Source organism: Mesoplodon mirus (genome assembly GCF_964341445.2).
Source record: "Mesoplodon mirus genome assembly, chromosome: 14".
In the NCBI taxonomy this organism is placed as follows: domain Eukaryota; kingdom Metazoa; phylum Chordata; class Mammalia; order Artiodactyla; family Ziphiidae; genus Mesoplodon; species Mesoplodon mirus.
The window spans coordinates 63,863,704-64,007,882 of record NC_138990.1 but is presented as its reverse complement, the minus strand read 5'-3'; the positions used below and the strand labels follow the sequence as shown (position 1 = coordinate 64,007,882).

Here is a 144,179-nt window from a genome sequence, read left to right as displayed (position 1 = left end):
AGATTGGAGGTGAAATGTGAGACAAACAAAGAAATCAGAAAAGCACCAAAGTTTTTGGCCTGACCAACTCCAGAGGTGGAGTTGCCATCAACTGAAATGGGGCATACTAGAAGGAGTTGGTTTAGGGGAATAGATCTAGAATTCAACTTTGAACATGTTTGGTTTGAGCATTTATGCTATCGAACTAGAGATATCAAACAGTTGTATATTTGGGTCTGGAGTTCAGGACAGAGGTTGGGTATGGAGACATAAATTTGGGTACTGTCAACATATAGATCGAATTTAACACCATGAGTTTGGATAAAATCACCCAGAGAGAATGAGGATATAAAAGGGACAAAAGAGGAATAAAGAAATAAAAGAAAACATTCCAGACGGAGGGGAAAACATACATGAGGACAAGAAGGTAAGGATAGAAAGTAGTTTGGTTACGTTAGACAGGAGTTGAAAAACTTTTCTGTAAAGAGCCAGATAAATATTTTAAACATTTAGGCATATATTTAGATAAATATTTTGTGGGTCATATGGTCTCTGTCACAACTACTCAACTCTGCCATCATAGCACAAAAGCAGCCATAGACAACACCTAAATGAATGAGAGTGGCTGGGTTCAAATGAAAACTTATTTATGGACACTAGAAGTTGAATTTGACATAATTTTCATGCTCACAAAGTATTACTCATCTTTTGATTCTTTTCACCCATTTAAATACTTAAATAACATTCTTAGCTCATAGGCCATACAAAAACAGGTAGCAGGCCAGATTTAGTCCTCGGACTATAGTTTATCGACTTCTGAGTTACAATATAGGGTGCAATCAGGGAACAGTTGACAATGAAATTGCAGAAGTAGTCAGAATTTACGTCATGGATGAGAAATATTAGGTATAAAGTGACTGGTACATGGTATGAACTCAATAAATGGTAGATATCGTTATTGATCTGATGTGTCATGTAAAGGGAACTAGCAGCCAACATTAAGGAAGTGAGAGTTACAGTCAAAACTAAGACCTACAATCACAGGATTTAGCAATAACTAAACCAAGAGAAGGAAGAGGCTAAATGAGGCCATAACTGAAATGCGATTGGAGATGAGTGGAGGGGTCCCAAATGTACCATTAAGACATCCTTGGTGATAGGTACTGTGTAAACACACACATGGATGATAAGATGTAATGATACTTTAATTTTACAAAATGCGTGTGGAAACTCATTGTGGTTGCAGCCATGATTCATTTGTAGTCCATGAATTAAGACCTTAAATCATTAATGCAAAAGATGCTTCAGAGTCAATGAACTGTATTTCTGTGATATAGGAGTTTCTTTAATTACAAGCAAGCTTATCAAACCATAGATAGATATGGTGTACCAGTATATCAGAATCACCAGGCAGAATGTAGGCTGTGTAGAACTACCAATCCTCTCCACTAAGCCACCTCCCTACTAGGAGGGCAGGTCAGGTTTACTTGTTCTGTTCCTGGCCAGGTGGGTGAACTTAAGCCCAAGCCCTTAACTCTATTGGGCCTCACTCTTCTCTTCTAATATTATATTTTTCCCTTTGAAAGCCAGGGAACACATTATTTAACTTTTGATTCCTTTCAGTTAATTTTAATCAAAAAGACAACTGCCCAGTGACCTGGCCTGCAAGATTACCATTATTTTAAAATAAATTTTATTTTACTCCACTATAGATATAAGACATGTTCATAGTAGACAATATGGAAAATACTGAAAAGGAGTAGTATGGTCACATGGGAGTGGAGAATCACCCCTATATTCCTTGGAAATCACTATTAAAGTTTTGAATTTTGGGGGGGTGTCTTTCTATAATTATTATTATATTTTAAATTTCCAAACTTTTTTGCCACCACAAAATTTCAGCTCTCAGCCTGCCATAAAAACAACCTGAAAACACTAGAATATATTAATATTATGAGACATTTTTCTTCTCCAGTACACAAAACAAAACTTCATAGTCCACCAACAATATATGATTAAGGTTCTTTTTTTCTTTAAATAATTTTTAAGTGTACAGTTCAGTGGCATTAAGAACATTCACATTGTTTGGTTTTGTTTTAATTTATTTATTTTTATTTATTTATTTTTTGGCTGCAGTTGGGTCTTCATTGCTGTGCGCAGGCTTTCTCTAGTTGCAGCGAGTGGGGGCTACTATTCATTGCGGTGCACTGGCTTCTCATTGCGGTGGCTTCTCTTCTTGTGGAGCACGGGCTCTAGGTGCCTGGGGTTCAGTAGTTGTGGCACACGGGCTCAGCAGTTGTGGCTCGCAGGCTCTGAAGTGCAGGCTCAGTAGTTGTGGCGCATGGGCTTAGTTGCTCCGTGGCATATGGGTCTACCCAGACCAGGGCTTGAACCCTTGTCCCCTGCATTGGCAGGTGGATTCTTAACCACTGCACCACCAGGGAAGTCCCTATGATTAAGATTCTTGAGGATGTGCTTCAGGACTGTTTGTTGAATACTTAAAAATAAAAGTCAGCATTCCATTTTTAAAGAACAGCTGGCTGTGACTCCTCTGCAGTTTTTGCTTTGCGGTCCCTTCTGATTCTTAGCCGTAATTAATTTACTGGAAAGATTGAATGGGACTGAATTAACAATGCAAACACACAGTTGTATAATAAAAGTCTGTTATTCTTCACGTCTGTATTTTTTTAAATCATTACTATTTTTCAAAGAGGCTATCAGATACAGGTCAAATTATATTACGTGGCAACTATAAAACTCCTTTTAACCACACTAAAAACATTCTCAAGAATTATCTTACAGCCTACAAATGAACTTTAAAGAATATTTGACAAAATAAAAATCCCAGTCGAATAGGCATTGCCCCTTAAGAATTGTTTAGGGCTTCCCTGGTGGTGCAGTGGTTGAGAGTCCGCCTGCCGATGCAGGGGACACTGGTTCGTGCCCTGGTCCGGGAAGATCCCACATTCTGCGGAGCAGCTGGGCCCGTGAGCCATGGCCGCTGAGCCTGTGCGTCCGAAGCCTGTGCTCCGCAACAGGAGAGGCCCCAACAGTGAGAGGCCTGCGTACCGCAAAAAAAAAAGAAAAAAAAAAAAGAATTGTTTAGAAAGGAACCAGACCTGTGATAATAAATTAACAATTGAGCATTTCCTGACTGTTGCTTCCGTTCTCATATTTCTGTCTTTCCCTTCACAATATTATTGTTGTGATGGGGGAAAGGTACATGTTGTTAATGATTTCTGTGCCTGTTGTTTTGCCCACATTCTCCAGAAAGCCCTTTCAAGACTGTTCTTTGGAATCAGGCTTTATATGTGCATTCCAAGTGAAAGTTGGGCCTTTGCCAGTGAATTCAATGTCAGTGTCAATTATCAGGGTTCAAGAACACTTCTGTGAAAGGCAGTTTGGTATAGAAGAAAGAGCAAGGGCCTGGGGTTCCGGGTCCTAATTCTGACTCTGACACCTATTAGTTTTGTGTCTCTTAGCTATTTACTTAAACCAAATAAGGTTTATTTCCTTATCTGTAAAATGAGAATAATAACTGCCCTGCCTATCTCTCAAGGTTGTTGTGAGGTTACTGCAAGTGAAAGTGCTTTTGAAAAAAATGCTAAGTAAATGTCAAGTTTTTGTGTGTGTTGTTATATATATAAATATATATTATGTATAAAAATATATAATAATTTACCATTTCAACCAATTTAGGTATACAGTTCAGTGGCATTAAGTACATTCACAATGTTGTGCAACCATCAACATAATCCTCCAGAATTTTTTCATCTTCCCCAAATTTAAACTCTACCCATTAAACAATAACTCCCCATAACTCCCTCGTCTCCACCCCTGGCAACCACCAGTCTATTTTCTGTCCCTATGAATTTGTCGACTCTAAATAGTGATACAAGTGAATCACACAATATTTGTCCTTTTGTGTCTAGCTTATTTTACTTAACATGACATTTTCAAGGTTCATCCACGTTGTAGCATGTACTGGAATCTCCTTCCTTTTTAAGACTGAATAATATTTCATTGTATATATAAACCATATTTTGTTTATCCATTCATCTGTTAGTGGACATTTGGGTTGTTTCCCCCTTTTGGCTATTGTAAATAATGCTGCTATGAACATTGGTGTACAAATATCTGTTCAAGTCCCCCCCTTTCAATTCTTCTGGTTATACACCAAGTAGTGGAAATGCTGGATCATATGGTAATTCCATGTTTAATTTTTTGAGGGATTTCCATACTTTTTCCACAGAGGCTGCACCATTTTACATTCCTACCAACAGTGCAAAAACGTTCTAATTTCTCTTACATCCTCACCAACACTTGTTATTTTCTTATATACTATACGTATATAAGAACCATTCTAATGGTTGTGAAGTGGTATCTCATTGTGGTTTTGATTTGTATTTTCCTGCTATTAGTGATATTGAACGTTTTTTATGTGCCTATTGGCCATCTGTTTTATCCTCTTTAGAAAAATGTCTATTCAAGTCCTTTGCCCATTTTTAAATTGGGTTGTCTGGGTTTTTGATAGTATTGAGCTGTATGTGTTCTTTATATATTCTGGAAGTAAATCCCTTGTCAAAGATATGATTTACATGTTTTCTCCCATTGCATGAGTTGCCAAATATTTTTATTTTTATTCATGTACCAAATTTTATATATAAAAAAAAAAGCTCAGTCCTTCATTACTGAGCTTTAGGAACTGAGAACACTCTCCCAAATAGACTTCCTCTATATAAACATGATACCATAATTTAGAGACCAGATGAGAAATTTTCATTGGTAAATTTTTTTCTTCTGATTTAAGTAATAAGAAAAATATTTTAAACTTCCCCTACTCACAACCTGTCTCAGTAAGATATTTAATTTAGTAGCAAGTTGGAAAGTAATTTTCTTTACCTGCTTACACAAGAATTAGGTAGATTAACAAATTTGATAACAGAAAGCTAAAGCTGTATATGCCTGAGGAGAGAATACAGAGGCACTTTTAAAAAATAACACTTCCTGCTTGTGCCTTGCATTCACCAGCCACAAAGGAAAAAAGAACAAGCCATATCCTAGCAGAGAATCATTACCATCTCCAGAGGTAAACTGTTAAATTGTGTAGGTGGAAATAACATTCAAAAAAATATTGAGTACATACAGGTCTTTCATTCAATCAGTTGTTTTACTAACTTGATAGTCTCGGCTCTGTGTTAGGTGCTGGAGACACAAAAATGAATGGACACTGTTCTTGCCTTCAAGGAGCTCTCACCCGGGTGGAAAAAATGACCAAGAAACAGACAATTACAATACAATATGGTGAGTACCAGGGAGCTCTAAGGAGTGTTTCCATCGTGGATAATTCACAGTTGACTTCTGTGAGGAATATCTCAGAAGTATCAAGCCTACTGCTCACATGTAAGGGCTTACAAAATCCATTATGAATATAAAACCTTAGAAATGTAATTACTGTTATTACATCCTTGGTATTCTTCAAGTATTAGAGATAGGGTGTATAAGCCACATAGGATTTGGGGTCTAAAATTTTTTTAAATTTGTTTTCATTATAAAAATTATGCATTCTTATTGTAGAGAGTGCAAGCAATACAGAACTCACCAGAGGTAACCATCATTAACAGCTCGCTATGTTCTATTTCATCAAAGATGCTATTGACCGTAAGATGCATCCTAAATTCAAAAGTGCTAAGAATTGGAGAGAAAAAAAGGATTTCAAGGACTTCCCTGGTGGCACAGTGGTTAAGAATTCGCCTGCCAATGCAGGGAACACAGGTTTGAGCCCTGGTCCAGGAAGATCCCACATGCTACGGAACAACTAAGCCAGTGCGCCACAACTACTGAGCCTGTGCTCTAGTGTCTGCGAGCCACAACTACTGAGCCCACATGCTGCAACTACTGAAGCCCACGTGCCTAGAGCCTGTGCTCCACAACAAGAGAAGCCGCCACAATGAGAAGCCCATGCACCGCCACAAAGAATAGCCTCCGCCTGCCACAACTAGAGAAAGCCCACACACAGCAATGAAGACCCAAAGCAGCCAAAATTAAATAAATAAATAAATAAATTTTTTTAAAAAAAGTATTTCATCAAGCACTTGAAGTCTTGGGTCTATATGAGCAGAGGGCAGAGGCACCAAGGCAGTCCTAAGCAAACTGTAGAGGAAAATCAGCAGGAAATCTGGCTTGCATGATTAAAAGAGGATTACATTCATTTTTCTACTAATGTTTTGTACCTCTAGGTGCTGTATATTGCATTAAGAAGTAGCATTCCAAAAATCCCTGGCTCTTAGAAGATGTTCCCAAAGTTTATGTTCTCAGAGCTGTCCTTAGTACCTTATGTGTAGGTTAAGGAATATGATCCTCACCCTTCCAAAGATTTAGTCTGTATTACTCAAGTGAACCTTTGCCTGGAAGGAGATAAATCTCTAGTTTCTGAAACATTGGTCAATAAATATATATTGATCCCACATGGACTTATCAGATATGAAAGAGCACATGGCTTTTTTTCATTTATCGTCCTATATTTGTTTTCTCTTCCAAAATCCAAAGGGTTTTAAGGAATGAAAAGTGTTGCAATGTAACTTGTCCAACTGCCATGTCTCTTTGTTTTAGAAACATTAAGGAGGCAACATGGTATAACATAGTGCAACAGAAAGACCTGTGCATGGAGACCTAGGTGCTACTCTTAGCTCTACCACTAATTAGCTGTGTAATTTTAGATAAATCACTTAACCTCTCTAGACTTCTGTTTCTCATCTCTAATTGATTTATCTAGTCCATAGGTTATTGTGCAGATCAAAAGACATCATAAATGTGAAAGCACTTCAAAAAATCTAGCATATGCATATTATAACGTATTAATACATACATTTATTATTAGTCTGCAGTGCCAATATTAGACTCAAGCAAGAGGAGCCCTTGCTTCAGAGGGCCCTGCATATCATAAACACAAATGCATACAACTTTATTAAATATCTATCAACATGTTCCTAGAAGATATGGCCTCATCTCTGACAATAGCAACAACATTCTTTGGAGTGATTCAGAGATTATATACAATATTTTCTGGATCTGAGCCAAAATGGATCATCCTGATTAAGCACATCAAATTTGACCTCACAGCCACTCTGAGTTAAAAATGGAGATGCCATTTAAATACTGTTAGAGCAGTTAGATTTAATTTAGACAAGAGAGTGAGCTGTACTAGGATAGCTAAGTGAAACAACAGAAGATCCTCAGATAAATAAGGAATTATGGTCTATGGCAGAAAATATTTTTTATTTTGTGCTAACCACAGTTATTTGGTATGGACTGTTGTTTGCTATTAATGATGTTAGCAAACACTTACAAAAGATACAAACAGATCTAAGTTTGCCTACTTCGCTTTTTAAATAATTTAAAATGCTTAAAAAATTTTTAGGGAAAATGATTTTCCTAAATAGAAAGATACTAAATGTGACACATACAACAAAAGTGATAATCCAGTAAAATAAAAGAAAATTGGAACATGGAAATAAAAATGTTTACATGATTATGAAGACATTCAAATTCAAATATATATCTGTATAAAAATCACATGTATAAATATATATAAATTTATATGTGTGTGTATATACACGCATATATATACTACTTCCTAAACATTCTATGTGAGGTATAGTCTCCTATGAAGAGAGATTTGAACAAATTGAACTACATATTTTTCTTTTTGTTTTTTTAATTATATCCCAACATTTAAAAATTTGAAAGAGGAACTTAGCACTTTATGGATATAGATATTGCTTAAAGGCTGGTGAAAAAAATCATGTGATAGGATTTATATGGTAAAATAAAAAATTTCTATTATCTTCTGTAATAATGATTATCATTGCAACCGCATTGAAATGTTTGAACATAATATGTAAAATTCATGGTTCATTTCGAAATATAAATACTGATTTAGAAATTTTATTGACAATTTCAGTTGCTACTGCCTCAGCAGAATAAAATTTCTCCAATTCTACTGAACCAAATTTTAAAAACATCTACTATTAAGGAACTATTTTTCACATGAAAATAGTTTTAAAGTTAATTTTTAAGATGTCCTCTTTTCTAAAGATACACATTGATACATTCATGAATAAAGTGATATGTCTAGGATTTGCTTCAATATAATTGGATAGAGTTGGGGAGTATAGATAAACCAACAGTGACCAAGAGTTAATACTTGCTGAAGCTGGATGATAGGTACATGGGATTCTTTATATTTGCATTTGTAAACATTTGGGTTTTTCCATGATAAAAATTTAAACAAGAAACTAAATACATTCATTCAAGAGAAGTTGTCTATTTTGCTATTACTGTCAACAGAATACAAATTAAATATATTATAACATTATAATTAATGATTTTCCTGAAAAAAAATAAAATGTATAGAATAAGTGTATGATAATTTATAATTATGTACATCTTTTTTTTTTTTTTTTTTTTTTTTTTTTTTGCAGTACGCGGGCCTCTCACTGTTATGGCCTCTCCCGTTGTGGAGCACAGGCTCCGGGTGCGCAGGACCAGCGGCCATGGCTCACGGACCCAGCCGCTCCGCGGCATGTGGGATCTTCCCGGACCGGGGTACGAACCCGTGTCCCCTGCATCGGCAGGAGGACTCTCAACCACTGCGCCACCAGGGAAGCCCTATGTACATCTTTATCTTATATCTCATCCAAACGTCACCAGTCCATCAATAGAAAATGCAAATACACAATATTAAGTCCAGTCATTTTTGCTATTTAACTTTCAGTCATATAAAAAACATTGCTTTATACATTAAAAATTTTTTTTTGTCAAAAAAAAAATTTTTTTTTGTCAAGGAAAGTGGATAGAACACATTTATTAAATTATTTAATTTATTTATTTTTAGCTTGATTTATAATTTTTAATGATTTAGACCTATTGTATGTAGTCCTCTACCTGTACTCCTGGGTACTAGAGGGACAAGCATGTTCTCAAAATTTCCATTTTATTCTTAATTTTAACAACTAAGTGTTTAGATGGGGATAACTGGAATACTGCTTTGATTCAACTTGTAACTGTCTTTCCCCATATATTTTAGAAAAACATTGTATAATTATGCTGGACATCACAAATGGAGCTCAAATATCTCAGAACATTTTACCCAAAGCAGGAACCACGTGCATTCATGATTGTATTGACAATCTTCCCCTCTCCACAGACCAGTGACCAAAACAGCCATCATCTCTTTAGCAAGGATAGACAAGATCAAGTTACAATCTTTTCAGGGGAAACCTTAGGGGTGGTTGGAGATAACTGGTCATCCATATCAAGTTTATTCTGTATAGAGTTCTGTTTATAACCCTAGTTTTTTGTTCAATACAAATATTAGGCTTTAGGAAAACTTGTGTAGAAAGAAAGTTTAAGATCCTCTATCTTTTATATGATGGAGACATTTAGCTTCCTATTTCCTTTACATCCAATCCCCAAACTAGAAAATGTAAAAAGGTGAGGGGATAACTATCTGGTCGAGAGTTAGTCCATATAACCAACTAACAATTAGTTTGTTTTGTCTAAACTATTCATATATTCCTACCCCAAAGCCCTTTGTCTGTTTGAATTAACAGTGTGATAGCTCAAATCTCCATATGTAGCAATATTTTCAGACTCTTGAAAAACTTCTTTCCAGTAAGGTACATTCATACTACATCTCTCCAATTCTAAGACACTTTTGATTTAGGATTGACCAAAAATGTAGTAAGCACTTTTTTAGGAGAAAAAGAAAAAAAGACTGTAAAATTAATTCAAATTTCAGAAACATTGAAATGGGTGTGGGGGGGGGCCTGGTGAGGAGTATGTCTTGGAATTGAGAAAACACTTAACTAGGATTTTCTGAAAGAGCACTTTAGAATTAAGAAAGTTATTACAATTCTCATAGGAGGCTGTGGGGGGTGACAGGAGCCAGAGAAAGGTGTACATGTGGGTCATTATGTAGAAACAGCATGGTAGCCCCAGCTCCGGTCATAAAGGCATAGCATGAGAGGATGAGGACCTAACAGGAAGGACACCAAGAGTGGGGAGAAAGGGGCTTGAGAGCAGTCATCAAGGGTCAGGCAGGGGTTGGCCTTAAAGACACATTACATCAGGAAATTTGCCTGCGGCTGGCTCTGCTTCCAAATAATCATAAAAAAACAGAAAACTACAGAAAGTGATTAAGGTGAGCCCTCACTTCTGTAACTTCCTTCCCTTAGCTTATTATCAAAACCTAACCACCAGTCACTGCAGGGCCTTTCAGTTAGCCTTCTTGAGAAACAGGGCTGAGTATTCTATCTCCTGGAACATTTAAAATTATATTTAATCTCATTTTAGTGGAATATTAAAATATTGTTAATTCTATGTGCTAAGAAATGCAAAATGTTTTGAGACTAAATACCAGCGGGTATAGTCATTAGGTGTTATTGTGTTTACCCAGTAATTGGCTCCTTTCTTATAATAGATGAATCTCTGTTTCAGAATGAAAAAATAAATTAAACAGAAAACAAATTCCCTACATAAAGGTCATATGAGCTCTTTGTAACGAGGAATGAGGTATTACAGTACATTTACTGAGCACCTGGTATTTAGTCCAGGTGGATTGCTTCACTCTGTAAATGCCAATAACTAGTGTTTGTAAGTCTGAACTATTATAATGGTCACTTTCATGTAATAATCGCATCCTGATTCTCTAACTGGAAAAACCAACATAAAAATCATGAATGCTCTGTGACTAAATAGGGAAAATAAATATTCTTTAACAGTTTGGGAATAGGAACAGTGTTTGAAAATGGAGACTAGAAAAAGAAAAGAGGCATTCTGGACCTTCTTGGCAGTTTTGAATCTGTCTTCAGCACTTCCAAAATCTAAGAGGGACAAACTGCTACAAAACATCTTTAACATCTGTCTTCCTCATTCCCACCTCCTTTCTAGGTAGAGAACATTTTGGTTTTTATGTGTTGTTCTATTTCTTAAGCCCCGGGTAAGAGGATGTCAGATGGTAAACAAAGGAATTGCCTTCTTCGTTCATTGAGCTCCTACTATGTGTCAGGCACTGTTCTGGGTGTCATGGAACCAAAGGTAACTAAGGTAAAGTTCCTGCTCTTCAGAAGCTTTCATGTGATAGGGGGACAGCAATCAGGGATTGAGACCAGACAAGGAAACAAATCAGTAGGCTACTTGGTATTGATTATGGGTATTGTTAGATACCAAACAGGATTATTTAAATCAGCCTGTGGTGTGTGTCTTGGGGGTGGGAGGTAGGACAGCAGTGGTGTACTAGAATGTAAAGTCTCGACCAAAGAGCAGGAATTAGCCAGATGAAGTGCAGCAAAGGAATACGGAAGAACCTTCTTGGCAGAAGGCACAGAAATAAAATTGGCAGAAATTGGCAAGTCATTAGATGGGGACTGGATCAAAAAGAGAAAGAAGAATCTCATAGATGGGCAGGTAGAAGCCGCAAAGGTGTAGGCAGAGCAGTCAAAATCAAGTTTCCATCAGATTTTTCTTCTGTCAACTCTGCTTTGGGTAATGCCCCCTCCCCTTGTTAATTGGTCCCCTTTGTCCTGACCCAGGCCATGGCTTCTAACCTGGCTTCAATAATTAACCTCACCCTTCTGGGTTTGACACTTTGGCAAGTCACCATCTTTTTAGCTCCCTCCTGCTTTCTATCCCTGACGTTCATTCCTGTTAAACCCTTTCATTCAGTGCATTTTGCTGCTTGTTTGCTAGTGTTCCAGATGCCTAACACCCAGTTAAATTAAACTTAGTTTTATGTGTATTGATTTTCCTTTGCTAGAAAGAATACACTTACTCAAAATAAGAGCTCTCTTAGTTTTTGTTTTTGTAATGATTTTTAAAGAAATAGCCAAGGGCTATGGGCCAAGAAAGCCAATAATAATAATAATAGCTACGAAAGTGGACTTTTGTTGGTTGCCTGCTCAGTGTCTTACCCCTGCCTTTTTTCCTCCACAGTACCTTGATCTTCATATGAGGAATCCACCCCTCCCCATGCAGCCCATGTGCTTCCAGAGAAGCTGGCCTACTCCCTGGTTAGTTCAAGCCAACCATCACATTCCATCTTCCCATGCACATCTTTCAGATTTAAACAAGTGAATATCAGGATACTTGCTGGACTGATGGAAATCATTCTTTCTAGATGTAGATGAGGGAACATGTACTTTGGGGGTCTGTTTGCAGCCATCTTGTGATCATGAGAGTTGCTGGCTTTTGGATAAAGTTGTCACTGAGGAAGACAGAGAAAGATGGAAAGATGGAAAGAATCTGAGCCCTTAGTGATACAGCTGAGCCTGTAGTGACTGAAGACCTAGAGAAACGGTTCTGAACGACAAACTAAGCCAAAGCCTACCTTACCTCTGGACTTTCAATTTCATGAATCAGTACATCCCTTTATTGTTTAAAACAGTTTGAGTTGTGCTTTTTTGTTACGTGCAACGTAAAATATTCTATGCTGTACAGCTGTTACTGGTTGAGAGCCCACTATGTGCCAGGCATTGTAATGGAGGTTCCACGGAGACTAATACTCACAACCATGTTTTTTTCTTTTTTAAAAATTGTGGTAAAATATACATAACATGAAATATCACATTTTAACCATTTTTAACTGCACAATTCAGTGACATAATGTTGTGCAACTATCTACTTCCAATCACAACCATAGTTTAAGGTGGGCATTAATATCCTCATTTTACCGAAAAGGAAACTGATCCTCAGAGAGGTGCATTACCCAAAGCAGACTACCAGTTAGTGGTATAGTCAGGATTTAAACCCATGTCTGCTGGACTGCAAAGTTCATGTTTTTTTCTACTTCATTACAGTGCCAAAATAAATTATCAAGCAAGGAAACAGGAAATCTTGGTCAAATTTCCGGCCCAGGGTCCACAACATAGAGATTAGGAAGGACCTTGGGAGAAGCAGATCCAGCAAACAGGAAACAAGGTAAGGAACAAAAAGAGATCAGAATCCAAGTTATCAAAGGTAGGACACTAGAGGTTGGAGTCAAAGGGAATAGGGGAAAACATTTAGGTTCAAGAAGTAGCGTTTGAAAAGGGGCTTATCAGTGGAGACTTCAAGAATATCTGGTTGTATTTGTTCGCCCTAACCTGGTTTGTAGGTGAGCAATCATTGCCCTGCCTACTTCCCAAAAGGATTCTAACCTTTAGTGAATATAATGAACTATATTTTAAAACAAAAATACCCTCAATTTTATATTAAGCATTCGTTAAAATAAGTCACATAATAAAGATGATCTGTGTCACAAAGAATACATATCCTGTGGTGAAGCCTGGCCCTTTAAATGAGTTCTGAAATGACTGGAGAGCTCTATTACCTTCTTGTTAGGACAAGATGGATTGCAAGTAGTGTTCCCCAGCCCCCCACACCCCCAAATTACAAGCTTCTGTGCTAAAAGCTATCCACCTTTGATGAGTATCTCTTAATTGTTTACTTTTTAACTAAGCGTTTTTAACTAGGGCTATTAGAACTCTAGAGGATGTTTAATCTGTTGATCTGTTTGTTTTCAAAAGTCTGACTCCTTTCATTTGTGATCCTAGGTAAGTAGTAGCTTGGAGGGTTTTACTTATACAAAAAGATCAGTTCACTAATTTTCAATTTCCGTAAGTGTAAATTTCTAGTGTCAGAGGCTGTCTTGAAATGGGGGAGGGGAAGTTATGAGAATGGATTGGGTAAGACTCCCCAATGTTTTCATATCCCCAAACCTTGACCTCCACACCAAGGCCCCTTCTCCAGCTGTGTAGTAAACAAAAACACTAACATTTTCTCAACAGTTATTTTATAAATAAATCTAAGTGCTGACCTTAATGATTCACTAAATAGAAATGACAGTGGCAGGAGCCCCATAGAGCCAATGTCATTTGACATTGTTGACACATGTATGAGGCTTATCACCCTTTTCTCTCTAGAGCAGCATTTGGAGAGTGAATGTCCATCATATGTGTGGATAATCTGTTTAGCAATATAGCTTTTTTGGAAAATATAACAGAAAACTGAATTTTTTTCTCTCCTTTAGAAAAAAAGTTTGCTTTTTGCATTTTTTTCTAATACTTTACTTCTTTAGAGCAGTTTTGGATTCACAGCAAATTTGAACAAAAAGTATAGATATTTCCCATTACCCCCTGTCTCCACATGTGCATAGCCTCCCCCATTATTAACATTCCCCATCAGAGTGATACATTTGTTACAAGTGATGAACCTACATTGACACGTCATTATCACCCAAAGTCCATAGTTTACATTAGGGTTCACTCTTGGTATTGCACATTCTATGTGTTTGGACAAATATATAATGACATGAATCCACCATCATAGTATCATACAGAGTAGTTTCACTGTCTTAAAAATCATATGTGCTCTGCCCATTCATCCCTCCCTCCACCCTAACTCCTGGCAACCATTAATCTTCTTACCATCTCCATAGTTTTAACTTTTTCAGAATGTCATAAAGTTGGAATCACACAGTGTGTAGTCTTTTCATATTGGCTTCTTTTTTTTTTTTTCCTTTTTTTTTTTCTTTTTGGCTGCACCGCGCAGCATGTGGGATCTTAGTTCTCTGACGAGGGATCAAACCCATGCCCCCTGCATTGGAAGCACGGAGTCTTAGCCACTGGACCGCCAGGGAAGTCCCCATATTGGCTTCTCTCACTTACTAATGTACATTTAAAGTTCCTCTATGTCTTTTCACAGCTTGATAGATCATTTCTTTTTAGTGCTGAATAATATTCCATTACCTGGATATACCACGTATTTATGTATTCACCTACTGAAGGATATCTTGATTGCTTCCAAGTTTTGTCAATTATGGGTAAAGCTGCTATAAACATCTGTGTGCAGGTTTTTGTGTGGACATAAGTTTTCAATTCCCTTGGGTAAATACCAAGGAGTGTCATTGCTGGATCATATATATGGTAAGAGTATAGTTAGTTTTGTAAAAAACTGCGAAACTGTCTTTCAAAGAAGCTGTACCATTTTGCATTCCCACCAGCAATGAATAAGAATTCCTTTTGCTCCACATCCTCACCAGCATTTGGTGCTGACAGTGTTCTGCAATTTGGCCATTCTCATAGGTATGTAGTGGGTCTACTTATCTCTGCAGTTTTTACCCTTGTCCACCTCTCCACCCTCATCATTCCTTACAATAGCTTATCTTTTTCAGAAAGAGCCATGGAATTTGAGAGCTGGGCAGTAGGTGGCACAAACTAAGCAACACTAGACACATGATAGAGGGAAAGACTGAGAAAGGACTGGCTCAAGTCATGTGGGAGACCTGGGAAAAGGAGCAAGCTGGCACCCCCTCAAGCTAATATTCTTTAAATAGCTGAGGGCAGAAAAAAATTCATTTTCTGTTAATATAAAATGTATAGCTCGTTATGGTTAAAATAAAGAATTTATTACATGCATTGAATATAACAATATTTCCACTTATTTGGAATTGTCTTTCATTTTACATTTTTTACATCACCTGGAACTTGAATAGCAATATTACTCATCAAGCATAGAGGTAAATTACAGCCACAAAGTCTTACTCAAAATATACTGAATATTACAAGTTCTTTTTTTTTTCTAGTTTATATATCACAAAAACAGTTCTAACTTTTCTGAAGTTCTTATTCTTTCTTCATTTTTCTTTTGGGAATTTCTGAGCTAGACAACCTCTTGTAAAACATGTCCATGGCTTTAAAATGTAGAAAATAACCATCTGTCCCCAAAAATTGTGTTAGAAATTTGGAGTAGAATACCAAACTCAAATCCTACCCCCACCTCTTCTTCTGGCTGGCTTACCTGAGGGAGTATGCACACCTGTACTATGTCCCAATGAGAACCCCAGAACCATTTTATTAGTAAGCAGGAAGTATACAACTTAAAGTGAAGCTTGAGTCAAGGCTGGGTGGAGGCCAAGAGATCTAAGTGAGGCCTCTTGCTTTTCCAATCCCAAATCTAAGTCCTGTGACCTCCTCAAGTGCGCCAGAAGAGAGAAGAGTAAGAGTAAGGATAAGAATAAGACTCAGGTTCTTAGGTATTAATAGCTGAGCTTAAGTCCACCTACCTGACCAGGTGCCAGGATGAGATTGGACTGCCAGACCCACGAACTTAGGAATCAAGAGGAAAAAGGAGGAAGATTAAGCTTCCTTAGCAGAGTAGTCCACCCTCACTCCTTTACCCTCACCCTGCCTCTTTATTTGCTTACTACATGGAGAAAGTATATGCAAACAGCCCGCTGCTCCTGGGGTAGGAAATGAAATAGCAGACATTAGAATCTATACGAAAGGAAAGTGTCTTTCAGTGTCACGATCCCTCCCTCTAGGGAAGTATCCCCAGAGTCTCTGACCAGACTAGTCACTTCTTCCATATGGTACATCTAATAAGAGGGTAGATAGAGGCAGAAGCTTAGATGGAAGTTTCCTCCTTCATGAGCTCTGGCAGAAATTCAAGGAGAGATGCTACACAACACCCCGCATACCCCATTATTTATTCTCTCCTTAACAAAGGGCCTTAATAATCGAACCGCAGTTCAGCCAGGATTGTCCAACTAGGAGAGATTAGCAGCTTCTTCATTTACTACCACTGCTCCTCACTGTAACTTCCTGGGACCAATGAGATGCACAGCTAAGTTAGTTCTCCAAAGAGTTTCTGTAATGGGTCATAACAGGTCATTAATCAATTTAGCTTCAGGGCTGTCCTGTACCCTAGGCTAAATATTCACTCCCGGCTTTTCTCACCTTCTGAGATGGCCCACACTCTCTGTGGAGTGTGTTTCTCTCTAAATAAATCCACTTCTTACCTATCAAAAAAAAAATTCACTCCCTAGTTTATTTCCCATCTGAAATTATGCCTAATAATATTGTCCAAAACTGGTCAACAGAGAAGATACTTTTAAAAGTCCAAATAAAACACCAAAGAATGGTTGAATGTGGAATAATGTGAAACCCTCCCCATTATTAAATTACCACAGAAAGTCAAGCCCAAAATGAATTCTTCTTCCTAGTGTAAATTAAACTCCAAAAACCGTAAAGTGCAATTACTCTTCTCCCTAGTTTCCTGATCTTTTCAGTCTCTGTCAGAAGATTCTCCCTCAAATGCCTTGGGGTTTGGATTCCCTCAGCCGCCACTGCACTCTGAGCCTTCTTCCATTACCATGGGTGTAGCACCTTCAGTACCATCAAAATTGAAGTAATCCACCCGAATATCTTGTGTCCCATAAATGTAAACACAAATGTGACTCCTGCAGTAACAGCATTTTGCAAACAAAATGATATTCCTAGAACCCAGTGTATGGACCCTCGTTGCTGTTGCCTGTTAGAGATTGCAGCAGACTTAGTGTTATCTGGGAGAAGGGGAATAACGCACAGGGAACAAAAAATGGAGAACATCATTTTGGTTTTCGCCATGCCAGGGTGCCTATTAGAACACATCAGTTTTCCAGCTACTATATGTGAATTTAAATTCAGATGGGATAAATTTCCCATCAAGAGGTTAACCGTGACATAGGACATAGCTGCTTTTAATAAGGACAGGGTTGACTTTCTACATAACATCTTCCTCCTTCTCCCAAAAAGGGACCCACAACTCCTCTGTCCAGCTGACCACATCTGAAGCTTCAGGGGCAATTCTGATTGGCCTAAGAGTAATCCCCTCATGCTTGCCAGAGATTAACTCAAGAATGGGCATAGGGCCCAACTGGGTACAGAGACATGGGGAGGTTTACAGTGGTAGCATCTTCAGTGTCTACTAGATCACACCCAAATCTTCTTTCTTTCTCTTGATATCCTTCCCATGTTTTGAACACTTCTGTTTCCATTTCCCTTTTGAATCTGGTGTTTCTGGCCTGGAAGCCCAGTGTTAAATTGAGCCTGGTCTCTGTTGAGTGACATAGCTTCCTTTTCCATAGTGAATGCAGCATGGCACATTTGATAATAGGCATCCCTGCAGTCCATGCTTATAGCCTTATATCTGATCTTCTCAGCGTATTTGTCCATCTCCAGTAGGACCCCAAGTCTTTTTAAACTTTATGACACAGTTGCTGCCACTGTATCCTGTTCTAGAACCCCTTAGGTGTATTAACCTTGCTTCCAAGATCCTCTTTCCTAAAATGTATCTTAGCTGGATTATCACTCAACAAATTCCTGAATCCGAAGCTTCTACTGATGCTTGCATAGGCCATAATCTCAGGATCATAGAGGGTCTAATATATCCTCTGACATGTGCTCCTCTAAAGCCCTCTTCCTTTACCTTTCAAATTCTCTAGTCCTTGAGTGACTTGTGCCACTTCACGTATTACTTTCTGCCATTTCTTTTTCCACTTCTGTTCCATTTCTTTCTATAATTCCTACTTCTTTCATGGAGGCCTGAGTTGCTGTTTTTTTTTTTTTTTAATATTTACTTGTTTATTTGGCTGTGTTGTGTCGTAGTTGCGGCATGCGGGATCTTCATTGCAGCACGCGGGATCTTTCGTTGCCGCGCGCAGGCTTCTCTCTAGTTGTGGCGTGTGGGCTTCAGGGATTGAACCCGTGTCCCCTGCATTGGAAGGTGGATTCTTAACCACTGCACCACCAGGGAAGTCCTGAGGCCTGAGTTTTTAAATTTTAACATACTACTTAAATGGGCCCAGTTCTTTCAATAACACAGATAAACCTCCAGCTGCATTCTTTTATCTCCGCTTCCTTCCCTCCTCCCTCCCTCCCTCCCTCCCTTCCTTTCTTTCTCTTTCTAGGCCCATGCATTTGTTTCCTGACATACTCCATAGACTCTCTCTCAAGAGGCTCCGTAGTGAAAAAAATGTCAGAATATTCTGCATCTGCCACAAGATCCTCAGTTCAAATATTGCTTGAGTGGAGACAATCCTGCATAGGTCTTCTCCCATCAGTTTCCACCCATGCCTGATCTCTACCTATTGTTGCTCTGCCTGACTCTTTCTTTTTGGTGTTGTCTTCCCTGTACCTTTAAAATATTTTTCTAATACCATTAATTTTCTAGACATACTTTCTTATAACAAGAGCCATACCTACTTCGCTACATATAATGTCTGTGTAATCTTGAAAATCAAGTAGGGCCTGAAATAACATCAATACCAACAGCAATGACAATAACAGCTAATAGTTTACTGAGCTCCTACTACACACCAAGCACTGTTCTAAGCATCTTAAAATCCTCACAACAATTCCATGAAATGAGGACTATTATCACACCCATTTTACAGATGTAGAAACTGAAGCACAGAGAGGTTAAGTAATTTGCTCAAGATCAGACAGCCAGTAAGTGGCAGAGCCCCGTCACGGTCTTCACTCGTATCTGCCCACCCTTCAGTCACGTACCAGTCCTTTCATAATACAACACCCTTTTATTGTTTGGCCTAGTCATCTCTCAATGCTTCGAAATTGGGTTCTCCTTTTAAAAAGCAAAAATAAAGATTTACAACAGTCTATCACAACCCATCCTAAATCTTGAACATAATTAATTTCTTTTAATAGGGTTACGTCTCTATTATTCCACAGGGAAAGGTATTAAAGTTAGATTCTATAATTTTTTTAAAGATAACCTCTATTATGAGGATCATTTGATTGCATGCTTACCAGGTTTTCCCACATATACATTACATTTAAATTATTAGTTCCAAGTTAATTTTCACTTCCTGATAAAATATTATCTGAGCATGTACTAAAGAATGAATTTTTGCAGCTTAGTGAGATAAGTCATTCATACTCTAACAAGGATATTTTAAACAGCTGGTTATTCCTCCAGGAAAACCGTATTCAGATCAGACTAATTTCCTAAATGACATAAAAGGAGTGAGCAGTTTTCAGGTGTCTTATGCAACTGACTGAGTGCTGATGGCTTAGGACTAGATGATGGAATGACAGAGAAAGGGGAAGCTGAATCTTTGAAATGGTAAAAATTATCATTTAAAAATCACAGTAAATATCACCTGTCAGGTATTAAAATGATGAAAGGGCTTATTTTTTCCACACTCCTATTGTGATAGGTTTTATAAACAAATGCTTTTAAGTACACTAACCTGTTAAGCACCAGTAATTAGTTGAGAAAAAACAAACACAAATATTCTTGAAGAGAGAGCAAACCCTGAGGGAGTTTAGTCCTCTGAAATTATGCTAAGTGTATATTGAAATCATTCTGGAAGACTCCTACCCCAAATAAAAATCCCCCTTTTCTCTTGTTTTCTCTCTCACACATAACTTCTGTGGCAGCTAATTGACAGGATTATCTGCTTACACAGGTGGACCTGGCGATGGCTAAAACCATCTGGAATATTTTAGGTTTTCACTGGAAGAATTAAGAGTCTATAATATCTGTGAGTGGAAAGGGCACTAAGTCTAGTGCAGATATTAACTTTGCCACCAAGTAGTTATGGGATTTGGTCCTGTCATCTCATTTCTTTGAACCTGTTTCCTAATCTATCAAATACAAAAATGAGAATTAAATGATCTCCAAGGCCCGTTCTAACAACTCCCAAGTTCCACAATTTTAAGATGGCTTTGAACACTTTTTCACAAAGAAGTCTCTCACATTTAATCCTGTAAGATAAACTAAAAATATGTAGGAACCCGTGATATGGGGATAGGATATTTAATATCTCCCAATAGATATTCCACTATTGTTAAACTAACTTCTCTGTTGCACTCCATCAGCTATCATGGCTCCGAAAGAGGGAGCAGAGCAGATGCCATCACAAGAATGAAGAGGATACGGTGCATAAGGAAAGCTCTTGTCATACAAGAAGAATAAAAATCCACCTCTTTTTCAAAACGTTCTTATTGAAAGATAGTTGATTTACAATGTTGGGTTAGAAAAATCCATCTCTTGGAGCCCTAAAAAATGATGGAAAGAAGGACAGAAAAAGGTAGTCAGATCCAGTGTGCTTACTTCCTGTCCCTTCTCAGCATGAAAACTAGAATTGGAGGTATGTAGTTGAAGTATTTATAGACATAGGGTAATCCAAGAAAAATGGGGATAGTGGTTTGCTTCTCCAGGCATGCCTGTGAGAGGCTGGGTGTTCCAGGAACTCTGCTTTCAGCCTATGTCATGTTCAACATGACACAGGGAGAATAATGCAACATTGGTGGAGGGAGGTGGCTCAACAGATGAGCCTGAAGCAAAGCTCCTGGCTCATCAAGGCCTACGCGGGATATTCTGGGAATCCAGAAGTTCCCATATGTCTCAGTGAGAAGACGGAATAGCATCATGAGGATCAATGGACCTGCAGAGGCCTGGGGTCAGTACAGAGGTTGTAGTGTATAAGGCAAATGGTTCAGTGTGGACTTCAGCAAAGGAAGCAGCACAACTTCTCAAAAGGACAAAATGAGCAGTTTTATCTCTAAGGCTAACAGTTCTGCTTTCAGAGTATACCAGACACTCCATACCAAAGGACAACACAAGGACTGGCATGCATGGCACAGGGCCTTTCCCTGAGGTCATGTCAGCTTTCCCATCGCTCAGGCTTCTACCAGCCCACTAGTTACTATGTGAATTAGAAAAAGGCACTCCCTTTATCCTGACACTTTACTTCCACCTATCAGAAAATTGTCATAATATACTGGTTTTGTTAAAATAAGGCATCCTACTGCCACATGCCTGAGAACTGTCGTAATAAACTTAGAAATCTAGGATGATGAAGATGTGAAAGACACTCCATCTATGTATACCTTATACAGCATCCCTCAACTCCCATATATATCTTGGAATGGGAGGGAGGTGGGGAAATAAAATCTGTAAGATTCAGCATCTACCTATAAAAGAAAAGAGATAATGTGGGGACTCAAGAAGGATAAAAATTACAGAAAATAAGCTATGTTTTCTTTGTACATCTGAATTAACTAAATCAACTCTGCCATACCAAAATACAAACTATGCCCCAAATTTTGCATTTTATTTTACTTTTTGCTATCTCCCATAGCACCTTACATAGCAATGGATACACATAAGGAACTACTAAATGCTTTCTGAAAAAAAAGTAAATTTTTAGAAAGAATCAGAATTATGGATCCACTTATAATATGGATGATAGCATGTAATTTTCCTGTCTTCCCCTACAGTTATTTGAACCAAATCTAAAATTTCACCCATTTGCACCTTGCTAACAACCATAAAAATCTGCAGTTCTTCAGTTGTTTTCTAAGTCTCCCTCCTCAAACTTTTTCTTGAGAAGGAAACTTAGATCTAAGTTTCTCCATTTTCAGGACCAAAGAGAGCTCATCTCAAAATTACAGAACTGAAAAAAATTGAAAACAGGATTATGTAATCCAAAGTAAATTCTTATTAAAAGGTGAGGGGACCCTGATACCTAGAAGGGTAAAGTATTTTGCCTAGAGGCACATATCAAATCCGGAACTCAAACACCCTACACAATAATACTGGCTCTCCCTGCCCCGCTCCCCACTTCCAAAATACAGTTTCCCCCCTCACCCTTACTTCCCTTATCGTACTTTGTAACCCCTTAGCCATCCATCTCAAACCTAAGACAGCAATTGATCAAACTCAAACGAGAAAGAAATCACCCAAAGGTCGAAAATCAGAGAATCAGTAAACTGCCGGTTTTATCATTTCCATAAAGTGATAAACAAAAGAGAGCGGAGAGAATTAAGAAAGGATACTTTTTCAGTCATCACAACGGCAGCTAGGGAATAAAAACACGTTTTCCTTGGGGACAGATTATGCTGAGGGGACCAGATACAGATACAAAAGATAATTCCCCTTGGGGTTTCTTCTTTTTCTGAGTTTGTGAGATCTAAACAAAAACAAACAAACAAACAAACAAAAAACACAACCTCAACACATTTACTTCTCTCCTTTTCTCACATATTATTCCCCCAAACATTATACAGATCACGTCTCCAAAGTAAATTGACCAAAGGTCTATTGCCTATTGACCAAAACCTTTTCAAGATTTAGGTGACTCCTCTTAGACTACGATTAGGAACCGACTCCAAACTTCGGTTACCAAGCTCCAAGCTCGGTAAAGAGGATCTCCAAGGTTTGCAAATACCCTCAGCCTGACTAAAGGGCACAGAATCTCTAGCGCTCCCTACAGCTCAGACTTTGGACCTACCTACCACAAAAAACCCAAGTTACAAAGATTGGCTACCTCGCTCTACTTCTTTTTTCCGCTTTAAAAAATCGAGCGGGGGGCGGGGGGGGCCGAGGTTGAAACGGCGAACTGAAGGATTAATCACTTCTCCCCATTACATCAGCAGCCCCCGCCCTTTCCTCCGAGCACCTCCTCTCCCAGAATCGTCGCTACGCACTAGCGCTCTCTTCACCCAACCCCCGCTCTATTATATGCCCTGATACCTCCCCATTATCACCCGCCCCACCACACTCCCCCTCTCCTCCTTCCCCCTCCTTGGCTGGGGAGGGAGGAAACCCGAGAGAGGAAACAGGGCGTTGAAGGAAGGGACTTGGCGATAAGAGCAGAGGCCCCATTGGCCCGAAGGTTGTATGAGCGCCTTCCACTGGCTGCTTTGCCGGAATCCCCGCCCCTCTACTTCCCCGCCCATTCGCCCCTCCCCCGACGCCCCGCGGCCCTCCCCCGCGCCCCTAACCAGCCCCGCGGCGGGGAGGGACCGACTGGGCGAGTGGCGGCTCCGGCGGTGTCAATGGCTCCTCCTGCCACGGAGCAGCAGCAGAAGCAGCGGCGACGGGGCTGAGGAGGAGAAGGAAAGGCTCCTTTAAGGAGGAGTTACGACGACGCCTCTTTTTCCCCCTATCTCCTCCCTTCACACTCATTTCCCCTTCGCCGAGGAGAGAAGGGGGGGAGGAGAGAGAAGAGGCCGAAGAAAGAGAGAAAAAATTCCTCTCAGAAATCTCTTTCAGGGGGTGTGGGGGGGAGGAAGAGGAAAAAAAAAAAAGAGCCGGGCGCCCCCTGCTCCCTCCCTCCCTTCTCTCCCTCTCTTCTCCTCCTTCTCCCTTCCTCACCCGCCCGCCCACTCCCCCCGCCGCCGGAGACGCCGCTCGGGAGTCGGCGGGACCGGGGTCTGTCTCCTCAGCCACCGACGCCGCGCTTCGCCTCGGGATCCCCAGGCGGGCGGACGCCCTTTCTTTCTTTCTCTCGCTCTGCCCGTCTTTCTGTCTCCGTCCCTCGCCGCCGCCCCGCCCGGCGGCCTCGGCCTTCCCCGTGCGTCAGGCCCGCCCGCCGGGCCTCGCTCGGTCTCTGTCTGTCTCCGCGGGCCTTTCTCTTGACTCGGGGTCTTGCTCGCTCCTCCGCCCTTACCATCTCCCCTTCCTCTCACCCCTTTTCCTTCCTCCCCCCTCTCCCCACCCCCTTCTCCTGCCCCGGAGCTCGCGGTGCGTTTGCGTGTGTGTGTCCCTCCGCCGACGCCGCCACCTCAGCCCGGCAAATGAACTCCGTCCGAGCCGCCAACCGGAGACCCAGGCGAGTGTCGCGGCCGCGCCCGGTGCAGCAACAGCAGCAGCAGCAGCAACCCCCGCAGCAGCCGCCGCCGCAGCCGCCCCAGCAGCAGCCGCCGCAGCAGCAGCCTCCGCCGCCGCCGCAGCAGCAGCAGCAGCAGCAGCCTCCGCCGCCGCCACCGCCGCCTCCGCCGCTGCCCCAGGAGCGGAACAACGCCGGCGAGCGGGGTAAGGCCGCGCTCCCTCCCCGCCGCCCGCCGGGTCGGGCGCCCGGCTGACCGGGACCCGCGGGAAGGGAAGCCGGGGCGGGGGCGGCCTGTGCGCCCGGGAGTGGGAGACGGAGGCTGAGCGGAGGTGGGTCCCCCGGTGCCGCAGTGTCAGCCCGGCTTGGGCCCCGGCCGGCAGGAAAAGCCACGGCTTCCCGACTCGCCCGGGCTCTAGCTCAGGCCGCGCTTTGTTTGGTTTCGGGGGCTCGGCACCCTCTCCCCCCACCCATCCTTCTGGCTTCTCGGCTCCCTCACGGACCCCGCAGGAGTCTGTTGGTGGGTGGGGGAAGAGCGAAGGGTGGGATTTCCCCCTTCTCGGCAGTCTTCCACGGTTTGGTCTCCCGTTTCTAATAGGAGGTGGGGGGAGCGGCTGGGAGTGATCGGGTGGTTGGGGCTGGCTGGGGAACTTGTTTTTCCCCCTTTTCTCTGTTAGCCTCCCCCTTCCTGTGGAGGAGGGGAGAGGGGGACTCGGAGTGGTCGGTGGTGTTGGCCGGGGAACTTGTTTCCCCCGCCCCCCTCCCTAAGTCACGGGGTAGGGGGAGCAGCTTCTCTTCTCCCAGCCCCACGATGTTTGCTGCGCAGTTTGGCTTTAGTTACAGAACCCCCGGGAAGGACCCGTTAAATCAAGACCTTTAAGTAAATGTAGAATCCATCGGCCATTTCCAGCCCCCTCCCTCGCGTGCAGTGCAGTTACCCTTACGCTCTATCTACACCCCTCTCGCCTGTCCCCCGCCCCCGGCGTACCCCCAGGCCACTGTGCTACCCCTCCATCTCCCAGTGGGATTTGAACGCCCCTTCCTTAGAACTGGCCCCTTGGGAGAGAGAGTGTGTGTGCATATGTGTGTGTGTGTGTGTGTTGTGTCCAAGGCCTAGTGAAATGTGTCATTTGGACTCAACTGTGCAGCTCTGTCTGGTAACCACCATTGTCTAAGGGCTGAGGCTCCGGAGGGTTGGATTCTTGCTTCAGCAAAAATAATGTTCAGTTCTACTTTGAAGATGTGGTTATTTGGGGAGGTTCAGGAGGTGGGGTGTTGCACCTTGGTCTCCAAATGCAACTATTCTGTTTATTAGCTGCTCTCAGTGGGGGTGGAGGTCAGTACCATATTTATGTATACGGTTGTTTTAAGGAGGAGGGGAATTGTTAGGAGACATTTTGCGTGTTTTCGTTGGCGGATTAAGGTTAATTTTACGTGCGTTGGTTGTCACACCTCCTTTGATTAAGGGAATTAAGATTAAATGCCTTTTTAAAATTATACATTCTTTCCTTAAAAATTGTTTCATTGTTGTACTTGATCAAATGTACTTAACAAATGAAAGAGGAGATGATAATCTGAAAAATAGTTTAAAGGGTTTTCACTAGTCACTGCTACAGATAGTCCTTGTGAAAGCAGTTTTCTATATGTTGCTTGAAAGAATGTGATGTTTCAAGCCAGTTAGAGGTCTTGTGCAACATTATTGGTAATGTGTTTTAATGATTCTTGGATACATTTACAAATTTTTTGTAAATTAAAAATATTTGTAGTTTCAACATTTCCTTGTACATTTGCATATCAGGGTTCTCCTGTGTTCCATTCAAATAATATTCAAGTCTCCTTCCAGAATTGGTACTATATGTAATAGAGTTGACTAATTATTTTTTGAAAAAACAATGACACTGGATTGTAGTCATAATAAGGATTCTATTGCTAGAAGTAAGCTTTTCCAAGATGTACTGAGTTGTTAATTACATTAGCAATGGGTCAGATCCTTTCAGCTAAACTTAGTCTCATTGTGTAGTTTTAAATGTTAATTCTGAATCTCCTTTTCACGATTTGTGTGTATTTTCAAACTTAGTTGAGGTCCTTATATCTTAGTCACTTTTCTTCATTTGTTTGAAATTATTAGCTACTAAAGTCTATTTCCTTTGGAAGTAAAGTGACTTGGTAGTTGGCAGTCACATGCCAGAGTGTCATTTTTCTTTTCATTGATATCCATAAACTGACTAAGATGTTCATGAATCAGAATTTCAGTATGTGCCCAACCAAATGGTAAATCATATTCACTGTAGGATTGTTACTTTGCTGCTGCTGGTAGAAACTGTTCTGGAGATTCTATGTTGGCACAGAGGGGGAAAGAACTTGATGATTAGCCTTCAGGGAAAATGCTATGGGTCTTTGGGAGGGCAAATAAATGGCCTCAAAATGAATGAAACATTAAGATGAATTAAAAGACTAAAATAAAAAAGATTTTGCTAGTTTTATGTAAAAGATATGTCATTCTTTAAAAATTGGCATTTTGATTATATTTGAAATGTACAGTTCGCATAATGATCAGAAGCTAGCCAAGAAGAATGCTTTTCATTTTAACAGTTTTATGGAGTATGCAAAGTGTCACTATTTCTGGTTTAAATAAGAAAGGTTTTTTGTTTGTTTGAAAATATGCTGGGTTTCATAATTTTGACAAGGTAATGAAGAAACTACAGCTAACGTTGTGCGTGTGCATGTTTTACTTTTTACTAACTTTTCATGGATATGTAACTCTTGCATTAGAGTCTTGGGTAGAGTTACATAATAGTACATCAGACAGCTTTCCAAGTAGGGAACTGAAGTGAGACTGTTTCAAGGCAACTTAAGTTAATTCAATCTGTATAGAAGAATCACTTATTTCATGTAAAGCGTGGACTTAAGGCTTTTATAGTAATAAAAGTTATAGGATAGTGTTTTTTTCAAGCAAAAATTTTGTCAGAACTGGTTTTTAGTTGCTTCTTTGCCCTCATGTTAATTAGTCTAAAAACTTCCTTGACACCTCCTTTGTATTTGAATGTTTGTAATGGCCAATGTTTAAAGAAGAAAGAAACAGCCTTATGGAGTGAAATCTTATGAGGACTTTTCAAAGCCTTTCTTGGGGGAGATTTTCTTACACCCCACATTGAGAAATAATCAGCCTCCGTGTTTCATGGAATGCTTTCTTCATTCATTTTACCCGAAATGGTCCACTGTCTAAAGAAGGAATACAAATCATGAGCATTTTTAGGCTGTTAATTTAAAATACTGAGTTTAGGATTTCACATACTACTTTAAGCTGGTAGAAAATAATTTGTGTTCCACATAGGGACCCTTTGATAATATATTGCAGATTCAGTGAAACTGAAAGTAGTGTGGGGTTGGATTTTATATATTTGTTTTCTTTTAAAATGCTAAAAGGATTTAGTTTTTGTAACTTGTTCTGCTGATTTTATCTTGAAATCTATTTGGTAGTCTTTTTTTAGAAGTATGTATGAGGAAAGCTTACAAGTCTGCAGAAGTGCTATGTATTCTGAGCATTTTCAGTTTCTAGTTGTTAAAATTGATTACTTTGAATAGGTATTAAATGCACGTGATTTAAAATTCAGAAGTCCCTTTCCTAAACCTGCCTTCAGCTACCAAATTCTCCTACCTGGAATCAGTCTATTGATTGATTATTATGTCTGCTATTAATTTCTCATTTATTATGTTTTAATAAAAGATGAAATTTGACTTCTGAAAATCTTGATATGGAAGTTTTGGAAAATAAGTGTAATTTTCTAGTTATTGGGAAATTCATAAGATTGAAGTGCTGAAATTTTAACTGTGATCATTTATAGTTCAAGAAATTCAATGAATACAATATATTAATGGATTTTGCTATTAACTTCTAGTCTGAAATAATTATATAGAGTAAAAATATAATCAGTCTCTTTAATCCCATATTTGTGGGATTAAAATCTCACCTATTATCCTGGAATTATAGTCATTTTTTTTTTAAGTGAACTTTTGAAGTAGTTCAGTATATACATAGTATTACATAAAATATTGCTGATGTAGCTACATATTATATGCAGCAGTCAGGAAACTCCTTAGTGTTCTATTCATGTGTGCTAATTATACTTTTCTGTGGGGTTTTAACCCATTATATTTTACCTTCGGGTTCTTCCTACTGCTTACAGAATAAGGAACTTCTGCAACCTTTTTAGATAGAAGAGTTCTGGACAAGGAACCTGATTTTTCCTCTTTTAGGAATTATGTACTGTGGGTCACTGCTCTCCCATCTTGTGGCTAAACCTTCAAAATATTTACATGGCCTGAGAAGAGAGATGCCACTCAACTGTGTCTGTATGCGTGTGTGTGTGTGGCCTGTTTCTCAACACTTAGAAATTATTTGAGGAATAGAAATGGGATAGTGACAATACTGTTGTTAGAGTTCTGCTGATAAGACTGAAGGGTTGTCCCTATACTGTTTGTCTCTTTCTTTACTGGAAATTATGGCAAACCTGAGGAAAGGCCAACCAGCTTGGAGACCTACCAGGTAAGGCAACAAAGACCCAGTTAGTGAGGACCCTTGAACTTAAATTTGGCAGAATTCAAGGCTAGTGAGTATTTTCTCAGTCTTTTTTTTCTATTTGTTTTAATTTTGAAAATAAACAATCTATAGTAATGAGTTATTTCAACTTGAGGTCTCTTATTGTTCCCTCGTTTATTCCTAACAAGTTACCCTTATTTTGTATCTATCTTGTCCCATTGGTCTCTGAAGGGTTACTCTGTTTTAGACCTCCCATTTCTCAAATTTATCAGTCATTTAAATTACATTCTTGTCTTCCAGAGAACTCTGGTTAATATGTGAGGTTGTAAGCAAGGTACCCCCAAATTGCAGTTGTTACCCTCTGAAAATAAAATTATAAAGAAGCAAAATATAAGGGATGAGACAGTTGGGGGTAGTATGATGGCTAGAGCTCAGAGTTAGAGCTAGCTAGATGTGGGTTCTAATCCTAGCTATACCACTAGTGAGCTATTTGACATGGGGCAAACAATGTAACCTCTCTGAGCCTTGCTTTATTATCTTTAAAATAGGGACGGTAACACTTGTCTTAACAGTAATTGTAAAGATAAGAGATAGTAAAGTACCTAGTAAAGTACCTAGCATATGGTAGATGCTCAATAAATGGCAGCTCTTTTAAATATTAAAAATAATAGTAAGGAATTGAAGCAGCCATTTATAAAACTAAACCTAAGAGAGAAAATGTGTATGAGTCGCTAAAGAGTTTCCATCATTCCCAAAATGCAGTCTGGGTGATGTGGTATAATCTCAGAGAAAACTGATTTGCAGTTATAAATCACTAATCTTATATCTAATGAATTGAAATATTCTTTGAAAAAAGAATAAGAAAATGGAAGAAATGGGTATTTGGAATAATAATAAACACTGACTCTGTTTCTTCTTACGTACTAGAGTCTGTGCCATACACTTTTCTTATATACTATCCCTCTTAGCAATTCTCTACGATGGCTGTTAACATAGCAGTGAATATGCTTGGTAAGTAGCAGAGAAGAATTTTGAAATTGGTTTACATCACCTAGTCTTTCCATAAACAAGGGAAGGTACTGAAATGCATTTGGCAGAATATCTCCATCACCTTTACAGAAAGGAATAACCTAGCCCTTGCAGCACATCAGTCCCCTGTCTTATCCCATCTTTTCTGTCGGAGGCAGATACAGTAGTCCGATGCCAGTGATTGTTAAATCATTTGGTTTCACGTTTTCTGAGTAGCTTTCTGATCAGAATTTTACCTCATGTAGATTTGTCTCCAGATGAGATTGCACTGATTGGCCCACATGTTTTTCCAGTTTGTTGATGAGATCACTAAGCACTCATTGTGCAAAGAAGGGTAGATTTCCCTTGAATTACTCATAAGTTATGAATAAAGGGTGTTAAGTCATTTTTTAGCTCATAGTTATAGACTGGACTGTTTCAGGAAGGGAAAAAATGTGAGTTAAATTAGACTTCAGTAGGAATTTTGACAGGTTTGTAGACTAAATATCCTTTTCTTACCATAGCTTGGTGTCTTTACATGCATAGCTTTGGGTTTTTATATAAGTTTGGTTAACACAAAAAATGTGCTTAAACTTAATCCTTAGAAAATAGAAAAATGAAACGATGTGACTTCCTTTGCGTAATTTATTGTAATTGAAGGCAAATATTGAAAATATTTACTTTACTTTGAAAATGAATGTGCTGTATATTTTTTATTTTAAAACACCCCAAATAAGATAGCATAGTTAAAAGCAAATGCAAATCATTTAAGTTAGTTGTTTATTCTCCCAATTTTTAAAAATCTAGTTGTCAAATGTTCTGCCCTTCTGACAGATGGAAAACTGTATGACTGTGTTCAAAAAAGGAGAAAACATTATTCTCTCAACTGGTGGCTAAACCTTAAAAAGCATTAATGGGACTTCCCTGGTGGTCCAGTGGTTAAGACTCTGCGCTTCCAGGGCAGGGGGCACAGGTTCGATCCCTGGTCCGGGAAGTTCCGCATACTGCGTGGTGTGGCCAAAAAGAAACCAAAAAATCCAAAAAACATTAATGTATACTTTCACATATCATTAGAGATGAGATGCCATTCATCTTTTTTTGTGAAGAGAGCCTTCTTTTCTCTTTTCTCAAAGCTTAGAAATAATTCTAGTGATAGAAATGGAGTAAGAAACTGTGCTTTAAAATTATTTTTCTGGTAACAGTGATAATCTTAGTTTCACAGTTTTCCCGTAGTGTACATTCAGCACTCAGATGGTTGTTGGGTTGTGTCAGAATCTTTGATTGCTGCAAGTTTGTGTGGAATTAACTGGCTACTATGTGGATTCAACCTTTAGTATTGGTTTCTTTAGTACCATGTGTTGATAACTGACTTGCATGAGTTTAACCTTTACTGGTTTGCTTACTCTACTTGGGTTTAGATATGAGAATTCTTTTTGCACTCCAGTATTGATTTTGTATCTTGCATCCATAGTATATAAATATATAATGTGTGTATATATGTGTATACATACATACATATGTATAAGTAAGAACACATGGCTTTAATGAGACTCTTAACACTTAGGAGGAAGAGAGTGGGGAAAAGGAAAGACATAGTCACCTGTTATAGTTTTTTTTTTTTTTTTTTTTTTTGCGGTACGCGGGCCTCTCACTGCCGTGGCCTCTCCTGCCGCGGAGCACAGGCTCCGGACGCGCAGGCCCAGCGGCCATGGCTCACGGGCCCAGCTGCTCCGCGACATGCGGGATCCTCCCGGACCGGGGCACAAACCCGCGTCCCCTGCATCGGCAGGCGGACTCCCAACCACTGCGCCACCAGGGAAGCCCATCCTGTTATAGTTTTGAGGGTTGGTGTGTATATATATGTCATTAGTAATTGATCTACTTTTTTGAAAAAAGAAAAAAATAACAGGCTTTAAGGAAAATTAGAAGTGAGTAGAATTCAACAATGTTAATTAAGTAGGAGTCACTCAAGTTTGTATCATGGCAGAGAAGATCAAAGAAGACTTGTTTAAAATAAATGGGGATGGGTGAAGACACTATATTTTGAAATCTAGTATTTTTGGCAAACCAATTGTATTATAAAAGAAATTGTGGAATTGCTCATTTTCCTTCTTTATATAGAAGAAATTTCTTATTTACAGTTATTTGTTAAAAGTAGACACAGAACTTTGAATCACTATGTTGTACACCTGAAACTTATGTAATACTGTACATCAACTATGCCTCAATTTAAAAACGTAGACACAACTAATTCACAGTTGTGTGCAAATGACTGTTATCTTTGTAATCCTTTGAAATGTATTTACATTTTAAGAAACTGATAACTTGGTCAAATTTTCATATTTTAAGCTCAGTAAAAGTAGGAGAAATAAGCAATTTGGAGAAAGAGTTTTTGGGTAGGAGTGCTCCCTCAGAGGAGCACATCAGAGGAGGGGGAGAGTGGAAGATTTTTGCAAGAATCACTTACCTTACATATTTATTTTTCCTTATCTACTACTTCTGAACCTAAAATTTGTCTTGAAGTTTCACTTTTTCTTCCCCCCAAAAGAGTGATTTTGAGTTGGTGGTTTGGAGAGAAGAGAATTTGAGCAGGTACTAGTGACAGTATGTATGGGTCATTTACATTAACAATGGTCATTTGATTAGAAACCGTCTATATGTAACTTTATATATCTGTATGTGTATGTACTATATATATAACTACATATAGTTATTTAAATTGTAGAAATAATTTTTATTAGTTTTTTTTAAGATTTATTTATTTATTTATTTTGGCTGCATTGGGTCTTAGTTGCAGCATGCGGTATCTTCTTTGAGGCATGTGGGATCTTTAGTTGCAGCACGTGGGCTTCTCTCTCTAGTTGTGGCGTGTGGGTTTTCTCTCGCTAGTTGTTGCACCCGGGCTTCAGGGTGCACGGGTTCTGTAGTTTTCGGCATGCAGGCTCTCTAGTTGAGGCGTGGGAACTCAGTAGTTGTGGCGCGCGGGCTTAGTTGCCCCAGGGCACGTGGGCTCTTAGTTCCCTGACCAGGGATCGAACCCACGTCCCCTGCATTGTATGGCGGATTCTTTACCACTGGACCACCAGGGAAGACCCTATTAGTTTTTCCAACTTAAGGTTTTGGTGAAAGTATACAAGTGCACACAAATCACTGATGTACAGCTTGATGACTTTTCACAAAGTGAACATGTCTGTGTAATCAGTAATACCTAGATCAAGAAATAAAATACTACGAGCATCCCAGAAGTATCCCCCACCCCCGCCAGTGCCTTTCCAGTCACTACCCCCAACCCTATCTTTCTAACTGCTTGAATTAGTTTTACTTGTTTTTTTTTTTTTTTTTGGCCGTACGTGGGACTCTCAACCACTGCGCCACCAGGGAAGCCCTATATTCAGGGATTTTTAAAACTCCTGTGGACCTTAATATGTAATTCTGAGTCTTAAGTACAAAAACTGTTGTTTCTTTTTGCTACTGCCATATTTTTGTCCTTTTTGTTTGGAACCCTGTTTCTTACTACTTTTTTAAACTTATCCTTTTGACTCCTGTGAAAATATTTTGCTATTGTTTGGTCAGTTTCATTTTATTTCTTGTTTTTCTGCATATATTGATTATCCTTTGTTATCTTACATTCAGCTTATTTATAAATTATAAAATTTTCACAGAAAAATTGGGGCTCTCAGAGTTGTTTTTTAGTCCTTCTCTACATCTCTTCATTCCTTTCATATAGGAAGAAGGTGTAAAAGTGCCTCTGCCACAGCATCATGGATAAGTTCTTCCTCAAGTGAAAGCTTGTGCTGAAGTGCTAGTGATTTATAAGCTTGTATACCCTATGATACAAGTATTCCCTGAGAATGACAGATGGGCTCTGTTCTTAAAGAACTACTTGCTTGAAACTGATGATACAGTAGCCTCAGATACCAAAGGAGTAAGATTTCATTATTTCATGTCTGCTCTTTCAGCACTTAACAGTCCAGTGTTAGTACTAACAGTTGTTCTTTCTTGTCTACAACAAGCAGTGTGGAGAAGAGTGTCACCTTCCTTTACATTTTTTTAATTATTATTATTTTTAACCATAGCCATAGTCAGTCAATGTTGCTTGTTAAGTTTGGGAGGGGAAAGGAGCCTGAGCTTTTTCAAAGTGGCTTATTCTTTTTTCTGCAGTTGTTTCTTAATCTCATTTCTAAGTTAGGAGATTTTAAATAAGCTGACTTTTGAGATGGTCTGAAACTCTTTCTGTATCATTTGAGTTACCAGTATAAATAAGTGAGGTCTGAATGGGTATTACTATACAGATATATTTCTTGCCTTGATGGAACTTAAAGTTGAGGTAGAGACTGAATATAAATAACATCTGAGATCAAGATGACTTGAAATAAGCGTGTTGGTATTATTTTCATTGTCTTCTGGTACATATTTTTTAAGAATGAATATGTGTGTGTGTGTGTGTGTAGGTGTGTGTATCTGGAGTTTCATTTGTAACCTTATCTTTAGACTGTTTGCCGAGACCATACTCTCTTAGAGAGTTTTCAGTTAAATGCTATTAAGATGAAGTTTTGTTATGACTCCCTACTCTTTGGTTTATGTTTTACCCTTTAATCATTCGTTGAATTACCTTTGTGCTACACTTAGAGTTGTTGCAGCTCAAACATTAAGCCAAGTTATAGCGTTTCTACGTAACTGAGAAGGAAACATGTGCCTAGTGAAGGAAATTACCCACGGAGTTGGGGTCATTCATCTTGTTTTCATAGTATTCGTCCTTCTTCATTACATTCATTGTTTTGCCCGTATATGCAGAAACTGAGAGTAGGTTAAAGTTAGATTATGTTGCTAGAATTTAAGCTCAACTGCAGAAATAAAACAACACTTTCGGGTTCTTCATAGCATCTGTAATCCCACATACCTAGTAGTCATAACTCTCAGGATGCCTTCATAGATTTTTCTGATTCTTAGTATCTCTATTGCCACATCTCATGGGGAACCTGTTCTCTATTTCTGAGTTACTTGGTTTGAGAACCTCTTAGCTGAAGTCTTTAAAGCTGAAAAACTGAGCTGGGAGATCTGGGTGTAGTGAACTTGTCCAGGGTCTGTAAAGTTCACATACCAATCATAGACATACTTTGATAACACACACGTACACACAGTGAAACTGGGTATAGGCACTCTTGATATTGTGAAGTGTCTAAAATTTTTTGGTAAAATGTTAACAGTAGTGTCTTAGGATGGTGGAGGTGAGATGATTTTTTAAATTCTTTCTATAATTCTTTGTTTTTCGAAGACTGTATATGGAATCTGGAAGGAGGGAGGTTTGTATTTATTTTAAAGAATTTAATAGTTCTGATTGTGATGTGAACTCAGTCTGCTTGGTTTGATGACGTAGGGTCATCCCCACGTGTGTCATTTTAAATATGAATAAAAGCTTAAAACTCTACATTTTTCAATGCTGTAAGTGTGTTTTAAATACTTATTAATTTATGGACATTTTTGGATTTTGTATTCATTATAACTTTAGGATAGTAATTGGCTAATATCATATATAGGAAATGAGGATAACTGATGATCAGGAATTCAGAATTAAAAACAAAATTTGATATTTGGAACTTTGAGCCAGTGATACTGTCTTCCCAGGATAAGTTTCTGGCTGTAGATTATGGTAGTAAATACATACAAATAATATTTTAATTACATGCCTGGCTGAATGATGGAAGATAGAAATTTAGTGTGCAAATGAACTGGATAGTTACGGGAAAAAAGATTTATTATTGTTCACAACAGATGGCTACTTCCTCTGTACTCTGGTGGTATGGATTCATGTCTATTTGATAATTTTATACAGGGGGACTATTTTCTTTTCATAAAACTGGTGTTAGCTCTGAAGAAATTAATGGCTATCAGTTTATTAAATTCAAACAGGGATTGCTAAGGGAAATTGTTTCATCGTTATCAGTTTTTTAAGAAGCCACATTCCTCCCTTTCTAAGATATTATATTCTAAGAAGCTTTGGAGTGTGGGATCTAATGTGTTTGGGAATAAATAAGAACCTGGCAATGTCTTTCAAAAAACAGGGGCCTTTGAAGTTAAATTTAGTAATTAGATTGGGAATTAACTTATCTCACGCTCACCTGACTAGTCTTCTGATTATCTTTATAAACCCAAACCAGGAGAAAACAAGCATTTTCCTCTTACAAAATACACTAAAACTTTCATTGAATGAGGTGAACTTTTGGCTTTCTTTTTTTTTTTTTAAAGTGGGGCTGTTAATATGGTTTCGGGCAAATCAGTCATTAAATGTAGATTCTAGATATTGATCAACATAGTTTTATGAAGAGCTGATTACAGATATATTTAAAGTGTTTTTCTGAAGTAGTGACTTGGTAGCTGAAGAGGGAACAGGAACAGCAGAGCCAGGTTTAAATAAAGCATTTTATTCTTTTATGAAGCAGTCATACTGATGTTGTGACAGTTGGGGGAACTTTAAGTTGTATTATATGGAAGCTACAACTTGTAAAAATAGTGCTAGACATTTGCAAATAGATATTTACTAAATGGTTGTTTCTTTTTCCCTTCACCTTCCTTTCCTGGACTCAAATTTGTTCACATAATCACTTATTTAAATGACCGAGCATATTAACTTTATTGATAATTTTTTTAAATGTGATGAGGTTGAGTACTCGAAAAACCAAAAATAGAAATCAAATTACTTTGAATAGTCTGTTAAGAAAAAATGAACAAACAAATGTGCTTTAATCTTTGTAGAAATAACCAAAAAATGAGCAGTAGCTTAGAAATGTTGAGCCAGAAGTAACTATAGCAGAAAGTGATTTGGTCTGTAGTTGAATGATTTATCCTAAAGTGTGTGTGTGCATGTAAACACAGGAAGTTGTATCATAGCGATGTTGGAATGGTTGAAAAAAGATATGTCTATTAGAAAAACTTAAGTGTTATTCTAAAGAGTAATAAGCTAAAGCGCAAATTAAGAACTTTCAGGGAAAGTAAAAAAACAGTCACTTTTAAAATTGCATCAAAAAAAAAAAATTAGGAATAAACCTGATCAAGGAGGTGAAAAACTTCTATGCTGAGAACTATGTAACATTGATAAAGGAATTGAAAATGATTCAAAGAAATTGAAAGATATCTCATACTCTCCAATTGGAAGAATCAATTTTGTTAAAATGGCCTTACTTCCCAAAGCAGTCTACAGATTTAATGTGATCCCTATCAAATTACCCCTGACCTTTTTCACAGAACTAGAACAAATAATCCTAAAATTTATATGGAACTGTAAAGGGACCCAGAATTGCCAAAGCAATCCTGAGGAAAAAGAACAAAGCTGGAGGCATAACTCTCCCAGACATCAGATGATATTACAAAGGTACAGTAACCAAAACAGAGTGGTACTGGCACAAAAACAGACATATGGATCAGTGGAACAGAATAGAGAGCCCAGAAATAAACCCACATACCTACAGTCAGTCTTCGACAAAGGGGGCAAGAATATACAATGGAGAAAAGACAGTCTGTTCAGAAAGTGGTGTTGGGAAAACTGGACAGCTGCATGTAAATCAGTGAAGTTAAAACACTCATATCATACACAAAAATAAACTCAAAATGGCTTAAAGACTTAAATATAAGGCATGATGCCATAAAACTTCTAGAAGAGGACATAGGCAGACATTCTCTGACATAAATTGTACCAGTGTTTTCTTAGGTCAGTCTCCCAAGGTGATAGAAATAAAAGCAAAAATAAATAAATGGGACCTAATCAAACTTAGAAGCTTTTGCACAGCAAAAGAAACCATAAAACGAAAAAAAAGACAGCCTACAGACTAGGAGAAAATATTTGCAAACGATCCACAGGGCTTAATTTCCGAAATACACAAACAGCTCATAAAACTCAATAACAAAAAAAAAATAAGCCAGTCAGAAAATGGGGAGAAGACCTAAATAGGCATTTCTCCAAAGAAGACATACAGATGGCCAACAGGCACATGAAAAGATGCTCAACATCACTAATTATTAGAGAAATACAAATCAGAACTACAATGAAGTACCGCCTCACACCGGTCAGAATGGCCATCATTTAAAAGTCTACAAATAACAGAAGCTGGAGGGGATGTGGAGAAAAGGGAAACTTCCTACACTGTTGGTGGGAATGTAAATTGGTGCAGCCACTGTGGAAAACAGTACGGAAGTTCCTTAAAAAACTAAAAATAGAGTTGCCATATGACTCAGTAATCCCACTCATGGGCATATATCCAGAGAAAACTCTAATTGGAAAAGATACATGCACCCCAATGTTCATAGCAGCACTATTCTCAATAGCTAAGACTTGGAAGCAACCTAAATGCCCATCAGCAGATGAACAAATAAAGAAGATGTGGCATGTATACACAATGGAATACTATTCAGACAAAAAAGAATGAAATAATGTTATTTGCAGCAGCATGGATGGACCTAGATTATCATACTAAGTGAAGTAAGAGAGAAAGATAAATATCCTATGTTATCACTTATATGTGGAATCTGAAGTATGACACAAATGAGCTTATTTACAAAACAGAAACAGACTCACAGACATAGAAAACAATTTTATGGGTACCAAAGGGGAAAGACGGTGGGGAGGGATAAATAAGGAGTTTAGGATTAGCAGATACAAACTACTATATATAAAATGAACAAACAACAAGGTCCTACTGTAGAGCACAGGGAACTATATTCAATATCCTGTTATAAACCATAATGGAAAAGAATATGAAAAAGAATATATATATGTATAACTGAATCACTTTGCTGTACACCAGAAACTAGCACAACATTGTAAATCAACTATACTTCAATTAAAAAAAATTACTTTCACATGGTTGAAAATAAGTCTTAAAAGAAAAATGGTGCTCAGTTATTTTTCTATATTTTCAGAAAATGGCTAGAGAAAATGAATTTAAATTAGATTGATGATCTATACTGGTGGAAGTAACATCTCACTAAAGAAGATTATGTACTTTTCTTTGGTGGCAGCTATTATTATTAGATATTTTAATTATCTTAGAGATAGTAAATTAGAAATTATAGACTGTTGGAAATAGAACCATAGTGCCAGTTCTTGAGGTTTATTCACTTGCTCAGGTTAGAATTAGAACACAGGTTTCTTCACTCCCAATCGATGATGGTGTTATCTGTTTTTTTAAATATAGATTTATTATTTATTTTTTGGCTGCGTTGGGTCTTTGATGCTGAGCGTGGGCTTTCTCTAGTTGTGGTGAGCGGGGGCTACTCTTTTTTGTGGTGGGCAGGCTTCTCATTGCTGTGGCTTTTCTTCTTGTGGAGCACAGGCTCTAGGGTGCGGGCTTCAGCAGTTGTGGCACGTGGGCTCAGTAGTTGTGGCACATGGGCTCGGTAGTTGTGGCGCACGGGCTTAGTTGCTCTGAAGCATGTAGGAATCTTCCCATACCAGGGCTCGAACCTGTGTCCCCTGCATTGGCAGGCGGATTCTTAACTGCTGCACCACCAGGGAAGTCCCGGTGTTATCTGTTCTTGTTTTGGAGTTTCATTATCATTCTGTTCATTTTTCAGTTTAGTGATTTGTTAAACTTATTGATCTGATAAACTTCTCTGTAATTCCTTAGTTGAACTAAACAAAATTAATTTTTTTTAGAATACTTCTCTTAGTAACTTAAAAAGAATATGCAAGTAAGATTATAGTTTGTTTTTTATTGGTTGACTTATTTTTGTTGTTGTTTTGTTTTGGCTGTGACTGGTTGGAAAAAAAGGCAATTATATTGATATTATTCAGTGTAAGGTAAACCATGTTTGACGATAGGTTAATATGGTGATTCCCAGTGTAACTGATTTCAGATGTGTAAAAACTGGTTGATGCTTTTGAAGAGGTAAAGCATTTTTTTTTCACTATGAATTCAAGTGTCCATTTATGATACTGGTGGTATTTCAGTCAATAAGGAAGTGATTTACTGTTCACTAAATGGTATTGAGACCATTGATTATTCATTTGGAAAAACATTCAGTTAATTTCCTACTTTGTACAATAACAAGAAATACATTCCAAATGATTAAAGAGCTGAAAAGTTTTAATTAAAAAAATTTTTTGTAGTAAAAACATCTAGCGTGAGATCTACTCTCCTAACAAATGTTTAGGCGTACAATACAGTATTGTTAACTATAGGCAAGATGTTGTGCATCAGATCTCGAGAACTTATTTATCTTTCATAACTGAAACTCTATACGCATTGAATAGCAACTCTTCATTTCCCCTTCCCCCTAGCCCTTGGCAGCCACGATTCTACTCTCTGCTTCTGTGAGTTTGACTACTTTAGGTACTTCATATAAGTGGAATCGTATAGTATTTGTCCTTCTGTAACAGGCTTATTTCACTTAGGATAATGTTCTCCTAGTAAGAGCTCAGTGTTTTTTAAAAATCTGAGAAGAAAGTACTTTTTTCCTAAGCAAGGCTAAAAAAAATCCAAAACTCATTAAAGAAACATCAGGAAATTGACTATACAAAATAAATTGAAAGATCTTTGCAAGAAAGGTGAAAAAACAAAGTTAAGGCAAATGAAAGACTGGAAGAAAAAAATTTACACTTATCCAACATACAAACAATTAATATATATGAGTCTTTATGAAAAAACAATTTAGAGATAAAATATAACTTATTGAGCTGAATCCTCTTTTAAAAACTATCTGCCATCCCATTCCCCTCCGCACTCTCACCCTTCTCAGAAATAACCACTGTCATGAATTTGATAAGAACCTGTTCATTCCTTTTTAAAAATATTTTTACATGTATGTGTGCATCTGTAAACATTCATGGTTATGGTTGTTGCTGTGGGAAAGTAAGAGCTTGCCTTCAAGATGTTTATGGCTCAGTGGATAAACAGAAATATGAAATATTCTCTCAAAAGACATTTAATGTATGCCAAGTGAGTGGTATAAATCATGAGTGTCTGGCACTCTAGAAATTTTTAAATCGTTGCTAAATGAATTAATGAATACAGAAGTATATGAAACTTAAAGAAGTCAGTTCTGTTCTCTTCCTCTGTCCTACTCCCCAGAGGTAACTGTTAATTGTGTTTGTGTGTGTGTGTTTGTGTTTACTTTTGAGTTTGTTTAATGCATGTGTATATAAATACACATACTTCTTTTTTTTAAATTTTATTTATTTATTTATTTTTGGCTGCATTGGGTCTTTGTTACTGTGTGCAGGTTTTCTCTAGTTGCAGCGAGGAGGGGCTACTCTTTGTTGCGTTACGCAGGCTTCTCATTGCGGTGGTTTCTCTTGTTGCGGAGCACGGGCTCTAAGTGCAGGCTTCAGTAGTTGTGGCACGTGGGCGCGGTAGTTGTGATTTGCGGGCTCTAGAGCACAGGCTCAGTAGTTGTGGTGCACGGGCTTACTTGCTCCACGGAATGTGGGATCTTCCCGGACCAGGGCTCGAACCCGGAACCCCTGCATTGGCAGGCAGATTCTCAACCACTGCACCACCAGGGGAGCCCCACATACTTTTTTCATTAAAAAGAAACCACACTGTATGTGTTAATTTGCAAATTTTTTCTTTTTACTTAACTATATCCTGAGCTTTTATTCTTTTTAATAACAATATAAAAAGTTACCTCATTCTTTTTTAGTTGAATAGTCCATTATGTTAATGTACCACAATTTATATTAAATGTACCTCTATTGATTAACATTTAGGTACTTTTTTTTTGCTATTACAGGATTTCAGTGTTGTACAAATGTCTTTATATGTTTATGTCACAATTTCAGTAGTTTCATAAAAGTGAGTTACCGAGTCAAAAGAATATTTGCATTTTTTCTTCCAGTTTTATTGAGATATAATTGACATGCAGCACTATATACATTTAAGGTGTATAGCATAATGATTTGACTTATATACACCATGGAATGATTACCACAATAAGTTTAGTGAACATCTGTCATCTCATACAGATACAAAATTAAAGAAATAGAAAAAAAAAAGTTTTTCCTTGTGATGAGAACCCTTAAGATTTACTTTGTTAACTTTGATATATAACATACAGCAGTGTTAATTATATTTATCATGTTGAACATTACATCCCCGGTACCTATAAGTTTGTATCTTTTGACCACCTTCATCCAGTTCCCCCTTCCCGACCCCCCCACCTCTAATAACCACAAATCTGATCTCTTTTTCTATGAGTTTGTTTGTTGAAATATAATAGACCTGCAACACTTTGTTAGTTCCTGGTACCGAATTTGTTTAAAAAAAAGTAATCCCACCATTAAGGAAACTAGTCTGAGGGTTAAAATGGTTTGGAAAGACTTCTCAGAGAAAGTGGATACTTTAACTAGATCATGAAGAACGAGTATGTCACAGAGGAAAGGGAAGAAATAACATTCTTATTAAGAGGAAATGGGCTGGACAAAGGGCTTGGGAGAGTTACCGGGACAGAGATTTTTTACTCTGTCCTCATACTCTGTTCATCTCTCAGTTTACTTTATGTTGGTGTTTCTTTTCCAATAAGGAAATTAAAGTGGAGTTAGTCACTCTGCTGTCTTCAAGGCTTTACTCTACCACCTGTGGGTTAATCTAAATCCTATAGCCCAGAATTCAGTCTCTTACACTTTGGCTGCCTATTTTTCTTTTATATGATCTTCTCTTGACAGACTCATCTACATACTGTTCTTGAATGAACCATACACATTGCTAATCTATATGTATACACACACTGTTACAAAATTATGAACTCAGTGGTTGTTTGACTTATGTATTTGATCACTTCCTTTTTACCCCCATGCCTTCTTGGTAGTTACTTATATCCCAGTGTCAGGTGCTTGCTGTCATTTACAATTGTTGGTAGGGCCATTTATGCTTAATGTGTGAAGGATTATTGGTAAAGATTTGATAATATTTTACGTAGTAAGCTCATTTTATCTTGTTCCATGCCCTGAATGTTTTGTTTATAATACTGTTTGGCAACAAAGTTTCTGAAAACTCACCAGAATGTGTTTTCCTTATTAATAGATATCTAATATCAGTGAAAGGACTTGTAATACACAACAGAAATTATGTAGAATTTATATATTAAGCATAACAAGAAGAAAATGTTTTTGAAAGCACTTAAGTAGCAATTAGCTATCTTGATATTCATGGGAAAACAACATAAGGAATTTTTATAATAATCATTATAATTACTATTTAGTAGTTATAATATTAATAGCCATCAGTTATTGATCACTTTATTCCAAGTAGAATCCATGTCTTTCTGATTAAACAGCCTGAGTAAAGTTTGAATTACTATATTATGCTATTATCAGTAATCATTATCTCCCATGTATCACTTTTTTTTCATATATAAACTTATTTATTTTATTTTTGGCTGTGTTGGGTCTTCCTTGCTGCAAGCAGGCTTTCTCCAGTTGCAGAGAGCAGGCTTCTCACTGCGGTGGCTTCTCTTGTTGCAGAGCATGGGCTCTGGGTGTGCAGGCTTCAGTAGTTGTGGCACGCAGGCTCTGGAGCGCAGGCTCAGTAGTTGTAACACATGGGCTTAGTTGCTCCGCAGCATGTGGGATCTTCCCAGACCGGGCTCCAACCCGCGTCCCCTGAATCGGCAGGTGGATTCTTAACTACTGTGCCACCAGGGAAGCCCCTCCCATGTATCAGTTTTTAAAAACACATATTTCTAGGAAATATTTGTTACATGAAAATGATCACTAATTGCACTGCGGTTACCTGCTTTTAGAAAGCAGGGAGTAATGACTAATCAATTATGCATTTCCCAAGAAAACTTTGAAAATTCAGAAAAGCATAATGAGAAATTGAAAATTAGCAGCAATGAAACAGACTAGAGAAAAAACTTACACATTTCTTTTCATTTGCTATAAATATAATACATAGAAATATATGTAGCATTATATAATATTTTCATTGGAATAATACGGTATATAATTTTGTATTTTCCCTTATTATTCAACATATCATTATTTTCCCGCTAAAAATATGTATGCATGTAGGTATATATTCTTTAATGGCTGCATGCTGTATTTTATGTATACTTGAATTTATTTGATCATTCCTCTACTGTTAGGCAGGTTACTTCTAATTTTTTTTCTATTATAAGTTACACTGTAAGGAGAAATCATCAGGATTGGCCCTATGAGTTCCAGCATTGAGATTCCCCGCCTTTCCAAAGACAACAGTGATAGATTAAACATGCACACATAGTTAATAGTCAGACTTCTGGTATGATTATAGCTGCATAACTCTACATCTTTCCCCTCTAGAAGTCATAAAAATTAAGAATAAGAAGGAGAGGGCTTCCCTGGTGGCGCAGTGGTTGAGAGTCCACCTGCCGATGCAGGGGACACAGGTTCATGCCCTGGTCCGGGAAGATCCCACATGCCGCGGAGCGGCTGGGCCCATGAGCCATGGCCGCTGAGCCTGCGCGTCCAGAGCCTGTGCTCCACAACGGGAGAGGCCACAACAGTGAGAGGCCCGCGTGCTGCAAAAAGAAAAAAAAAAAAAAAGAATAAGGAGAAAAAGAATAAGACAAATGCTTCGACTTTCATTTTCAGTGAACTGAAAGATATAAAATGTAGACTCCAAATTATGTTTAAAGGCTATCAAAAGTATCTTGAGAAGGAGCAGAAGGTGCGAGCTTAAATGTATTTATTGAAGTTAAGGGTTCACCTTGAAGTTCAAAAGCTAAATTTCTTGTTTGTGATGACAGGGTTGGTGACAGAAATACCTGGTTTGATTCAGAAAAGAAGAAAAGGTAGAGCTACATTTACACAGAGCAGTATGTACAGGAACCAAGTTTTCTCCCTATTCTCTCTAGCATCAAAGGAGGAGAGAGTCTTTGGACTGTGACGTCTGTCCTTCACTCCACACCCCCTCTCCCCAGCCTTACTCCTGGAAGCTATGTAAATAACTGGTTAAGGAAAAATCCAATTTATTTTTTGATGACAAATACAAAATAGGCTGACATGGCAGCAGAACTTCCAAAGAACAGAGGACCCTCATTAGAAAAATATTGCTACAGAGCACATGAAAATTGTGACCCACCATTTAACCATATTTTTCTAGAGTTGGAAAAACGTTTAAAAGTTCTTCTACAAAAAAAAGGACACAAATCAGAAATGCAGGAACTCAGGGAAAAAAAACAAGGAAGGCAACAGGAGGTGATTAAATTTGAGATAAATTTTCAGAAAAGACAATAGATCCAACACACTTAAAATTAAAACTCCTATATAAGAAAACCAAAACAGTGCAATAGAACAAATTGTTATAGGTACAGTTAAAACCTAGCTGAACTGAAATGTACCTATGGAAAGGGCACCTGTGCCAGGGAAAACTGACCAGAATGGTCATAAAGATAACCAAAGATTCCTTTGGGGCTTCCCTGGTGGCGCAGTGGTTGGGAGTCCGCCTGCCGATGCAGGGGATACGGGTTCGTGCCCCGGTCTGGGAGGATCCCACGTGCCGCGGAGCGGCTGGGCCCGTGAGCCATGGCCGCTGGGCCTGCGCATCCGGAGCCTGTGCTCCGCAGCGGGAGGGGCCACAGCGGTGAGAGGCCCGCATACTGCAAAAAAAAAAAAAAAAAAGATTCCTTTGGACAGCCAACTACCCTCCTCATCCCCCTTACAAAGTTCTTTACAAGGGTTTGATGTTAGGCTGGCCTCAGATTTCTGTACAACATTCAATACCAGAAGATGGTAGAGCAACGTTTACAAGATAAGGAAATAGAGTGAGAGCCAAAGATTTCATATCCAGTTATGCCATTCATCAAGTGTGAAAGGTATAAACAGAACTCAGGGAATACTGTATATACATGAGCCCTTCTTGAGGAAACTGTTAAAGTATAAACTTCAGCCAGCCGAGAGACATCTGAGGAAAGGATTGGTTGTAACCATTGAATATATATATATATATGTGTATATATATATATATATGTATATATATATAATAACCCTAAAGACTAAAACAAATGTAGAGATTATGATGACAGAACATAATGTTAATGTTACATACCTTTATGTAGAAATGATGAAAACTAATAAAATTTGAGAGAAGGAAGTTTATAGATTACCTCATTGTAATTACTGGTAGTCAAAACAGTATTTAAAGATCATAAATCAAGTAGAAGTATAAACATGTTTAACACTTCAAAGGAAATGCTAAAGATAATACTATTGATTGTGTTAGGTAAGGGGAGGAAGAGGAAACATGTTAAAAATATAAAAATCTAGTGGAATTCTAAGTCATAATATGAAAGTTAACCCTTAGAACAAAAATAAAACCTTACTAAATATTGAAAGAACTACAAACCTATCAAAAAGAAAACATCTGTTGAAAGGATATTCGTATATAGCCACACATGTAACAAAACATGGCAGTACTAAGACCAAACATATCTTTTATATAAAAAAATATAAATAAGCTTAACTCACCTTAAAAAGATGAAGATTTTCAGATTGGATTTGAGGCAAAACGAATTCTGTAGCTTATACAAGGTATATACTTAAAAGAAAATGATTGTGAAAGGTTAACATTTTAAAAGATGGAGGTTCCTTATAAAACTAAAAATAGAACTACTGTATGACCCAGCAGTCCCACTACTGGGCAAATACCCAGAGAAAACCATAATTCAAAAAGATACATGCAGGGACTTCCCTGGTGGCGCAGTGGTTGAGAATCTGCCTGCCAATGCAGGGGACACGGGTTCGAGCCCTGGTCTGGGAAGAACCCACATGCCACGGAGCAACTAGCCCCGTGAGCCACAACTACTGAGCCTGCGCGTCTGGAGCCTGTGCTCCACAACGAGAGGCCACGATAGTGAGAGGCCTGCACACCATGAAGAGTGGCCCCCACTTGCTGCAACCAGAGAAAGCCCTCGCACAGAAACAAAGACCCTACACGGCCAAAAATAAATAAATAAAATTAAAAAAAAAAAGATACATGCAGGGACTTCCCTGGTGGCGCAGTGGTTAAGAATCCGCCTGCCAATGCAGGGGACATGGGTTTGAGCCCTGGTCCAGGAAGATCCCACATGCCGCAGAGCAACTAAGCCCATGTGCCACAACTACTGAGCCTGTGCTGTAAAGCCCACGAGCTTCAACTACTGAGCCCATGTACCACAACTACTGAAGCCCACACACCTAGAGCCCGTGCTCCGCAACAAGAGAAGCCACCACAGTGAGAAGTCCAAGCACTGCAACAAAGAGTAGCCCCCGCTCACTGCAACTAGAGAAAGCCTGTGCAGTAACAAAGACCCAATGCAGCCAAAAATAAAATTCATTAGTTAATTTGTTTTAATTCCCTTTATTTAAAAAAAAAAAGTTACATGCACCCCAGTGTTCATAGCAGCACTATTTACAATAGACAGGATGTGGAAGCAACATAAATGTCCGTCAACAGAGGAATGGGTAAAGAAGATGTGGTACGTATATACAATGACGTATTACTCAGCCATAAAAAGGAACGAAATTGGGTCATTTGTAGGGGTGTGGATGGACCTAGAGACTGTCATACAGAGTGAAGTAAGTCAGAAAGAGAAAAACAAATATTGTATGTTAACGCATGTATGTGGAATCTAGAAAAATGGTATAGATGATCCTATTTGCAAAGCAGAAATAGAGACACAGACGTAGAGAAGAAATGTATGGACACCAAGGGGGGATGGGGTGTGGGAGGAATTGGGAGATTGGGATTGACACATATACACTATTGAGTGTAAAATGGATAACTAATGAGAACATACTGTATAGCACAGGAAACTCTACTTAATGCACTGTTGTGACCTGAATGGGAAGGAAGTCCAAACGGGAGGGGATATACTTATATGTATGGCTGATTCATTTTGCTGTACAGTAGAAACTAACACAACATTGTAAAGCAACTATACTCCGATAAAAATTAATTTAAAAAATAAATAAAAGATGACAAAGTGAAAGGAATTTAGGGGTGTCATGATCTTAACATACAAGTTGGAGTTCATACTAAAAAGCAATAGGTAAAGCGTATGAATTCTTAAAAAGTGCAGTGAAAGTTTAATAGTTGTGAATATCTGTATATCAACTAAAATAGCAACCTAGGTTAAGCAGAAATTATAGAAAATATGAGGAAAAGTGGAAACATGTCAGTAGGAAATATTTAATTGAAAGACAACAAACCTTGAACAAATAAAAAGACATATCATGTTTTCTGGATAGGAAGAATAACATAGTAACAATTCCCACTGAGGTAATTTATAAATTAATTTTTTAAACTAGACGTGCTGATTCCAAAGTTAGCAAGGAAAAATAAGCAAGAGTAGCCAGGAGAGCTGAAAAAATAAAGAGAACTGAGGGAGAACTCACCTTTCCAGAAATTAAGATATAAAGGTAAAATACACAAAACAGGTACAGTACCAGCCAACAAACACACATGGATCAGTGGAACAGAATAGGAAGTCCAGGTAAGAATATCGTAAAGGTGGCATCTCAAATCTGTGGGAAAAGATAAACTGTTCAGTTAACTGGGGACAGCTGGATAGTCATATGAAAGAACTTGGATCTGTATTTCACACATATACCAAATGGATCAATGAAAAATAAAACCATGAAAGTAATAGAAGAAAAGATTAAAGAAGTCTTTTATAATTTTGGTGTGAGGAAGACTTTAAATTGAATCCAGAATTCATAAAATAATGGATAATTTTTACTGCATTAAAAAAGCAGTTTCTGAATGGATAAAGAAAAATGTGATATATACATACAATGAAATACTGTTCAGCCTTTAAAAAAAAAAAGAAAGGAAATCCTGTCATATGCTACAACATGGATAAACCTTGAGGACATTATGCTAGATGAAATAAACCAGTCACAAATACTGCATAATTCTACTTATATGAGGTATCTTAAACTAGTCAGACTCAGAATGGTGGTTGCCAGAATGGGGGCTAAGGGGAGTGGGAAAGGGGGAGTTGTTCAGTAGTTATAGAGTTTCAGTATTGCAAGATGAAAAAGTTCTAGAGATCTGTTGCACAAGATCCATATAGTTAACACAATTATACTGTACACTTAAAAAATGATTAAGATGTTAAGTTTTATGTTGTGTGTTTTCTTTACCACAATTTTAAAAACACTCTGAATGCCAAAAAAATCATAATACAACAATCAGAATACAGATTAATAACTAGCAAAACTTATCTGCAATTCATATCACAAAGGGTGGTCTTCCTTATATATAAACCCTGCAAACTCAATTTTTAAAAATTTATTGATTTTTGGCTGTATTGGGTCTTAGTTGCCGCGTGGGCTTTCTCTAGTTGTGTCGGGTGGGGGCTACTCTTCATTGCGGTGTGCGGGCTTCTCATTGCGGTGGCTTCCCTTGTTGCTGAGAACGGGCTGTAGGCACACGGGCTTCAGTAGTTGTGGTTTGCGGGCTCTAGAGCACAGGCTCAGTAGTTGTGGTGCACGGGCTTAGTTGCTCCGCAGCATGTGGGATCTTCCTGGACAAGGGCTTGAACCCGTGTCCCCTGCATTGGCAGGTAGATTCTTAACCACTGCGCCACCAGGGAAGCCCACAAACTCAATTTTAAAAGCTCCTGCAACCTATAAAAAGTGGGCAAAGATGTGAATAGATAATTGACAGAAAATTAAATGCAAATAGCTTGTAAGCATATGAGAAGTTGTTAACCTCAAAGTAAGAGAAATCCAAATCAAAGCAAAATGATATTGTTCACCTATTAGGCAAAAACCTAAAAGTTGGATAACATACTCATGGTGCTTTCTCATACATGGCTATTGATGATACAATTGAGATACCCCTGTGGAATTCAGTTGGGCACTGCCTCTCAGAATGAAAATATATTTGCACTTAATAACAAAATAAAAATAAACCTCTTTGGACTTAAAAGAATAAAAAACAATGTGTTAAGTAGGGACTAAATATGTGGGTCTGCCTGAATCTGATTTAGAAGCAGGCTGATGCCCTGAAAGTTCATTTTTTTCAGGATAGAGACCAAAACTATATTGGTGGACAGATTGGATAAGGGAGGTGCAGTACTTGTTTGTTCACTACTCAAGAAACTAGGGGGCTGGGTCAAGAAAGAGTTGAAAAGGTCTGTGTGAACACTGCTTAGGGATAGGGCTTATGTAAATGGCACATCCACAGTGGTGGAAGGAAACAGTGAAACCTCCTAGATAAGATCCGAGCTAGCCTGCCCATGATGTAGTGACTGCATCTCCAGGAAGAGCCATCTGTAGCAGTTACAAACCTCATTCTGGGGTGGGAGGCTTGAGTGAGAGGTGGGGGCAAATGAAAAGCTGTTAAGGTGAGGTAAGCACATAAACATATCCAACACCCCCCCACCACTACTACACACTCATGCCACTTTGACTTGTGATAAACCTGCAAACAAAAATTCAAAAACACACAAGAAAAGCTAACCCTAAAAAAACCAAAACAGGTCAACATCTTTACTAAAAAGAAAAGAAAACACTCTTTGTATACTGATAGAGAATTATCTTCAAGATTTGTTTGCTTAGTGGGAAAAAAGGAAATCATAGTACAGTGTTTATAGTATGTTTCCTTTTGTGCTGGAGTAGGGGAATAATTGATATTCTCTTTCAAGTAAATCCTTAGTCTGTGAAGAACAGTCTTAAAATAACTAAATATATTTAAGGTCCTCAAGGAGATAAAGGAATGAGTAATACCCATAAAAGAAAACCAAAATTAAATACATACCAATTAACAAATAGATATAAAAAGAGAATGCTATAGAAATCATTTGACTAAACTCAGTAGATAAGATGCATTATACTGAATACAATCTCAATAAAATAATTAGTGATTTGGAACATAATCACATAATCTTGGTACATAAGAATTCACCCAGAAGGTAGCAAAATGAAAAATTTTTTTAAATTAAGAGGATTGATAGAAAGATTTAAACATCTATCCAAAACAAATTTTAGGAGAGATTAGATAAAGTAGTAGAGAAACAATATTTAATGAGACAGTTTTTAGAATTGAAGTAAAACCTAAGTTTCCATGTTGAAATTGTACATTAATTAACAATGGCTTAGCAGGATAAATACTCCAAAAAATTTACTTCTAAATGCTCAATAGTGAAATTGCAGAACATAAAAAATAAGGAGTTCTTTAAAATGATGAAAAAAGCTAGAGTACCTGCACCAAAATATCAGTCATACTAACGGTATATTTATCACAACAATAATTTCCAGAAGAAAATGATACTTTCGGGATACTTTTTCCTCAAAATGTACAGGGAATATAACTGTTAATCTTGACTTCAGTACCCATCGAAAGTATCAGCGAGAATGAGACCCCTAAGAGGTCATCACTTATAAAAACTTGATGCAAGAACTGAAGGATGTAGTTGAGCAGGAAGAATAGTAAACTAGAGGGAGGAATTGAATAAAAGAATACGTTGTGAACAAATAATTGGTAAAATATGTTAATCAACTTGAGTATTGATTGTAAATATGTATAATATTTTTAAAAGTAGGACCAAAATACTAGACAATAACAAGAAAGTTGGAAGAAAGGGGATTCAAGAATGCTACTATTCTTATCTTGTTCACAAGAAGTGAGTACAGAGATACTGACAAACTTTAGGGCATCTTACAAAAATGAATAGCTATTTTTGTGGCTCTGCAGCCAGACTACCCGGATGAAATTCTAGCTTATCCTTCACTGGCTGTATGATATTAAGGTTACTTCACATTCCTGTGCCTAAATTTTCTCATCTATAAGTGAAAATGACAGTTATACTTTCTCATAATGTTGCAGGGAGGGTTAAGGTGACATACATATAAAGCCATTAGAACACTACTTAGTACATATGAGCACCTAATACATGTTTGCTGCTGCTGCTGCTTGTATTTCTTTTTTAACTTAGGAGTACCCATGAAAAGAAAAGAAATAAAATCCATGGCTTCCAGGCCAGCAGAACTAAAATAAGAGAATGAAGAATGCTTAACCTTCAGTATACCATCAGGATTAGGTGGCCTAATTTTAGTTTTCTATTTTCTTTTTTGAGCAGTTCTAACTACTTATCAGGGTTGGTATTTTATGACTTTTATTCTTTCTTCAAGATCTTCCAAAGAACAGAGAAGTTTTACTTGTTTTTTAAAATATCATTCTGTCTTGCTGTTACCATATGGGTCCATCATACCCTTTGTATAAATCTCAGGTACATTATGGGATGTCAGGTTATCTTAACTGTTCCTGTATCTTGAAATATTTTGCTACTTAATTCTAGGATTTCATCATTACCATTAATTATTTCCTACTGTGCTAAAATAGACTAAAACAATAATAAAGCAAGGATGGTGGAATGTCCTGAATAGAAGATGCAATAGTGAAATAGTCACTTTTCAGGTTTTTTTTATTACATTGCTCAAGAATTGCATCCTCCTTCAGAAAGGTATAAAAGAAGATGGGAGACATACGGATCAAAAGATAAGTGCAGGGAATTCCCTGGCGGTCCAGTGGTTAGGACTCCATGCTCTCATTGCTAAGGGCCCAGGTTCAATCCCTGGTCGGGGAACTAAGATCCCACAAGCTGCAAGGCATGCTCTCCCCGCCCCACCAAAAAGAAAAAGATCAGTGCAGAAAGAGAAATAGCACTCTAGACCTGAGTTGTCCAATATGGTAGCCACTTGCCACATGGCTACCATATTTATACTAAAATTAATAGAATTTAATATTTAGTTTCTCAGTCACACTAATCATGAAGTGGTTATGTAGAGAGAATGTGACTGTTAGCCTCATTTCACTATGGCTACCATATTGGACTGCAGAGATATAGAACGTTTTCATCATTGCAGAAAGTTCTCTTGGATATCACTTCTCTGAACTCTACTACGGTAGTGAAATTGATCATATGTGTTAGTGAAATTGATCATGTACATGATAGCTCAGATTATGAGACTTGAGATGGTCATATCCTATATGGAAATATATTTCAAATTTTTTCAAACTCAATAATTGATGAACACACAATATAGTTCTTTTTTTTTGGCCACGCCATGCAGCTTGCAGGATCTCAGTTCCCTGACCAGGGATTGAACCTGGGCCACGGCAGTGAAAGCCCATAATCCTAAGCACAAGGCCACCAGGGAACTCCCAACACACACAATATATTTCTGATGAATGCACGGTATATGTCTAAGGACAAAATGAAATAGGGTATTCTCTTCCAGTTAGTCATTCAATAGGAATATTTTGCAGCACAAACATGGACCATTCCCTTTTGCTAAAAAAAAGGCCCTGTGGTAGTGTTCTTTCATCTCTTATGTTTGTGTGTAAAAAATTACTTAGAACAAAGAGTCCTGCGATGTTTAAATTCTTATTAAAATTTCTAATAAAGTTACTTTTCATTATCCATTAATTCTTCTGTAAATTATTTGTGAAATGGCCTTAAAAAAATTTTTTTAAAGGAGTCCATTGTACCCAGGTTGAAATGGTATACTGAAGGTTAAAGTGTGAGAAAAGGCAGGAAAGGGGAAGGTGGGAAGTAAAGAAAAAGAATAAATTTGATAACTAGAAAAAGTAGAAATATAATTACAATTAATGGATGAATCTATGTGTTTAAGTGTCATATGTGTTTAAAAACCAATCAAGTTAACTGCTACATACAAGAGATAGATTCAAAGCCAAGGAACATAGATTACAGGTAAAGGGATGGAAATGTGGTGAATGGAACCCATGGATTATCTTTGTTTCCTCTCAAAACACTGTGATGTTACAGCAAAATAATTTTTAAAAGGCATAAACCTTCAAAAACAGAAAAGGTGAAAAGAGACAAAAGAAATTAACATTTTGGAAACTGAAAAATAAATGAATGGGTGTGTAACCAACCTAGCATACCCACTGAAGTTGAAAGTAAGTCTGCAGGAATGGAAGCTATAAGAGACAAGTCAAATCATGCCAACACCCACCCCTTCCCAAAGACTCAGGAATTAGCAGCAATGGTATCTGTGAAGGCTGAGTGTAGGACAAGGCTAAAACCCATAGTACTCAGTGCTGGTTTTAAGGCCTTAAAAAGTGCAGTTAGACTTCACCTCCCTTCTTGCATCCTGTACAATTAGATATTTGCTTCTTTATCATCAAGGCAAAAAGCTGTTAATGGGAGAAAATATACCAGATACAGGTGAAAGTGGGGCCATCAAACCTAAAATGGTGATTAAGTGGTAAGTCTGCGTATGCAGAGTTGAAAATCTCAGTGCTGTAACGCTCTTTGATTCCTTGATTTGTAGATTTATGCCCTTCAGGGAAGAGGTTAGAAGAGTACTCTCTTGGAAAACTATCCTGTCTAAAATTATAGACTTGACCAGTACTGACACTGAAACTTATGTTCCTACTTTATTACTCTGAAGCAGTGGTTCTCAAATATTTTGGTTTGAGGTTCCCTAAGAACTTTTAAAAATGTGGGTTATAGCTATTTACTATATTTTAAATTAAAACAAAATTTTTAGATATTCCTTTAAAAAATGATAAACCCATTATATGTTAACATCATATACATGTATGAAAAATAACTATTTTCCAAAACAAAAATCATAGTGTAGCATTGTTTCACTTTTTTGCAAGTCTGATGTCCAGCTTAATAAAAAATCAGCTGGATTTTAATATCGGCTTCTGCATTTGACCAGTTGTGATATTCCATGTCATGTATGTAGCCTCTGCAAAACACAGTGTACTTGTGAGAAAATAAGAGTGGAAAAGGCATATAATGTCTCAGTATTAATAATGAAGTTAGTTTTGACCGTAAGACTCCTTGAAAGTCATTGTTTGATGACTCCCAAGAATTCCTAGACCACACTCTGAGAACAACTGCTCTACACTAAACTCACCAGTCATAACCCCACACAGAATTTCTAAACATCATTTAATGCCTTAGCTCTAATATATGAATGGACAGCTGGAGATTTACCAGACAGTTGAGGAAAACCTGTAACATGAAAGATGGAAGCCAAAGCAGAAAGATGGAAACAAGTGACTTGGAAGAAGCAGCAGTGGTACTGGGAGGAAGAAAACTTGAAAGACAGTTATAGCTTCAGAAAGCTAAAAGAAGCTATTCTGTTTGTGAAACCAGAACTAGAGGTTATAAATAAGGAGCATCATAGAGCAAAAATGAGCTCTAAATTTAAAATATGGGCAGATACGAAATGTGAAAGATAGAACTCTAAAGTAATAGAAGGAAATGATGACAGGTTTTGTTTGTAACATAGGAATGGGGAAGGACTTTGTATACAAAACTTAAAAGCACATTGCATAAGTCAAAAAGTGGAATGAATTTGTTTACATCAGGATTAAACAGTTCTGTGTATTGAAGGGACATCATGATAGGATGGGAGAAGATATTTGTAAAATGTAAAACTAACAAGGGATCTAACATCTAGAAAATGCAAGGAACTCCTAAAAATCAAAAGGAAAAAGACAACCACCCTAATATAAAAATACATACAGTTTCTAAAGAGGCAATTTATAGGAGGAACCCCAAAGCTAATAAGACTATAAAGAGTTGCTCAAAATTACTTGTCAGAAAGTATAAATTAAAACGAATGAACTGTCACTTTATACTTATTAATTTGGACAAAACTAGAAAACTGAATGCATTAGTTATCTATTTCCTCATAACAGTTTATCCCCCAAATTTAGCATCTTAAAACAATAAACATTATCTCACAGATGCCAAGGATCAGGAATCTGGTAGCATTGTAGCTGGATGGTTCTAGCTCAGCATCTCTCATGAGGTTTCAGTCAGGCTGTCAGCCCAGGGCAGTCATTTGAAGGTTTGACTGGGGCTGGAATATTTGCTTCCAGGATGGTTCATTCACACAGCTGTTGGCAGAAAGACTCAGTTTCTTGCTGGTTGTTGGCAGAAGGTCTTAATTCTCTACCGCATGGGCCTATCCACAGGGCTGCTTGAGTGGATCCATAAGACTGCTTGCTCCTAATGACATGGTGTTATGGACTGAATGTTGTGTTCCCGCCCCCCGTCCCCCAGTTTATATGTTGAAAGCTTATATGTTGAAATCTAATCCCCAATGTGATAGTATTTGGCGGTGGGACCTTTGGGAGATGATTAGCTCACAGAGTGGAGCCCTCATGATTGGGATTAGAAGAAGAGGCCAGAGAGTTTGCTCACTCTTTTTTCCACCATGTAAGAATACAAAGAGAAGTCAGCCATCTGCAACCCAGAAGAAGGTCCTCACCGGAACACAACTATGCTGACATTATGATCTTGGACTTCCAGCCTACAGAACTGTAAGAAATAAATTTCTTTTGTTGATAAGCCACTCAGTTTATAGTATTTTGTTATATAAGCCTGAGCTAAGATACATGGCATCTGGCTTCCCCCAGAGCAAGTGATCTAAGAGGGAGCAGATAGGAAACCACTATGCCTTTTATGATCTCTTCTCCCAAATTGCATACTATCACTTTTCTATTCATTAGAGGCAAGTCACTAAGTCCAGCCAATACTTAAGGGGAGAGCAATAAGGCTCCACTTATGAAGGGAGACATTTGTGGACTTTCTAAAATTACTACACTGGATAATGCCAAGTGTGTTAATAGGAGTGTAGACTTTTGTAAGAGTTTCATAGGGGATATGTACACGGATGTTCATTGCCGTATTATTTGTAGCAGCAGGAAGTTGGAGGCGATCTAGGTATCCCATTTACCATCTGAATGTAGATAGGTGAAATTTGTGAATGCACACTGTATTAGTTTCCTAGGACTGCCATAACCAAGTACCAAGTACTACAAACCAGGTGGCTTAAAATAAATTTATTTTCTTACAGTTCTGGAGGTTAGAATTCCCAAATCAAGATGTGAGCAGGATTATGCTCCCTCCATGACTCTGAGTAGAATCCTCCTTACCCATTGCTAGATTATGGTGGTGGCTGTTTATCCTTGGCACCCTTTGTCTTACAGGTATGTCACTCCAATCTTTGCCTCCATTGTCACATGGCATTCTCCCTGTATGTCGGTTTGTGTGTGTGTGTGTGTATTGGAGTATAGTTAATTTACAATGTTGTGCTAGTTCCAGGTGTATAGCAAAGTGATTCAGTTATACACATATTGTTTCTTTTTAGATTCTTTTCTAATATAGGTTATCACAGAATATTGAGTAGAGTTCCTTGTGCTATACAGTAGGTCCTTGTTGGTTATCTGTCTTACATATAGTTGTGTGTGTGTGTGTGTGTGTGTGTGTGTGTATGTGTGTTCGTCCCAAGCTTCTGATTTATCCCTCACTCCACCCCCGTGTTTCCCCTTTGGTAACCTTAAGTTTGTTTTCAATATCTCTAAATCTGTTTCTGTTTTGTAAATAAGTTCATTTGTATCTTTTTAAAGTTAGATTCCACATGAGAGTAATATCATATGATATTTGTCTTTCTCTGACTTACTTCACTTAGTATGATAATCTCTAAGCCTATCCATGTTGCTGCAAATGGCATTATTTCATTATTTTTTATGGCTGAGTAATATTCCATTGTATGTATATACCACATCTTTATCCATTTCTCTGTCGATGGACACTTAGGTTGCTTCCATGTCTTGGCTATCATATATAGTGCTGCAGTGAACATTGGGAGTGCATGTATCTTTTCGGATTATGGTTTTCTCTGGATATTTGCCCAGGAGTGGGATTGCGGGACCATATGGTAGTTCTATTTTTAGTTTTTTAAGGAACTTCCATACTGTTCTCCATAGTGGTTATACCAATTAACATCCTCACAAACAGTGTAGGAGGATTCCCTTTTCTCCACACCATCTCCAGCATTTATTGTTTGTAGACTTTTTGATGATAGCCATTCTGACCAGTGTGAGGTGATACCTAATTGTAGTTTTGCTTTGCATTTCTCTGATAATTAGTGATGTTGAGCATCTTTTCATGTGCTTTTAGGCCATGTCTGTTTATATCTTCTGCCCATTTTTTGATGGAGTTGTTTATTTTTTGACATAGAGCTGCATGAGCTGTTTGTATATTTTAGAGAATTAATCCCTTGTCAGTTGCTTCATTTGCAAATATTTTCTCCCATTCTGTGGGTTGTCTTTTCCTTTTGTTTATGGTTTCCTTTGCTATGCAGAAGCTTTTAAGTTTAATAGGTCCCATTTGTTTATTTTTGTTTTTATTTTCATTACTATAGGAGATGGATCCAAAAAGATGTGATTTATGTCAAAGAATGTTCTTCCTATGTTTTCCTCTAAGAGTTTCGTAGTGTCTGGCCTTACATTTAGGCCTTTGATCCATTTTGAGTTTTTGAGTATCTCCCTATATGTTTTTACATGGTGTTTTCCTCTTGTTATAAGGACATCAGTCATATTGGAGTTGGGCCCACCCTGTTGACCTCATCTTGACTTGATTACATCTACAAAGACTCTATTTCCAAATAAGATCACATTTACAGGTACCAGAGGTTTGAACTTTAGCATATCTTTAAGGGACACAGGTCAACCCATACACGTATTTTATACAGCAGTCAGAAGCAATTGATTAGTTGTACACATGCACATAACACATAGTGGAGGGACTTCCCTGCTGCTCCAGTGGCTAAAACACTGCGCTCCCAGTGGAGGGGGCCCTGGTTCCGCCCCTGGTCAGGGAACTAGATTCCACATACTGCAACTAAGAGTTTGTATGCCGCAACTAAAAATCCTGCATGCCACAACTAAAGATCCTGCATAGATCAACTAAAGATCCCCCATGCCGCAACACAGATCTCATGTGCCTCAACTAAGACCCAGCGCAGCAAGATAGATAGATAGATAGATAGATAGATAGATAGATAGATAGATGGATTTAAAGAAGAAAAAAACCAGTTTTTTCTTTTAAAAAAAGCACAGGGACTTCCCTGGTGGTGCAGTGGTTAAGAATCCGCCTGCCAATGCAGGGGACATGGGTTCGATCCCTGGTCCGGGAAGATCCTGCATACTATGGAGCAACTAAGCCCTTGTGCCACAACTACTGAGCCTGCGCCCTAGAGCCCACGAGCCACAACTACTGAAGCCAGTGCACCATAATGAAGAGTATCCCCCACTTGCCACAATTAGAAAAAGCCCATGTGCAGCAGCAAAGACCCAACACAGCCAAAAATAAATAAATTAAAATTAAAAAAAAAAGTAGTGGAAAATGTAAGAAACAGAACGAGGAGGTAGTAACAAAAACATTTATGTAAATGAAAAACCTGTGTGTATTCATCAGGGTTCTGCAGAGAAAACCAGTGGAGATACACACACACACACTGGAAGAGAGATTCATAGATTTTAGGGGCTTGGCCTACATGATTATGGAGTCTGGGAAGTCAAAGTCTGCAGTGTCGTCTGGCAGGGTGGAGATCAAGGAGAGCTGATGGTACAGTTTCAGTATGAAGGCCAGCAGCCAGACTCAGGGGAGCAGATGGTGTAGATGAAGTCCAAAGATAGTATGCTGGAGAATTCCCTCTTGCTTGGTGAGGCTGTTCTTTTTGTTCTAATCAAACCTTCAATTGATTGGAAGAGTCCCACCAACATTATGGAGGGCATTCTGCTTACACAAAGTTAGCTGATTTAATGTTATCTTGTCCAAAACACCCTCCAAGTTAATACTTAGAATTAACCATCGCAGGTCCCCCTCTTGTCAAACTGACACCTGTAGACATCTCAAACCATACTGAGTCTCCAAATAAAGACAATTACGAGGTCATACTACCACCTGACATGATACAACTATACTGTGTGCAACCAAAAACACACTAAACCTTTCCCCAGAGGAGTATACAAATTCTTTGGATGATGTTTACTCTTCTCCCTGATTTCTCATAATTTAAATACTGTGATGTTATTTGTATATATACTTTATATACTGTAATATAAAGTCAGTATATTTTATGTTGAATGATGAAGGGATAAGAGAGGGAAGAAAAACAAAGGTGTTTACTTTATACACACACAAACATATTCATAACAAAATAAGGAAGAAATACTCAGGACAGTTAGAGTCCTCATTTCTGTAACTGGTCATATGGTCAAAAGTGCACTACTTTTGTGCACACCCATTTCATATTACATTTGCCTTCAGCAAGAAACTCAGCTGGTCATCGTTCTTTACCTGGTGTGGTAACCCAAAACCTGCATTCCTGAAGGGTCTGGGCTATTTGTAGTCCTGCTTGAATTGGGTTATTGTCGTTTTCTATTGATTTTAATGACAGGGCATAGTAATAATAAGTGATGCCCCTGGGGATCTCTAGTATTCCAGACATACTCTTCTTTACCTCCATTGTGGAGTAGCAGTCCAGTTTCTCCTTGGTCTAATCATTTCAGCAGCATAGTAACTCCCTTCTTGGCTTGTTGGTTCAGAAGTGTGAAGAGTACAAAATGTCTAGGTGGCAGTTTTAACTTCCAGTTCAGTGGAATCATTGTTATGTCTCCCTGTGGAAGCACTCCTTCCTTTGGAACTAAGACCTCTAGGTCAGTAAGGAGCATAATAAGGTCATGGGGACAGGAAGCAAAAATTTTCCTAGTGGGTCACTGGCGGTAATAGTGATGCTGCTTCCATTTCCACCCCGTGATTCCTAGATCTGTTGAGTCCTGGTTATAGAAGAAATTGCACCATATATTGGATGCTTACTTATGCCTTCAGAACCTGCTTGGCACCATCTCCTATGTACAGCTTCCATTTGATGATGGAGTGCTGCCGTGCATGCCCTACTTTATGGCTTTGTGGGTCAGATAATGCCCAGTTCATGATGAGCAGCTCTTCAGGTCACATGGTAACCTGATGGCCCATGGTTAAGCATTTAGTCTCTACTGAGGCCCAGTAGTGGGCCAAGAGCTGTTTCTTAAAGGAGAATACTTAGGTGCAGAGGATGGTGGGGCTTCACTCCAAATGCCTAAGGGCCTGTGCTGCAGTTCTTACATAGGGGCCTGCCAAAAGTTCCAAACAGCATCCCTGTCTGCCACTGGCATTTCAAGCACCATTGCATCTGCTGGTTCATATGGTTTGCATCAGAGCAGCTTACACGGCAGCTTGGATCTGTTGCAGAGCCATCTATTTTCTGGGCCCCACTCAAAATTAGCAGGTTTGGGGGTCACTCAGTAAATGGACCAGAGTAACACACCCAAATGAGGAATATGTTACTGCCAGAATCCAAAGGTGGTGTGTTACTAGGCATTGAGCTTTTTTGTTTTTCTTTTTTTTTAATTGTGGGATGGGCCAGATGCAGCAACTTATCTTTCACCTTGGGCATATCTCAACATGCCCCACATCACTGGACCTATAGAAATTTCACTGAAAAAGTTCCCTGAATTTTTGTTGGATTAGTTCCCACTTCTTGGTACGTAAATGTCTTATCAGTAAGTCTAGAGTAGTTGCTACTTCTTACTCACCAGGTGCAATCAGTGTAATATCACCAATGTAATGGGCCAGTGTGATACCTTGTGAAAGAGAAAAGTGGTCAGGATCCCTTGTCACCTTCAGCAAGTGGTGTTGGGAAAACTGGACAGCTGCATGTAAGTCAGTGAAGTTAGAACACTCCCTCACATCATACATGAAAATAAACTCAAAATGGCTTAAAGACTTAAATATAAGACATGACACCATAGGGACTTCCCAGGTGTTACAGTGTTACAGTGTTACAGTGGTTAAGAATCCACCTGCCAGTGCAGGGGACATGGGTTTGATCCCTGGTCCGGGAGGATCCTGCATGCCGCGAAGCAACTAAGCCCGTGCGCCACAACTACTGAGCCTGCACTCTAGAGCCCGCAAGCCATAACTACTGAGCCCACGTGCCACAGCTACTGAAGCCCGTGTGCCTAGAGCCTGTGCTCCACAACAAGAGAAGCCACTGCAATGAGAAGCCTGCGCACCGCGACAAAGAGTAGCACCCGCTCGCCACAACTAGAGAAATGCCCATGTGCGGCAGTGAAGACCCAATGCAGCCATAAATTAATTAATTAATTTTCAAAAAAGACATGACACCATAAAACTCCTAGAAGAGATCATAGGCAAAACATTCTCCAACATAAATTGTACCAATGTTTTCTTAGGTCAGTTTCCCAAGGCAATAAAAATAAAAGCAAAAATAAACAAACGGGACCTAATCAAACTTAGAAGCTTTTGCACAGCAGAGGAAACCATAAACAAAACGAAAAGACATCCTACAGACTGGGAGAAAATGCTTGCAAACATTGCAGCCAGCAAGGGCTTAATTTCCAAAATATACAAACAGCTCATGCAACTCAATAACAAAAAAACAAACAACCCAGTCAAAAAATGGGCAGAAGACCTAAACAGACATTTTTCCAAAGAAGATATACAGATCGGGCTTCCCTGGTGGTGCAGTGGTTGAGAGTCCGCCTGCCGATGCAGGGGACACGGGTTCGTGCCCCGGTCCAGGAAGATCCCACGTGCCGCGGAGCGGCTAGGCCCGTGAGCCATGGCCGCTGAGCCTGCGCGTCCGGAGCCTGTGCTCCGCAATGGGAGAGGCCACAGCAGTGAGAGGCCTGCGTACCGCAAAAAAAAAAAAAAAAAAAAAAAAAGATATACAGATGGCCAACAGGCACATGAAAAGATCTCAACATTGCTAATTATTAGAGAAATGCAAATCAAAACTACAGTGAGATATTATCTCACACCAGTCAAAATGGCCATAATTAAAAAGTCTACAAATAACAAAAGCTGGAGAGCATGTGGAGAAAAGGGAACCCTCCTACACTATTGGTGGGAATGTAAATTGGTGCAGCCACGATGGAAAACAGTATGGAGGTTCATTAAAAAACTAAAAATAGAGTTGCCATATGATCCAGCAATCCTACTCCGGGGCCTGTATCTGGAGAACACTCCAATTCTAAAAGATATATGTGCCCCAGTGTTCATAGAAGCACTTTACAGTAACCAAGACTTGGAAACAACCTGCATGTCCATCAACAGATGAATGGGTAAAGAAGATGTGGCATATATACACAGTGGAATACTACTCAGCCATAAAAAATGAATGAAATAATGTCATTTGCAACAACATGGATACACCTAGAGATTATCATACTAAGTGAAGTAAGTCAGAGAAGGACAAATACTATATGTTATCACTTACATGTGGAATCTATGACACAAATAATAAACTTAATATTGACAAAACTGAAACAGACTCACAAACATATAAAAAACAAATTTATGGTTTCCCAAAGGGGAAAGGCGATGGGGGAGGATAAATTAGGAGTTTGGGATTAACAGGTACAAACTACTGTATATAAAGTAGATAAACAACAAGGTCCTACTGTATAGCACAGGGAACTATATTCAGTATCCTGTAATAAACCATAATGGAAAAGAACATGTATGTATGTATGTATAACTGAATCACTTTGCTGTACACCAGAAATTAACACAACATTGTAAGTCAACTATACTTCAATTAAGAAATTTTTTAAAAAATAATTTAAAAAATTAAAAAGAGGAAAAAATGGTCTCTTATCACACCATGTATACAGACTAATCCGTGTTTGGCAATAGTCATATTAAACATTTTAGAATAGTTGCGTTAGTATAGGAGGGGAATGAGAATGGAAAATGAGGGTAAAATAAATACAAATAGAACTTAAGATATACAAATAAAATTGTTAAAGTCGAAGTCTCCCAGAAACTAGAATCAAAAGATGAATAATATGGAAGATGGGTAAGAAAAGAGAATTATCAGTCTGGGATGCTCAACTCTCAAATACTAGAAGTTTCAGAAACATAAAATTGAGAGGAAGTAATGCAAACAAATATTTCAAGAAATTTTCTCGAAAATAAAGAACATGAATTTGCAGATTGAAAGGGTTCATCAAGCATTCATGGCAGTGAGTGATAAAAGGCCCACATTGTGGAATATCATGATGAAATTACAGGACATCCAAAGATAAAGAGAAAAACCTAAAAGCTTCTGGAGAGGGTAGGAGAGACTCACATACCAATGATCTTCAGTCAGAATATCACTGAACTTCTCAAAAACAAACCTGAAAGACATCTGAGCATCATGTCTTCACATTTATGAGGAAAAATGATTTCTACCTTAGAATTCATTACTTAGGCACACTGTCAATCAGATACGGAGTAGAATAAAGTAATACCCTTGAAATGTATGAAGAAAAATATAAAGCCTAAAAGTACAGAAAAATGGACAAGTCTACAGTTATAACCATACCTCACAAACTTAGGATATAGAAGATTAAACAATACAATTGACAAGCTTGATTTAAAAGTTACAGACCCCTGTATACATACATAAACAGACACACTAGTAGAGCATATGAATTATTTTTCAGTACATAAATTTCAAGTTACAAAAGTAAAATTTGTATAAGTCACAGTGGAAATTTCATCAGATTTCATGAAGTCAGTGTTATAGGGCATATTCTTGGACCTCAGTTTAATTGAGAAATTAACAAGAATAATGAGTTTAAAAATTATATTTAAACTTTTGAACAGCAACAGTGAGTTTTAAAAACTACATTTGAAAACTAAATATAGATAGCTTATGAGATAAGAGAATATCACATATGAAATTACAAAATATTTGAAACTCTTTGACACAAAAACACCACATGTCAGAACTTGTAGGTTGCAGCTAATGTGGTGAATGGATGTTCATTAGCTTAAAAATACTGATTTTTAAAGACAATATATAGTAGAAATTAATGTAAAGACAAATAATGAGATCAATATATGGACCAATAAACAAATTTCTAACAAGAGGAATTAAGGGAAAAATGATAAGCAATATTAAGACAGAAAGGAATATGATCAGCTAGGATAAGAATTTTAAGGATCCTTAGTCAATAATAATGTCTTTGTATGGTGACAGATGGTAACTAGAGTAATCGTCGTGATCATTTTGTTATGTACAGAAATATCAAATTGCTATGCTGTGTACCAGAAACTAACATAGTGTTGTAGGTCAGTGATACTTAAAACAAGCAAACTTCAAGAAAAAGAGATCAGATTTATGGTTATAAGAGGCAGGGATTGGGGGAATGGGGAATTGTATGAATGTGGTCAAAAGGTACAAACTTCCAGTTACAAGGCAAATAAGTATCAGGGATGCAATGTACAACATGATTAATTTGATGAATATTGCTGTAGCTTATATATGAAAGTTGTTAAGAGAGTAAATCCTGAGAGTTTTCATTACAAGGAAAACATTTTAGTTTATTTTTGTACCTACATGAGATGATGGGTGTTCTCTAAACTTATTAGGGTGATCATTTCATGAGCATCTATCTGTACTATGTACATTAGTTAAATAATATAAAACTATTTGATACCTAAAGCAACTTATGACAGTACAAGGAAAGATGTAACTTAATCTTATGAGTAGGGATGCAAAAATCTTAAGACATTAGCAAGTTAAACTCAACTTACATTAACAAAAGAATACATCACAGTCAAGTGGGGTTAATCCCAGAAATGCAAAGTTTGTTTATTTACAGAAAACCTCTTAGTGTAACCTGTCACTTCTAACAAATTAAAGGAGAAAAAAATATTTAATATATTCATTGAGCAGATATTGAACATATGCCAGAAACTAGGCACATTGTCAATGGTTTGTAGCAATGTACAAACCAAGAGTCCTGTTTCAGTGGAACTTAAAGTCTAGTGTAAGACAAATGATATTAGATGATATGGTAAATGCTATGAAGAAACAAGGTATCAGGTAAAGGGGGCAGAGAGTGATAATTTTTAATAATATTCATTCACACATTAAATATAAACCCTCAGTCTCTTTCTTTTCATCTCTGTTCTGCTTTAATCTCTTTGGTATTTACATTTCCCTCAGCACAATTTGAAGACCTCTACTCTAAAATAATCCAAAAAAAATAGTAAAAATAAAATAAAATAAAATAATCAGATAATTAAGTAAATACTCCTGTACAGAAGATATTGTGACAACTGCTGGAAATGACTTATTGGCCAGCAGATAAAGCAGATAACTCTGTCTTTATCAGTTGAAGTTTCAGAGTTTGAAATTCCTGTCTAGGGAATGATATAAAGACATGGGAGTTGTGTTTCTTAGTTAAAAACTTGGCATTCAAAGACTGCTCATATATGTAATTTCTTTTTTGCATAGAACAATTTTACTTATTTCTCATGGAAGGATTAAAGGGAAAAAAAGCTGTTTCCCTAGCTTATTAATTAAATACTGTAGCATAGTGTTTTTAGCATAGTTTTAAAGTTGTCATAAGCATACATCTGGGAGTTAAGTTTAATTTGAACACAGTGCTAAATGAAGCAAAAGCCATATAAATTAATTTCACAAAAAGACCTATTTTTATTCCCAGATAAGCAATCTCACAAATGTATCACTATAAGTCATTATTAGGTGAATATCTGTAGCTTTATCAAAAATTTTTATATACTCCTAAAACAACCGTAAGGCATATTAGAGTTCCATAGTATAGCACTTTATTTGTTTTTTGGGTTTTTGTTTTTAAACATCTTTATTGGAGTATAATTGCTTTACAATGGTGTGTTACTTTCTGCTTTATAACAAAGTGAATCAGCTATACATATACATATATCCCCATATCCCCTCCCTCTTGAGTGTGCCTCCCACCCTCCCTATCCAACCCTTTTAGGTGGACACAAAGCACCGAGCTGATCTCCCTGTGCTATGCGGCTGCTTCCCACTAGCTATCTGTTTTACATTTGGTAGTGTATATATGTCCATGCCACTCTCTCAGTTTGTCCTAGCTTACCCTTCCCCCTCCCCGTGTCCCCAAGTCTATTCTCTATGTCTGTGTCTTTATTCCTGTCCTGCCCCTAGATTCTTCAGAACCATTTTATGTTTTTTTTTTAGATTCCATATATATGTGTTAGCATATGGTATTTGTTTTTCTCTTTCTGACTTACTTCACTCTGTATGACAGTCTCTAGGTCCATCCACCTCACTACAAATAACTCAGTTTTGTTTTTTTTTTATGGCTGAGTAATATACTATTGTATATATGTGCCACATCTTCTTTATCCATTCATCTGTCAGTGGGCACTTAGGTTGCTTCCATGTCCTGGCTATTGTAAATAGAGCTGCAGTGAACATTGTGGTACATGACTCTTTTTGAATTATAGTTTTCTCAGGGTATATGCCCAGTAGTGGGATTTCTGGGTTGTATAGTACTTCTATTTTTAGTTTTTTGAGGAAGCTCCATATTGTTCTCCATAGTGGCTGTATCAATTTACATTCCCACCAACAGTGCAAGAGGGTTCCCTTTCTCCACACCCTCTCCAGCATTTATTGTTTGTAGATTTTTTGATGATGGCCATTCTGACTGGTGTGAGATGATATCTCATTGTAGTTTTGGTTTGCATTTCTCTATTGATTAGTGATGTTGAGCATTCTTTCATGTGTTTGTTGACAATCTGTATATCTTCTCGAGAGAAGCGTCTATTTAGGTTTTCTACCCATTTTTGGATTGGGTTCTTGGTTTTTTTGATATTGAGCTGCATGAGCTGCTTGTATATTTTGGAGATTAATTCTTTGTCAGTTGCTTCATTTGCAAATATTTTCTCCCATTCTGAGGGTTCTCTTTTCATCTTGTTTATGGATAACACTGTATATGAAGGACAACAGTTATTTCAGAAAAATCTGAACTATTTAATTGGATTTTGGGAGATCTTCTTGGATATGCCTTTTGGATCCCTTTGTTTAATCCCTAAAAAAGAACTAAACTCTCCTGTCTTGACTTCATTAAAATACTGCTTTAACTAGGAACTTCTGCTAAAAGCGCTTCCTAAGGTAATTTTTATATTTATATATTTTAAATAACTTAAAAAGCAGAATTGTAAAAAGTGTTTTAGGCCTGTTCTGTCAGATTCCTAGTTTACCTGAAGATTCTTTCCTCACCCCCATAAAATAAGGGTTTATTTTTTTTTAAAGATGCCTAAGACAACAGTCAGGAATTGGGCAGCTTCCAGAAAGATCTGTGCACAAAAAATTTTTCACTTCACCCTATCCTAGAGGTTTCAGATTTGCAGCCAGCAGACTTATCTGGTCAATGGAATGTCTTATTTGTTCTAAACAATGTTCATAAAAAATAAATTCAGTTGGTTTCCAACATTTTAAATGTGAAATTCCACATAATCTTGATTCTCTGGTTCCTTCAACATTTCAGATCACCTGATATCACTGGCTTGAATTCCAATATGGCAACAGTTGGCCAGTGTTTTAGCCGAGTGGTAAGGATTGCATGAGCCATAAACTCTCCACAGTTCTCTGTATCCCCCACCATTTCTTAGTGTTTCATTTCACTCCCTTCTTTACTTCCAACCTTTATAGGCATTTAAATATATAACCCTTGCAGACGGGCAGACAACAGAAGCAAGAACTACAGTCCTGCAGTCTGTGGAACAAAAACCACATACACAGAAAGATAGACAAGATGAAAAGGCAGAGGGCTATGTACCAGATGAAGGAACAAGATAAAACCCCAGAAAAACAACTAAATGAAGTGGAGATAGGCAAATTTCCAGAAAAAGAGTTCAGAATGATGATAGTGAAGATGATCCAGGACCTCAGAAACAGAATGGAGGCAAAGATCGAGAAGATGCAAGAAATGTTTAACAAAGACCTAGAAGAATTAAAGAAAAAACACCTAGAGGTATTAAAGAAGAAACAAACAGAGATGAACAATACAATAACTGAAATGAAAAATACACTAGAAGAAATCAATAGCAGAATAACTGAGGCAGAAGAATGGATAAGTGACCTGGAAGACAGAATGGTGGAATTCACTGCCTCGGAACACAGTAAGGAAAAAAGAATGAAAAGAAATGAAGACAGCCTAAGAGACCTCTGGGACAACATTAAACGCAACTATATTCGCATTATAGGGGTCCCAGAAGGAGAACAGAGGGAAAAAGGACCTGAGAAAATATTTGAAGAGATTATAGTGGAAAACTTCCCTAACATGGAAAAGGAAAATAGCCACCCAAGTCCAGGAAGTGCAGAGAGTCCCAGGCAGGATAAACCCAAGGAGAAACACACACCAAGACACATAGTAATCAAATTGACCAAAATTAAAGACAAAGAAAAATTAGTGAAAGCAACAAGGGGAAGATGTCAAATAACATACAAGGGAACTCCCATAAGGTTAACAGCTGATTTCTCAGCAGAGACTCTACAAGCCAGAAGGGAGTGACACAATATATCTAAAGTGATGAAAGGGAAGAACCTACATCCATGACTACTCTACCCGGCAAGGATCTCATTCAGATTCAACAGAGAAATCAAAAGCTTTACAGACAAGCAAAAGCTAAGAGAATTCAGCACCACCATACCAGCTCTACAACAAATGCTAAAGGAACTTCTCTAAGTGGGAAACATGAGAGAAGAAAGGGACCTACAAAAACAAACCCATAACAATTAAGAAAATGGTAATAGGAGCATACATATCGATAATTACCTTAAATGTGAATGGATTAAATGCTCCAACCAAAAGACACAGGCTTGCTGAATGGATACAAAAACAAGACCTATATATATATGCTGTCTACAAGACATCCACTTCAGACCTAGGGACACATACAGGCTGAAAGTGAGGGGATGGACAATGATATTCCATGCAAATGGAAATCAAAAGAAAGCTGGAGTAGCAGTACTCATATCAGATATAATAGACTTTAAAATAAAGAATGTTACAAGAGACAAGGAAGGACATTACATAATGATCAAGGGATCAATCCAAGAAGATGATATAACAATTATAAATACATATGCACCCAACATAGGAGCACCTCAATACATAAGGCAACTGCTAACAGCTATAAAGGAGGAAACCGACAGTAACACAATAATAGTGGGGGACTTTAACACCTCACTTACACCAATGGACAGATCATCCAAACAAAATTAATAAGGACACACAAGCTTTAAATGACACAGTAGACCAGATAGATTTAATTGATATTATAGGATATCCCATCCACAACAGCAGATTACACTTTCTTCTCAAGTGCACACGGAACATTCTCCAGGATAGATCACATCTTGGGTCACAAATCAAGCTTCAGTAAATTTAAGAACACTGAATTCATATCAGACATCTTTTCTGACCACAATGCTATGAGATTAGAAATCAGTTACAGGGAAAAAAACGTAAAAAACGCAAACACATGGAGGCTAAACAATACATTACTGAATAACCACGAGATCACTGAAGAAATCAAAGAGGACATCAGAAAATACCTAGACACAAATTACAATGAAAACACCATGGTCCAAAACCTATGGAATGCAGCAAAAACCGTTCTAACAGGGAAGTTTATAGCAATACAAGCCTACCTCAAGAAAGAAGAAAAATCTCAAACAATCTAACCTTACACCTAAAGGAACTAGATAAAGAAGAACAAACAAAACCCAAAATTAGTACAAGGAAAGAAATCATAAAGATCAGAGCAGAAATAAATGAAATTGAAACAAAGAAAACAGTAGCAAAGATCAATAAAACTAAAAGCTGGTTCTTTGAGAAGATAAACAAAATTGATAAACCATTAGCCAGACTCATCAAGAAAAAGAGGGAGAGGACTCAAATCACTAAAACTAGAAATGAAAAAGGAGAAGTTACAACAGACACTGGAGAAATACAGAGCATCCTAAGAGACTACTACAAGCAACTCTATGCCAATAAAATAGACAACCTGGAAGAAACGGACAAATTCTTAGAAAGGTATAACCTTCCAAGAGTGAACCAGGAAGAAATAGAAAATATGAACAGACCAATCACAAGTAATGAAATTGAAACTGTGATTAAAAATCTTCCAACAGGGCTTCCCTGGTGGCGCAGTGGTTGAGAGTCCGCCTGCTGATGCAGGGGACACGGGTTTGTGCCCCCGTCCGGGAAGATCCCACATGCCGCAGAGCGGCTGGGCCCGTGAGCCATGGCTGCTGAGCCTGTGCGTACGGAGCCTGTGCTCCGCAATGGGAGAGGCCACAACAGTGAGAGGCCCGCGTACCGCAAAAAAAAAAAAAAAAAAAAAAAAAAAAAAAAAAAAATCTTCCAACAAACAGAAGTCCAGGACCAGATGGCTTCACAGGTGAATTCTATCAAACATTTAGAGAAGAGCTAACACCTATCCTTCTCAAACTCTTGCAAAAAAATTGCAGAGGAAGGAACACTCCCAAACTCATTCTATGAGGCCACCATCACCCTGATACCAAAACCAGACAAAGATACTACAAAAAAAGAACATTACAGACCAGTATCACTGATGAATATAGATGCACAAATCCTCAGCAAAATACTAGCAATCAGAATCCAACAACACATTAAAAGGATCATATACCATGATCAAGTGGGATTTATCCCAGGGATGCAAGGATTCTTCAATATATGCAAATCAGTTAATGTGATACACCATAATAACAAATTGAAGAAGAAAAACAATATGATCATCTCAATAGATGCAGAAAAAGCTTCTGACAAAATTCAACAACCATTTATGATAATAAAAACTCTCCAGAAAGTGGGCATAGAGGGAACCTACCTCAACATAATAAAGGCCATATACAACAAACCCACAGCAAACATCATTCTCAGTGGTGAAAAACTGAAAGCATTTCCTCTAAGATCAGGAACAAGACAAGGATGTCCTCTCTCGCCACTGTTATTCAACATAGTTTTGGAATTCCTAGCCACGGCAATCAGAGAAGAAAAAGAAATAAAAGGAATCCAAATTGGAAAAGAAGAAGTAAAACTGTCATTGTTAGCAGATGACATGATACTATACATCGAGAATCCTAAAGATGCCATCAGAAAACTACTAGAGCTAATCAATGGATTTGGTAAAGTTGCAGGATACAAAATTAATGCACAGAAATCTCTTGCATTCCTATATACTAATGATGAAAAATCTGAAAGAGAAATTACGGAAACACTCCCATTTACGATTGCAACAAAAAGAATAAAATACCTAGGAATAAACCTACCTAAGGAGACAAAAGACCTGTATGCAGAAAACTGTAAGACACTGATGAAAGAAATTAAAGATGATACCAACAGATGGAGAGATATACCATGTTCTTGGAGTGGAAGAATCAATATTGTGAAAATGACTATACTACTCAAAGCAATCTACAGATTCAATGCAATCCCTATCAAATTACCAGTGGCATTTTCTACAGAACTAGGACAAAAAATTTTAAAATTTGTATGGAGACACAAAAGACCCCAAAAAGCCAAAGCAGTCTTGAGGGAAAAAAATGGAGCTGGAGGAATCAGACTCCCTGACTTCAGACTATACTACAAAGCTACAGTAATCAAGATAGTATGGTACTGGCACAAAAACAGAAATATAGATGAATGGAACAGGTTAGAAAGCCCAGAGATAAACCCACGCACCTATGGCCAACTGATCTATGACAAAGGAGGAAAGGAGAAGGAGGTAAAGGAAGCAATGGAGAAAAGACATTCTCTTCAATAGTGGTGCTGGGAAAACTGGACAGCTACATGTAAAAGAATGAAATTAGAACACTTCCTAACACCATACACAAAAATAAACTCAAAATGGGTTAGAGACCTAAATGTAAGACTGGACACTATAAAGCTCTTAGAGGAAAAAATAGGAAGAACACTCTTTGACATAAATCATGGCAAGATCTCTTTTGATCCACCTCTTAGAGTAATGGAAATAAAAAATAAACAAATAGGACCTAATGAAACTTAAAAGCTTTTGCACAGCAAAGGAAACAATAAGACGAAAAGACATCCCTCTGATTGGGAGAAAATATTTGCAAATGAATCATTGGACAAAGGATTAATCTCCAAAACAGCTCATGAAGCTCAATATTAAAAAAACAAATGGGCAGAAGACCTAAATAGACATTTCTCCAAAGAAGACATACAGATGGCCAAGAGGTACATGGCAAGCTGCTTAACATCACTAATTATTAGAGAAATGCAAATCAAAAGTACAAGGAAGTATCACCTCACACCACTTAGAATGGGCATCATCAGAAAATCTACAAACAAGGAATGCTGGAGAGGGTGTGGAGAAAAGGGAACCCTCTTGCACCGTTGGTGGGAATGTAAATTGATACAGCCACTATGGAGAACAGTATGGAGGTTCCTTAAAAACTAAAAATAGAATTACCATACGACCCAGCAATCCCACTACTGGGCATATACCCAGAGAAAACCATAATTCAAAAAGACACATGCACACCAATGTTCATTGCCGCACTATTTATAATAGCCAGGTTATGGAAGCAACCTAAATGCCCATCGACAGACAAATGGGTAAAGAAGATGTACATATATACAATGGAATATTACTCAGCCATAAAAAGGAACGAAATTGGGTCATTTGTAGATATGTTGATGGATCTAGAGACTGTCATAGAGTGTGAAGTAAGTCAGAAAGAGAAAAACAAATATTGTATATTAACGTATATATGTGGAACCTAGAAAAATGGTACAGATGAACCAGTTTGCAGGGCAGAAATAGAGACACAGATGTAGAGAACAAACGTATGGACACCAAAGGGGGAAAGTGGCAGGGGGCAGGTGGTAGTGTGATGAATTGGGAGATTGGGATTGACATATATACACTAATATGTATAAAATGGATAACTAATTAGAACCTGCTGTTTATAAATAAATAAATAAATAAATAAATAAATAAATAAATATATATATATATATATATATATATATATATATATATAACCGTTGGTAACTTATTGACTCATACGGGCAGTCTTTAAAACTTTTGTTTTTTCTAAGTGGCATGGAAACAGACACTAATTGGGATAAATTAAATGGCCTTTTTAAAAGCCTTGAATTTGGGCAAGCATTCCCGTCTCTTTCTGTGAACTGTACTGTCTTCAGGAGAATATGTATTTGTATATATCTATAACTGCCTATATAGGTACAGATGTATAGATATGTACATCTATTCTTTACTGACTTACTCAAAGCATTTGATGTTGATTCCCCTGGAGTCTGGTAGTTTCTATATGAAGAATATTGGTGAATTCTCTGAAGTTCGTTAAGGTTTTAGTTTTGTTAAGTGATTATATGACTATTAAAATTAATAATTTTTCAAATCTGTATCACTGGAAAACATTTGTTTAATCTCTTTCTGTGTCATTAGCCTGCGCATTTGGGGTAGTCATTTATACTCCTTACTAAATATTTTTGGCTCTGCGCCATCTGGCACTTTCTGATCCCTCTGTCATTGGGCCGTGTGAACAGTTCTAGCCAAAGAGTTGTGAATGGAAATGAGTGTGTCACTTCCAGGCCAATCATTTAATTGCCACTATGAGACCTTCCAGAGCTCTTTCCTTCTGCTGCTGCTCCTGCTACTAGCAATGTTTCAGGGAGTGGGTGCTCCATTAAGTCTAGAGAACAGTTATACAGAGCAGAGTTCTTCACCAACCAGTGATAGACATGTAAAGTGAGTGAGAAATAAATCTTTGTTGTTCTAAGCTAGAGATTTTTGGAGTTCATTACTGCAGCTTTTAAGCAAGCCTGTCTGATACAACACTGTACCAATAAAGTGAAGAAAGAATGATGTAATTAATCAGTTAAAGCAGTTAATTAAAGGCAGCTATGTTAAACAAAATCTGTAAGCTGCAACTATTAGAAGATTGTCTTTAGTCTCTAGGGTGATTTTTATTTGTAAGTTGTGTCATCAAAGGCTTGAATTCTTAGAAATTGCAACTCAGAGTACACACAAGAGATGTCAGAGATCATGGAACATTTTGCAGAGTCAGTACAGTGTTATGTACATAAAAATAGAAGATAATCATCAAGGTTTATCATAGAGAATCCTGCTTGCCATCAATGGGTGTGTGTGTGTGTGTGTGTGTGTGTGTGTTTTATCTCAAGAGTGGCATGGAGGGGCTTCCCTGGTGGCGCAGTGGTTGAGAGTCCGCCTGCCGATGCAGGGGACCACAGGTTCGTGCCCCGGTCCGGGAAGATCCCACATGCCGCGGAGCGGCTAGGCCCGTGAGCCATGGCCGCTGGGCCTGTGCATCCGGAGCCTGTGCTCCGCAACGGGAGAGGCCACAACAGTGAGAGGCCTGCATACCGCAAAAAAAAAAAAAAAAAAAAAAAAAGAGTAGCATGGAGTTGAAGGTTTTTAAACAACCTTGCTCGATAATTATATATTTGTGACATAACACATAATTTTGTGATATAATTTGAGAGCTGGAAGAACCCTTAGATATCATGTAATACAACACCCTTATTTTATAGATGTATGTTATAAAAGATGAATTAAAGAACATGTTTGAATAACCCACTTTGTACATTATTTTTAGGTTTTAAAATACCCTTTTGAGTTCCCTTTCCCAGCTTATATTTTTCTTAGCTCTCTTTTGCTGACATTTGTTTTCCTCTTGCTTCCTCATTTTCCCCCTCTTCATTATATTTAATCCTCACAATAATTCTAAGAAGTAGATATTTTTCTGTTACAGTTGTGGAGACAGGCTTAGTGAGGCAAAATAATCTGCCCAAGATCGTATTGCTAAATTGCAGAGCTGGGATTTGAACAAGTTCTTTTGACTCTAATAGGCCATGTTGTTTCCACCTATGTCTTAAATGTATTTAAAATTCTTGTACAAATGTAGAGAATGTTTTTAGTTTGTGTGATTATTAATTAAAATTAGATTTGTCAGAATGACAGGAAACCCAAAGCAATAGTTGTTTAAAAAGATAGAAGTTTCTTCTTCTCTGATGTGGTAAAAGTCTAGAGGTAAGCATCTAAGGTCGGTATGAAGGCTCCACCATGACATTAGGCTCCTATTTTATTATTCCATTATCCATAAACATATTACTTTATAGTTCAAAATATCTGCTCATGTTCCAACACTCTGCCTAGCAGGAAGCAGAAAGGGTAAAGAAGGGCCCTCTTTCTTTCCTTTAGAATCTATCCCAGAAGTCATACAAGCTACTTATGCTTATATCCCATTGACCAAAACCTAGTCAGATGGTCAGCTCAGCAGTAAGGGTGGCTGAGAAATGTGGGCTGTATTCTAGATGGTCATCTACTCAGCTAAAAATCTAGGGTCTGTCACAGAAGAGGTGAACAGATTTGGAGTAACAGAAATTTCTGTCACAATTGTAATCAGTTTTGTGTCAAATTGTTTATTCATAGGTATTTACTGAACATTTATTATGTCCTGCACACTGTGGTTTATTAATTTATACAATGGAAAACTGTATTAATTCTTGTGTTCATTTACAGGTTAGAAAAATTGTACTCTGAATAGGTTAAAATAAACAGTACCCAGTGTTTTGTTTGTACATATAGAAGAAAAGTCGGAAAGTGTTAGCTTAATATTTTACTTTAAAATGTTGACAAAATAAATGAGAAAAGAGCATTCTTGTCTCATGTAGCAAATAGAGTATGATTAATAATATATGTAGATTCATTTGGGGATCTAAAAAGTAGAATTAAGTTTTGAGGCTTTGCCTCTTTTACTTTTCACTTCCACTACTTGTGGGTCAAAACATCTAATTGATATGCATGTGATTTCCCTAGTGAATATGAGTGATTCACCTAACCTTTTATAAGAACTTCTATTCATCTTGACAGAAGGCCCTATTGCTTATATATTACATAAATAATTTATTAAAATCCAAGTACTTATTTAATATTTATGCTGTCACTGTCTTTAATTATGAGGAGTTCAAAGATAGTTTCTATCTCCGTCTCACTATCTTTATGTCGTTTCTCATGAGGTAGTACTAGTACGTAAGAAATTTTTTTTAATTTAATGAATAGGAACATTTATTTAAGATGGATTCTGTTTAGCCATCTTAGTTGTGGTAGTGGTCTTATAAACTGAAGATCAGCACAGTCACATGCCTTTGTAAACACGACCAAATTACCAACTTTTAAATTTAAATAAATGAAAAATTCCAACAAATATGCTAGTGTATAAATTGGTTACCATTTGTTCAAAACAGCAAGCAAAATCATAAATCCAGCTTTAGTTTTATCTTTACGTTCTCGTAGAAGATGCTGTATTTCTTCAAAGTCAACCAATACTTTTGAACATTTTTGTACCACAATCCCAAAATACTAGGTATAAAGAAAATTGTGTGAAACTTTGGAAATAAAGTTATAACTTTTACTTAGGTACTTCATAAAGTAGGAGCTGTTAGACCCATAGTTTTGAACAATTTATTAAACTAATACCCATATGATTTGATTATAGGCTTCACTTAAGTTTTCTTTAACTGAATTATTTCAGAGCCATGCAAATGAGCTATTTAAGAACATTTGTGGAAATTAAAGTATATTTTCTTTAATTCTGTTCTCTATTAGCCTTAGAGCAGAACACTGTCTATAAAATCAACTATGTAGTGATTGTTCATGACAAAAATGTGTGAATAAAATTATCATTTAATAATTAGCTCATTGGCTTTCCTATGGTGTCAACAGATCTACAATATTTTAAACTTGAGACATTTTAAATGTTTCATATTGCTCAAGTTTCATATTGAGCTAATTGAACAATGGTGTTTTGGTTTTCTATATTGAAACATGTTTGAAGGCAAAGGGGATAACATTGTAAAGCTAATGTAAATGTTGAACTAATTATTTTATATTTGTTACAGTTATTAAACAGCATTGGTATGCTTGGTGCTATGATAATCACTGTTAGAGGACGATCCAAAGAAAAAATTATACATATGTGCATATTTTGAGATTTGCACATACATTTTTACTATGAAGAAGTTGCCCCATATATTGGGTTTTGATTCTCATTTTTCCCTTTTCTTCCCAGTTCTTCAAATCAGTCTGGTTTGTTAAATTCCTTTTGAATTTCAGATTATTACTTTTCTAGTCCAGTGGGTTTCAACCCTGGTTGTTTATCATGAACAGTGGAGCTTATTCAAAATTCAAGATGCTTTTAGATGTGAGTAACTTAAATCTGACTCAAATTGGCTTACATGAAAACTTACAAGAAAACTTATCCTACATGACAAGATGTTTTGTCTCAAGTTAGTCCCCCTCAAGGATGCAGGATGGCTGCCTACAATAATAATACAACATTTATCCTTGTCAGTATCTACTAGGAGAAAAGAGAGAAGGACCTCTTTTACCCAGAAGTCAAAACAGCAAGCTGCGGGACTTCCCTGGTGGCGCAGTGGTTACGAATCTGCCTGCCGATGCAGGGGACATGGGTTCGATCCCTGGTCCGGGAAGATCCCACATGCCGCGGAGCAACTAAGCCCGTGCGCCACAACTACTGAGCCTGCACTATAGAGCCTGCGAGCCACGACTACTGAGCCCGTGTGCCACAACTACTGAGCCCGTGTGCCACAACTACTGAAGCCCCTGCACCTAGAGCCCGTGCTCCGCAACAAGAGCAGCCACCGCAGTGAGAAACCCATGCACCGGAACAAAGAGTAGCCCCCTGCTCGCCGCTACTAGAGAAAGCCCATGCGCAGCAACCAAGACCCAGCACAGCCAAAAATTAATTAATTAATTAATTGATTAATTAATTTTTTAAAAAAGCAAGCTGCTGCTTCTGTCTCGCTAGGCCATATTAGCTCAGGCCTGCTTACCCTTGAGGAGTATGGAATTACCATAAATAGCCATATTCATATGTGGTGGAGTGGATATTATAAAGTCAGTTACAATGTCCACTTCATAAGAAGTAAAAACATATATGTTTTTACAAGGTTTGCAGATGCTTCAGTGCACAACTAAGTTTGAGCACTGCTGTACTTCCCAGTTCAAAAAATAATAGGGAAAGGAAAAAAGATACTTTTCCTTTTCCAATGGAACAAAAGGACAGTTTGGTTTAACTTATCTTCTTGATTTCTGCTGAAGAGGCTAAAGTTTTGGTTAGCCTTGGTTAAGGCTCCAGGGTAAAATAATTGTTAAGGATAAGGGTTGAAAGCTATATTCATATTTGTCATTTAAATGTATTAATCAGTCATGTGAAATAGAGCCAATTTTTTAAAAGGTGGCTGTTGTTAGAGATCTTTTGGCTGTGTGCTATCTGGCAAAGGAGTTAACCAGTCAGAACACAATGATAAAAAGAAGTGTTTTAACTGTTTGAAATAAAGCTGTCCAGCAATCTCATTTATCTTAAACAATGCTAAGAAACAGGAGCAGTAATGACTTCTGAGCAGCCTGACATAGTTCTAAAGCCCATCACTTTATTCTTGGAAAAGTCTTCTAAGCTCCTATAATACTTTTAAAACTATATGTTTAGCAAGATATTTCTTTGGTTTATCAGAGAAAAGAGGAGTCTATAGTTAGTCTCAGGAACAGCAAAAAGAAGTGACATCTAACAACATGACAGCAAGAAAAGGAGAAAAAATTGATAAACTGCAGGAATAACACAAGAAACCCAGCAGTTTAGGACAACTTATTTTAAAAATAGCTTTGTGGAGATCATTTTGTAATGTACAGAAACACTGAATCACTGTGCTGTACACCAGGAACTAACATGGTAGGTCAATTATACATCAAAAAACAAACTCTTAGAAGAAGATCAGATTTGTGGTTATCAGAAGCAGGGATTTAGGGATGGGGGGATGAGGTGAAGGTGGTCCAGAGGTACGAACTTCCAGTTACAGGATAAATAAGTACTAGAGATGTAATGTACAACATGATTAATTTGATTAACACTGCTGTACATTATTTATGAAAGTTGTTAAGAGAGTAAATCCTGAGTTCTCATCACAAGGAAAAAATACTTTCTTTTACTTTGTATCTCTATGAGATGTTGGATGTTCACTAAACTTATTGGGGTGGTCATTTCATAATGCATATAAGTCAAATCATTATGCTGTACACCTTAAACATACAGTGTTGTGTATCAATTATAACTCCATAAAACTGGAAGAAAAAAATTGCTTTGTACTGATAAGTGGGTCCTCAGGGTCTCATCATGTTATAAAGCAGTAGACTTATTTCATGATCGTAATGATTATCTTATAAAAACCAAGAAAGTGTTACATTATATTTTAAGATATTGTTTTAAAGGCAAAATAAGGTAATTTACTTTAGAAATATTTTCAATCAAAATGATGAATACTTTAAAACATTTTTTTTTGGTGCTTGAAATGTTTGTAAAACCTTCAGACATCCTGAAAAAGTAGCTACAGAAAAGAAAGACACAGTAAAGCTTTAGCTATTTGTATGCAAGGGATCGGACCGGAATCTTTCTTGAAGTCTCATCCATTTATGAATTTGTGAAAATGTACTGTTTTTCTCTGTGTAAGTCATCCAGCACCTACTAAAGTCTTGCCAAGTTTTCCTCCCTCTCCCCCCACCCCAATCAGTGCAAACTAGTTTTATCTTAACCCATACATCATAAAAGTGAACCACTGATGTTGACACAATTGTTCCCCAAATCCCCCATTTATTTATTTATATTTATTTTTTGGTTGCATTGGGTCTTCGTTGCTGTGTGCAGGCTTTCTCTAGTTGCAGTGAGGCGGGGGCTACTCTTCATTGCAGTTCGCGGGCTTCTCATTGCCGTGACTTGTCTTGTTGCAGAGCATGGGCTCTAGGCACGGGGGCTTCAGTAGTTGTGGCACGTGGACTCAGTAGTTGTGGCTCGCGGGCTCTAGAGCACAGGCTCTGTAGTTGTGGCACACAGGCTTAGTTGCTCCGAGACATGTGGGATCTTCCTGGACCGGGGATCAAACCCGTGTCCCCTGCATTGGCAGGTGGATTCTTCACCACTGTGCCACCAGAGGAGTCCCCCCTCCCGTTTATTTTTTTGTCTACATTTTAATACTTTGAACTCCAGGTGATCTTGAGATCGGTGGGTATATTTTATTGTGGTAGTGTTCCCCCTTACACATCTTAGAATCAGAAAGGAAATACATTTCTGTGAAGGGTAGCTTTAAATTACCCATATTGCTGATCAGTTCCGTTAGCGCTATTAATTAAAGGTTTATTATGAAAATGTTGCTCTGAATCCCTTTGGTTTTGTAGATATCAGTACTTTTTCTGGACTATTAACTCCTTTGTAAGAAGTATAGTTAAATTTTTAGTAAAAGCAAGTGTTTACAACTGATAAAGTTTTTTTGCATTTGGTGCAACCTTGTGTTTTTCTGTATGTATTCACACTCTAGGACATTGTTATTAATAATCAATCTGTTAGTATACCACATGAAAACCTGGATAATTTGTCTTTTTTTTTTTATTAACTCTTCAGTTCTGGTATGAAGAGTTTTTAATTTCAGTTAATCATTTATGTGACCCAAGGAAGGCAGTTGTGGAAAAAATAATATTTTGGCGCCATCTGCTGTTCATTAGTGTAATATTTCATCTACTTCAGTAAAACTTGTAGGGGGATTCAAATATGTTTTTTCTATATTTATCCATATAAAGCACAAAAATAATGGAGTGGGTTTTTTTTAATCTGCTAGAGCTGTCTTATGATTCCTATATTTCCAGCTCGTAATTTTGGTGGTAAGAAATAGGCTTGTCTTAAAAACATTTCCATGCTCTTAACCTCTGCCACTTGCATTTTTATTCAATGCCTCTGCATTCCTCAAGATTTCCTTCTCTCAGCTCCCTGTCTTGCCGTGAAAGCTCCTGAGTAACACAGGTTCACTGGACTCCTATCTTTGCTTGTGTTTTTAGTATCCCTTTTCCTTTCTGAACACCTTGTTTTTTATGTTTCATTGCCTGCCCGTATCTTATCCTCAAGCCTAACCTCTGTTCATTCTGTGAAATCTTCCCCTATGATTTTGAACTACATTTATTTTTATTTTTATTGCTTTTATTTTATGTAAATTATTTGCTCTACAGAGGTAACATTTTTTTTTTCCCGCCACACAGCTTGCAGGATCTTAGTTCCCCAACCAGGGCTTGAACCCTGGACCCCTGCAGTGGAAGCACAGAGTCCTAACCACTGAACTGCCAGGGAATTCCCCAGAGATAATATCTTATTTTATATTCATAGTCTCCGATTGTCTCATGTGATATGGTGGTGCTCTGGTACAGCGAGACGCGCGCGCGCGCTGTTTTGCTCATTAATTGCCGTGTATGTCTTGTCTCTCCAAACAAATGGCATGTTCTTTGTTGACTGGGACAATTTATATACTGATTTTGTAGTCTTTAAATAACAGTTCTGCCTGCACAATTAGGTATGAAGACTTGGAAATCTGATGCCTTAATTAAGAGAATTGTGTGCAGAGTAAAAAGAGATGGATCCTGAGCAGTGAACTTTGAGTAATTGGATGAATTTCTGTGCATAAATAACATGAGGTTTATTTTGGCTGCTCAAAGCTTATCCTGCTTTGTCTCTACCAAATCTAAACATTGCTTGTTGATTTCTGCTATGATGGTTTACTTACAGCATTCCCTCCACCCACCTCATCCCAATATAACTTTATGGTACGCAGGCCTCTCACTGTTGTGGCCTCTCCCATTGTGGAGCACAGGCTCCGGACGCGCAGGCTCAGTGGCCATGGCTCATGGGCCTAGCCGCTTTGCGGCATGTGGGATCTTCCCGGACCGGGGCACGAACCCGTGTCCCCTGCATCGGCAGGCGGACTCTCAACCACTGCACCACCAGGGAAGCCCCCCAATATAACTTTAAACAACATACTTAAAGTTTAATTTTATTTTTCCTTAACTATGGACAGTATCTGTAGACTCTCTCCTTTGTAAGATGAGAATATTAATGGCTCTACATTTTCATTATCAAGGTTGATAACATTTATCATGTTGTGAATTGAATATTATTGATTTATATGTAGGTTGATTCTAGAAGTTGAAAAATAATAAGTGTTCATCTTATTATATTTACGGGGATATTTTCTCTGTCGAGCCAAGCATATGCTAGATTCTGTTTCTTTCTCTACTACCTGATATATTCTTAGGCCACTCAAAAGAAATCATGCCTAACTGTTCTGATGGATTCTTTTTTATATTTCACCTATTGCCTTTATCACGTCCTCAATTTTTTCTAAGCTCCCTACTATCTAACCTATTAATTTCCCCCTTTTCCAGGAAATTTCATTCCTATAGCTCTTTGGAGCCCTGGTCCAATCTATACTTAGTCTCTTTGGGCCTCCTTCACACCCTTTACCTTCGACTATCTTCCCTTTGCTGCTTTTCTGTGATGACCTCATTAATTACTGCATCCCAGGTCCTCCCCTTTCTGGGTTTACTCCCTGCTTCAGTTGAAATATGTCCTCACGTAAGTTCCTGTACAGGAGAAAAACTTTGTAAGTCTCTGCATGTCTGGAAATTTCTTTATTCTACCTTCACTCTTATTTGGTAGTTTGATGAGACTTTGACTTACTTTTACTGATCTGCAGTGAATGCCATTGTTTTTCAGATCCACATATCACTGTTGTCCTTTGTTTTGTACTTGCATTTTCAGAGTTCAAAGCTTCTCTGAGGTTTTGAGAGAACCTGACAGTTCCCTCCTTGTAGCCTATAACATGCTTTACTAGGCAGTAACTTCCTCTACTTTGCTTCACTAGTCAACATTCCTTTATTTTTGTGTCTTCTAGAAATCCATTGAAATCTCATGTATTGATGGCTTTATCCTGTTCTCTTTGTTGTAAGGGTTTATATCTTTATTTCCCTACTAATAATGTTAAGGAGTCTTGGAGATAAAATGAGTCTACCTATACTGTCATTTTCCCCTAGGTTTTTATTTTTTTAAGTTTGGAATTGAAATATACTTAGAAAGTAACTTGAACATTAGATCCCTAACAATTACATTATAGTGACTTTGCTATGCCAGAAAGTGATTCCTGATTTCATGTTGTGTTTTATAGATAATAGTAGTATGTATACATGTAGCTTTCCAGTGGATAATGGCAAAAAAGTTAGCAGGGAAGAGCGACTGAGCCATATGTTTTGAGGCTTTTTTGGGGTTTTTTTTTTCCTATTCTTACTACCCCCACCCTAATCCGGGGCTTTCTGATTTGTTGCCATTATTGAAGGAGTCTTTTTATTGTGCCCTATTGCTGCTTTAGCCACCTCTTAACAAAAGTTTTTATAAATGCTACAATACTAATTTAAAATTTTCCATGTTTTCTTAACAGAATAAAGACCGAACCCTTTACCTTGGCATTCAAGGACTTTTCTTTGTTTGGTTCCAGTAGTTCTCAAAGTGTCATCCCTTTCCCAGCAGTAGCATCCCTGGGAAATTGTTAGCAATGTAAATTCTAAATCCCCCTCCCCTCTGTCTGATTCAGAAACACTGGGGGTACAGCTCAACAAGGTGTTTTAACAAGACCACCACATGATTCTGATGCTGAAGTTTGAGGACTGCTGGTCTAGTCCATCCCTTTTCATTTTGCAGGCAAAGAATTGAGGTATATAGAGGAGGTTAATTGCCTTGTCCAAACTCATACAACTAGGTAGAGTTTTCTTTCTAATACTCTATACTTGATTGACTTTTTATGAGTTGCAATCAGAAAGCAGTCCGAGATGGGAAAGTTGGAAAGGCTTTATAGAGAATAAGGGACTTGACAGAACACTGAGCTATAACCTTATGTAAGTAGAAACAAAAGAGATGGATATTGTAAGCAAGAAGACCACGTGAATAAAGGCATGAAGATAAAAACATACAGTTGACCCTTAAACAGGTTTGAACTGCATGTGTCCATTTATACGTGGTTTTTCTTAAATAGTAAATACTACAGTACTACACGATTTGTGGTTGGTTGAATCCACAGATCAGGAACTGCCAATGTGGAGGGCTGACTGTAAGTTATAGGTGGATTTTCAACCTTGCAAGGAGGATCGGTGCCCCTAACCCCATGTGTTCCAGGGTCAACTGGGTATGCAAACATATTCTGAGAACAAAATAGACAAGTTGGACTCATAATCAGTAGGTCTCCTTTATAGGAATATAGAGAATAATGTATGTAAAACAGTGATCACAGTGCCTGGCATATTGATAAAATGTTAGCTTCACTTTGTTGTTATTGGGCTGGTATTGTTGGTTGTATTATTGATTTTGTTCTTGTTGTTAGGAAGGTAGTATGGAACAGAAGTTAAGACTGGGTTCCTGAATCAAATCCCAGCCCTAACACTTACTGACTTTGACTTCTAGAAAGTTACTCTCTCTAAACCTCAGTTTCCACATTTCTAAAATGGGAATAATAGTATCAACCTTATAAGATAGTAGTAATGATGAAATAATGTTTGTTGACGTACCTGCTTCATAATAGGTACTTTAATAAAAGTTTAGTTATTTATTATTTAACTAATAACTATTATTACTTCCTAGCTTGGTAAGTCATCTTGTTTCACTCTGAATGACATAAAGCTTTGTCAAAAATCATCTGTCCTGAAAGGGTAAATTGTTGCCATGATTAAAGCAATTCACAAATATGACCAAGAAAAAAAAAGGAAACTTTAAATAAGAGGGGACTGGTTAAATAAATTTAACAAGGGGCTGATTACATAAATTCTGGAACATTTTTATTCTGTAGCCGTTGGAAAGAAAGAAATTTCGGAAAGAAAGAAATTTCATAAAGAAATTTTGTGACCTGTATCATGAACTATAAGTTAATGATATATGCTCATGATATAATGAAAATAAAAAAGCAAAATACAAACAGTGCATACAGTGTTTCAGTTATGTAATTTGTATAGAGAAAAATAACTTGAATATTCTAAAATATTAATGGTAATAAACTCTGGGTAATGAGATTTTAGTAACTTTTTCCTTTTGTGTTTTTCTTTATTCACATTTTCTAAGTGAACTTTTTAAAAATTAGGATATAGTTGATGTACAATGTTACATAAGTTTCAGGTGTACAACATAGTGATTCACAATTTTTAAAGGTCATATTCCTTTTATAATTATTATAAAATATTGGCTATATTCCCTATGTTGTACTGTATATCCTGTAGCTTATTTTATACATAGTAGTTTATACCTCTTAAACCCTGACCGTTATCTTGCCCCTCCCCACTTCCCTCTCCCCACTGGTATCCATTACTTCTCTGTATCTAAGTCTGTTTCTTTTTTATTATATTCACTAGTTTGTTTTATCTTTTAGATTCCACATATAAGTGATATCATACAGTATTTTTCTTCCTCTGTCTGACTCATTTCACTTAGCATAATATCCTCCAAGTCCATCCATGTTGTTACAAATGGCAAGATTTCATTCTTTTTTATGGCTGAGTAGTAGTCCATTGTGTGTGTGTACACACGATATCTTCTTTATCCATTTATCTGTCAGACACTTAGGTTGCTTCCATATCTTGGCAATTGTGAACATTTTTATAATTAGGGAACAAATTGTGACACATACTTTAAATTTGTGGCAGGATTGTTGGAATAATATTATAGCCTCCTAAAATGAAATGATCAGTATTCATTTTTATCAGTGGTCAGCCTTGGCATTTGTGGATTTCACATTGTGTTTTCTGCTAGTCGAGAACTATTCTAATCACTCATTCGTGAGAAATATTTTGTGATAAGAATCATTATTTCTACATTGTAAAGGTTTTTTTTGAAGATTGAATTGGATAATATAATAAAGGCCTCTAGCTAGAATTTGAAATACACTTTGAGTGCATTTTGCTAACTTTCAGCATCCCATCTCAATTATCATAATAGCTACCATTGGAGTGTTATCTCTGCCAGGGACTGTGTTAAGTATTAATCCTCACAAAAATTTTATGAGGTATGCACCATTATCTCCATTTTATAGATGCACTGAAAATCAAACAGGTTAAGGAACTTGTCCAAGATTGCACAACCACTAAGCCAGTATTCTAACAAAGAGCTAAACAATCTTTCCAGAGCCTGTATTCGTAAACATTGTGCTATGCCATCAAATATGTAAAATAAAATATCAAAATGTTATTGATATTTACAATACAAAAAGATCTAAGGAGATACTCATTATGAAAATAAAGGGTCTGATGTATATGTTGTGGTATTTTTATTTTTATTTTTATTTATTTTTTTTTTTTTGCGGTACGCGGGCCTCTCACTGTTATGGCCTTTCCTGTTGCGGAGCACAGGCTCCGGACACGCAGGCTCAGCGGCCATGGCTCACGGGCCCAGCTGCTCTGCGGCATGTGGGATCCTCCCGGACCAGGGCACGAACCCGTGTCCCCTGCATCGGCAGGCGGACTCTTAACCACTGCGCCACCAGGGAAGCAGCCCCTGTTGTATTTTTATATAAAGTGTTAACTCATTAACACTTAGAATAAAACAAGACATGAAAAATTATGATTTCATTTTTTAAAATTCTTTAACATTTCCAAAAGTATATGTTCCATTTCATGGTATTCTTTTATATGCTAATATACTCCTAGTGATAAATATATCCAATAGTATTTCGCATGACTAATGTGTATTTAGATAGCACAGTGGTAAAGAACATGGGCCTCTGGAGCTAGACTGAGTTCACATTCTGCCTCTGCTTCTTAATATTCTGTGGCCTTGGGCAAGATGTTTAACCTCTCTGTGCCTAGTTTTCTCATCTGTAAAATAGGAATAATAATATGTTCCTCAAAGAGTTGATATAAGGATTCAATGAGTTAATTCATATAGAAAACACTTGAAATAATAGTGCCTACACATGGAAGTTTTCAGTGTTGGGTACACTAGTTTGTAATAGTACTATTATTATTCCATTTACTATCATTATCATCATCATCTGTATTGATTATATAATAAGCTTTTTTGAAACATCCAAGTTACATTTTGTGAAAACAAGTAAAAACATTGTACTTGGAGTCCACTGAGCTAAAAATTATTTTGCTACCACTTACTAGCTTTCTAACCTTCAGCATTTCACTGAAACTTAGTGGGCCTCAGATGACCACTAATAATATCTTTCCTGTCATCTGATCTTTTGATCTGTAAAATATTGCTAGAAATCATGCAGTCTCAGAATTGTGGTCTAACTATGGAACTGTGAAAGAAAGAGAACTGATGATGCTTAGTCTCTCAGTCCATTTTCCTTCTTTCATTTAAGTAGTTGTGTGAATTTACAACAAAGGTTAAGCATTTAATGCTTGTAAGAATATAATAGCCTTATTCTCATTTTGACCTTCATACTTTACTCTCCTGGCTTTCACTACTCCTTTTCTATAAAACTAAACTAATACAAGGCATTTCTAAAATTGTCTAAATTTCATGTGAAAATAAAACTAGGGACAGGCTAAATTGTTTCCTTTTAAGCTGTGTGTATATGGTGATTTGTGTGTCCTATTTTATACTATACTAACACCTCGTGTGCTTTTAGTATGGCACTTATTATATTGCTTCAGTTATTTGTTTACATGTTCTAGCTTCCCTACTAGATCAAGTCCCTCAATGGCAGATTTTTATATTCATAGTGACTAGCAAATAGATGAAAATTAATAGCTTTTAATTAATGACTTATATGAATTTTATGTTAGCCTTAGAATTAGGTTTGTCTTAATTATTGATTTGGGACCATGGTCATTCTGGTCTTGAATTAATGATGCACTTGATATTCTTGTCATATCAGCTTCTACTTTGGATGTAATACTTTTGAATTACGTTGTTTTCCAATTGAACTTTAAAAATACTTAAAATTTATGAAAGTTACTTTAAAATAGTTTTTCTTGTTTGAAAAAATAGAAAAGAATGATTGTATTTTATGAATTTTGTCACTTCAGGAAATACTGAAAATGCAAAACTGGAGGTAAGATACGAGAATAGAAGAAAGAGTTTTAAAATGTTCCATTTGGGGGGGAGGCTATTCAATACTCCTTTCCCTGAAAGCAGTGGGAGAAAATGTCTTAGGAGAACAAAATGTGATATGTAACAGGGAAGAATGAAAATGAAGCTAAGCTACTCCCAAAGGATATTAATCCTTGAATTAGTAGTTGTCAGTTGATTTTCTTTTATTTTTTATCAAGCTAGAGTATGAATTCTTGTCAATTCAGGTACATTTTTATATATACAGTAATGATAATTTTGACATTGCTAACTGTCCAATTACATCATATGGCTAATTCTCAAGACTTGGATGACACATCTGCCATGAAACACCAGTATTGTACCATATATAAATAACGACAGCTAATCTACACTTTCTGAATCTTCACTCCTACCAGAGTATATTTTCAGAGTGGCAGAATTCTCTAATTTTTTATCTCCAACCCAAATCACTCACTGGAGCCTGAAATCAATATATTTAGTTTTGTTGAGAGTCTCCACGTGAATGTCCCACAGCTTCCTCAAAACTCAAAGTCCAAACCTGGGGACTTCCCGGGTGGCACAGTGGTTAAGAATCCGCCTGCCGGGCCTCCCTGGTGGCGCAGTGGTTGAGAGTCCGCCTGCCGATGCAGGGGATACGGGTTCGTGCCCCGGTCTGGGAGGATCCCATATGCCGCGGAGCGGCTGGGCCCGTGAGCCATGGCCGCTGGGCCTGCGCATCCGGAGCCTGTGCTCCGCAACGGGGGATGCCACAACAGTGAGAGGCCCGCATACCACAAAAAAAAAAAAAAAAAAAAAAAAAAAAAGAATCCGCCTGCCAATGAAGGGGACACGGATTCGAGCCCTGGTCCGGGAAGATCCCACATGCTGCAGAACAGCTAAGCCCATGTGCCACAACTGCTGAGCCCACGTGCTGCAACGACTGAAGCCCACACACCTAGAGCCCCTGCTCTGCAACAAGAGAAGCCGCTGCAAAGAGAAACCCACACATCGGAACAAAGAATAACCCCTGCTCTCCACAACTAGAGAAAGCCTGCGTGCAACAACAAAGACCCAACGCAGCAAAACAAAACAAAACAAAAAACTTTCTCATTAAAAAGAAAAATCCAAACCTTTTTTTTTTTCCCTCCACATCCTTGTCTTACCTACAAAGATTCCTTCCTTATTAGTACCTGGCACCACCATCCATTGGATTGCCCAAATCAATATTATTCTTGGCACCATCCTCTCCTCCACCCCTCCCATATCCATTCAGTCACCAAGTTTTACGAATTTACCTTGTGAATATATCACAAATCTATTCAGTTCTTTCATTTTTATTACCATAGTTCAAGCTATGTTCATCTCTCCATTGTATTACTCCATAGTTTCCTAATTGGCCTCTTGCCACCAGTGCCATCCAGTTATCTATCTATACATTGTTCAGGTAATCTCCCTAAAACACAAATCAGAACATGTCACTGTTCTACATTTAAAGCCCTTTAGTGTCTATCCTTGGCCTTCAAGATGAAATCTAAATTATTTAAAGTGTTTGTAACACCCTTCGTAATCTGGACCCTGCTATGTGATACAGCTGTATGGACCAACGTGCAGTTCTTTGAGACTTCTGGAGGTGAGCACCTTCAGGTCTTCACTATTCCTTCTACTTAACTAACTCCCAGTAGTTATCATCTCACCTTGGACCTTCTTCAAGAAGCCTTCGCTAATACCCCAGCATCATACCCTAACATACCCTAAGATTGGATTAGGTATTCTTGTGTGTTCCCATAGTACCTTCTGCTTATCCTTTTTACAGCATATGACATACTGTATTATTATTGCCTGCTTAGTTATTTATGTCTCATCTAAGCTCTTGGAGGGTAAGTACAATATTCTGTTTGGTTGCTCTGTCTTACCAGTACCTCACATAGTGCATGGCACATTCATTCATTTATTCTTTTTTTTTTTTTTTTTTGGCTGCGTTGGGTCTCCGTTGCATGCAGGCTTTCTCTACTTGTGGCGAACGGGGGCTACTCTGTTGCAGAGCACGGGCTTCAGTAGTTGTGGCGTGTGGGCTCAGTTGCTTAGTTGCTCTGTGGCATGTGGATCTTCCCAGATCAGGGATTGAACCCGTGTTCCCTGCATTGGCAGCCAGATTCTTAACCACTGTGCCACCAGGGAAGTCCCATTCATTTATTCTTCACTCGTTCAGCAAATATTTGTTGAACATACTTTATGTCAGCTTGGAATGAAGAGTGGTCTAAATTTCTTCTGTTGAAATGAAGCCTTGTTTGAGTTTTCAGTAGTTCTTGATAATATCAAAGATGTGGCTTCTAAAGACTATTATTTAGTGGTCAAATATATTTTCTCTGACTAGTCTTAGATAATCCCTATAGTTCATGTTGTGGTGAAAATTCAGAATTGTGTGTGTGTGTGTGTATGTGTATGTATGTGTATAAATAATAACTGAATATGTTAATGGAAGTATAGAACAGTATCCTGAATAGTTAAATTTTTTAGAGTTTGTAACTGTATATAAAATACAATTATAAATATCTGATTATCGCAAGTTAGACTTTTAAAAAGCAGTTTTTTATAATAGCTTTACTTCTGGGCTCCCTCCCTTAAAATATGTAAGTTTTTAAAGTAAAATATTTAAGTTTTAAGTAAAATATTTAAATAAAAATGCATTTAAGATAAATTTTTGTCTTGATTTCAGTTTATTCATGGATTTTTTTTAGTAGTTGGAAAAAAGCTGTGGTAGTTCCCAACTGTGTTAGAAACAGTTGTCAAGTGTGGTTCTTTACACTGTGAGACTGGGAGCTGTTTCTAAACACACAGTTACTAGCACAGATTTGCCTAAGTTTCCAATCTGATCTGTGGCTATGGGTAAGTAACGTGGAACTCATATAGTATTTGTGGGGGAAAAAACTTCTGGACATTAAATTCCATAAACTACCCTTTATCTTTAGGTTAGTCTTTAAACCTAAAGTGTTTAGACTTTAAACCCCAGCCAATCAATAGTATAATTTTTTGTACATCTTTGAGATAGTTAAAAAGGTATGTAAAAATTAAGGTATTCTGCTTAAGGTGTATAGATGACTTAAGTCTCTTCTTTTGTTGAAGTGCATCTTAATATAAATTTTCAGTGCTATTTAATATCAAAGATTTCAAAGATTATTTTTTAGTTAAATAAGCATGCTTATCCTCCAGAAGCCTTTATTTATCCCTGTGGTTCCTATTGATAGTGAAGACTCTAGTATATTTATATAGGATTTGCAGTAAAATCTAAAAATTACAAAATAAATTTTGACATTTATGTATATGTGGGTATAGCATCCCTTTAAACTGCATGATACTATTTATCCTTTAAGAGAACTGATAAGAATTTAATAAAACTGTGTGTGTATGTATGTGTGTGTACTATCCAATTAGGGTAGCCACTAGCCACATGGGGCTATTGAGCACTTGAAGTATGGCTTATCTGAATTTGAGGCATACTGTAAGTATAAAAAATACAGAGCTTTAGTATGAAGAAAGAGAATGTAAAATATCTCATAATTTTATATTGATTACATGTTGAGATAATAAATTTTAGATAAGTGGGTTAAATTTATATTAAAATTAATTTCACTTTTTTTTAATATAACTACTAGAAAATTGGATCACATGCTGTTTCTATTGGGCATCTCTGGTCAAGAACTTTTTTTCTAATTGTTTTTCTAATGGAAACTACATTTTCTGTAAGTTATGGTTGAAATTTTTGGTATTGAGAGTTATTTTTTATTAGTCTTAGATTACAATTTGACATTTGAATACTGGTATTCCAACGTTAGATGTAAAAGTAAAGGCTATATAAAGTTAAAAGTTAAAATTTTTTAACAAAATATTATTTTGAGGTCTTGTTTTTAGACTTTGTTGTTAGAACAGTACCATAACCAGTCCTTCATGATTTCTTGGTTCCCGATTGGACACAGTTTGGCAGCTATCGTAGATCTTTACTTTAGTTACTGTATAATTTATTTAACATTTTTTTGTTTGCTTCATATGTGCCAAATCTATCATAATTTCAGGAGGGAACAAAAAATAATGGATATGCATGTAAATGAGTTTGCAGAGTTGGAGGTAGGAAGAAGTGAGCAGTTCCTGTCTGGCTTTTTATTTTCTGTAAAGTAGTATGTAAGGTCATCTTAGTCTACCACTAGTGGTGGTTTCTGGGAAAAACTCCTTGAATTGAGTAAAATTAAAGAGTTCTTGATGGATAAGAAATCAACATCTATTCAGCTGTTATTGGGCACTAAGCTGAACATGGAGGAAAAATATAAAATAGGGACCTTGCCCTCAGAGCTTAAATTTTGTTAGGAAAATAACGATGTATGCCAAAAAAGTAAAAAACAGATAAGGCAGGTGTGATGAGGTAAAGAATATATGGTGTATATACAGTACTATAGGAGTTCAAAAGATGAAGAGAACACTAGTGACTAGAGATTGGTTTTTTTTGGTGTGTGTTTTGGGTTTTTGTTTCTTCTAAGCTTTCTCCTTTTGCTTCGTATTTAAAATGGTAGCCAACTGATCTTTTCAGTATGACCCCTTTGTAAAAATACAGTGGTATTTTTAGTCAGTATATTTAGTATATTTAGTCAGTGGTAATTTATTATGAGAGCTGTATAGAATTTAGCACAGATTCTTTATCTCAGCACAAGTAAGAGTTTAATACAGTTACTTTAGAACTGAGCTTTGAGTGCTTTAGAACAGGACAGTGTTCTGAATAAGAAGTTGAGGTTACTGTGGCATTACATGATTCAAATCATGTAGCTTCATGTATTTATTTGGTGTGAACTTCAGCTTGCACCTGAATTAACAAGCACCTTCTCTTTCCTGTTATTACCTGTGCATTCCTTACTTTTCAGTCCTTAATATTTGCTGTGTTGATGGTGAAAAGGAAAAGGTGGTGAAAAGGAAAGATGGTGGTGTCTGGGTGGGTATCTGTAATAGTAAGATCTATAGATTTTAAACAGGAGTGGGATTAGAGAGAGGGCTGTATAGGATGAAAAGTTTGAGCATGTCCTTTTGAGTGTTGTAGAAACTGACTGACTACTAGCTGCACGATAAACCAAGATGATAGAAGTATCACCCGCACGTGCATACATACTGCAAACATATAGAAATGTAATGCAAAAGTGTAAATGCATAGCTAAACTCTGAGGAAGAAAAGAAGAGAAGGAAATTCCCAGGTGCCAGGTATGAAAGAAATCAAATCAATACCTTAAGTGGGAACTGGTGCTGCTGTATAAAATAGTACAGGCCCCTTTTGGTCCTGGATATATGTTCTAAGAAGTCTGGGGTGGAATTTTAGTGGAGAATGGAGATTGGGCCTTTTCAAAATAGAGCTAGCTCTGAGACCCAGGCATGCAGCCTAGAACCTGAAAGAGCTTTCCTAATTGTACATAGATTTTTTTGAAGTGACCAATGATAGAACAATCTAAATGAGAATATAAAATAAGTGTGTATGAAATGATTAAAAGGATAAAAAAAGGAAAGGAAGCATGATGAAGTAACAGGCCAATATGAAAAAGAAACAGACTCGAAAAAATCAAATCACATTCAGAAATTAAAAATATAATCTTGGAATTTGGCTTTACATGGATTAAATAGCATATTAGATATTCTTGCTTGGCTGAAAAGGAAAGAAATATAGCAATAAATGGTTAAGAAGAACTAAATCTAAAATATAATGACCCAAAAGTAAAAAGTTGAAAATACAGGATTGGCAAAATGCTAGGCTGATACAAAACAAAGCAAAAAGCTCTTAGAAAAATATTATCAGGCAAAAACAGATTTTAAAGGCAAAAGTATTATTAAGGATAAAGAGAGCCTTTGCATATTGATGGAAAGGAATAATTCACTAGGAAGAAATAATCTTGAACCTTTATGTCCAAGTAATATTATGTCAAAGTATATAAAGCAAAATTTTACATACTAAAAATGGACTACCTACAGGTAGTGGGAAATTTTAGCACATTTCCTTCAGAAGCCGACAGATAAATCAGACCACTGCTACCACCACCCTCCAACAAAAGTAAAGGCATAGAATATTTGATCAATACAGTTAACAAACTTGATATTTTAGATGTGTTTAAACTTTACTCTCAAAAAACAGAATGTAGATGTTCCTTTCAATCACACATGAAACGTAGAAGTTAACCACATATTAAACTACAGTGGGATGACTCACAAATACCCAAGCATTTAATACTGGCTATATTTTCTGACTACAGCATAGTACATAGAAAACTTACTAGGTTTTCCAGGTTTCATTTGAATAATATTTAAATGGAATAATAATAGCTAAAACATTTATTGAACACAGTGTGAGCCAGGCATACTGCTGAGTGTTTTGCACATGTTATTCTATTTAAACACTTTCAGCATCCCAGTGAATTATAAGATAGTGTTACCATGTTTACTAGTGAGAATATTTAGGTGTAAAAATGTTTATCTGCCTAGGACTTCCCTGGCAGTCCAGTGGTTAAGACTCCGAGCTTCCACTGCAGGGGACGTGGGTTCTATCCCTGGTTGGGGAACTAAGATCCGGCATGCTGCAGGGTGTGGCCAAAAAATTGATTTATTGATTGATTGATTTTTAAAAGTTTATCTGTCCAAGGCCTGTGGTTGGGATAAAACCTCTGTTTTTAAATACACTGTTAAAACCCCCCATCTTTTAAAAACACCTTTATTATCAGAAAATATAGCCAGATAGAAGCTCACATAAAACAAATATATAGTTTATTGAATTATTGTTAAGGTTAGTATTGTAATACCAATAGATGAAGAAGTAGAACTTTACCAGCCACTGCAGAAGCCTTTTATGTGCCCCATTCCTTCCCCACAAAAAACATTTTTATGATAATCATTTTCTGGCTTTTTTCTTTGTAATTTTAATACTGTAATTTACATTTTTAAACAGTATGCTTTAGTTTTGCTTATTTTTCCCCCATTTTTTCCCACATAATTTGTCGAAGAAACTGGTATAGTTTAATCTTTTAGAATTTTTAACAGGTTTGATCAATTTGAGATTTGATGGTTTTGGCAAAATTTTGTAGGTGGTGGTGTGTTCTTTCATCAGGAGATACATAATATCTGGTGGTTTTTCTTTTTGTGATATTAGAACTATTGATACTCAGTGGTTAAATCCATTAACTCTTTAGAGATTGCAGATTTTTATTTTTTCTAATTTTATTATTTCTTCTTCATTTATTGCTGGAATGTTTCTGTAAAGAAGCTTCCCCTCATCTAATACTTGGTTACCTGGTAGTTTAGTTTATATAAGAGAGGAAGAGTAAGTGTTTTGTTATTTCCTGTTGTATAGCAGTTTTCAAAATTATGAGTTGCTTTGCACTAGCATCTTTCAAAGTAACCTTTTTCCCCCTTTTTTTTAAGTGTCATAAACTCACAGATTCAAATATATTTCTTTTGGTTCTTTTCAGTTATTCTTACTGATGCTCAAATTGTCCCATCTTTGGCTAGTGGGAGCTTCTTCAAGTTGGCTCTCTTCCATCATGGAGTTTATATTTTAGTAAATATATGCATGTATAAGCATATGTATATGTATTGCCTTGAAACACACACATATACTAAACACATTGTTGTGTATATTTTGGGTTTTATACTTCCTGTATATTGGAAATAGTTCCTTATCTGTTCTGTATAGAACTGCTTTATATTTTGTAATGGCCACATCGATAGTATAGCTATACCATAGTTTTTTTAACAAACACTTACTGATGAACATTTTGATTGTTACCCAGCAGTATTATAAACAGTACTGCAGTGAATATCCTGGTACTTACTACTTTGCCCATGTGTGTGAATATAGCTGCAGAATCAATTCCCAGAAGTGGAATTGTTAAGTAATAATAGCTATTGTCAAATTGCTCTCCTTAAAGCAATTAAGAACATTTTTTGCCTCATATTATCCTTTGATATATAATACTAGTATGTGATCAAACTTTTTTATGTATATAAATTTATTTCTTTATTTTTGGCTGCATTGGGTCTTTGTTGCTACATGCGGGCTTTCTCTAGTTGCGGCGAGTGGGGGCTGCTCTTCGTTACGGTGCGCGGGCTTCTCATTACAGTGGCTTCTCGTTGTGGGAGCATGGGCTCTAGGTGCGCGGGCTTCAGTAGTTGTGGCATGCAGGCTCAGTAGTTGTGGCGCACGGGCTTAGTTGCTCCAAGGCACGTGGGATCTTTCCGGACCAGGGGTCGAACCCACGTCCCCTGAATTGGCAGGCATTAACCACTGCGTCACCAGGGAAGTCCTGTGATCAGACTTTTTGATCTTTGATAATCTGCTTTGATAAAAAAAAATCTCATTATACTTTTTATTAGTATTTCATTTGTATTTCCTAAATTATGAATTGTCTGTTTGTGTCCTTGGTCCAATTTTCTGTTGAATTGTTAGCCTTTTCCATATTGATTTGTAGCACTCAGATATAATAAGGAAATTACCCTTTCATGACGTGTTGCAAATATTTTTTCCTAATTGTGTTGCTTCTTTTGACTATGTTTATGGTTTTCATTTTCCAAGCAGGATTTTTATTGTCCTATGAATGATGATATTCACTTTGATCCCTTAATTAAGGCAGCATCTGATTGGCATCTCTACTGTAGAGTAATGGTTTTTCCCTTTCTACTTAATCAGTATTTTGTGGGGGAGGTATTTTAAACATCTCCTTATCAAACTTTCCATTTATTCATTTATTTATAGTAGAATGAATTTATGGGTTGTTGTCCATTCAGTGGGTTATAATCCCTTTACTATCATGAGTTTTGTTACTTCAGCATAATTTTGCTACTGGTGGCCATTCAGGCTGACTTCAGTGTTCTTTTGACATGTCCTCATTACTGAGCACTTTCTTGTTTCTGCCACAAGATACTCCAGGCTCATTCTGTATTTCCCTCAACCTAGAATCAGCCATTTCTCCAAGGAGCCCTTACTCCTTTTATAGAGACGTATTCAGAAGCAAAGATCCAAATGCTAGTCATGCTCATTGCTGTTGGAGTGGCATTGCTTCCAGGCTTTGTCAGTGAACAGAGCTAGGGAATATACGTGTGTATAATCCACACATTTCCAAACATCTGTATCTATACCTATTTCTATATCTATCTATCTTTTAAAAACAATGAGTTCACATTGATAATTCCAATCTAACACTGTAAGATTTACTCTAGCTTTCTCTTTTTTTATATTTTAACTCTCTTCTCTTTCAGAAGCCTGGCTTCCATTTGATCAGTCCCTCTGTTGTTTGTTACCAAGCTTCCGGTTCCACCATCCCCTCTCCTGTGCAATGCCCTTCTCTCCCTTCTCTGGCTCTGACTCTCCATTCCAGGCCACCTTCCCCCACATGGACTTGCTTCTTAATCTTAACCCCTCTTGAGCTCCAACACTGTATGCCAGACCACTCTCTGCATGGATGCCCTTTTTATCCTATTTGGTATCTGATACCCTATACTGAACTGTCCCTCTCTTTTGACACCTTTCTCACCCCACTTGGACTCTAACCATGCAGTACTCACTTGTACTCACTCATCAAGTGAACATCCTCCTCACGTTTTTTTTTAAATGCCTTCCAATTTTGTGTCATACCTTGAAAGAGCTTCTCCACTTTAACTTTATAAAAAATAATTTTGTTTTCTTCTAGTGATTTTTATTTATTTATATTGTATGTAAGCATATGGTCTATTGTGGAATTTATTTTGAAGTAAGAAATGAAGTAGAAATCCAGCACTTCTCAGATGGTTATCCAGTTGGCTGGAATTTTGTATAAAAACTGTATCTTCCCCCAAAAAAATTTATAAAGTTTTTTAAAAGTTACTGAATCCATAGAGCTTTTTCTTAAAAATGGGTATCATTTTTCATATTGTTTTTGTTTATAACAGATGATGATGTACCTGCAGATATGGTTGCAGAAGAATCGGGTCCTGGTGCACAAAATAGTCCATACCAACTTCGTAGGAAAACTCTTTTGCCAAAAAGAACAGCGTGTCCTACAAAGAGCAGTATGGAGGTAAATTCAATGTAACTGCTTTTTTTGTGTGTGTAATGAAGGAATTGTTAGGAAACAAACAGAAAGGGGACTGTCAATCATTTTTTAGAAGTAATGATTATGGTAAAAATATTTGCTTAACTAGTTTTCATTTTGTTTTTAAAGGGTGCTTCAACTTCAACTACAGAAAACTTTTTTGGTCATCGTGCAAAACGTGCCAGAGTCTCTGGAAAATCACAAGATCTATCAGGTATTTCCTATGGGAAGCTAAGAAATAGGGTCAAATAATTTTTAGTTTTTGATACCAAAAAATAAAAATCAAATTAAATGTAGTTTATTTGTACATTTGAGATTGAGAAAGTGATTATTACAGAATAAACATGAGAACCATCACCTTCTCCATCTCTGACTGTAATTGTTGTATAAAAATCCTTTTTGTATATTTAGTGTAACCAGTTTTTGAAATGGTGCATACTAGCTAGCTAAAAGAAAGAATACTGTCAAGATAAAAGAAAATAAGTGTGTGTCGTCTATGAAAGCAAATGCTTGTAAAAAGATGATTGTCGTCAAAAAATAAAAGCTGTTCATTAGACAAAATGAAAATTGTGCTCTTTAAATAATGAGAAAGTCTTTGCTAGCATGATAGATTGTTTATATTCTGTTTGTTAATCTCTTTATAGCAGCACCTGCTGAACAGTATCTTCAGGAGAAACTGCCAGATGAAGTGGTTCTAAAAATCTTCTCTTACTTGCTGGAACAGGATCTTTGTAGAGCAGCTTGTGTGTGTAAACGTTTCAGTGAGCTTGCTAATGATCCAATTTTGTGGTAAGTGAAAATTGATTTCTTATTATCTTGAGATATATTACTTGCTTCCCAAAATGCTGAAGATGGTAGGAAAGTTGTAGTGTGAGTTGATGGTTACAATTAAATAGTCAGAAGAAAATTAGAATGCTTATAAATTCCAAGTTAACTGTTTATCACAGATGTTGGTTGTCAGTCCAGGCAGTGTTTTTTTTTTTTTTTTTAATATATTTTTTATAAATTTACTTTATTTATTTATTTTGGCTGCATTGGGTCTTCGTTGCTGCGTGCGGGCTTTCTCTAGTTGCGGTGAGCGGGGGCTGCTCTTCGTTGTGATGTGCAGGCTTCTCATTGCGGTGGCTTCTCTTGTTGCAGAGCATGGGCTCTAGGTGCACAGGCTTCAGTAGTTGTGGCTCGCAGGCTCTAGAGCACAGGCCTGGTAGTTGTGGCACACGGGTTTAGTTGCTCCGCAGCATGTGGGATCTTCCCGGACCAGGGCTCGAACCCATGTCCCCTGCATTGGCAGGCGGATTCTTAACCACTGCACCACCATGGAAGCCCGGCAGTGTTTTTTGTTTTGGGGTTTTTTTTTTGCGGAATGTGGGCCTCTCACTGCTGTGGCCTCTCCTGTTGCGGAGCACAGGCTCTGGACGCGCAGGCTCAGCGGCCATGCCTCACGGGCCTAGCCGCTCCGTGGCATGTGGGATCCTCCCGGACCGGGGCAAGAACCCATGTCCCCTGCATCGGCAGGCAGACTCTCAACCACTGCGCCACCAGGAAAGCCCGCCGCAGTGTTTTTAAAACAATAAAAGAAGTACTTTTTCTGCTACTTGTCAGTTAAAAGCAACAGTGATTATGGGAAATGTTTTTCATTCCATTGCTTTTTAGAAACAGTACGAAGTCTAATTTAAAACAGCTAATTAATTAAATCTGATAGTTAGGTAAGACTGTAGATTTTGTATATCACTTTTGGAAAATAGTTTGGACATTTGTATTTTTGAACCATAAAATAGGCATACCCTGGGACTTCCCTAGTGGCTCAGTGGTTAAGAATCTGCCTGCCAATTCAGAGGACACGGGTTCAATCCCTGGTCCAGGAAGATCCCACATGCCGCGGAGCAGCTAAGCCCGTGTGCCACAACTAGTGAGCCTGTGCTCTAGAGCCCACGATCCACAACTACTGAGCCCACGCTCCTAGAGCCAGTGCTCTGCAGCAAGAGAAGCCACTGCGATGAGAAGTCAGTGCACCGCAACAAAGAGTAGCCCCCACTCACTGCAACTAGAGAAAACTCGCACACAGCAACGAAAGACCCAGTGCAGCCAAAAAAAAAAAAAAAATGCATGCCCTTTGACCCAGCAATTCCACTTCTGAAAATTTGTTTACCCTATTTACAAATTTTTCATAATAGCATAGTTAACAGTGGGGGGAAATTAGAAATAATGGAAAAGTCTAGCAATAAGGGATGGGACTAAAAGTAAACAATGTAATGTCTACTTAGAGGGTTGTGATATAGTCATTAACAGTGATTTTTACAGCTTTTAATAACGGAATATGCTGTGTTATAAAAATTAAAAAGCAGAATACAAAATTTTATGTGTTACAGTCACAACTGTTATAAGTGAAAAAGACTGTAAGGAAATACAGTAAACTGTTTATCTCTTTATACTTTTCCGTATTTTACAACAGCTTATGTGTATTCCATGATGCTAAAAATAAGGTACACCTTAAATTTAAGAAAAAATTATATTTGTGTTAGAAAGGAAAAAGAACAGAGAGCAGAAGAAGAAACACTTTGCTTTGTACAAGAAGTTATAATAGTTATTATCACTCCATTTCTAAAATTTGATGGTTCTTGATAGGACATAAATGAAGCGTCATCATTATTTTTCATCATTATTTAAAATAATCCTTTTAAATTGAAACTGTATGTGGCTTTTACAGTAAGGGTAGCTTTTATTTTCCCCTGACTAAACAGTCAGATTTTAAAGAATTGACACTTACTCTTTTGGGTGGACTGTTTTTTATATGCAGTTACATTGTTTTAGACAAAAATTTTATTTTTACATTTAAAATTCTGCTTTTTCATATTCTTAGAAGTTTTTGAGGCCTCAAATAATTTTTATAGTTGTTTAAAGGACATTTTATGAAGAAATCTTTCATTCCTTTCCTCCTTCAGGAAACGATTATACATGGAAGTATTTGAATATACCCGCCCTATGATGCATCCTGAACCTGGCAAATTCTACCAGATTAATCCAGAAGAATATGAACATCCAAATCCTTGGAAAGAGAGTTTCCAGCAGTTGGTATGAAGTATAAATGGAAAACACTGGTTTATATTACATATTTTAAATAAAAGTTCCTTTTTAAAAATTTTAACTCAAGAATAGGTTTCAAGGGAATTCCCTGGCAGTCCAGTGGTTAGGACTCCACACTTTCACTGCTGAGGGCCCGGGTTCAGTCCCTGGTCAGGGAACTAAGGTCCCAGAAGACTCATGGCACTGCAAAAAAAAAAAAATAGGTTTCAAGTCAGTGGACATTTATCAGCCAACAAAAAAGTCAACAATTCTTTTTTTCACTACTGACATATTTATTAATCATTTAAACAGTTGCAGTAAGTATCAGTAGCCTGAGAGCAGTTATACTTTCTCTGGATCTGTTTGAACTTATATGTAAATTATTACTGTTGAGTAGTTATTTAAAGTTTCACATTTAGCTTAATTTTCATATGGTCCTTTATGGTTCCCAGCTAGGGGTGATTTTGCTCCACAGGGGATGTTTGGCAATGTCTGGAGACATTTTTGGTTGTCACAGCTGGAGAAGAGACTGCTACTGATACCTAGTGGTTAGAGTCCAGGGATGCTACTAAACATCCTACACAGGATAGCACTCACAACAAAGAATTATCTGTTCCAAAATATCAGTAGTGCTGAGGTTGAAAAACCATGTCCTATTTACTGGATATTACTGAGTCATAAACTGTTCTAGATTTTACATTGCAGTATGCAACAGAAAATTTGTTGGACTGATAATTGTTTTTGATAATTAATGAAAAATTCATATAGTACTAAATTAATTTAGACTGTAGTGTTTATGTTAGTGGTCAGTATTTGTTTTTGTTTTTTTGTTTTTGTTTTTTTTGATGTTTTAGTATAAAGGTGCGCATGTAAAGCCAGGATTTGCTGAACATTTCTACAGTAACCCTGCAAGATACAAAGGAAGAGAAAATATGTTGGTATGTTTGATTTGTCTTTTTCTGATATTTAAAATGATGATCTTACAGTTGTATACTGACTTTTTTTTTTTTTTTTTTTTTTTTTTTTTTTTTTTTAGTATTACGATACAATTGAAGATGCTCTTGGTGGGGTACAAGAAGCTCATTTTGATGGACTTATCTTTGTTCATTCTGGAATATATACTGATGAATGGATATATATTGAATCTCCAATCACCATGATTGGTGCAGGTACGTGTAAATGCATTGTCATTAGAATTTTAATATTTTATTTACATGACGGGTTTTTAAAATGCTAGTTACTTAAAATCCAGATGAACCTTGATAATATCTTAATTGTAGGAAAAAATAGGAAATATCATGTATATTTTATATGATGGAAATGAAAACTTTAGAGTTCAAAAATTATAAATGTACCTATTTCTTTTTAGGGGGATGTGTATATTTCTTGATGTCAGTACTTTGTCCAGCTGCTTTAGTTGTTCATTAAGGAGAGAAAGATATTGGTTAATTTTATCTTTTATTTGAAAATACAGAGGATAATGTTTTTATTGCTGTATTTTTAATGAAACAGATGTACTTTTAAAATACTTTCTGTACTGTTTCAAAGCTGTTTTTATGGTCAGGTTGCTAAGAATAAATGTAGTATTTGTTGAGCACTGATTAGTTATTTGAAAATTTATGGGATATCTGATTTTTTTAAGGATACTGTAGTACGAGACCATTTTAAGATAGCTAGTTAATTGTTAGTAGTTAATGAAATTTGCATTTACTGCTCTTTCTTCTTCCCTCCCCCATTTCCACCTCAAAGAAAAGTAGGAGAGAGTATAGAAAAATTTTGCCTACTGATTTCCATTACTTTCCAAATCAAGGCCAGTATTGGAAATAAGTTTAAATAAAGAAGTTGCTCTCTTTCTCTCCCTGCTCATCATCCCTTTCTTTCTTCTCCCTGTGCCTCATTTTCTGGTGCTGCTGGTTGTGATTTGGTTTCCACAAGAAACCCACTTTTTAATATGCCATTGCATTTGATATTAAATACTATTTGTAGTTGAATCTTACTAGAAGTATTACTATACATGGATTTGTGTTTGATGGTACTCAGATAATGTCCATGTTAAGTATGACTGCCTGTATGAAGGCCAATGAAACATAGTTATATATCTGATAAAATGAATATTAGTCCTATCTACTCAATACTAATGTTCTTTAAAAGTTCCCTCTCCAAAAAAAGTACCCAATTTAAAAGCCGTAAAAAGGGCAGTACTGAATTATTAGTTTTATGGCAGAGTATTTTTACTGATTAAAAAAGTAATTTTTAGGGGCTTCCCTGGTGGCGCAGTGGTTAAGAATCCGCCTGCCGATGCAGGGCACATGGGTTCGTGCCCCGGTCCGGGAGGATCCCACATGCCACGGAGCGGCTGGGCCCGTGAGCCATGGCCGCTGAGCCTGCGCGTCCAGAGCCTGTGCTCCGCAACGGGAGAGGCCGCAACAGTGAGAGGCCCATGTACCGCAAAAAAAAAAAAAAAAAAAGTAATTTTTAAATGTCCATTTTATCTGTCTGATAAAGGTAATATGCTTTAAAATATTTTCTTCGTAGCACCTGGAAAAGTAGCAGACAAAGTTATAATTGAAAACACTAGAGATTCAACCTTCGTTTTTATGGAAGGTTCTGAGGATGCATATGTTGGATATATGACAATAAGGGTAAGGCATTTTTTAATTTTTAAGTATGTATGTAGAAATCATTAAGGCAGTGGTTGTTTATTTCAAACAAAATTTCTACTTTTCAGTTTAACCCTGATGACAAATCTGCTCAACACCACAATGCACATCACTGCTTAGAGATTACAGTAAATTGTAGCCCTATTATTGATCACTGTATCATCCGAAGTACATGTACAGGTTAGTGTTCCCATTACATTTTATTATAAAATGAGTCACTGTGTTGCCCAGTAGGTTTTTAAATAAATTATTTGTCTTACAGTTGGCTCTGCAGTATGTGTTAGTGGTCAAGGAGCATGTCCCACTATCAAGCACTGTAACATCAGTGACTGTGAAAATGTTGGACTTTATATAACAGATCATGCACAGGTATTTTTTAATTCTGTGGGTTTTTTTCTTTTTTCTTTTTTTAGCTCTACTAATGTTTATTTCTGGTCAATTGTTGTAGGGAATATACGAAGATAATGAAATTTCCAATAATGCTTTAGCTGGGATTTGGGTTAAAAATCATGGAAACCCAATTATTAGACGGAATCATATTCATCATGGACGTGACGTTGGTGTGTTCACATTTGATCATGGCATGGTAAGAACATTTATTCTTAATAGAAAAACTGACATATCAGTTAAAATTTCAAATAGGTGTCAGCATTGTATCATCACCAAAATGCTGAATTGAAAAGTGTAGGTTTAAAAGAAGATTTCAGCATTATATTCTAAAGTCAGTATGCAGTATCAATTCTATAAATTCTTGAATCTAACATTATATACATGTACGGAAGATGGAGTCCTTAGGGAATTGATGTGATCTTTGAGGGGAGTAAGGTCTAATCCAGTAGTTCTCAAATGTAACTGTGCATAAAAATCACCCATATACAATAAACCAGAATTTTTAAGAACGGGGCCCAGGGTATGCATTTTTTAATAAGCACCATAAGTGAGTTTAATGCAGGTTGTTTGTAGACTACACTTGGAGAAACAATAGTTTCATCATTAGTTTGACTTCCATTTCATTCCTCTTAAAATTTTTTTAACTGGTAGAACTTTAATAAGAAATACAGTGATGATAATATATCAGTTCTAAAATTCTTATGCAGCAGTTAATTAGGCATCTTTATATGTATGATATTATGTTTTAGTTACTACTATGTCATTTTACACAATTTTATAGAGACATGACTTTTTGAGCTCTCTTAGGCCAAAAGTAATGTTCTTGGGTGCCTATTCAGGTATTCTTTTCATTTAATGTCTAATTTTTATTTTTTTGCCACTCTGCACGGCTTGTGGGATCTCAGTTATCCCACTAAAGACTGAACCCGGGCCCTCAGCAGTGAGAGCACACTGTCCTAACCACTGGACCACCAGGGAATTCCCTAATGTCTAATTTTTGTTGAAGTAATTTTCAAGTCCTAGTACAGCATTGGCAACATTTTTTATTAAGAAGTCAGAGCTAGGAGAGGAGGTTTGACGTGGTGACAGACAAGGGTATGGTGAAGTTTTATTGCTATTATATGATATTAATCACGCAACTTTGGAACGTTGAATTGACATATACAAATTGTCAGTTAGCGAAGGAAATTTTGTATTTTCATTTTTTGCGTCTAAAACCCTGATGCAGAACTCTTTTTTTTTAAACTGAACTAGACCATGAGGAGTACCCTTTTATCAAGTTCTGATTAGATGTAAATAGTTTCAGACCGTCCAGCTTATTATATTCCTGGGGTAACAGTAACCTGAGAAAAACAGTTCACTTAAAACTCAGGCTATAGTTTGGGCCTGTAGATAAGAAAGCACAGTGGAGATGACCACTTGCCCTTCTCCAGTTAGAATTTAAAAATTGACATTTTTTTTGCAAATTGTAGCTCTTTTTTCCAAGGAGTGGGGAAGAGGGGAGTTTGGGAATTGGGGAGTCTGGGAAAAGGTATGGAGGTTATCAAAACATAAGAGTCTTGAGAATCTGCCTCCCCACCCCTTTGAGGGCTGCCCGCATTGGCAGTAATTCTTTTTAAAAAATATTTTTATTTTTAATTAATTTATTTTTTGGCCATGTTGTGCGGCATGCAGGATCTTAGTTCCCCAACCAGGGATTGAACCTGTGCCCCCTGTGTTGGGAGCACAGAGTCTTAACCACTGGACCACCAGAGAAGTTCTGGCAATAATTCTTAAGTGGGGGCTTCCCTGGTGGCACAGTGGTTAAGAATCCGCCTGCCAATGAAGGGGACGAGCCCTGGTCCAGGAAGATCCCACATGCAGCAGAGCAACTAAGCCTGTGCGCCAGAACTACTGAGCCTGCGCTCTAGAGCCTGTGCGCCACAATTACTGAAGCCCACGCGCCTAGAGCCCGTGCTCCTCAACAAGAGAAGCCACTGCAACGAGAAGCCCGCGCACCGCAAAAAAGAGTAGCCCCCCCGCTTGCCGCAACTAGAGAAAGCCCGCGCACAGCAATGAAGACCCAGCGCAGCCAAAAATAATAAATAAATAAAATAAATAAATTTATTAAAAAAATAATAATTCTTAAGTGGAATTCTAAATGGAGCTCTTATTTTTGTAATGGGACTATACTATGCTAATATTTCTTTGCCTGTGTTGCCTTTAGACTTTGCCCCAGAGTTACCTACAATTCAAGTATCATATTTATGCATGCCTCTGGTCTCATTCACAAATGATTTGAGGTACCAAAATAACTTTAACCTGAGTAAATTTCCGCATTTTTAAAAGACCTAATGCTGATGGTCAGTTACTAAAATTCACTATAATAATTTACTCTTCACCCCCCCAATACAGTTTACTTTTTATAGATTTAGGTTTATAAATTTTATAACTTTTTAAAAAAGCAAATCTTAGCCAGTCCTGTAGAGATATATATATATATATAAAGGATTGATGAAGAGATTTGTAAGGTATTATAGATTTATAAAGGAAGGATGGAAATAAAGCATATCTTGGGCCTCTCTCATCTGTTTTAGTATTGTGATACAATCCTTTAAAATCCTTTGGTAGAATGTTCTTTCATTCCAAGTATTCTTTGTGTCGGCTGCCCATGATTGGTAGGATGACATCACTAAGGTTAACCTTTTAAAGTTTGACTTTGTTTTTTATAGAATTTCAGAGAACATCAGAATAAACATTTAAACTAGTTCCTGTACTATTCTCTATCTTTATATATATTCATATTTATTGTTCTCTGAAATTGTCTTTCTTTTCCTTGTCTATGACCTACTTAGAATTTAAACTCCTGTATTGGCAAGAATGAATAATGAAAGAATTTTAACTTTTTTTATTTTAAAGAAATTAATGTTTTTGTTAAAATATTACATGCCCAATATAAAAGACATCCCTAGAATTTTAAAGGGTATGACTAGAGTTTGTCATTGTTAACTGCATGTTTAAACTTTGAATACAGTATGAACTCCCCCTTTGAAAAATGATGAAAATACTTTATATTTCAACCCATTTCTACTCCATCATTTGTATTCTTATTTTTCTTTTGTAAAGCTTTATAACATTTACATTCCTACAGTTATTGGTCTGTATTTATATTTATTTACCTTCAGTCCTTTTTTATCACAGTTTTTCCATTCCTGAATTTTTAAATTTTGGTTCATTCTTGGTATGGCTATTTTGTCATCTAGCCATTTTGATTTTATTTTTAAAAGAAAGGCTTATGGGTATTGTAGCTTGAATTCTTGCCACTTGAGAATGCCTACCGTTTACCTTTTAACTTGGCTGAGTATACAGTTTTTTATTATACTTTCTTTCCCTCAGAATTGTGTAGTCATTTTTATATTTCTAGAATTGAGTGTGACAGAAGTCTGAGATCATTCTGGGTTTTTTTTTTCTTTCTGGTGGGATTTGCTTTTCTACTTAAGTATCCATATGTTGTTAATGTTGTGTTTTAATTTTTACTGTTTTTCTGTCCATATGTTCCTTTCTTTAGAAACTTGGCTATTTTCTCTATTACTTACATTGCTCTGTATTGCTTTGTTCTTTTCCTTTAAATTTTGTGTGATTTCCTCAAATCTGTGTCTCTTACTATGTCTACATAGTTGTCTCTTCTGTTTTGTTTCCAATGTGGTTTTCATCTCTGATTTCTTTAATGTATTTTTGTTTTATGGAATCCTTCTAGCATATATAAAATTAGAGACAGTAGTATAATGAATTCCCATGTATATCCATCCTCCACGTTCAAAAACTTTCAGCTCATGGTCAATTTTGTTTCATCTGTACCTCCTCATACATTGCTTATTTTCTTCTTTACTGTGAATTATTTTGAAGCAAATCCCAGACATCATCATCTCATCTGTAAATATTTCAGCATATATGTCTTTCTTTAAAAGATGGGATTCCTTCTTTTTCTTTTACATAACAATGCCAGTCTCACTGCTAAAAGTAATTTTTCTGTCAGTGTTTACAGTTCCCCAATTCTTTGTTTTTTGTTGTTTAATGTTCAATCTATTGCAGTGTTATTTTCATAAAGTAAAGTAAAATATCATAGCAGTGCCAAATTGCTATAAAATTTTTGAGACATTCTAAGTTTATGAGCTTAAACATGATAGATTGACAGTTGACAGACTGTAGAAATATGGTTTTCCTCTCCTTTCATTTCACTTTACTTCGGATAGTCCCCCTTAGATAGGAAATAACAAGTTTTAGATGATAGAAATTGCACATCAGTGTGTTTCTTCTTCAGATTTACTTCTTGTGCCTAAATTATTTTAATGAAAATATTACTATGGGAGTATTTCCTTCCTCTCCTGTGTTCTGTTTGGGACACTAGATCTCACTACTTTAGTAAAAGATCATTGGCTAGGCTTGCTTATTAGAACAGTTACTTGCAGGCTTCCCTGGTGGCACAGTGGTTAAGAATCTGCCTGCCGGGGAGGGAGGGAGATGTAAGAGGGAAGAGATATGGGGACATATGTATATGTATAACTGATTCACTTTGTTATAAAGCAGAAACTAACACACCATTGTAAAGCAATTATACTCCAATAAAGATGTTAAAAAAAAAAAATCTGCCTGCCAGTGCAAGGGACACGGGTTTGAGCCCTGGTCTAGGAAGATCCCACATGCCGCGGAGCAACTAAGCTCGTGTGCCACAACTACTGAGCCTGCGCTCTAGAGCCCACGATCCATAACTACTGAAGCGCGTGCACCTAGAGCCTGCGCACCGCAACGAAGAGTAGCCCCCGCTCTCCACAACTAGAGAAATGCCCATGCGTAGCAACGAAGATCCAACGCAGCCAAAAATAAATAAATAAAATAAATTTATTTTAAAAAGAACAGTTACTTGGGGAAACATACCTTGCTAAAGGTGTATGGTAACATTTGCTCTCAGCACCTTATTCTTATCCAGATATCACAGTATTTGGCAAGTGTTTGATTGATTATAGTTTGGGGTTGTAGACATTTATTTCAATGAAGGTAGCATATTTTTTTCTCTTTACTTTTCATTATTTTTTTTGTTTTATTTGGAGAGTTTTAAGAGAAACTCTTGAATGCCTTTCACCTTATAGTATTTAATAAAGATTATTTCACTTTAAAAAATTTTAATGAAAAATACTTAATCTCACCTTTTATTTTTATATCAGTGTTAAGTTTGTAACTTGAGAGAATGATAATTTTCAAGGACTTATTGTAATGTATATGGCAGAGATTTAGAAATGCTTGTGCTGAAAAGTTAACAACCTCTTATTTTAAAATATAGAAGAAGCCTTAGCAATCTGGTATCTTCTGGTAGGGAAATAAATCATTTTATAATATGGGGTAGTCCGGTAAAATGTCTGTGCCTTTGCAGTTTTGTATTTGTGTTGGAGCTTTTGTGGTTTGCATCGTAAAAGGCAAAGTAGAGTTCTGTTTTCTACTTACAGTCTTGTATTATTAGACCATTTTGCACTTAAAGGCATTTCTTAACAAAACAGGTGCATTTCATTAAATGTGCTTTAAAGCAAAATTACATTAACTGAATCCTTTAATCCATAATAGATAGGTTTTCTTCTGATATTATAAAACTATAAGTCAATCAGTTGTTCCCTTTCTGAATGTAATAAAATCACCGTTGTAGCAATGTAAGAGGCTTCTGGTTTTAAGAGCATGAAGGAAAAAATTTTTTCTCTTTTCGAAAAAATTTTGCTACTTTCTTTTCTTGAAAGTTACCTTAAAACAAAACTACAGATTAAAACTCCCATCTCTGATGGAACTAGGGGACATTTTTAACCTCTAATCTAAATTACAGTATGGTAAAATGACCATGTGACTATGACCATAGCAACCAGTTCAGATTAGAGCAGGTTTTATAATGGGGGCCTCTGGACAAGGGAAAATGAGGAGAGGGGGGACTGCTGTTTGCCTTAGTAAACTTGTGGATCTATTTGACTCTCCTAGGTGTGCAAAATTGAAACCTAAAGAAAGCAGGGCATTCACTGGTGGTCCAGTGGTAAGGACACTGCGCTTTCACTGCTGAGGGCGAGGGTTCAGTCCCTGGTCAGGGAACTAAGATCCTGCAAGCCGTGCAGTGTGGCCAAAAAAGAAAACAGAGAAAGAGCATCCATGCATTTGACAATTTTTTAGTAGGTATACTGTAGCAAAGTATACTTGCAGTACTATATGTTGAACTAGCCCGGACATGACACTGCCTGTTACTGCAATCTTCATGGAAGCCCAGTAAATAGCATACCTTTACCTGCCGCATTCTGAACAAATTAAGAAATTAAAGGGACTTCCCTGGTGACGCAGTGGTTAAGAATTGGCCTGCCAATGCAGGGGACACAGGTTCGAGCCCTGGGCCAGGAAGATCCCACATGCCGTCGAACAACTAAGCCTGTGTGCCGCAACTACTGAGCCTGTGCTCTAGAGCCCATGAGCCACAACTACTGAGCCTGTGTGCTGCAACTACTGAAGCCCACGAGCCTAGAGCCCATGCTCTGCAACAAGAGAAGCCACGACAGTGAGAAGCCCGCGCACTGCAACGAAGAGTGACCCCCGCTCACCACAACTAGAGAAAGCCCGCGCGTAGCAGTGAAGACCGAACACAGCCAAAAATAAATAAATAAATTTTTTTAAAAATCCCAACTGGATTTCTTAAAAAAAAAAAAAAATCAAAACCATGAAGTAGCATGAAGAGGCTGAAATATCAACTTCATTACTCTTAGAGGTTAAGTCGGAAGATACAACAGAATGAGAACCAGATAAGTCTGTTTAACTGAATCCCAAATGAAATAGGCTTATTAGACAGGCAGTGTTCATGGGGTAGTAACAGAAGGCATGCTCCCTAAAGGCAGCTCATTTCCATGAGGAAAAGGGTGAAGCTGAATTGAGCATACTCAGTTTATTATTTCCCAAGTTTACCATTCAGACGTGTCATGCAACTCCTGGCAGAGAGAGACAAGTTGCACTCCCTTCTCAATGATGAAAATACCAGAAATGTGGAATTGTTCCAGTCTGACATTAAGCTCTTTCAGTCTAGCCTCTTTTAGCATTTGTTTTTCTTTCTTTGATGCTCAGTTTTGCCGTAGTAGTCTATATACATACACCTGGTGTCCATCCATTTTTATTTGGTATAAAATCAAAGAAGAAAAAACTTTTTTTATATTTTAAGAAGCCATTTTTGATGCAATCCCCCAATTTTTTTTAAAAGAATAAGATTATAACCCATATGTTAACAGGTAAGTTATAAGTGATTTGTACTTCATTTTTGGAAAGTGAAACCTGAAAACTACTTCTAAATGTTATTCTCAGAGAGCCATTTTCTTAAAGAGTTAATTATGTAGTGTATTAGAATACTCGGAATTATATCCTGTTTTAACCTCTGCTGAATTTGGCAAAAAGCCCTACTTGAATGCTTACCATGTGTAAAGTTTTATATAGATGCTCCAGAAGTTAGTGTAGTCCTTTCTCTTCAGGAGCTTATGATCAGGTAAAAATGGATATGGCAAATACAATACAAGGCAGTACCTGGAAGTAGCATAAGAAAATACTTACTGCTAAAGGGAATTTAAAGAGAGTACACGTTCACTTTTTGAAGAGAGATAGACAAGGAGGATGAAATAAATGGCTTTTAGAAGTGCCATCTTATAACTATCTCATTTTTTCCTCTAACATTCCGTCTGATTGAGTCTTAGAATTTAGGATATCAGTATTACAGTAACGTTTATCCACACTAGAAAATAAGTAAATTTATCTGTTATAGAAAATTTAAGAAATTTAGAGAAGTATAAAGGATACAGTAAGCATCCATAATACCACTACTCATTTAATCACGCTCATATTCTTTTTTTTTTTTTTTTTTTTTTTAATTTTTTTTTTTGCGGTACACGGGCCTCTCACTGTTGTGGCCTCTCCCGTTGTGGAGCACAGGCTCTGGACGCGCAGGCCCAGTGGCCATGGCTCACAGGCCCAGCCGCTCCGCGGCATGTGGGATCCTCCCGGACCGGGGCACGAACCCGTGTCCCCTGCCTCGGCAGGCAGACTCTCAACCACTGCGCCACCAGGGAAGCCCCACGCTCATATTCTTGTTTCATCCTTCAAGTTGTTTTTCTTCAAATACAATTGACATCATACTGAATGTAGTCTATCTTGAAGTATATACTGTTCTTTTCATTTAACATGATAGTATGTGTAACATGAACACAAGCCTTCACAATATTTTATTGAGCTAGTTACCTATTATTGGGCTAAGATGAACATTACTTTGTGTGTCTTTTTCTGTAGTCTCTGATTATGTCCTTGGGTCACCTTTTTAGAAGTTGATTTCTTGGGGCATTTTTAAGGCTCTGAGAGTTTATTTTCTTTAGTACTTAAATAAACTTTTTGTTGAAGGATATATATTCTTAGTGGTAATGGTATTTATTTCTATTTATTGAATAAATCTTTCCCTATTTTTCTTTCCTGGGTTTGAACATACTCACATTAATTAGAGAATTTATAGTTCTCTGTTTTACTAAAACATTTAAAATATGTATCATTTGAAATTTAGTATATATCTGTCTATGTTTCATTCTTAACTCTTGAACATCTCTGATAATTTTGAGGTATACATTAAAAAGGCTTTTTAATATCATTTCTTTTTGGAAAGTAGCTTTACCTACAGGTTTAATTTCTGTTTTTTCCAGGGTTACTTTGAAAGTTGCAACATACACAGAAACAGGATAGCAGGCTTTGAAGTAAAAGCTTATGCTAACCCCACAGTGGTTCGATGTGAAATTCATCATGGGCAGACTGGAGGAATATATGTTCATGAAAAAGGAAGAGGACAGTTCATTGAAAATAAAATCTATGCAAACAACTTTGCAGGTGTATGGATTACCTCAAATAGTGACCCAACAATAAGGTATTTATATATAATTATGGATGGAAATTATGTTTTCACTTTGTTTTGTGCTATAAGAAAATTTAAGGTACTTAGCTTTAACTCTTACTGTCTTTCCTAGACACCTGACTACTATAAAATAGATTTTCCTAGTAAAAGTCTGTGCATCTGAATGAGCATAGCTATTGCATTTATTTTGGGGTGTTCTGTTTGTTTTTTTCGTGATGTAAGCCACGTAAGATACTTTTTATGAAAAATAGAAAATGCTGTGATTTTTATTTTAAATTCATCAAACTGCATTATAGATGAGTAAATAGGGCTGTGATCTTCCCTTGAAATCTGAATGACCTTCCCCCCCCCCGAGAGTCAGCAGATAGAATAACCCAGGAAATTAATTATCTCAAAGATACTTAGAGAGACCAAGAATAACAGAGAGTCAAAACTTCAAGCTGTCACCTTTCTTTAATAGTTCCTACCACTTCCTCTGGCCACAGTAAGGAAACAAACAGATCCAGTCTTAAAGGCATTGGCTAAGACTGTAGAACAGAGCAATTATAATTTAATCAAATACCATGAATTATTTTTGTCAAATTTTTTTCCACTAGCTTTATAAAAGTTGATTATGTGATTGCCATCTTAACTACTATTCAGCAAATGTTTATAGATGAGCTAAGAAAAGTTCTTTTAAATGGATTAGCTTTTTTTTTTTTTTTTTAATCTTAATAGGTTTTGGGTTTTTTGTTGTTGTTTTTGTTTTGTTTTTTTGACCGCGCAGCTTGTGGGATCCTAGTTCCCTGACCAGGGATCGGATCCAGACCCCCTGCAGTGGAAGTGCGGAGTCCTAACCACTGGACCACCAGGGAATTCCCTGGATTAGCTCGTTTGAGGTGATTTTTTTTTTTTTTTTTTTTTTTGCCAACGTTGGGGGAAGATGTGGAATCTTTTTTTAAATTTATTTTTATTTTTGGCTGTGTTGGGTCTTCGTTTCTGTGCGAGGGCTTTATCTAGTTGTGGCAAGCGGGGGCCACTCTTCATTGCGGTGCACGGGCCTCTCACTATCGCTGCCTCTCTTGTTGCGGAGCACAGGCTCCAGATGCGCAGGCTCAGTAGTTGTGGCTCACAGGCCTAGTTGCTCCACGGCATGTGTGATCTTCCCAGACCAGGGCTCAAATCTTTGTCCCCTGCATTAGCAGGCAGATTCTCAACCACTGCGCCACCAGGGAAGCCCGAGGTGAATTTTTAAGAATGCTGTTTCATCTCAAATACTAGGTGGCTTTTCCAAAGCTTTAAGTCTTAGAAAGAACTGGGAGGGAAATCACCTAGTCCCTCATTTCATAGATTAGGAAACTGAGGCCCATAGAAGTTAAATAATTTTCTAAGTCACATAAACATGAGTGGCCTTACGATTATTGTATAAAACAAGCAAGCTTTTCTGAATAGATGCTTTTTTGTGTTTTGGGTTTTTTTCCACATAATTATAGGGGCAATTCTATATTTAATGGAAATCAAGGTGGAGTTTACATCTTTGGTGATGGACGAGGCCTTATTGAAGGAAATGACATTTATGGTAAGCATGTGGTTCTATAAAATTTTAGAGCTTGACCTGTGTTCCTGACATTAGCAAAAGGACCACTTGGAAACGTTCTGAGTAGGAGAACTGATCCAGTTTTTTTAAATTCTCAATAAAGATTATTCTGTGACATTTATTCACTTAACAAACATTTACTGAGTACCTTCTAAGTACTAAGCAGTATTCTACATACCAGCGATAAAAACAAAACTTAAGACCCTAGTCTCACAGAGTATCTACAATTCCCTTACATTCACTCCATTGTTTAACAGTTAATAAATTATTTCTGTGGTAGTTTAATACACTTCGGTACTAATTAGAAAGGGAAAACCCTTATTCCTCATTAAAACTTCTGAGGTATTAATTTAGCAAACAATTATTAGGTATCTATGTGCTAGACACTGATATGTTCCTGGGCTTCCTCTTTTGCTAACACTTACTGGATAATACTTACATAAAGCTTACTCAGTGCCAGGCACTTTTTTGAGCACCTTACCTGAATTAAGTCATGTAGTGTTTATATCAACCCTGTGAAGTAGACACTATTAAATATCCCCACTTACTGATCAGGAAACAAAGGCACCAAGAGGTTAAGCAGCTTATTCAAAGTTACACAGGATTCAAAACTTAACAGCCTGGCTCTAGAGTCTTTGGTCTTAACCACTATACCTATACTGCCTACAGTCCTGCATCTTCTTACACTCCTAGTTCCCTTAGTTTTGTCTTGGAATGCTCGTGGATCATAAGTATCTTTCTGAGTATGACATATTTCACAGAATTGTGCTCTTACTATGTTCCATTAGGCTCCATATGTTGATATTGTAACTTTTATTTTTAAATAGGCAATGCATTAGCAGGAATTCAGATTAGGACAAACAGTTGTCCAATTGTTCGACATAACAAAATTCATGATGGCCAGCATGGTGGAATTTATGTGGTAAGTTAATGAATACAGTTCTAGAATCTCATTCATCAAAATCAGGTTAGAAAAGGGGGTGAGGGCAGAATTATGTCTACATTTAGGTAGGCCATATTCAACTTTTTCTCTCTGCCAGTGTGTGAATGACTTAAAAGCTTCTAATTATAATTGGCAATATGGGCTGAACTCATAACAACAACTGGTTGGCAGTCTGAGTTATATTTGTTACACTGGGATTTTGCCAATGTGACTACCATGAGTCTCTGAAATTTTCCAGAAGTAATAAGTAAAATCATAATATCACTGAATATTAATGATACTAGACTTGAATATTTTTATCTTCTGAAAAAGCCAAACATTTGAATTTATATTGAAACATAATTTAAGCATCTTGCAAAGTTTAAAAACCTATGTATTAGTCCTATGTCTCCTGTCATCATGGTATCTGAAACTGTTACTCAAGTAAGAAAACGTAAGGGAATTTCAGAAAGGTCCTGTGTAATGCCAGGTATGACTCTAATTTTTATTCACAGTTCTAGAAATATTCATGTCTTAAATCTTCTAAAAATAAAAATTTTAGTAACTTGAACCTTGTTTTGAAGTGATTTCACCAATGATAAGTTGAAATAACTATTAACTTCCTAGTGAGGGATCTTCAGTTTGTTATATATCTTAGAATAAAATAAGTGTTTTTGTTAAACAAAATTGAATGCTACTACTCTTACTATAAGATTTAAAAGTACAAAACCACATAAGGAACAGTATAAAAACTCTGAGAGCTTAAACTTAGGTAGAGGCTATGTGAAAGAATGTTATCCATTTATCTCCTTATTCAGATTAAAAAACAAAAATTGAGATTTTTTTGGTCACAACCATCTTAAAAGAGGGAATACACTATAAACTACTTGGCTTATACAAGATACATATTGTAAATCAATGTAACTTTTATTTAGCATGAGAAAGGACAAGGCGTAATAGAAGAGAATGAAGTCTACAGTAATACTCTGGCTGGGGTCTGGGTGACAACTGGCAGCACTCCAGTACTGAGAAGAAACAGGATACACAGTGGCAAGCAGGTAAGATTATGTTAGACTCTCAGGAAATATATTGTTTTGTAAACACTTTTTTTACTTTGAAAATTTCTTTTTTTAATTTTTTTAGGTTGGTGTTTATTTTTATGACAATGGACATGGAGTACTAGAGGACAATGATATCTATAATCATATGTATTCAGGGGTTCAGATAAGGTAAATGTTTTCATATTTGGCTTTCTTTGGGGAGGGAGTTGTATGTGGGGTAGGCATGGCATACCCCAGTATAATAGTCAGGTGTCTAGGAAAAACAGTAAGAGTTAAAGCTAAGCAATTAAGCATGGCCTAAATTGTCAGAATATAACTTTTCTTAGACTGTCTGAGGACAGCAGCCAATGGCACCTGACATGCTGTACCTGGCTTATTAAATGGGAGCTTCTGTTTTTATGCTATTTGTGCAAAATTAATAGTTCTTACACCCCTCTTTCTTGTATATTAAGTTTTTGTTTTGGAACTGTCGTACTCCTGATCATATAATTCAGTCCTTTATTTTATATATGAGGGGAGCATATAATAATAAAAGTTACTTAATCTAACCTCCTCAGTTTAGTTTACATATTAGGAGACTCTGTAGTAATAACATAATCTATAGCTAAGTGTGTTCTGTGGGAAATAGAATTAAGCAAAATTAAACCAGTTTCTTTACTGACAGACTTCTCAGAGCATCTTGAAGGTGATGCTTAATTATTTAGCTAATTCTTACTATGTAAATTTAATGTGGGTTTTCCTACTGTTATCTAACACGTGATGTGGGAGTAGAAGCAATTGAAATGGCATTATTTTCTATTCTATCCATAGGACTGGAAGCAACCCCAAAATTAGACGCAACAAAATCTGGGGAGGACAAAATGGTGGAATTCTAGTTTATAATTCTGGTATGTTTAATCTTTTAATTTTTTTTCTTGGTGCTATTAGTCTTTAGAAATATACTTTCTAAATAACAAAACCTAAATCTTTGCATTTATAGGTCTAGGTTGTATAGAAGACAATGAAATATTTGACAATGCAATGGCTGGAGTCTGGATTAAGACAGATAGTAATCCTACACTAAGAAGAAATAAAATCCATGATGGAAGAGATGGTGGCATCTGTATATTTAATGGGGGTCGAGGTATTGTTGTTAATTTTGCATTAGTAAAAAACCCAGTTTTCCATTATTCTTCCATATCTTTAATGATCAATGACATTGCTATTTAATGTTATAAATGAGGGACTCACAGTCTTTTTCCTTATCAAGTCTCAAGATGTTTTAGGAGGTTAGTGCCTAGAGTTAAAGGAGACAAATGTTTACAGAATTTTCCTTTTCCTTCAAGCCACCTTGAGTGTGCCACTTGTTAGCGAGTCTTTTTTAAGGTAGCAGAATTTGTTTACACCCTCTCTCTGGACCTTTTAATTATTCAGAATAGTGATATGATTATAATAAACTTCAAAGTCAAGTTATAGAACTAGGTGTGGAAAATTAATTGGTCTGTGAATATATATAAATGTCTGTAGTAAATAAGGATTGCTTTGTACCTGTTCACAACTGTCTTCGTTGGAGAATGGAATTAATTAAGCCAAGATGTGCTCAGTTTGGTATCCATAAAGGTCAAATCACTTTACATTGAGGCAAAAGTTCACAGTCCCTGCCCCTTGCAAAGGCATAATTGTTCATAAAGAGAGACTGGGAGAGACTGTCAAATGCAAATTATCACCATTCCTGAAACATCAGTAACCCGGCATTATACATATCTTGTATAGAAGGTTAGCTAGTCACTACTCTAATATACCAAGATTTAATCAACAGAATTTACTACTACCACCAAACAATGATGATTCCATTAATGACACAGACTCTCAAGGAGCTTATAATCTAGTAATTCAGTAAATGACATTATCTCTGATAGGTTTCTTTGTAAGATATAATGAGGAAACAGTACAGAATGGTTGGTTTTATTTGTAAGGTGTTGGGAAGGGTTCTGGAGTAAAATCTTGAGCTGTGTCTTGAAAAATGAGTATTTACTGGTAAGTTGGGGGGTAGGGGGTTGAAGGCCATTCTAAGTGTAGAAAGTATAGTTATTTCATTCTTTTGTTTGTTCTGTGCATACTTACTAATTGAACATCACTGTACCAAACACTGATACAGATGCTAAAAATAAAATGGTGAATAAAACAGTACTACATCCAGAAAGTTGATAGTCTAATGGAGTGGCACATTGTAAGCAAAAGTCTAAAGGAAACAAAGTGGTGTTTAGTAAGGCAAGGGATACTGAAAGTCGAGGCCGGAAAAGGGGGCAGCGCCCAAATCGTAAGAGGCTTTGTTTATATATACAGTATAATGAAAAGGCTTTGTATATGTGCGGTACAGTTTGGACTAGATCTTAGCAACAGCATTTGAGGAGGTTATAGTGGACATATGCAAGATTAGAGGCAGGGTCTTGGAATAGTGTTTTCTAGGGGAAAGGGAATTTAGAAGTCAATACTGTGAACTACTACAGATGGATCAAATATGTACAGAAATAAAAACATTTCATGTCTTCAAGGGAGCAGAGAAACACTAGTACACAACTAAATATGATTCACTGTGATACATAAGTAGATTTTATAGGAGTAATATTAACTAATACTTATTTAGTATTGTGTACTTTTACATGTATTAACTAATTTAACCCTCATAATATCCCTATGTGGTAGGTGCTATTATGCCCATTTTACAGATAAGGAAATTGAGACAAAGAGAAGGTAAGTAATTTGCCCATTCAGAGTTTGGAAGTGGTGAAGTCAGTATTTGAAGGCATGAAGTCTCATTCCTCAGCCCACTCTTAATCATTGTTATCCTGCCAGAAGAGAATTAATAATTAACTTGATGGAGGAAAACTGAAAACCTCCCAGAGGAAGTGTCATTAAGAAGAAAGAGTACAGGACATTGCAGAAGGAGGAAATAATATAAACCAGAGGCATTAGGGATAAAAATGTATAGCATATTCAGAGTGTAGGTAATATAGTGTGAGACAGAGGAGTAGGTTGGGGGAATTTTTTTTTTATCTTTTATAAATTTATTTATGCATGCATGCATGCATGCAGGCTGTGTTGGGTCTACCGTTGCTGCGCGCGGGCTTTCTCTGGTTGCGGCGAGCGGGGGCTACTCTTCGTTGCAGTGCATGGGCTTCTTATCGCAGTGGCTTCTCTCGTTGTGGAGCGTGGGCTCTAGGTGTGCGGGCTTCAGTAGTTGCAGCACACGGGCTCAGTAGTTGTGGCGCACTGGCTTAGTTGCTCTGTGGCATGTGGGATCTTCCTGGACCAAGGATGGAACCTGTGTCCCCTGCGTTGGCAGGCAGATTCTTAACCACTGTGCCACCAGGGAAGTCCCCGAGTCTTTTGTAAATAGCAAGTTAATTTTAAACTTTATTCTGATAGTTTTTTATACAGATAAAAGGATATGATAGAGTGGTGGGAAACACAACAGCAGAAGAGAGGTTGGAGTGAAAGAAATGGATCAAGGAATGCTGATAGGGGCCGGAAAGAATCGGCTTGAACTAAAACATGGAGAGTGCAAAGGTTCTAAAAATATTTCAAAGGAATTAATTTTAATTCAGCAGGGTTCAGTAAGAATCAGCTTTGTGCCAGGGCACTAGGGATTCATAAGCTAGAAATGGTCCTTGCAACCATGGAACTTCAGTTTCTTGGTTAGAATGGTTACCTGCCAATTTTAGCAATTTTTGGTTAAATTCTACTTTAAATATCTATGAATTACTAATAAAATTTCTTTTCAGTTGAAAAATTAGTCCTATGAATTTCACAATCCAGTTAATAAGAAAACCTAAATACCACCAAAAAGGCTAGTAAAATTTGCTATATGCATTAGCCTTAATCTGGGGAAATATTTTATTATAGGTCTCCTTGAAGAAAATGATATTTTCAGGAATGCTCAAGCAGGTGTTCTCATCAGCACTAATAGTCATCCAGTCTTGAGGAAAAACAGAATATTTGATGGATTTGCTGCAGGTTTGTATTTTCCTTTGTTACCTGTAGCTTGTTTTCTGTACATAAAATTGATTCTTGGTATCTCTTTTGCTTAGTAACTAAGGTGTGCAAAAGTGTGCTGCAGAAGTTGGCTGAATGCCTGTTAACAACTGCTTATAAGAGCACCTAATCCAAGTTTTGGATTCTTCCACTCTAAGCCAACTTTATAATATTGCTCTTGTAGTTCAGTAGTAGTTATGAATCATTAATTGCATAGAGTAAATACAGGCTAGTACTACCATTAGAAATAGATTCAGATAAATTCAAGCCCTCTGGCCTCACAAACAGAATGTTTTTTTAAAGATCTTGGTAAGTGAAATCCAAGTATCATGCATATATTTCAACTTTTTGCCACTGAAGAGGATTTCTCTTAATAATTCCAAATAACCATCTAGCTCCTACCTACACATATTTCTGGGCCCTATCTTCTTCTTAGTTTGCAAAGAAAATTTTAAATGTAATTATTAATAAAAGTAAATTACAAACCATCTGTATCATTCCTTTAGCAGGGATAGAGGATTATCAACAGTGGAAAGTGAATTGAATGTTACTATAAACAATTCAAATAAACATTTGCATGTATTTCTTTCGATGTTAACAGTTAATATACTTTTTATGTAAAAGAAGTAGTTCACTATATTTGCTATATTTCAGGTTTCTTTTAAGAAACTATATATAAAGTGATGCATCTGCTGTTTGTAAATTTTGCTTCAGGTATTGAAATTACAAATCATGCAACTGCAACACTAGAAGGCAATCAGATTTTTAACAACCGGTTTGGAGGCTTATTTTTAGCATCTGGTGTTAATGTGACAATGAAAGGTATGTTGGAGTCTGTGTTCTGCCTATAATGCAGTAAATATGCCATGAAAAGATGATAGAAGCCATTGTTATTCAGTAACTTAATACCTTCTGTCACTGTATAGTAACCAGCAATTCAAGAGAACTATTTTGAAAGAGTTTTGTTTCACCTTGTCCTAAATAGTTGGAGTATCTGGTACAAGGAAAACTCATTTCTATTCTTAGCCGATTTTTTTACTTCACTGGTTAGCCTCTTTTAAAGTTCTTAACTCTATTAAAATAATCCTGTAATTTGCTATCTTAAGTCTTTATACTCTAGGATTTCTTATTTTTTTTATTACAGATAACAAAATAATGAACAATCAAGACGCCATAGAAAAGGCTGTTAGTAGAGGCCAATGTTTATATAAAATATCAAGTTACACCAGCTACCCCATGCATGATTTCTACAGGTATATTTCTAAATTATTTGTGAGTCTTGAAATGGGAGAGTAAGATTTACTTTTCTAAACTGACAAGAATTCACATATTTAGCTTTCCCTTAAATGTATGAGCTAAGAAAGTAAATTGGGTATTTGCTAATGAAAAATATAACTGAAAATTTTATTAATTGTCCACATTGAGTTCTGTGATCAATCTACTTTGAGGATCCTGTTTGAGACCGTAATATGGGAAAATGTAATACTGCAGTAACTACTGATACCACTGAAAATGTGAACCATATTGTTTTCCTAGGAGTTTCAAGGTAAAGCTGTCATTAAGTGTTCCTTATATCCCAGCCACCATGAGTGGGTTTTGACTCCCCCTCCCCCATACTGATTCAGTGAAGACTTGATAGGAACTTGTTTTCCTCAGAAGACACAAAATAGGAAATTCACTTATTCCATTAAAGTCCCTTTTCAGAATTAGACTAGATTAAAGCCACAAAAATTGGGGGCCTCTTTTCTTATAAGCCAAAGGCCATAGGGTAATATATAAACAAATTGCAGTATTTTGAATAAATAACATGATCAAGGAAAATAATGTAAGCTTTTGCTTTTTAGATGTCACACTTGTAACACCACAGATCGAAATGCCATATGTGTGAACTGCATTAAGAAGTGCCATCAGGGACATGATGTAGAATTTATTAGACATGATAGGTATGTATGTAGCACACTTGCTTGCTGTATTGCCCAATTATTTTCCTCCCCTCACTTTTCCTAATCTTTGGGTTTTCATTTTGCTTTAGGTTTTTCTGTGACTGTGGTGCTGGAACACTGTCTAATCCTTGTACATTAGCTGGTGAGCCTACACATGATACAGATACACTATATGACTCTGCTCCACCTATAGAATCTAATACATTGCAGCACAACTGAATTCCTTCCCTAAAGAAAAAGTCCTGCCATTCTAACATCATAACTTAAAACATTTTTTTTTGGAAGAAGATTTAAAATATTTGCCCATGCTACAGGAAGAGACTGTATTAAAAATGGATACACAAGGTCAGTTGACACTATGAAGCTCAAGCTACCAAAAAGAAAGTGGCAATATATTGACTCAGGATCTCAAAGCTGGGTGTTTTAGCATTACTGTGTAAAGACTTTTGAAGGGACAGAAGTGAAGAAAATAAGCTGCAATTTTGTACAGATACCAACTTCTGAAAAAAGCTGGTGTTTTTACAACTAGCATTGAATGCAGTCCAATTTGCAGTAGTACTCTTCAATAGACAAGCAGCTTTGTTGCTGCCTTTATGGACGTGGGTACCAATTGCTTTTGTAATATGGTAAAAATGTGAGCTAGCACTTCTGCATTTCTTTTGTTTTTTTTTAACATGTATTCAGATTGAGAAATATGATTTTAATGCTTTAATCTCATGTAGTTTGTTTTTAATTTCAAGCAAAATCTTATTGTACTTGAATGTGCCCTGTTTTGTTAGCACACCTAGACTTGCTGTAACTGTACTCATGTCCCAGTATGTACGTTCTTTCTATGAAAGAGAAAACACTAATCTTAAATTATATCCAGCAATGTTTCTGGTATCCTTTAAGAAAAGTTAAGACTATATTTCCTTCCCTTCCCTGTGCAGCATTCAAAATCACCCCTAGACAAAGTGAGTGTTTTAATGAGACTTCCTAGGAAGGGATGCACTGTAAAACAAAAGTATTCTTGTAACTCAGTTTTGTGAAAGGTAAAAACTACTATGTTTTAAAAGTACACTTTAGAAAGTCTCTTCAAAACAGTCCTGTATTTGAACTCTGTTCATAGTTTTTTTTTGAACAGTTTAGACAAATTGCTGGAAATTAAAAGAATTTCCCGCATTAAGCTGAGGCAAGTATATATACAGCCCTATACAGTTTCATAGCTCCCCCCACCCCATTTATGTGTATTGGTGACAGTGGGTATAAACAGCCTGAAAGTGTATGCATGTACCATAACATCTAGACTTAATATATTGTGGAGTATTCAATAACCATTATGTAGAAGGTAGGTAAGAATTAAAAGGGTTTAATTTCCTAGAAAGAAAATGGAAAAATGGTCATTTTTAAAAAATAAAGTTTATTAGATCATAATGTTGTCTGAATTTACCACCTTTGTCAAAAGTGAACTCAAAGCTTCCAATGTAGTCTATAATTCCTCAATCAAAGTCAGCAACTTATGGACAGCTTCAGCATCTACAGTCGACCTTTCACTAGCCAGACAAACTTCCCTTTAAATAAATTTAAAAAAAAAGTTTTAGTTTACATTTTTCACAGTGCATCATCCATCCCTTTACTGTTTTGGTAATCAACTACATGGTAAAATTATATCCAGTTATAATTACCGAAATAATCGCAGTGACTGAGTCATCTTCTCAAATTCTCTTGCTTTTCTATGTCCCTTTTGAATAACCTCCTCTGGAAGATTAGCAAGCCTTGCTGCATTAAAGCCATAGCTTTTAGGACAGGCTCCTTTAATGAATTTATACAGGAAGGTAATAGTCTCCTGGCTGGGATCTTCACATTCATTTTCTACCATGCATGCCTAAAAAAGAAAGATTACATGCTGGCAATGGAAGTACCCATTCAAAAACATAACTTTTGAATAAACAACTTGTACATACCATGTGTCCTAGGCGGACTGCAACATTTTGAGAATAGTCTTCAACTAATGAATGGTAGTGGGTAGAAAACAATGTACGACACTTAATATTCTCAGCAAGTTCTTTAACAACTGCATTTGCTATTGCTGTCCCATCAAAGGTTGCAGTACCTCTTCCTATGAAAATAAAATATACATGAACTATGTATTACACAATCTGCCATATTATATACAAAGAAGGACATGCCTCACAAAGGAATGGAAAAAAATGTACTAAAGATCAGTTCAGTATATCCAAAAGCATTCTGTAAACAGGCCCTCTCTAGCTAAGTAGGTCTGCTTGGAGTTCAGGAATACTACTCGAGTACCACTGTGCTTCAGAAACTTCCTTTTAGTTCTCTTTAAATAGCCTTATTATCCAATAAATATTCTCATTATCCCTGTAAAATTGCCACCTTAGGGCCAACTGTGGGGTCTATGGACAAAGGTGAGTGTATCATAGTCTTTAAGAGATGTGTCCTTCAGACCATTTTCGAGAAAAATAATTCTTTGTTCTAATGTCTTGGAAATTTTAATATCTTACCTAATTCATCCACAAGCACCAGAGAATGTGCGGTTGCATGTGTAAGTATACTGGCAGTTTCACTCAATTCAACAAAAAATGTACTTTCACCTAAAAAAAAATCACAAATAGGTGATCATTTTAAGAATCCTGTTGTAACAGTAGATTCATCTTTTAGGTTCATATCCTTTGAATCTATTATGAACTACCATGGTACTAAGAGATTACTTCTAGTATGTTAAAAATTGCATAATGCTTTCAAATGTCTGAAAGCATTCTGCCTTGCGTAACACCGGAAAAAAATAAATAAAACATCCTATTTAAAGGTAGATGTGTTTTTAACACCTAAAATATAGAAATGAACTGTCAAATAACAGAGCCTTCGGTAGGAAAAAAAACTCACCTGACATTATTCTGTCTGAGGCACCAAGTCTAGTAAACACTCTATCGATTGGTGTGAGCCTACACACTTCAGCTGGTACATAACAACCCATCTGGGCCATTACAACTAGTAGGCCAGCCTGTGAATGAGGGAGAAAAAGGCCTTTTATGACTGACTGGTGTTAGAGAACAGACAGAGATATCTATGTATATCCAGAAGACAGAGATAATAAGCCCTAATAAATATTTATTAACTACGAGTGAGTAGTCAGGCACTCTAAAAAAAATCTTCACAAACCTAAGTAGGAAAAGTGAGGCTTAGGAAGGCATGAGGCTTAGGGCCTAACTGGCTTTATTTGAAACCTCAGCACCTATATGCTAACCAACTACACTAGTGATTCTCAACCTAAAACTACTGATGCCTAGAACCAGTTCCAGACCCAACAATCAGTTTCAGAGGATGAACACACCCCAACTCCCAGGTACTTTTTTGTTGTGCTCTCTAGATGATTTTTGATTTAAAAATGAAAAGGAGGTTGGAAACCACCTTACTATACTATTGCTCCTCTCTAGTTAGCAAATTTGTACAGAAATATAATACAGTGCAGTAGTTGGGGGGTCAGCAAATATCTTCTGTCAAGGGCCCAATGTCTGTTACACATTGTTTTTTTCTACAACCCTTTAAAATCTAAATCATATTTAGCTCAGTAGCTAGCTAACCCCTGGCAGAAGGTCAGAAAAATATATTTATTTTCTTCCCTAAAAGCAGTTCCCAACAGTTAACTAGAGGTCATGAATCACCTTCCTGTATGAACAAGTGCAGTGGTTCTTGTATAAGGGTTCCTAGAAATGAACCTAATATAAGAACAAACATAAAACATTTGTATTATTTTCATTCATTATGAATACCTCTGCCTTCACAGGAAATGGATTCAAAGTAAGAGTTCATAAAAAAACTCGTGGCCTGAAACCACCTTCACCTTCTTAATATACTTCCCTTAACATCAGGCAAATATTTGACCAATAAGAATACAGTTCTTAGTTTCATGACTCAGGGAGTTTCCCTTTGCTTCCTAATAAGTCAATGACTGAATTCTGTCATATGCTCCTTGGGAAACGGTGGCTTAAATATGTACTATATTCACTCTATAAGTGTTACAAATAATTTGGTGTAACAAAACTTCAAGTTTACCTGTCTCATGAGCGTAGACTTGCCCCCCATATTCGGTCCAGTAACAAGCACACAGTAAGCTTTGCCATTTTCTTCCTCTTCCTCACAGCCTATTAGAATGTCATTTGGAATAAAGTCATCACCAAAAAAAGTCTTCGTAATGCAGGGGTGGCGTGATCCTTTAAGGTCTAGAAAGGGAGGAGTATCTTCTTCTGGCAACAGAACTACTGGACGACACATAGGACCATCACCCCCTCGACTGTAGTTAGCCAGGCACAATAAGACATCTGTTAAAGAGAGGTCAAAAGTGAAGCTTCATCATTTTTGAGGTTTCTTGATAAGCACAAAGGCCCAACTTCTATAAGAAGTCTTCCAAAAATGTTTTTTTAGTGGAGGTGGCATGCTCTACTTGCTCTTTTAGACATGGCAGCTTTTTTTCTAAAAGTAAGCACTCTAGTGACATTGTTTTAACTGCACAAAAATAAGTCATCAGCCTAAATGTTTTACATGTCTTATAGCACTTGTACTGAAATGAGAAATAACTTCCAATTTCAAGCCCAAGAAAATATCCCCTCAAAGTAGATTTTAAGTCCTCTAATATCTAGACCAGAGGTATGCCAAAGGAAAGCTAAGATACAACAGAGAGATGCTGTAGTGGTCTCTCCGTGATATAATCATGGAGCTAACACTTCTTAGAAGCAGAGCATTCTGACAATAGGCAGAATCTTAAGAGGAAAATATATTCACCAATTTTGAACACCTGAGCTGAGGGATGATTTTACATTACCTACCAAATTGTTTAAAACTGTATTGGCTTAAGGAATAAATGTGGCACACTCAAAAACCATAATAGATATACACACTCAAAAACAGAATAGGATGCCATTTTATTCTGGACAGTTGTGTTCAGACTAAAATAGTTTTGTTACAAATTTGGGTAAACTATGGTTGCTGCATTTTTACAACAGAAAAAAACCCAAAACTGTAAAACAAGCAAAGGCTCCAAATGACTTGGCCATGAAATTTAAAGAAAAAGGAAATTACTTATGAAGCTGGAAAGGTTACCAAATTACAAATACTTGTATCAGGGCTCTTAGAAATCAACTGTAGAAAAGAAAGTGTGACAACTTGGGCCAAAAAAAAAGGGGAAGATTAAAATCTTTTGAAGCGTTCATGTAAAGAGATTCACTGAAATACAAAAAAGAATGCAAGGGTGTATATATATATAAAAAAATGAAAACTGAGTGATAGGTCAAGGGATAGCTTTAAATTAGTGTGACAAAAAATAGCTTAAAAAACACTTATTGAATACAATAAATTCAATTGGAATTTGATCAAAATATATATGTGTCACTTGAGTTTAGGGATACGAGTCAATGAGGACTTTCCAATCTTAATATACAATTGGAACACAGGACGTTACTAACCAAAGCTTTAGGAACAAGCCTCTTGAAAACCTTACCCAACACTGCGATGCACTCCACAGCAGCCTGCCAGTCCTTGTAATTTTTATCAAAGTTATAGAACAGTCGCCGCATGCAGTCCTTTAATGATACATCTCTCCGTTCTTCAGCATTTATCAGATTAGCCAACTTTTTCTCAATTGTTTTGGTCCAGTATCGTTTACAGCCCTTCTTGGTAGATTTCAACTCATATTCTTCTGGCAAATTACGGGTGATGAAATTCTCGGGAATTTCCAACTGGTAACGATTCCTACCAATTCCCCAGTAGACTATGGTCCTACAGCCAATTCTACTACGCTGTTTCTCCAAGTATTCCAGGAGGCTCTGTTCATTTTCTCTTATGTCAGCAAGAGCTTGATCATAATCAGAGTCAAATCCTGCTTTGGGAGTAATCAGTCCAGTCTTTCGAGCCTTTTCATGGTCAAAGGCTGTATCCCATCGGTTTAGTTCTAAAGTCAAATCAGGAAAGCAGCCTTCAGGATTTTTTGTCTGCAGAGTAAGGACCTGCTTAAGGATTTTAGACTTAAAATCATCAATGACTTCTTCCATAACCCCTATAATTTTACATAGTACTTTGAATCCTTCCAGAGCAGAAAGAAAATCAATAATCTTTTTTTTGCTGTATGTGGTTTCTTCATACATTATAGCCCTGCTATCTGGGTGGTTCTGGCTCTTCAGGGGAGAGCCAACATTATGAATTTTACTCAGTAGCCTCTCAAGGTCTGGAAGCTTCTTTAGAAGGTCTACCACCTCAGAGATTTTGTCAGGCACAACCATTAGGTCTTCTATGGCATCTAGACGATCACTGATAACATAAGGGTTACAGAGTGGGGCACAAAGCCATTGCTTTAGGAGCCGCTTACCGAAGGGAGTATGGCAAGTATCAATCTTCTCTAACAGGGTCCCTTCAGTAGAACCATTTGTTCCGTTCAGAAAAATCTCCAAGTTGTTTAATGTCACAGCATCTAGCACCATTCGTTGATTGGCTTTAGCAAAGACAGCACCAGGTCTTGTAGCACGGACCGTGTCAGAATCCAAGGGAATATATTCTTCAAAATTAGCCATTGATAAAAGCTCCTGATCAATAAGGCATTTTTTGAGGTAGAAGATACAACCACCAAGAGCAGAGAGGGCCAATTCACTCTTCTCTCCCGGTGTCAACCCAACAGAATCAGACTCTGAGGTCATACCTTTAAGCACCTGGGGTAACATCACCCCACTGTCCTCATTTAACTTGTCTGTAAAATATCCTTCTTCAAGGAGAGTTCTCAAAGTTTTGGCTGCATCCCAAAACTGGGAACCTGGTATCAGACCTTCCTGAAGAGAAGAGGATAATGAACCCTTGAGAATCATCTTAGTTTCCACTGAGAGATTTCCTTTCTCAAACAAGACTTGTACTGGAGGATAGTGTGCCACTAAAGTCCTAAACCTGGAACAATGGCGATCATCTGAAAACTGACCTATGAAGAACTTCCCTAGCGAGGTATCAACAAAACATACTCCATACACTCGAGCGTGGCCAGAAGAATCATCTTCTTTTTCTTTGAGGCTAAGAAGGTACTTACTGTAGTTCTCTGAGGGGTCACCTTCCAGCACACTGTAGGTCTGTGTACCCTTGGTAATGACCCTACAGATCTCCCTCCTCACCACTCTATCATACTTAGATATATGTGCCATCTTTCTGCATCGTGCCTCCATCATTTCCGGGGTCTCGGTCTGTTCCACCCGTGCTACTTTATAGCCCTTCTGGACCAGGGAATCTGAATATCGGCCAAATGCAATTTCAGGGAAACCAGAATGGGCCCAGTTGCCTTTCATGAATACCAGCCCTAGTTCACTGACTCCAGTAAGAGCATCCATGTGGTAGAGCTCATAAAACTTCCCCACCTTATAAAATATGACAAGATCAAAGTTCTGAGACTTAATCTGCCACCACTTCCTCATCCCAGGAGTACAGGAATTAAGGAAATCCTCAGGCACATAGAGTGTGGATGCATCAAAATCAGGGTGATCAGGTCGCCTCCTGTGCATATCTCTTCTCTTCTCCTCCTTAAGCCACTCTAAAGTTTCATGATACCAGATGGTGGGGCGACTACTGTCATCACATCCTCCACTAATGTGGGCTTGGGATTCAGAATTTTGAGGGGCAGAGAAAGCACTCAAAGTATTCTTGGTTTCTGATGAAATGCCAGTTGCTCGTTTGGTGGCCGAGGGCATTTCCTTCCTTGAACTTTTCCTTTTGAGGGAGCCATTTCCAGTTACCATTCTCTTCCTCTTTGGAGCAACTTTGACAGGGCTGTCCAGGCCTTCACTGTCACTATCCCCTACTCCACTGCTTATTTCATCACTGCTTCCTTCCTCCTTAGCATCTGGCTTAAATTCCACATCAGAGCCACCAATGTCACTCTCAGAGTCTGATATGACCCTTCGTTTTTTTATCTGGCGGCTACTTCGCCTAGATCCTTGCACCTTTGGCCTCACTTCCTCTTCACTCTCAATTTCATTTTCTTCTTCACTCTTATCTGATGTGTAAGTGGCACCTGCCTGGAAGGCAAAGAAGAGTATTTTAAAACAAAAGTAAAATTTGGAAAATGACAATATTGCTGTGGAATCTCTCAATATGTTGCAACTTCATCTATCAAGAGAAGAACCCACCTCCAGAAATCAACTATTTTCTTTCTCAAGGGATATCAATTTCAGTTTCACCTAACATTAAAAACAAGTATCACAATACAGGATTAAGTGATTCTGTCATGAGAGTTCTATCCTATTCAAATACTGACGAAGTCCTTAGGATGACCACACATCACAAATACTCATAGGTGATGTCCTCATTAACAGTCATAGCTGTGGAAAAAACATTCAGTCTTCTGCTGTTATCTTTCTTCCAGGGTCACCTCTCCTCTTACATTTGGACATGTTATGAAGTTTACCATTTTATAAATTATTTAGTATAAAAAAGCAGTAAATCAACCTAGTTCTAGTCCTTGCTTTCCACAAACCAGCTGTATCTTCTTGGGCAAGGCACATTCATTTATTATCACGGGCCTCCCTCATATATAAAGTAGCATGAAGCTAAATGATTTCTGTAGTTACCATCCAGGTCTAAACATCTGAGTAACGTTATGATCTCTGGTCTCAACCTCAAAAATAAGATTAGAAACTCTTCTTTCATTTCTCTTAAAAAACTCATTATATTAACTTACTTATTGCCTATCTCATCTAGAATAGAATAAAACAAAATCAAACTTAGTTATAGATGAATCTTTTTAAGCACACGGCATTAATTTACTAAATTAGAGAATGATGACTATGTTTGTTTTAAATATGCCAATTATTTGTTCATTTCCTTAACAAGATTTAATTCACTCAAATAGTGACCGTTAATATTTGAAACCAAGGTTATATTTCAAGGTTACTTAATCTCTATTCTTACCAATCCAAAATACAAAAGTATTAGAGCACAAAACTGGATAATTAATTTCCACACCCTCATACAGCAGCTTATTACCAGACACCATGACCAATTTTATCACCATGTCCTTACTGTCCCTAGCTCTCTATACTGGTTACCAAAATGGTACTGCCTTTTACAGCATGTGTCTTTCTAGCAGGCTTGAGAACTTAAATAAAAAGCGGTGCTAGGCTGCTCAGATTCTAAATAATATAACATGACCTACAGTCCAGGAATGTATAGAAGTATGCATGTATGAGTACTAAATAGATACATGGAAAATACCACTCTAATATGCCCCTGACCCTTTTTCATCACTCTCCTAACAGAAGTAACAACCGCCTGTTAGCACTGTCCCACCTCCGTCTCTTCTTCCTCCTCTGGTTCTGAGGGCTCATCACACACTGCCAATTCAAGCCTCTCAATCTTGTCTTTATTCAAGGCTTCATCTGCACGTTGCATTGCTCTGAGTATTTCAGGCTTTGAACTGTAGAAATGACCTCCTTTCTGGGCTTCCTTTGACTTTGAACCTAAAAAACATATATATATTTATTTATAAATAGGAACTGTTGGCTAGATATTTGGCTCAATGTATAACACTTGCCCCAAGGAACAAGAGTGACAACAATCAAGTATAATTTTTAATCTCCCGTTATTTCTGATCGATACAGATAGATCAATAAAGCCTACAAGGAAGGAATTTTCAGGGAAAAACTACCAGTGAAACTGAAATTACCTGTTTTACCTCATTTAAGCTGCCTTAACTGTTGGTCACCCAGGACCACTTAGTCTCTTCTATAATGACCTGGGACTGTGACCCAAAACACCTAGGCACACCTCCTCTTCAGATGAGGCATGAGATGTAAAGGGGGTTTGAGACCCTTTTTAAAACAACATTACTTAAGGAAGGCAAAAACTACACTATCACTTAAATGAAGCAATGATATTAAAAATAAGTTTGTTCCCAAGGCAGTTAGATGTTAAAAAAAAAAAAATCCTACATTTTGGGACAGTAACCCAGTTCAGACTTGTAATGTTAAATTTTTTCAAAACAGTTGCATCAAAATGTCTTGCTCTGCTTTAAAGTAAAACTTTTCCTTTATTCATTTCATTTCAAAGAGCTGTAGTATTAAATGTCATTTCCATCCACTGAGCAAAATTTCTATCCACAAGACCAATGATACAGAATTGTTTTAGTTCTTTTCCAAGAGGCATAACTAGGAATGTCTTTTCTCTTCTACCTGAATATACCTATAGTTGGAAAACTAACCTGAATTTGTCTAACAGATCCAAACATTATATTACACCCTTCTTTCTATATACTAAAACGATGAGACATCCTAAATTTCCATGGAATTAGCAACGTTCATAAGCTGACTAAAACAAAGCTGCAATTTCTCAGTTCTCTAAAGAGCTGCACCAAAACTACAAAGTGCAATAATCAAAATCATTAAGAGTAGTTCTGAACTTTTCCCAAAGTACCTGCTGCAGCTGTACTTACCCCCGCATCTATCTGGTGTCATCGTCATTCCCCGAAACCTCTGATGCAAACTACAGCTCTAAGACCATGCCCCCCAAAGAAGGCCTACTTTTTTCATGCATGCCTCTTTGCTGATTTATTCACATACATGTATTGCAACAATTTGGATATTTAAAGGGCAGAGAGCAGTATGCACACGGTTTGTTTTATAAAGTAACTACAACATAAATGTAAACTTTTTTGATCTCTTTTTAAAGTCCTTTTTTGCCAAAGCTTTGTTTAGAATCTCAAAATTAGTCCTGGAAAAAGACCTCATTTACCATCTGGTCCAACTCTCTCTCTCATTTTATATATATGCAAACAGAATCAGAAAATAAGATTACACAGCAAATTAGTGGAAGATAGTGGAGAAAAACCTGTACATGCTGGAGTATTGAGGCACTGCATCCTGCAGTCATACTGTACATGCACTGTACAACCCAAGAGACTGATAGTGTGCACCCAGCCCGAGTGAAGCTAAAAATGCAGGACTGCTGATGTCCGTGATAAATAAGGCTGGGCCTGGGAAGAGAAAGTTAAGGTTCCAGAACTCTGATTTCTGATGTGAAACTCAACGCAGATGTGCTCGTAAGGTGAGGCCAGGTAGCATGCATCTCCATCTGTCCTAAAGAATGTCACTGATCTATATTCTATGCATCTTGGCTGCATTTTCTTTTGGAACCTTTAAGATGGGAACACTTTAATTTACTCTTTTCATGTCCGAGTATGGCATTTTGGTCCAAATCATGAGATCCAATCAGGAAATCATTTTTCCTTTAATGATATGATATTGCTATAAGTCACTCAGAAGGAAGGAAATAAAAATTCCACTCCGCACAACAAACTGGCTTAAGACCAGCTGCATCTTATCCTTTTCCCATGCTAGAAGCTTTCACCATACCACTCCTGCAATTTATTTGAGTAAAATATGCTTAATTCCACTGTATGGGAGACACTGACACTCAGACTCACGTGTGCGTGCATGCTCTCTCTCTCACAAACATACACACTCTGCAGAGTGAATCTTTTACCTGTATATGGCTTTAATAGCCTTCTGCTAACCCAGCCCCTTGTTGGGCTGTCATCAAAAAACTGTACATGAACTCGGGCAGACTTTCCTTTCTCACGGATGAATGTTCCATCAAAAGGGTGGTTGTAAACCAGGCAAGGCCACCAAGGGTAACCCTCCATCTTGGCCCAAACCAAATCACCTGGTGAGAAGTCACAAGAACTGTTGCCAAAAGGAAATACATAATTTGGTTAATATTTTGTTAAGCTACATTAAAGGCAATTACCTGCAAATAAGCAATTTTAAGGAAGGTATCTTTAAGACTCCTTTGAAATTTTCTGGCATTAATATTCAGGAACAGAAATTCTAGAATTAATGATTTTTAAAAAACATTTTCAAGTTATTTTTAAAAACATAAGCAAATATCACAATGTTTATTAAGACAAACACAAATATAATGGTATTAAGGTTAGAGACTATCTCAGAATTATTCAAGGTTTAAAAACTGGCAGAATTCTGATAGACTACTGATAGCAGGAAAAAGACATAAACTCATTGTACTTGTGATCCAAATTATAATGAGTAACACCTGTACTACAAATATGGTATACATTAGGAACAGGATCTGACCCAAAGTATTAATACCAAACATACCGACTGTGTAAATTTGCTACTTATATTCAGTATTATCGACTTTGCTCCAATGTATTCCAAATACTCCAAAAGCTACCTATAGCACACTACTACCCCCACCCTCACCCTAAAAATCTAGCTTTATGGAAAAACTTAAGTCAAGAGATAAGTGCCTCATGTACCCAAAATAGTTGAGTACATAATGCCTACAGAATCAACAGGAGATTCAATCTGCACAAAAGCTGATTTAGCCCTAAAGGTTTCCTGAGAAAGGGAGAGGAGGGGAAAGGAGAGGGAGAAGGGTAGCAGTGTCCAGTAACAGACTACAAGAGTCCCTCAGTGATGGAGAGGGCACAACAACTGATAAACCCTGCTCAAGTACTATATACCAAGACTTTCTAAGCCCGCTTACAGGTTTTCGCTGAATAACTACAAATGTAAAATAAGCACATTACAAAAAGAATATTTTAGACATTTTGGAATCATCAATTGAGGCCACCTTATAAAATCAGGCCCAATCATAAAATTAAAGTATTTCTTTCTTCAAAAAATATGAATATGGAAATCTCTATGCTGGACAGTTAGAAAAGAAACCAGAACAGGAACATGGCTTCAGCTGGTGCTTATATCAAGGGCCTTTAAGGTACATTCTTCTTTCAACTTAGAAATCTATACCGACCTGCACAACTTTATAATTATTGCTGTCAAACACCACAAGGCTCATCTTCAAACAGGGAGCTGTGTCTGCACCATTCAGACTTCTTACCTTAAGCGCTTCATCCTTCCTAACATATCCATTAATTAACAGGAGACAAAGACCCTTATCTCCGTGTGAAACTGTCAAGCAGGCTTTCCCTTAACTTAGCCACTTAACCACAAAGTCTATCACACACTGGTATCAGAAAACCACAAGCTGGGACTTCCCTGGCGGCGCAGCGCAGTGGTTTAAGAATCCTGCCAATGCACGGGACACGGGTTTAAGCCCTGGTCCAGGAAGATCCCACATGTGGCGGAGCAATTAAGCCCGTGCACCACAACTACTGAGCCGCGCACCTAGAGCCTGTGCTCCGCAACAAGAGAAGCCACCGCTCTCTGGAACTAGAGAACGCCTGCGTGCAGCAACAAAGACCCAACACAGCCAAAAATAAATAAAGTTATTAAAAATAAATTTAAAAAATAAAATGATAATATATCTCAAATGTTTGATATTCTTGGAATTTTAAAGACAGTTTTAAAAAGGTAAGAGGAAAAGGTGACAACTCAGAAAAACAAGTGTAAAAGCCTTCATACAACTAAAAATAAGAAATGACTTAAGCTAAATATACAGTAAACAGATCTTTAAGCTTTTGCTTAAAAATCACATTATTTTTGCTCCCTCTTACCTTGGTGTCGATTACTAGTTGTGCCCCAAATTTGTAAGCAAAATTTTTGGCTATCTACTTTTTAAAAAAGAATCAGTAGATAGCAATGTACTGCTAGAATTTGCTCCTATAAACAATAAAAGATAGACTGGTTATGTCTAACAAAAACTTGTGTATGTAAATACAAGTTTCACAAATGTGAAACATGCTCTCAAGCCAACTTTAGAAATCAAACTATCAGTGTTTGTATCTACCTCTTAAGGTGGACCATTAGAGCAGAATTCCCCTACCCTCAAACAGCTAATGAGAAAAGAGAAGTAATCAGAGCAATTAATAACAAAGGCTCCCATTATACCTGCCCATCTACCTGTACCTCAGCCCACATACCTGGCTTTCTCTCCTTCAGCTTGCATAACTATGGCACCCATCACTTATGCATTAGGTCTACAGTGACCATATAAATTATCATCCAAACTGGCTGCTAAAACTATTTCCTAAATAAATTATCATCCAAACTGGCCTCTGAAACTGTTTCTTAAATTTTATTAGAAAGGAAGTCTACATAAAAAACTAAAAGAAACCAGGGTTCTTTGGAGAGCAGCTTAAGAAGCAGGGACATTGACCATCGTCATCAGAATGAAAAGATGTTTTCAAAAGTTCTGAGGGGGGCTTCCCTGGCGGCGCAGTGGTTGAGAGTCCGCCTGCCGATGCAGGGGACACGGGCTTGAGCCCTGGTCCAGGAGGATCCCACATGCCACGGAGCAACTAAGCCCATGCGCCACAACTACTGAGCCTGCCCGCCACAACTACTGAGCCCGTGCGCCACAACTACTGAAGCCCACCCACCTAGAGCCCGTGCTCGCAACAAGAGAAGCCACCGCAATAAGAAGCCCGCGCACCGCAACAAAGAGTAGCCCCTGCTCACCACAACTAGAGAAAGCCCACGTGCAGCAACGAAGACCCAACACAGCCAAAAATAAAAAAATTTTAAAAAGTTCTGAGGGCAATGTTAAAAAGTCATAAAAGCCAGCTTAAAAGAGGCTCCCACTGACCAAATTATAAGTTCAGCATCTTTTTAAATACCAGTTTTAATTATATCGATTAAATCAAATTAGGTCTGTGAAACTGAGTCCACAATGATACTTTTTTAAAAGCTTGAATACTTTTCTTACAATAATATTATATTAGGTGTGATATTATTTGGAAAATGTATTACTATAAATAGATTTAATTGTATGAAAATTCTCAGGAAAGCCACCTACAACTAAGGCAGATAGTTACCTTTAACTAAAGGCTCTTAGGGAAAAAAAAAAATTGTCAATGTCTGACACACCACTCCTATAAATGAGTACAAGGCATATACTTAAATTTTTTTACTGCCCTCATTTCTCATAATCAACAGATAATTATCCCTGAAATGAGACTGTGAAAAATAAACTAGCTAAGACTTGCTTAAAAAACCCAGATTTAGCTGTCAGAAGCCTTGCTCACAGCTCTTTCAATTATGGTCTTAATAAACTACAGAAGAAATGAAGTATTGAGAAGCAGGCCTAGAGTGCATAAACATACATCCTGTAGCCATTTATTGAAACTGATGTCACCTCGACTCCTTCCTTTGTCTCATCAACACAAGTGGAAAAATACTTTTGCATCACACCTGACTGACAAACTAACTAAGGGGGAAAAAAAGAAAAAAACAGGCAAAACACTTTAACACTGGAGCACAAGAGAAAACTAAATGACAAACGACCATTAAAAGATGCTCAACTTCTTTTAAAGAGTTCAACGACCCTCATAAAAAGTCCAAATGTCTTTGTAGCCCATCAGCCTGTTGGTGACTGGATCTCTGCATACCTAAGGCTCCTTCCTGCCTCCTCTTCATTCTCAATTTGCAGGACCTTCCTCTTCCTGCACCAGCTTCTAAAACTCCCTCACCTCCACAGTAGCCTGGCTAACTTCTTGTCCTCTGGTCTCAGCCTAGAGAGCTGAAAGCCTACCCGGACGCACACATACCCCATCCTCCCCCCAAAGCACACGGAGCTCACCAACTCTGCTCCTGCTCTAGAACTGCGTTTTTGCTTGTCCCGTTCACTGTTATATCCAGGATCTACAATGCCCAATACTGTGCCTGCCAGAGTAGATACGTTAACATTTGTTGAATGAAAACCAAATCTATGTATAAAAAAAATAAAGTAGGGCTTCCCTGGTGGCGCAGTGGTTGAGAGTCCGCCTGCCGATGCAGGGGACACGGGTTCGTGCCCCGGTCTGGGAGGATCCCACATGCTGCGGAGCGGCTGGGCCCGTGAACCATGGCCGCTGAGCCTGCACGTCCGGAGCCTGTGCTCCGCAATAGGAAAGGCCACAGCAGTGAGAGGCCCGCGTACCGCAAAAATAAATAAGTAAATAAATAAAGTAAATAAAATAAAGTAAAATTCAAAAATTAAGAAAAAAAGAAAGCCAAATCTATATACTGAATGGAGAGTTTCTTTAGAAGCCTAGTATCAAATGCCCATCTTTCCTGAATACTTTGGAAGTAGTCCCCATAGTAGGTGGTCAAGTGTAAACAATGTTATGCTTTTACAAGTCTCCTAAATTCAGACCTCAAAAAAACAAAGAGCATATGCTATTCAACACGTAAAGCACAACCATACAATAAATACTTCCATCCGTTTAGAATGGATGCAGGAAGAATCAAATTCATGTTTAAGTAAACATTATTAACACATTATGCATCTCTCACCATGAAAAATAGTCTGTTACAGAGGATGCACATGTAGGGAAGGAAAAATATTTTCCCCTTTACCCTTCTGAGTTCTTGACTAAGAGCCCCTGTAATAAAAAATTAACAAGAAAAAGATAGACAAAAGTTTATTAACATGTATACCTCCCCATACACGTGGGAGATGCTAAGGAAAACGGAGTAACTCCCAGAGATGGCCCGAGTCACCATCTTAAAACATCATCTGCAGCTTTATAAAGACAAAAGAAAGATGGGGTGGCGGGGACAGATAAGGGAGGTTACCAGGAAAAGAACAAAAAACACGGGTATGGTTGTTATGCAGATTTCAGTCAGTGCCTTCTCCATTTAATAAGTTTCTGGTGATTTAGTCACTCTTCTCTTCCTAGTACGGAGAGGGAAACATCCTTACAAATGGAGATTTCCTTTTTAAATGTAAATTTCCCTTACAGAAGAGTAACTTCTATAGCTCTCAGAGCTTCTCCAGTGTCCCCCAGTTTCTGTGTCCCCCGTTTCTCAAAAATTATCAGTTCAAAATAACCTCTATGCCAGAGGCACATTCTGGGGTGGCATATCCTGCTACTCTTCACACAACTACATAAACTGCTTGAGAGGGTCGCTTAAAGAAGAATAACACTGTAATTCCACGTAGACTTTGAAAAATCTGTATAACACCTAAAACGCAGGACATTGTAAATCAACTACTCAAGTTTCTGATCCTGAATGCGTTCTTTATTTTTCTGTACCACTATTTCTTCATCCTTTCAAATGGCTACCATTACACACTATGCCTAATACAATACCTGGGATACAGTAAATGTGAGCTTTTCAAAATGTCGCCCGCTGCTGCAACAAAGGCTAGCCAAGCCCTGGAACAGCACTGAACTGCCGAGAAGGCGAGGAAGACACCCCTGGGCAGGCTTCCCCATAGTCGCGTCCATACGTCCCCGCCCAGAGTCAGATCAAGGCCTTTGGAGGCTCACTCTCAATTCCGGAAAAATTACACTGCCCCAACCTCCCTTGAAATCGCCAACAAAAGATGCACTATATCAGGGAGTTCCCTGGTGGTGCAGTGGTTAGGATTCCTGGCTGTCACTGCTGGGGCCGGGGTTCGATCCCTGGTCGGGGACTGAGATCCCAAAAGCCTGGGGGAAGGGGGCGGCCAAAAAAAAAAGTGCACTGTTCCTTAAACTAACATTATTTTCAACTGGCACAATACTTCCAGGTGTCAAAAATCAACACTGTTCCTAAACTTTCATCTGTTTGGGAGCATATGCTGTCTACCTACAGGATAAGCCAACTGGATCCCTGCACTTGCTGCTCCCCCGCCCCTGCAATCCTTACTATCACCAATCAGGCCCCTCCGTCTACGAGTGGACACACCCCTCGCGCTCTAAACTCGTCGTCCACCCCCAACCCCCATACCCAGGCCGAGGGCCCGCCCACCCACCCCGCCAGAGGCTTCGAGTCCGAGGCTCTCAGCCAAACATCGAGCGTATTCCTCCAACGACTACTGGACCGGTAATTCACCGTCCCAGCTGTGAAGGAGGAACGTCCCCCGGGAGTCCCACTCGCAGCACGCCGCGCCCCACAACCTGCAGGTGGCCGGCGGTCATCCCCCCGGCGGGCATTCCTCTTTCCCGCCACCCCTCCCCCGCCCCGGGCAGGCACCACCCCCTCCCTCGCCCTGGGGGCGCACCCCACGCCGAGCAGACAAGCTCTTTTCTCTTCCCGCCGCACCCTCAGGGCTCCCGTCTCTCATTTCTCCTCCCTGCCCCGAGCACCTTCCACTCCTCCTCCCCCACCTGACGGACCGCGTGTCCTCCTCTACCCCCGAACTAAGCGCGTCCTCCCTTCCCCTCCAACCCTTCGTACACAGCCGATTTCCTCCTACCCTGTTTACAGGCTACACCCCCAAGGCTCCCTGCGTTCTTTCAGGCCAGATATGCAACCCCACCTCCTCCGAGCCCAGGCGCTGGCCGAGCACCCCAGCCCGCCCCCCCGAGGCGAGCCTCCCTTCCCTGGGCTCCCTGCGCCTCCCCCAACTGTACCACCTCCTCCAAGCCCAGGGCCTGGCCGCGCACCCCCCAGGCCCCTGAAGCGACCTCCCTGCGCCCCGACACCCCGCTACCTGGCGGGGACCGCAGGGGCTGCCGACTTTCGCAGCCCTCCGTTGAGGTTTCTCGCCTCGGCCCGCGAAGTGGAGCCCGCCAGGGGCCCCGGCCCAGGCCCGGCCTCGCTCCAGGCCGCATCCCCGCCTGGGGAAGGGGAGGCCCCGGTGTCAGCGGCGGCGGCGCTTTCACTTGAGGCCCTGACCGGGCCTTTGCTGGCATTATTCAGGGCTGGAGACTTGGGGAAGAAGCTGTACAGCGTGCTCTGTCGCGACATGGCCACGGTCGCCGAGGCCCAACCGCTCTGTCGGACCGAGCCACTAGAGGCACGGCAAGTACCGCGAGGGGCCTGCTGGCGGGAAATCGGGGGGGAGGTGCGCTCTGCTGGAGGAACACTGGCCCCATCGGCCAATCGGCAGGCCGTTCGCGGGCGGAGTCCCGGGCGGCGCGCGTCCGGCCCCGCCCCCTCGGGCGCCAGGAGACGTGGGGAGGGGAGGGGCCAGCACGCCGCGCGGGGTAGCTGCCGGTGGCGCCTCCAGCCTCTCCCCCTGCGGCAGGAATGGGCCGGGGATGGTTAGGACTGGAGCACCTCGGCCCGAGCGAAGCTGGGCGCTGCTGCGGGGCTGACCCCCTCGGAAAGGCGTTCCTCTTTGGAAGGGAATCTGGCGGTCGCGGGGGTGCGATCACGCAGCGCCAGGTGTGTGCCCAGTGCGTGCACCGCGTGAGCATGAGTGGCCGCGGTGCAAGGGGTAAACCGAACGGCCACAGAAAGAAGCCCTGGCGGAGAAACGCCTTCCAGAGCCTGCATGAACAATCCTGCTGTTAGAACGCTTACCCCAAGGAACCGGAAAGGAAAAAAAGGATCCAGACTTAAATCAGCAGAAGATCAAGTCTTCTGTTCGCTTTGTATTCTCAAAGCGTTGCACATAGTAGGCACTTGATAAATACTTTACAACTGAACGCTAAGTTTTTGGCCCAGTATGAGTTTATGATTTAAAAAAAAAATTGCCAGCCACACAGCTTTCCTCTGCCTGGAAGCAATCCAGTCATTTCACATAGATTAACTCATTAAATCCTCACAATAACCTGCGAGGTAAGTATCAATACTTCAGGTCCGCTGTTCCTTATCTGAAACTCTTGGGCCAGGTGTGTCTCAGAATGCAGGATTTTTCATATTTTAGAAAAGTCACAAGGTGTGAATAAAAAGTTCCTATTCTCCAAATTCAAGAAAGACGTTGGAAGACTGACAGCTCTTTGGCCCTAATCCTAAACTGTGAATAAGTAACTGGAATCCATAATCCCAGAAACCAGCCCCAATCAGCAACAGCTGTGCTTTGGTGCAAACATATAAAGATCAGCTCTTTGCTTTGTTCAGGAGGCTGTGTTCTGCCACAGCGTTCTCCTGTGCTAGGCATGTAATAAAATCAGCTTTGTTTCAGAAGCAGTATTTGAAATAATACTCTTCCCTACATGAGTATAATATATGACACCCTCAGAGAGTCTGGGGCAACTTGAGACCTGGCCTCTGACCCTAGCTCACCAGGCAGGTAACAGCAATTTTACTTCTCTCAACTTGTTTCCTCATCATTAATGAGAACAATAATAACTTTGGGCCAAATTTTAGAGGCCCGTTAGATGCTTCCCACAAACAAGTAAAACGAGTAAGAAGTCACACATCTGAGAATCATCAAACACACAATCCCTCAGTAGGTAAATTCACCCAGCCTTCTCCACGCAGAAGGCACATACTGTGTGTGAAGAACACCCAACTCAGAACAAACAGAACAAGCTACTTGTTCAGAGTTTGCTACCACCACTTGGGTCTGGCAGAGACTTAAAGGCAGACAGAGGAGTAGGAAAGCTTCATAGTGAAAAAGCAGAGGCATCAGGTGTGCTGTGATTGGCCGTGGGATAGCTGGAGGTGGGCTAACTAGAAGTGGAGCGTCCTCTGTGATTGGTTTGGGGAAGCATACTTAGCTTCCTCTGATTGGTCCTGAGTTGGAAGTGGGGATTAAAAAAATAGAGAAGCTGGGGACTTCTCTGATGGCACAGTGGTTAAGAATCTGTCTGCCAGGGCTTCCCTGGTGGCGCAGTGGTTGAGAGTCCCCCTGCTGATGCAGGGAACACGGGTTCGTGCCCCGGTCCTGGAAGATCCCACATGCCGCGGAGCGGCTGGGCCCGTGAGCCATGGCCGCTGAGCCTGCGCGTCCGGAGCCTGTGCTCCTCAACGGGAGAGGCCACAACAGTGAGAGGCCCGCGTACCGCAAAGAAAAAAAAAAAAAAAAGAATCTGCCTGGGACACGGGTTCGAGCCCTTATCCAGGAAGATCCCTCATGCCACGGATCAACTAAGCCCGGGCGCCACAACTACTGAGTCCACATGCCACAGCTACTGAAGCCTGCACGCCTAGAGCCCGTGCTCTGCAACAAGAGAAGCCACCGCAGTGAGAAGCCGTGCACCTCAACGAAGAGCATCGAAGAGCATCCCCCACCCACCACAACTAGAGAAAGCCCGTGCACAGCAACAAAAACCCAACGCAGCCAAAATTTTAATTAATTAATTAATTAAAAACAAAAAAAGAAGAATCCGCCTGCCAACGTAGGGGACACGGGTTGGATCCCTGGTCTGGGAAGATCCCACAT

General features: G+C 37.8%; 2 protein-coding genes across 5 annotated transcripts; one reads left to right on the top strand and one right to left on the bottom strand.

The window, feature by feature from the left end:
- Positions 1-23,702: 23,702 nt before the first annotated feature.
- Positions 23,703-124,594, top strand: FBXO11 (F-box protein 11). 2 transcript variants are annotated; one of them, XM_082642838.1, is made up of 23 exons: positions 23,703-24,621; positions 98,518-98,645; positions 98,790-98,874; positions 99,308-99,449; positions 101,603-101,732; positions 102,578-102,661; positions 102,760-102,892; positions 104,259-104,365; positions 104,452-104,563; positions 104,646-104,752; positions 104,832-104,969; positions 113,494-113,711; positions 115,172-115,257; positions 116,103-116,197; positions 117,133-117,255; positions 117,341-117,426; positions 118,069-118,145; positions 118,238-118,381; positions 121,144-121,254; positions 121,987-122,094; positions 122,417-122,525; positions 123,117-123,215; positions 123,305-124,594. In XM_082642838.1, exons 1-23 carry the CDS (start codon positions 24,384-24,386, stop codon positions 123,432-123,434), a joined length of 2,790 nt encoding a protein of 929 aa, XP_082498964.1. In that variant the 5' UTR covers positions 23,703-24,383; the 3' UTR covers positions 123,435-124,594. The 2 variants fall into 2 exon arrangements, with proteins under 2 accessions (XP_082498964.1, XP_082498963.1); XM_082642837.1 differs by having other exon boundaries at positions 99,305-99,449.
- Positions 124,595-141,944, bottom strand: MSH6 (mutS homolog 6). 3 transcript variants are annotated; one of them, XM_082642834.1, is made up of 10 exons: positions 141,558-141,942; positions 134,718-134,917; positions 132,528-132,697; positions 128,713-131,257; positions 127,272-127,537; positions 126,102-126,219; positions 125,720-125,809; positions 125,159-125,313; positions 124,880-125,079; positions 124,595-124,765 (listed from the first exon to the last, which is right to left on the bottom strand). In XM_082642834.1, the coding sequence occupies exons 1-10, from the start codon at positions 141,812-141,814 to the stop codon at positions 124,684-124,686; spliced, it is 4,083 nt and encodes a 1,360-aa protein (XP_082498960.1). In that variant the 5' UTR covers positions 141,815-141,942; the 3' UTR covers positions 124,595-124,683. The 3 variants fall into 3 exon arrangements, with proteins under 3 accessions (XP_082498960.1, XP_082498961.1, XP_082498962.1); XM_082642835.1 differs by lacking the exon at positions 125,720-125,809 and having other exon boundaries at positions 141,558-141,944; XM_082642836.1 differs by lacking the exon at positions 134,718-134,917 and having other exon boundaries at positions 141,558-141,940.
- Positions 141,945-144,179: the final 2,235 nt, after the last annotated feature.

Bases quoted from the DNA above. Each gene is read 5' to 3' on its own strand.
- MSH6 (XM_082642834.1), bottom strand. From the start codon at position 141,814: ATGTCGCGACAGAGCACGCTGTACAGCTTCTTCCCCAAGTCTCCAGCC. The intron at 131,258-132,527 runs GTGGGACAGTGC...TTTGCCTTCCAG, and splicing joins AGGAGGAAGAAGAGACGGAG to GCAGGTGCCACTTACACATC. The intron at 125,314-125,719 runs GTAAGATATTAA...TTATTTTCATAG, and splicing joins GGTGCTTGTGGATGAATTAG to GAAGAGGTACTGCAACCTTT.
- FBXO11 (XM_082642837.1), top strand. From the start codon at position 24,384: ATGAACTCCGTCCGAGCCGCCAACCGGAGACCCAGGCGAGTGTCGCGG. The intron at 101,733-102,577 runs GTATGAAGTATA...TTGATGTTTTAG, and splicing joins AAGAGAGTTTCCAGCAGTTG to TATAAAGGTGCGCATGTAAA. The intron at 122,526-123,116 runs GTATATTTCTAA...TTTGCTTTTTAG, and splicing joins CCCATGCATGATTTCTACAG to ATGTCACACTTGTAACACCA.